Source organism: Gobio gobio, assembly GCF_949357685.1.
Source record: "Gobio gobio genome assembly, chromosome: 6".
Classification (NCBI taxonomy): domain Eukaryota; kingdom Metazoa; phylum Chordata; class Actinopteri; order Cypriniformes; family Gobionidae; genus Gobio; species Gobio gobio.
Genome location: NC_137102.1, coordinates 55,002,947 through 55,147,125, shown reverse-complemented (window position 1 = coordinate 55,147,125; position 144,179 = coordinate 55,002,947). Strand labels below are relative to the sequence as shown.

Genomic DNA, 144,179 nt, shown 5'->3' with positions numbered 1-144,179 from the left:
TATGCTTTATGTCAGCTGGTCAGAGAATCAGTCAATGTTTTTTGAGCGTATTTCACACCCAGCGGTAATGAAAGGAAAACACTTGGGGTTACTTGACTGTAACCCTGTTCCCTGATAAAGCGGAACGAGATGCTGCATAAGCTTATGCAAATGGGAAATGTCTTTGACATAACCAGCTGTGAAAATAGTGTGAAAACACGTCAATGAAATTGACCCGGAGGTATTTATAGCCTCGGCCGGTGACGTCATAGGCGCACCTGCTGCACGAGGCTATAAATAGATGAGCTTCCGCTGGAGCAAACCAGATCTTCTTTGTTTGAAGACCAGTCCTGAAGCATCATCAGCACGGCCTAGCAATGCAGCATCTCGTTCCGCTTTATCAGGGAACAGGGTTACAGTCAAGTAACCCCAAGTGTTCCCTTTCAAAAGCTACACTCAATGCTGCATAAGCTTATGCAAATGGGAACGAGAATACCCACGCCGCCGTGCTTGATGGTGCCTGGACCCCTTACGGTTGTGTAGGTGTGCACAAGAACGCAAGAAGCCTCAGGCATTAGCCTGTGATGTCGACTCAAGGACATGAGAGCCCAGAGTGGCATGAGCATCCAAGCTATAAAGTCTTAAGAATGTGTGCGGAGAGGACCAACCTGCCGCATCACAAACACTTTGTAAGGGAGCACCCCTTGCTAACGCAGTAGAAGAGGCGACTCCCCTGGTGGAGTGAGCCCTTAATCCTATAGGAGAAGCTTGACCGCGCGCCTCATAGGCAAGAGCAGTAGCATCCCTGACCCAATGTGACATTATTTGATGGTGGCAGAACCTCTGTTACGGCCCCCATGGCAAACAAACAGTTGCTCTGACTTACGCCACTGGCTAGTGCGGTGGACGTAGGCCTGAAGAGCATGGACTGGACACAGTCTATGAAGTTTCTCCTGATCCGGCGTTGTGAACGGCAGAGGGCAGAAGGTTTCAAGAGTGACAGGATGTACAGTCGACAAAGGAACCTTAGGCAGGTAGTCAGGGTGGGGATGCAAAATCACTTTCACCAAACCTGGGGCAAAGTCTAAGCAGGATGGCGATATTGACAGAGCCTGCATGTCCCCAATTCTTTTCAGAGAAGTTATAGCCATAAGAAAAACCATCTTTAGAGTCAGAAGTTCGTCATACGCTGATTCTAGAGGTTCAAAGGGGGTCTCAACCAGACCCTCGAGGGCTAAAACTAAGTCCCATGAAGGGATCTTGGCTCTTAATGGAGGCCACAACTGCCTGGCACAACAAAGTGAGCAGGCAGAAGATGCCTCCCAAGCGGCACCCCATCCACCAGGGCGTGGCAAGCCAAAAGAGCGGCCACATGAACCCTGAGAGTGGAGGGGCAAGCTAATGTTTCAAAGGGGGTCTCAACCAGACCCTCGAAGACTAAAGCTAAGTCCCATGAAGGGATCTTGGTTCTAACAGGTGGCCTCAACCGCCTACCCCACGAATGAAGCGAGCGAGTAGAGGATGTCTCCCGAGCGGCACCCCATCCACCAAGGCGTGGCAAGCCGAAAGAGCGGCCACATGAACCCTGAGAGTGGAGGGGCAGGTGCCTGATGACAACTTTTCTTGCAGAAAATCCAGAACTGAAGTTACCTGGCAGTTGACTGAATCTACATTGTGTCGTACACCACCTTTCAAAGACACCCCATTTATTAGCATAAACTTCCGAGTGGAGGAAGCTCTAGCACTTAGAATGGTCTCAATAACTGCAGGCGAAAGCCCCGTGTCCCTCAGTTGGTGCCCTTCAGGGGCCAAACATGAAGGTTCCACAGGTCGGGCCTGGAATGGAATATCGTGCTCTCTGCCTGAGACAGAAGGTCCCTCCTCGCCGGAATCGCCCAAGGCGAGCCGTTGAGGAGAGACACTATCTCCGAGAACCAAACCCTGTTCGACCAACGCAGCGCTATTGATAAGAAGCAAGACCCTTGTTGGCGAACCCCGGCTAGAACTCCCAGGAGCAGAGCGACTGGAAGGAGGGCATACAGACACATTTTGGGCCATGTATGAACCATCACACCCAGACCCAGCGGGGCTGGGTGACAGAGAGAAGCAGGGACATTGCGCTGTCTGAGAAGAGGCGAAGAGGTCCACTCCCTGTGGTCAGCTCTGTAAAATCTGATCCAGATCTGCTTGACTACTTCTGGGTGGAGTTTCCACCCCCCCATCTGTAACTCTATCTGGACAGTAAATCTGCTCCTGCCCTTGAATGTACACTGCTCGAGTGACAGGAACTTGTTCTGAGCCCAGAGAAAAATCTGTCTCGCTATTCTGATAGCGTGAGCACAGACCCCCCTGGTGATTATATACAAGATATTTAGCTGTACTGTCCACCCGCACTAGGACATGACAGCCCCTCAATTGGGGGAGAAAGTATTTCAGGGCCAGAAATACAGCCGTCAACTCGAGGCAGTTGATGTGCCAACTGAGTTGATGACCCTCCCATTCCCATTGGGCTGGACGACCACTTAAGGCCGCACCCCAGCCCGTCAGGGAAGCGTCCGTCGTTAGCAACTTGCGACGACAAGGTACGCCTAGAGTGGGACCCAAGGCAAAAACCGGGGTCTGAACCACATAGTTAGTGTACGAAGCCACATGGCGCGCCACTTTATTTGCCTGAGGATTGGCCCTAAGTCCTCTGGCTTTGAGCCACAACTGAAACGGTCTTATGTGCAACAACCCCAAAGGGAAACCCGTGGATGCTGATGCCATTAGACCTAACACTCTGGTGCTGATGATCAGTAAGATCTTGGTCTAGCCTGACTTTGCTCAGGGAATACTGAATGGTCTTGATTCAAGCGGGAAACCATTGTGCCCACCTTGTGACCAAAAACCGAACAAACCCTAGATAAGTCGTTCTCTGGGCAGGAGAAAGAACACTTTTCTTGGTGTTGAGTCTCAACCCTAGAGAAACTAGATGAGCCAACACACTGTGTTGAAGCACCATCTCATGTGATTGTGCTAATTTTAGCAATCGCCTTTGTAATTCAAAATTTGAATGTCCCGGAATCCCAATGGAGCCAGTAATACATCCATACATTTTGTTTATGTGCGGTTACAAGGCTAGCCAAATGGAAGACCCGAAATTGGTAAGCTTTTGCCCCCAAGAGCGAACCTCAGGAACTTCCTGTGTTGTGGCAGACTTTATATGCGAATACATGCGTCCTTCGGATCAATCGTGCCGAATCCAATCACAATGTTGAATATGCGACACGACCGCCTTCACTGTAACATCTTGACCTTGAGTACTTTAACTGCTTCACGGTTTAAGACTCGAAGATCTGAGATTAGACACCCCCCCCACCCTACTGGGGACCAGGAAGTAACTGCTGTCACTTGTGACAGTACGAACGCCAACTCCGCCTTCACGGAAGTGGAGACCACGCCGTTCAAACAAGGAGGATGACAAATAAATTAGTTTACTAATTTTTACTGTGCTTAACACCAATGCAGAAACGCCTGGCAGAAGTTAACACGCTGCCTGAGACTCTGAGAGTGACAATTTTAACACTTCCTGTTGAGGGGATGTTAGACGTTCTATGTCCTGGATGATAGCAGGATTTAAACACTGAACGTCTAACATTTCACTGGAAACCACTGCCCCCCCGAATCACCAGAGGCGGCGGGGATGGAGTAGTTTTGAGGATAACGGGGTGGGGCGAGCAAATGTTTGACACGCCCTGTCCCGTGGGGGCAGACTGGGCACCAGACCACCGGACTTCTTATATTGATGACAGTCCCGAGGTCTGCCCTGGGAGGTTGTTGAGGATGACGAGCCGGTCTCCAATCTTTACGAGGGAGAGCGCGACTCGCCACACTCTGCTTATTACCCCCCTAAATCTTGAAGGACTGAAGAGAGGTTGTGTGGCTGATAGCCCCTCCCCTTGAGTGCATTGAGGAAGAAACTGAGTGAACACTTCATGTTTCTTCCACTCCTTTAAATCTGGCCACTACAGAGTTAACTGAGTCACCAAATGAACCACTCAAATCCTTCAGAAGGTCAGCCTGATATGCTTGCAAGACAGCCATAGTGTGCAGCGCAGCACCAGCCTGTCCCTTTATATTTATTATTCTTATATAAATCATATACAATATATATTGATATAAAATAATATTATATATATATATATATATATATATATATATATATATATATATATATATATATATATATATATATATATATATATATATATATATATATATATATATATATATATATATATATATATATATATATATATATATATATATATATATATATATATATATATATATATATATATATATATATATATATATATATATTCCATATAAAATAATATACAATATATAATTCATATATATAAGCTTTGCCCATGACAGCCGATGTTTATTTTCTACATGGCTTTATGGGGAGGTATGTCTCTTTAATGAAAATGCAGACCCAGGCGAGAGATAGCTCGTGAGCGTCTCCCACCTGGGGTATTCTCACATATCCACGCGATTTCGCACCCATGATAGTCGAAAATGTCGACGTCAAGGGTACAAAAACACGTGAAGTAAATGTTTTTTTTTTTTTTTCTAGACAGAAACCTCAAGCTCACTGCGTTCGGGGATCTCTCATTCACGGTACCAGACAAACTGCCCTGGCCACCGCGCGAACAACCACCTCGATAAATTCCTCGTATGGATTCACCATCATGTGAGGAACGATCGCAGATGGCTGCTCGAGGTCCGCGGACCCAGAGATTCATCATCATTCCCCGCGCGAGCCGAAGAAACGCTGGAGCGCGCTTCGGGATCACGCGGGGAAACATGCATTTGTTGAGCGAGCAAGCGAAAGGGACGGACCCGTCTCTTGCTCGTCAACAAACCCATTCGAGAGCTCCGAAAACTGGTGCGGACTGAAAGTAGCCCAGACGAGCATAAAGCATTCTAACTGTAAAGGCTTGCAATGCTCGCACTCGTCTGACTCAATGCAGCAACCGCATGCTCTTCCCCAAACACACACAGCAATACACGTGTGCATCCAGTTCTGTTTTTTGAAAGAGAACATGGATATACAGCGTTTTACTCTGCTGACTCGTTTCCAACTGATCAGATTTAACTAGAACTCTTTCCACTTATGTTTCTTTGTAACAGAGATGAGAAAGAGAGAGAAATCTGCACACTGCCATGTTGAAAACTAACTCCTAACAAAGATCTCGAGTTGAGTCTTGAAAGAGAGAGAGAATTTTTTTTTTTTTTTTTTCAGAGACTTTGTAACACACCATAACACAGAGTTGGTCTGAAAACAAAAAGACCTGGTTTGCTCCAGCGGAAGCTCATCTATTTATAGCCTCGTGCAGCAGGTGCGCCTATGACGTCACCGGCCGAGGCTATAAATACCTCCGGGTCAATTTCATTGACGTGTTTTCACACTATTTTCACAGCTGGTTATGTCAAAGACATTTCCCATTTGCATAAGCTTATGCAGCATTGAGTGTAGCTTTTGAAAGGGAACATATTGTCTGATAGCGCCACGTGCAACATGGATTCGGTCTTCCGACCTTTTGATTTTGATTAACGTAATATGTGAAATATTAGAAAGCTAAGAATGCTTATTTTGAAGACAGAGAGCGTGCGAGCGGGGTAGGAGCTCTCTGATCGTTCTCTCTGAGACTCGGTTACAAGCGCAGCATCTATTCTACATCATTCATGAATCACAATAACTCATCAAATAAAGCTTTGGCGGGACAAAAATTTGTTTTGGCGGCCGCCAAAAAATTTTCAATGTAGGAAAAACCCTGTCTATGGGGTCGCTGTGTCCATTTCTTTTACTGTCTATGCTTCAGTTACGTCAATGGTAGAAAGAAAGTGAAGGTGCGTCATCCATCTTTTTTTACAGTCTATGTGCCCTTCACTTGCTAACTGCCCTCCGTCTCGTTCACTCGGATATGCGCCATTGCTTACGTTGCATGAGTGCCCACTACTGGCGGAACCTTTGCAATGGACTGAACGGGAACGTCCTAATGCTGCGTTCACACCAAATGCGAATAGAGCGTCAGGAGCGAGTGATTTCCATGTTAAGTCAATGGAAAGGCGTGTTGACGCACGTCTGGAGGTCCTGCGGCGCGATAGACGCGTTTCGCGCGGCATGATGGCCGTGATTCCGCCTCATTCGTGCGTCCAGTTTGTGTAAATGACGCAAATTGAGCGTCTTGCGCGATACACGCGTTATGCATGAGTGGTGCTTTTTGTGCATTCATGCGTTTGAAGCAAATTTGTGTCTGATACCCGAGTTGAAAAATCGGAGCTTTGGCGTCAATTCGCGCCACGTTAACCAATCAGGAGCCTGCTCGCTGCTGTCACGTGGTAAAGTGACGTGATGAGAAACCCCACATAATTTAAAAATACTACTATTGTGTCACAAAATGTAGTTTTAAGACTTTTTCAGGAGAGAATGTAGTTGTTTAAAGCTCAAATCTATGGTTTATGTATAAAGAGAGCGCCTATTTAAAAAAAAAAAGATCTTGCGTTTTTGGAGTTTTGAAATCCAGGCGATCACCGGGCACTCAGTGCTCATTAACCCCAGCGAGAGCAGCCTTTCCTCGGCTAGTCCTTCTGACATTTGCCACTGGCTCTGATGTCCTGTAGTGGTTTGTCTTGTGTGGATCTAACGGGCGATCTTTGGTGTCATGAATCGATAATTTGTTGTCTGCCAAATCGTTTTGACTGAGGGCAAAGAGAAGTTTCATAACTTAATTTTTTTTAAGGATATTTAAATACACGTGCAGTGAAGATAATGTAGGAGTTGCCTGGACCACATTTGTGTGGCTATTAATGCTTAATATATATTTTTAATGAAAATGAAAAGAGGCAGAGTGGTGTTTTATGACATATTTCTCCTGGAGCGCCTTGAACACGCGTCTATTTCGCTTCAAACGCTCGATTTATACGCGCGTCCAATTTGCTGTGGACGCGCAAATGAATTCAAAATGTTCAAGCGTCCAACTACACGCGGTAGACACGATTTTGACGCTCTATTCGCGTTTGGTGTGAACGCAGCATAAGCCCTTTAACACTTGGAATCACAGTCACAAGTTTGATTTTTTTTCTTTTTTCTTTACAAAATTGTTTAATGCAGCATTCTATATGTATATAGGGGTGTTTGGGTTGTTTCAAATAAAATAAAAATATGAATATATCATAGAGTTGTTTGTGGTGGGATAAATTAAACGCAATATGCGGTGAAGTCACAATCGTGTTGCATTGTGGTATATGAATCTGCCTGAAGTGTACATATGAAGTACACTCATAACTGTTAACTTGCATTAATTGTGCTTATAACTTTAGTTCAAACCCTAACATAATACAAAAATGAATGAGACAACAATTTTCTACATTTCTACAGTAATATACTAATGAAATATATTCTGAATCTAAAAATGAAATACTATAAAAAAAAATTAGATGTAGCTGAACATCTAGACAGGTGTTAGTCTTTCAATTTCACTTCATTACTATACAATTTGTTTTATTTCTTATGCATCTGTTGTGATTATTTTATTATTTTATTTTATTATTTTAATTAATTTTCTATGTAAAGCACTGTATGAAATGTGATATATAAGTAAACTTGCCGTGCCTTATTACCTACAATCAGGGAAAACTTATGAATAATTTTGTACTGTATTATAAACATGCACCATGATGTAACATAAACTGCAGTGAATTGTAAACAATAGTGTGTCATTCTTGTTTTGTGAACATAAGTTGTGTAATGCTACGTGTTGTACGTGTTTTTTTAGGTCATTGTTTAATGAGTGACACATTGTGTGTGTTGGATGACAATCCATAATGGAAGAATGACTTGATTTGACAAGTTTAAAGTGAATTTTGAATGTGAAATTAAGTGCTGCCTGTGCCTATGGTTAAACTCTTAGAAATAAGGGGGTTTTGCAGTGTTCCAAAATAAAAAAAAATTAAAGACTATCAAAATTATTATAAGCAGCTTTCAATTTCATTACCATCTATAAAAAAGGGGACACTAAGGAATGATTCTGTACTGTATAATGTAATGTAACAATGTGTCATTCTTGTTATGTTAAAAAACAGTTTACAAAAGGAAACATTGTGTAACATACCTGTTGTTCGTGTTTTTAGGTCATTGTTTTATGAATGATAAAGTGTGTTTGTTGGATGAAAACCTTTGCCATGGTTTTGGAAGAATTTGATTTGAAACATGAAAGACATGAACTGCTGTTCCAAAATGAAAGTTGGTCAGGAGAACTGTGTGAAGAGTTTTGAAAAAGTGAAGTAGAGTATTGAGAAATGTAATCGCCTGAACCGTTTACTGCAGTGGATCTCAGTGGATCTAAACCAGGGGTCCACCAGGGAGCCTCAGCACAGTTCCAAGGGGGCTTAAAATAAAGTATAATAAAAATGAATGTGCTTTAAAGTAAGGTAAAAAAAGAAGCTATATATATATACAAACATTTATTTGAGTAGCATACTACACTGTTGTCACATAATATCATTCTGTTGTATGTTTAATTAAAGAGGACCTATGCTTTTTTACATGTTCATCTTTCCTCAGTGTGTAATGTTGCTGTTTGAGCATGAACAGGTTCTGTAACTTTACAAAGCACAAATTCCCTCCAGCTGGAGTTATTCTCTATATCAGTGTCACTGTTTCTGAACTCCCTGAAACGAGTTTTCTTCTGGGAATGAACATGTCACAATATTCCTCATTTAAATAATTCCCGCCCAAGGCATATGCAAAATAAAGGGACGAGAATGAGATCTGATTTGAGTTTGTGGCGCATTCTCACGGGATAAGCGAAGCCTGTGATTTTACAAGAAATGACTGACTTATGATGTCAAGACTTGGACATATTTTGTCGTTATAGGTATGGCTGTGTGATATATCATAAACAGAAGAATGTTTTCTTGCCGCATGCTGCTATACATGTCATCTAGGCTTGCTGCAATGGTCGGTGTTACTGGTGTTCAGCCACAACACAGATTACATCACTTAAACACTTGTGCTGCTCTGCAACGTTATGAATGCCTGTGCGGCCGTGCACGTTTACTTTCACCGTTTAATTAGCGATTTAAAGGAGTGGTTCCGTGGTTTTTTTCTAGGCTTGGTTGTGTTTATGGGGCGCAGTAAAACATGTCTTAATTTTTTTTTAAAACGCCGTATTTTTCTTATATTTTACCTTTATTCCACACCGCTGTCTCCACTGTCCTTTGAACGGCTCGTTTGCTTCCTGCTTCTGTGAAGCCCATCCCTCCGAAAAACGCAATGGTCTTAGATTGGTTAGATGGCCAAATGTAGTTTGTAGTTCTGCAACAGCTCTCTCTCTTTCGTAATGACTGAGACGTGGCCTCGCCCACTTTGTTGCGTGTTCGCGGGGGCAGTGTTTATGTTAATAGCAAGGGTTTATGATGTCACTAACCCGGGAAGAAGCTTGTTGTAGTCCAAACCGGCCGTTTTTGTAGGCAATAAACCGCCATAACTTTAAAAGACAATATCTCCGTTTGCATTGAACTTTCAGCGCTGTAACTTTGCAGATACTGTTTATGCTCAAGCAGCAACATTACACACTAACTAAAGTTAAAAAAGTGAAATCGCATGCAACCACCCCTTTTAAAGCCCCCGCCGGTGATACTGGTTTTGTCACACGTCGATTAACCGGTGGAAAAATGTCCTCACCCTCACATCATCCATCTCCATCTAATCAACTCTTCTTGTTTTTTGCTCTTCTGATGGTTTTCAGCTTTCTCTTTCTGCAAATTGTATAGGCCTAGTTGTAATTACAGGCATGGCCGATTCGCACAGGATTATGATCACAGACAACCTCCGCAATTACAAATTACTAGAGGTCACCAGGTAATACTAATCCTGTGCGAATAGGGCTTTAGTGTTGAAACTCGTGGTTATTATAAGGGGCGTGACATTTTCCAAACACACTGGCTGCGTCCAAAACCTGTGTAACCCGTGATAAAACTCTAGTGTAGAGTTCTTAATGAAAAGATCAGATTGAATGGGCACAGTAGCATGACACTATAATTAACATCTAAATTCGTAAAGAGGATTTGAGACAGTAATCTCACTACAACTTGTGATAGGGAAAAAAGTTGTATTGTATTGTATCAATATAGTCAATTGAACGACAGTTGAAAATGTACTGTAAGTAACTGTAAGAGAAAATACAAACAGAATTTTTTCACACAGAATTCAGAAAGCCTTTTCCTTATGTTCTTAATTGTCTCCTTTTTTCAAAAGTCTGATCCTTCTGGAAAAAAATTTAAGAGGTTGAAAAAAATAGGAAAAAAATAGAAAAAAGTAGAAGTAGTCACGGGACTGAAGAAAGATTTACTACCCGGGTAGTTTTAAACTAATTTTCAATCAAAGTATACAAAGTGTGAGTGTGGTGTTCTCTTATCTGTTTCCAGGGAGTGATAACGGATTAAGGATACTGAATTCGCTCCAGAAAATCAGGATGTCACGTCTTGACATCAGTTACACTGTTGGCTCGCCGTACACTCGTCCAAGGTTGACTCGAGAAGTAACTTATGCATCAACAGGAAAAAAAAAAAAATTAGTTTCTTGAAATAAAAGTATGAAAGATCCCTCGGATTTCACTGGAAAATAACTTTTTTTCACTCATTCACTCGTAGTTATGCTCTGAATCAACAGTTGTTCTTTTTCTCCACTCTCATTTGTAAAAAATGGCTGCTGGCTTCCTTTGTATATTATTATACTCGTCACGGAGAAAAGTAGGTACTACATTTTTTCTTTTTCAAATTAAGAGTCCATTAACCATCTTCATTTTTTAAAGGGGTTACACCTGGAAAAAGCTAACTTCTGAGGACACATTTCAAGGTAGGAAGGCATCAAGGCACGTCCGAATCTAATGTTAGCTTCACTTCCTGTCTCCTGAGATACGTTCATCTGATCGAGTTTTGAAGGCAGCATAGATGTATCCTTCGCTGCCTTTGATATCCAACAATTCTGTGCTTTCCATTCTGTGACAGTTGAGCTAAAAAAATTAAGATGGCATCTGATGGCAACCTCCCGCGTTCTCTCCAACTCTCTGAAACCAACAGGGAAGGGACTTAAACTAAAACTCATCGACTGGCCACTAGAGACAGGCACCAGAAGAGTGACAGGTGGATTGCCACTGTGGTCGAGCTAGGCGGGCGTGGTTTCCGCAACCAGGCACTTCAGCTCCATCCACTTCCCGCCTCTTTGCCCATTTTCAGTTATCTATGAGTGGCGTGTGGTGACGTCCTGCCATGATGGTGCCAGCCAACTTTAGGCTTCAAAAATGCTCTTCGGAAACCTACCGGTGACATCACGGACACTTGGATAAATTACCCTTGTAGTAATTAAATATTTGTTTGGTTTTCACCAAAGCTCTCTCTATTTTGCTGTAGATCATTCAAATGTTACACTGCCTCAGAAGTCTGTCCCTTTGTGGTCGATATGCGCCCTCAAGGAGCTGTAGTGAGCTCTGTAGCAGACTTCTTCCCAACAGTCAAATCGCTGTTACGTCACGAAAGTGCACACTTGTAGGAAGACCGCGAGTGTTTAGGGTGCCATTTGGGACAGGGCCCATCAGGTTTTTTGACACCTGTGCATCCTCGCTCACAGCTCCTCTGGAAGCTTCTTCACTCCCCAATCCTTGCAGTGCAATTAGAGAATTGAGATTTCTTTCAAGATGGCTTACGTTGATTTGGTTTTCAGGTCACAGGCTGGAGGGAAGAGGAGCGAAGAAACAAGGAAGCATTAATTTGAGTATTAAAATGCACCCTTAGGCCCTGTCCCAAACGGCACCCTAAACAATCGTGGTCTTCCTACGCTTCAGTGCAAGCTCGGCAAGTGCGCATTGAGGGCGCAATATCGACCGCAAAAGGGATGCTCGGGAACTCCCTTCTGAAACTTAAAATGACAAACGGGACACCCTACGGTTTCGTGGACTTAACGGACATGCACATGCGGCAGCCATTGTAAGTACACAAGAACAACAAGAACATGAAGTGTGTCATTTGGGACAGGGCCTTAGATTAGAAGATCTACATTCAGGGCTCCTCAAATCTAGCCCTGGATTTGTCATGTACAGTTTAGCTCCAACCCTTAAAAGCGGGCGGTTTAAACAGGAGGGGTTACATTGGTGCCGTGACCCGGATGGGAGTGAGGTTTTGGGGGGTGAGTGTAACGGAGGCCAGCTAGTAGTTTCTGTGCGAGTAAACCTCAATCCTCTGATCTCAAGAGACGCTCTAGCTACTGACGCTATGGGTTGCAGCTTTTAGCCTCCTTGTTAGAGCGTCCGACTCTCATGCCGGCAGACCCCGGGTTCGAGCCCCGCTTACAGCGGGCGGTTTAAACAGGAGGGGTTACATTGGTGCCGTGACCCGGATGGGAGTGAGGTTTTGTGGGGTCAGTGTAACGGAGGCAAGCTAGCAGTTGCTGTGCGAGTAAACCTCACTCCTCTGATCTCAAGAGATGCTCTAGTGGCTGACCCTAGAGGTTGCAGCCTTTAGCCTCCTTGTTAGAGCATCCGACTCTAATGCCGGCGGACCCGGGTTCAAGTCCCACTTGGAGCAGATGGTTTGAATAGGAGGGGTTACATAGGCAGGTGCATGCGTTTGATATGATTTGAGCTAAACTCTGCAGGGCTAAAAGCTGAAGAGCATGATCTATGTCAGGGGTTTTCAAACTGGGGTCCGGGGACCCCCAGGGGTCCCCCAGAAGGTTCTAAGGGGTCCCCAGAAAATTTCAGAGGATAAAAAGACAAGGCAAAAATAGATCAAGTCTACCAAATATTCCAACGGTTTCAAATATTCCTCTTCTTTCTTGCAGAATACATATTTTCCAGAATTGTAGTATATGTTTGTTTGTATCTTTCTAGTAAGTTTTTCTCACTATAGTCCCCTTTATCTGCTTACATACATTTATTGTGAAAGTTGCTTACAAATCCTACTTCTTCGGGTTTATACATACAACATTAAGCATAGCCGATTTAAGTTTGGAAACAATATGTTGTGTTTATAATGCCACACTTACTACTCATCTTACAGTTTAAATGTTTTTTCATACATACAAATATAGAGATGGATTTTAGGAAGGGGGTCCCTCAAAAAAGGTTCATCATATTTGGGGGTCCTTGGCATCATAAAGTTTGAAAACCTCTGATCTATGTTAACATTTTATCAAACGTACTTCTATTCCAGTAAACGTTGCATAAGCACATTTAATATGATAAGGGAAAAACAATGTATCTTTTGTTGCAAAACTGGAAAAGACCAGAGCAGTACAAAACAAACAGTTACACAACCACACTGACCATGCCATAAACCAATAAAAGTGGCACTTATCATCTGAAACTTAAGCCAAGAGCAGATACTGATCAAAATGTTGTGTTACTAGTTTCTCTGGCCTGAATTCAACACGGATTTTCCAAATTCCTGACAAAGATTCCTGGAACTTTACAGGCAGCATCACAGTATATAAGGGACACTCGACACAGGTGTCTATGAACTACATTCAGCTCTGCTTCACAGTCAAGGTAGGTTTTCACACCATTACTTTGTTGTTTTGTTATATATAGAGTAATAAATTCAAGTTAGTTCAGATGAATTGTACTTTTAATGGGAGAATTGTATGAACATTTTGAAATGAGTGTTGGACCTTAACAAGCATAACATTGTTTTCAATGCTGTACAATTGTTACAGTGCTGGTCATTTCTCAGATTAACTCTACATTTTGCATTGTGACATATTTTCATGAAAATAACTATATTAACTATAATTCTCCTCAAGGTCTCAGTATTATAATGCAATAATTGCAATAGTTATGAGAATCATCCTTTAAAATTACAATTAAATACAACAAATATTACTATGCTATACGAATAGTTTACATTTTGAATAAATTATCATTAAAATTCACAATGATCCCAAAAATAGGTATTTGATTGAATCAATAAAGATATATTTTTTCAAAATAGACATCTTAACAAGTTTTAAAATTCCTATTTGTGGTCTAAGAACTGTGATTTGAAAGAAATTTAAGAGTATATTTTTTGAACAACCTAAACTACAAGTAAACTATGAATTTATTGCTCATTATAATATGAGGGTGCATTAAATGTTTTATAACTGGTGTCGAAGAATGAGCATGGGTGATACTTTTTATTCTATTTTTTACGAATATGATTGAGGAGTTTGATTAGTTTTCCACTTTATTCAACAGAATGATGAAGGTTCTGCTGCTGGCTCTTGTTCTCACGCTGGTGTTGGCGAATGGTGGGTTTACATGTTTAACTGCCAAAACTGTTTTAGTGCAACAGAAGTCCAGTGTATCAGCACAGCCATAACTATGTCCTTTATCTAAGGACTATAATTGTGCAAACCAATAATCTGTCATGTCGCATTGACATATAAAGGCTAAATGTTTCCATTTTGATGCAATAGTTAGTGTCATATGTTTTGCAATAGTTCATCCTTTCTTGAACTGTGTTGTAGGCTCTGCCCTGAAATGTTACAACTGTGTTCCCTCCACCCCTGGAGGAAGATGTGTGACCACTCAGGAGACGTGCGGCTATAAGAAAGATGCCTGTGTAGCTGCCCGATTCACCACATATCCATGTGAGTCCCTATCCTAAATAGTGTGGAAAGAATTTTGCACAGAATTATGGAACGCTATTACAGCAAAATGTGTCAAGATGAACAAGGACACTCATTTGCTTTTAAATTCTTTTACATTCCTCTAGTTTCCTACTTCCGGAGGTGCATTGGCATGGCCGATTGCATGATTCTTCAGTCAAGCCCCTATATTAAAACCAATTGCTGTCAGACGGACCTGTGCAATACCCCTGTCCTTTAAACGCACACAGTCTTAAAGGGAAAATGACTCAGACTGGTGACATGGAGGAGTGCATGTCACACCATTAGAACTACTTACTAATGCATGACCAATAGATTGTGTAACTATAGGTTGTTACACAACATGTCAATTTGAATTTGTGCGAATCTCTATATGTACTCGTAAGATATATTCATACCACACCAAACATGTTGCATGAATAAATGTGTTGCATTTAAAGACAAAAGCTGTATTCACCATCACCCCTCTGTCTTCTAGTCCAAGTGTTTTGTTCATTTGTCACATGTGACAGTTGCATGATGAATAAATCATTCATAATCATAAGATTTTTGGGTTAGTTACTTGTTATTTTGGCCTATAGTTCTCCTCTATTGTTGATTATTATTCTCTTTGACGTTGTTATTTTGGTTGTCTTCATTGTGATTTTGTAATCATTCATCATCTTTTCAAATTAAAAAAATATTATTTGAATTGGTCGTTGTGTTGATTCTGGGACAGGAGGTTGGATTATCCTGGTTCTCTCCCCAAGGTTTTCCTTTATTTATTTAATTTAAAAAAAAATATATTTGCTTTGTTGTTGATTGCCCAACCCTAGATAGGTAGTTTAGTTATATAACAATTGTGGGCTTGTCCACTGATCAGCGGGCTTGTCTATGCTTTTGCCCATTTGTTTGTGACAATTGTGTTAATTAATTTGATAACTTGGAGACGTGTCTCTTCTAGAGCTTGACATTAACTTTATTGCTCACCACCCACTGTGGCTAGTGGTTTTCCAAAAATACTAGCCACTCAGCATTTTCACTGGCCACAATTGTGTTGTTGGCTATATGTAAATGAGCACTGTACACACCCAAATCAAGTCTACATGAAATGTAGCCTATACCATGACAGGTCATGAAATAGGTCTATTTAGCTCTGATAAGGTTGTGTATAAACCTTAATCTAGACCAGGGGTCGGGAACCTTTTTTGACCAAATTAATATGGAATTAATTGGGATTTCTGAGAATGAATTGTGTGAATTTATTATTATTTACTTTTTATTTTTGTTTGTGTGTGTGTGTGTGTGTGTGTGTGTGTGTGAATGAGAACGAACACAGTGCTTACATCTACTGTGCTTACGTGAATACTCGACTTGCCATTTTTATATATTCCGGTGTTTATTTGGCCGTTTAGGCGCGCAACCGAAGACAAAGTCTGCTCGGAGCGCGTGCACAGCATCCTGCCACTACAATTCATTCTCTTTCGCGACTTATCGTGCTTTTAATATTTATTTCCAATATAACGCACATCCCGCTTCTGTAGGTTTACCACAAGTGTTGATTCGTGACACTCGCGAACAGCACTGAACACACACTTTGGCCGGTAGGCCTACAACTTGAATATTATTATTATCATTATAGTGGAGATTTTTCAAAAATATTTTTGGGTGTAAATATAATTTATTTTCAAGCAATATTCTCATCAGCTGACTTATTTAAATCTAGCATATTTTGTGTACGAGCACATAATAGCCTAGTGAAATACATCACATATTGTCATGTGATTTGACATTTAATTGTATTAAATGTCTAAAAGGTGTGCATCATTCATACCTTACACCCAAATGAACACTTTACTTTAAGTCATTCTCTTCAAATGCTATTGAAGTTAGAAATGTGTATACCCGTAGGTGAGGTAGCTATGTGCTTAGCCTATATATGTCTTGAGTCGTGAGTTTCTGCTCAACATCGGCAGAGCCACATCTTTAGAGATAAACTTCGGCATGCGTAAAGTTTATCTCTAAAGATGTGGCTCTGCCGATGTTGAGCAGAAACTCACGACTGTATGCACATTTTAGAACAGATAGACATGACGAGGACGTACAAAAACCATGACTCACAAGATAGAAAACACGAAAACACTGTTCTGTCGGGAGAGAGAGAAGCCGCAGCGTGTGCACGAATAATAAAGTTCTGTGTAAACTTGAATAATTAGCTACACATCAGAAATCACTGATCAGAAGGAACTGAAAAAGACTTCTGTTTTCATTTGTACATCCAAACACTGAGAAACTGCCAGCATTCACTCGTTCACAAGCCATGCTCTCCCGAGGACAAACAAATATGGCGCTTGCATGGACGTGCCAAATTCTCTGGGTGGAGGAAAGGGAGGTAACCGTTCATGTTATGACGTCATAACAGGAAAATTCAAGATCTGAGCTGTTATTTTCTCTAAGGCAGAGAAAGACAGCCAGAACTCGGTTTACACCGATCAAAATTTCTAGCCACTTGGGGACAATGTTCAGGCTAGGGGAACTCATATTAATTTTTGAAAAACCTCATAAAATTAAAATTTCATGCCATGGGACCTTTAAGACTAAAATTGCACTTTGAGAAACTTGATAAATACGTGCCCAGAACAAACCCGAAAACATTACACAACCACATGGACGAGTAAACCAATAAAAGCAGCACTTATCATCTGAAACTTAAGTCAAGAGCACAAAATAAACAAACACTTGTGCTGCAATTCAAGTTGTTTGGCCTAAATTTGGTCTAAATAATAAAAAGAAAATCCTGGAAATTATTCATCACAGGCAACATATCAGTATATAAGGAAAGACACAGGTATGAACAGTATGAAAAGTCATCTCTTTCTTGCAAATGAAGCTCAAGAGGCAGACATCCAGAAGTCAGAATAAGACCTTATTGAACAAAGCAACAAAGCCGAGATGCCTGCAGGACATCTGAATTTGTCTCTGGCCAGGGTGCTATTCTTATACAGTTCGTATCTGTTGTTTCGTAATGACCAAGCAACTCAATCTTCTTGCAAGATTCACCCCTCCTGTTTCCCACAATCTCGCCTTTCTGTCTAATTGTGGAACCCTGCCAATTGATGGTCAACCCTTTCTCAGAGACAAGATGTAACATTTTCCAAGGACAATCAACTCCTTCCCAGAGGCGAGAAGCTTTTGCGAGAAGCTTGTTGTTTACCTAAAATCCCCTGACTTTGCAAAAACTGCTCAGTGGGCCACAAGACTTTCTCTGACGCATCTGACCTTTGTAATAATTATTTCTCACCGCTTCATAATACTTCTGCTGCAATTGTTTACTATAGGATGAATAGAATATTTATTGCAGGCAGATCAGTAATATTGTTGTGTCCCCAACTAAGCAAGCCAAAAACCAATAGCCAAAGGTGACAGTGGCAAGGAACCAAAACTCCATCAGGTGACAGAATGGAGAAAAAAACCTTGGGAGAAACCAGGCTCAGTCGAGGGGCCAGTTCTCCTCATACACGAACAGTGTATGATTATGATTCAGGCAACATTTCAGAAGTCAGATTGGATCAGAACATTCAGAATATTTATCCAGTTCCATCAGGTTGAAGACGGGTTTGTTGAGGATCAGTGCCACTGGCTGTCGTGTCGGTGGCCTTCACAGGGGAGAGTCTGCAGGTCCACCATCTGATCTGGAACTACAGTTGACTACAGTAAACCTTGAGATAAACAGAGAGACTAATATTAGCGTAGATCACATTCTTCTTATGATGTAAGTTAACCAGTAAATCAGGTGTTATAGGAAGTGTTCAATAAATCAATAATTTTGCTGGATTATGTGTCCCCTACTAAGCAGGACAGAGGGAGGCGACAGTAGCAAGGAACCCAAACTCTATCAGGAGACAGAAATTGAGAATCTTGGGAGAGATCAGTTCTCCTCTGGCCAAATGAATGAACATGGTGTGGTTTTTATTCCAGGATGCATCAAAAGTCAGATTGTGGATTGGGTTGATTGGGATCATTCATGAAACAAATGACTCTTTTGAACTGTTTTATTTTTTTTAAAATGTATTAATAGCTCAATGAGTGTCCGGTTTGAATCAGTTATTCAAGCATTCACAGAGAGATTTCTGTTAGATATATGTTAGGCACCCCTTATTATAATGTCAGCATACTTTTTGGCCTCAAAATCCAATGAGTTTGTAATATTGTGTTGTGAATGTGATAATAACAAAGAACAAAAACTCAAAATAGTATACATTGCTTTATATTCTGAAATTGAAAATAAATATATATAGCAAAAGAGACTGCAATGTTTGAACAAAATGAATATAAAACATATTTTTGTAAATGGACCAGTGTGCAGGCATTTTGTTTTGTTTTATATTGTTCTTTTAGTTTTAATAGCTCTTTTTTATTATACATTTATATTAACATGTTCTGCAAGTTAACAACAGTATACTGCATTTTGCAGCAATAACTGATTGTGCTGATTCTGATGTTAAGTTTGGGGTTTAGGAAGAAATGACCGCTGTGAAGAAAAGAAAGTTGCGCTGGACAGAATGCGTCTAGTTTTTAATAGTTTAACCTCAAATATCTAGCCTCACAAGCCAGACCCATATCTGCGTCCGAAACCTGGAAAATGCTGCCTTCGGAGGACACATTTCAAGGCAGGAAGGCACCAAGGCACGTCCGAATCTAATGTTAGCTTCCCTTCCTGTCTCCTGAGATACCTTCATTTGATCGATTTTTGCAGGCAGCATATGTGTATCCTTCGCTGCCTTTGATATGCCACAATCCTGTGCTTTCCATTCTGTGACAGTTGAGCTGGAAAAAAAAGATGGCGTCCGAAAGTTGCATTTGCTGGTCAGTTTGTGTGTAACATTTTCCACTTCTGATGTCATTTCTTTTTTTTTTTTTTGAAAATTTTATTTTACTTTTTTTTCACATATAACAACCACAACAAATACAAAACATAAAGAAAAAGAACAATTTACAAAAAAATAAAAATAAATAAATAAATAAATAAAAATAAAAATTTAAATAAAAAGAGGAAAATAGAGATACAATGTAAAAATGGTTAAATCCACTTTATCAAATCAAGCCATGTGGTACTATATTTATATAATTCAAAAAGGGTTTCCAGATCTTATAAAATAATTCACCCCTGCCCCTCATTGAATATGTGATCTTCTCTAAAGGTACACAGCTGCAGACCTCCGACAACCACAATCCAATTGGCAAATCAGTGTCTGCTTTCCATTTCAAAGCAATACATTTTTTAGCTATTATTAACAACATTTGAGTAAGCTTAATAGCTTGACTGTTTCGGAGATTAGAGTTGGCAAAATTACCCAATAAACACACCTCTGGATCCATTGGGAAATCAATTCCATGAATATGTGATATACTATCACCCAAAAAACCTTCACTTTAGGGCACAACCAGGTAGAATGCAAAAATGTTCCTTCTTCTACACCACATCTGAAGCAGAGAGGTGAAATACTGTTGTTAAATTGATGTAATCTAGATGGAGTGTAGTAAAGCTGGTGTAAAAAATTAAACTGAATTAATCTATACTTAGAATTCAAGGTTGAGGTGACCCCATCTTTACATAATTGACCCCACATGTCCCCACCTATTCTTACTCCCAAATCCAGCTCCCATCTACTTCTGGATTTATCTGGATAATCTAGAGGCTGATTTGAGATCAGAGCTTCATATATTCTAGAGATTGTTTTATATAGTGGTTTATCAGAATAACAGAGTTGCTCAACACCTGTCAAATCAGGTATCTTAGGATACGATTTTGCTTTAACTCTTAAACAATCTCGTAACTGCAGATAACTAAAGAATTCTTTATTACTCAAATTATATTTATTTTTTAACTGTTCAAACGACATTAAAACATTATCTTCAAAACAATGCTCCAAATGTGTAATTCCCTTATCTGCCCATATCTTAACATTTTTGCTTTGACACATTGGTAGCAATCTGTTTCCCCATAAAGGCGTTTTAGGGGAAAGAAAATTGTCCTGTCCTAACAGCGACCGCAGTTTGTGCCAAGTGTGAACTGAATGGATAATCATGGGGTTATTAGTTCTTGTTTTGATCAGTTTGTCATCCCATGTATATAAGATATTGGCAGGACACTCTTCTTTTATCTCAGATTTCTCCATATTAAGCCAGGAGGGAAGGGGGTTACCAGCAAACATCTGAGCCAAATACCTAGATTGGGCTGCCCAATAATACATTTTAAAATTGGGAAGTCTCAGTCCTCCTTGATTATAATCTCTAGTCAGTTTATCAAGGCTGATTCTAGGGGTTTTACGATGCCAAATAAAGGATCTTATCGACCCATTAAGCGAAGTGAAAAAGGAGTTAGGTATTAATATTGGAAGAGATTGAAACATGTATAAAAATTTGGGCAAAATATTCATTTTAACTGCATTTATTCTACCAAGTAATGTGAGTGGTAGATCCATCCAATTGGTTAAATCTCTGCCCACCTTCTCTAAAAGACTAGCCACATTAAGTTTGTAGAGATTCTTTAAATGACCATCCACCTGTATACCCAAATATGTAATACCGGTAGGTGAACACTTAAAAGAAAACCCATCTAGTGCAGTATCATCAAACCCTGATAATGGCAAAATGACACTTTTGTCGATATTTACTTTATATCCAGAGAAGGTGCTATATGATTGTAATACCATCTGTAAATTAGACAAAGAGTCTATGGGGTTGGTAAGGAATAAAAGGATGTCATCTGCAAACAGTGATATTTTATGCATTTCGGGGCCAATTTCAAAGTCCTTTATGTCAGGGTTACATCTAATAGCCTCAGCCAAAGGTTCGATAGCCAACGCAAAGAGGGCTGGGCTTAGGGGGCATCCTTGTCTGCATCCTCTGTAAAGAGAGAATGTATCAGAAGTAATTCCATAAGTAACAATTTTTGCTTTAGGGGATTTATAAAGGGATTGAATTAGGTCAATATATGCCGCTCCAAATCCAAATTTTTTCAGCACTTCAAAAAGATATGACCACTCAACGCGATCAAAAGCCTTTTCGGCATCAAGAGAAACAGCTACTCCCGGTATGCGTTTTTCTTTAGCAGTATGAATGACATTGAAAAATCTCCTCAGATTATTTGCTGATAGTCTCTCAATTACAAAACCAGTTTGATCTGGGTTAATCAACAGAGGAAGACGAGTTTCTAATCTCTTGGCTATCATTTTAGTAACTAATTTATAATCTACATTAAGGAGTGAAATTGGTCTATAGGAGGCACATTTCAGCGGATCTTTACCTTTCTTGTATATTACCGAAATTATTGCATTGGAGAAAGAGTCTGGGAAACTTTTGTCCATCCTAGACTGGTCAAGCACTTCCATCAAATATGGCACAAGCAAATCTTTAAATTCTTTATAAAATTCGGCTGAGAAGCCATCTTCACCGGGAGATTTATTATTAGGCAGTAGAAGAATGGCTTCAATCATCTCAGAAGCAGAGAAAGGTTGATCCAAACTAAGCCTGTCTTCCTCTGAAAGACATGGTAAGTGGACTGAAGATAGGAAAGAATTCATTTGTGAATCATCTGTACTTGCCTGAGAAGTATATAACTCTGTGTAGTATTGCTTAAATGCCCCATTAATCTCTACAGGATTGTATGTTTCTGCGTTGCCTGTATCTATAGCATTTATCGTTCGTTTCTGTTCATCTCGTTTTAGTTGCCAGGCCAAAACTTTGTGTGCTTTCTCACCAAGCTCATAATAACGTTGTTTAGAGCTAATAATAGCCCTCTCTGCCTGGTAGGTGTTCAATTTATTATACTCCATTTTTTTATTGAGTAATTCCCTATAAACATCCTTATTCTGATCCTTATGGTATATTTTTTCAAGTGCTGAAATTTCAGATTCTAACTCATTCAATTTGGAATTTTTGGTTTTTATTAACCCCTTAGTGTATGCAATACATTGACCCCTAAGATACGCCTTTAAAGTGTCCCATAAAATAAAACTATTGGAGCAAGAAGGTTTGTTCGTAGAAGTAAAAATATCAATTTGTTCTCTTATAAATTTATGAAATTCAGCTTGTTTAAGAAGAATGGGATTTAGTCTCCACCTATAAGTCCGTCCTGTTTTCTCTGGGATGGACAATAACATAACAAGGGGAGAATGGTCACTCAATAAACGAGGGAGATATTCAACATCCAGCACACGATATAAAAGCTGGGTGGATAACAAAAAATAGTCTATACGAGTGTGGGTATCATGAGGATGTGAATAAAAAGAGTAATCTCTATCCTGTGGATGTTCCTGCCTCCAAACATCAGTTAAATTTAAATCTTTCATAAAAGCAGTGGTAGATTTTGCAGCTTTAGAAAGAGGCATTGGTTTAGTCGAAGATCTATCAAGTACATTGTCAAGACAAAAGTTAAAGTCTCCACCCACCAAAAGAGAGCCTGATGATTGAGCAATTTGAAGGAAAACATTTTGTATGAACAAGTGATCATCAATATTTGGAGCATATATATTTAACATCGTCCACTGTTCAGAGTACATATGCCCTTGTATCATTACGTATCGTCCTGAAGGGTCGAGTACGGATTTTGTAACGGTAAAAGGGATATTTTTATTTATCAGTATAGCCGTTCCCCTCGACTTAGAATTGATGCAAATACCTGACCTACCCACTCCCTTTTTAATTTTTTATGCTCGGAGTCCGTTAAATGCGTTTCCTGCAGGAAAACTATTTCTGCCCCCAGCTTCTTAAGGTACGTATATACTCTTTTTCTTTTAACTGGACTATGAAGACCCTTTGTATTAAATGTCACAAATTTCAAGGGCTTTAACATGTATAATTTATGATATCCAAATCACCATATAAATTGCCCACATGTAGAATGAATCCTAACCGGATCGATCCAATATTACCACAGATTGTAAATGAAAACATGTATCTCTCAGAAAAGCAAAAATACAAAATAAAAGAAAACACATATAAACACATAAATCCTAACTTAGCTGCTGATGCAGAACCAGAACTATACAGCAGCGTAGGAAAATGAATCCGTTGAGAAACGATCAGCTCGCACTTCTTTTCCCAAGCAAAAATGCGGGGCTAGCTCACGCAATAGGATAGCGCTACAACCAACCAGAGCAACGAAGAAGGTGAAGCGGACCTAGTTGATAAATTAAACTTTCGGCGTATCCGGTTGGCAAAACTCCGAACTCATCTTCCATTCTTAAAGCAGCACTAGGTAGTTTTTGCTCTCGGGGTCCCCCTACAGTTGGGAAACAGTATTGACCTCTACTACTGTCGTAAACTGTCATTCTACATCAGTGGATGCATCGCACGTGCATTTGTTGACATGACAACTATGATAGCCCTGAACACTGCAGGAGTTCACATGCAGGTGTTCTGCTTGCGTCGCGTGTGAAATGTCTTCATCTCAGGTACAGTGGCATATGTTTCAGCATGTCATATGAATATAATTTCATGGGTTTTATTTTTTTCAAGCGCCAAATGATCGCGATGCTCACGTTTACAAGCCAGCGTCATTATAGTAGCCTAGTCTATTGGTTACCATTTTACGGAATCTATATGATACTTCAAGTCAATGTTTGAGTGGTAGGTAATAACCATATATCGTCAATATTATAATATCAAGCTACCCTAGATGAATCTGCAAATTTGAAAAATCGATTTGCATTATAGCTTGAGGCAAGACAAATAAACCAATATCTCAGACATGTTAGGTATCCTAAAATATGATTTTGTACGTCTTATGTGTTTACTTGCAAGAATGTAGCCCCTCCTTGCTCCAGCTCACGCCAACGAGCAAACGCTGGCCCAATGTTGATCCTCGTCCTGCCTTTAATCCGATCACTTTCTCGTTTCCTCTTTTTGCTTTCCTCCGACAAAACCTTTGCTTTCTTATTTTTCTATGCTGCTTCGGCCATGACTATAACATTCGGCAAACAAATTATAGTTTGGCTCGCACGTCCGAATTTAAGGAAGTGGAGGTTGTGGTGGAAGTGACGTATATGCCGTAACACAGTCGAATTTTGTAGTTCTTTTTTTTCTCGGGTTACTACCCGAAACCCGAAGTTTAAAAGTATGATTAAAAACGATACAGACTCCGTCAGTCTATGGCAGACGTGTCATTCAACCTATTGTAAGTCGCTGTATCATCACAAGAGGTTTGAAAATATATTATAAAGGTTGAAAAGTTACCTAGTGCTGCTTTAAGAATGACTTCAGTGCCGTTCTTTGTTCTTTTCTCAAAGAAAAGGTTAACTCCAAGTCTTCCAGAGTCGCGGCCAAAGCCGATTCCAAAGACCGCTGTTCGCCAGCTTTGTTTACAAGTAGCATGCGGAACCGCCGCAACTCTGCCGTCATTATGTTAAGCCCGCCCACCAACTCTATACACGATGTGATTGGCCTGACCAGAGTTTGGTTTTTCCAGCTCGCAAGCCAACGGAGAGTTGCTAGACGACCCTGGCTGCAAATTACATTTGCTGCCGCTAGGGTGCGTCTAGATTTCTAGGCTATCAAATATCTTCTTTTTATAATAATTGGAAGTCAAAATCGAGATTAGATTAATATTCCAGGCCTGTTAGTGTAACCAGACGTTTGAAGGTTTAGTACAGAACCGGTAAGGTCGGAGCTTATTGATTCTGCTGTCTTACTGGGTTTCGGTACACACCCATACTTATTACATAATGCTAATCCAGTATGCATTGATTGGGTCACTAGTAGTCTACAGCAGAGCTCTTCAACCCTGCTCCTGGGGACTCACAGTTTGAAAAATACCAAGCTGAAGCAAGATGGATGTAAACTTTTCAGGGCAGTGGGTCTCCAGGAGCAGGGTTGAAGACCTCAGAGTCATAACCCAAAATAGAGACACATTTAGAACAGTATATGGCCTCTGCCTCTAGAGGGCACTCTATGTTTCAAGATCAGTGTTTCTCCTGGACAGTTTGGGCTTGTGTCTGGATGGTAACCCTCATTCTGTGAATCGCCAGCATTCACTCAGACCCCACCTTAAACCTGCCCTTGGTAGCAGCAAGAGCTTACGAAAGCTTTCACAGAACAACAACTACCATTTAGACATTAATAAAGTTAACCCAGCTCAGTTATTTAGTATTGCAGTCCCTGACCTGAACTGGGTGGGTAGGGTTAGATTAGATTGTGAGATTAGAGGAACGGATGTTTTATGGATGAATCAGACTGGATGAATTACACCGCTCATGATGATGTATTTCCTAACCGCTTTTTCTGAATGGATTTTTGTTTAGATAAGAAAAAAATAAGACACGCCTTCACATGCTTCACCCGGCTGCTGACACATTTGGACGTGCCTAATTTATTTTACACTACAGACACCATGAAGTCATAACCAATCAAATGTATTGTATGTTATGAAATATAACCATATGAATCATTTCCTGAGCCTCTCTTAGCAGAGAAAAGTTGCAAAACGCATTTTGTCTCTTGACGTCAAAGCTATGTCATGTTTCTTTGCTCAGCACCAGTAATTTTTTTCCCTCTTTTAGGTCATAGGCTACATTGCAAAATAAACCCTGGGTACTCTTCATGAGAAACATGAAACTATGTGATGTTTTATTAACAAATTTCAGGAGGAGCACGTTCAGATAATTAAACCTAATCAAACACGAGTTGGAGCACATTAAGTTAATCAATTTAATCAACGATAAGAGGTGTATATATACAGCAGATTTACATTCTTTACATTGACAGTTTTTTAGCATCCCTCTACCACCCCATCTCCTCACTTTGATTTAATAAACTCTTATTAGATGTCAACACAATCCATAATACAATGCAGTCTAGATATCTCTACCCACGAGGGGGGTGGGGGGCTGGGGATACTCTGGGTTCGGGCCAAAATTCAGAGCCCGGAGCCCACCCCCGGACAGCACACAAATACGCATAATCTTTACTCTATTTAATTTGATGTAAGTGTGAACTCGTGAAATACAGTTGCATCAGAAAATCACAAGTCTGTGTCAAAAATAAAGTTTAACATCACTATACAAAAGTATTTAACCGCCGAATGATGCCATTGACCAATTTATATCAAGAATGAGTGAAAACTTTTTATGGCCCCACTTTATATTAGGTGGCCTTAACTACTATGTACTTACATCAAAAAATAAGTACAATGTACTTACTGTGTTCAAATTGTATTGCAGAAATTAATTACAGACGTAATTACATGCAGGTATTTTTTTAAATGTAAGTACAATGTAAAAACATGTATGTACACAATAAGTACATTGTATCAAATGATTAATTAAAATGTTAGTACATAGTAGTTAAGGCCACCTAATATAAAGTGGGTCCCTTTTTATGGATTAGTCAGGCACTTCTGTAACTGTGAACTCTTGAAGTTTTCTTTTCCTGTAAAATTGTTTTACTGGAAACCACATACAGTACTTGCAGAAGTTTCCATTGACCTGATGAACTTCTGCCGACTTTTTCATCAGTTACACTTTGTGTTTATGTAAACAGAATGCAGCACATTCCCAAAAGTATCAAAAAACCTTAAAAAAGAGCAGCCACAATGACAAAAAAACAAAACCAAAAACAAATTCACATTCACATAATTAAATGCAATTATACTTCTGTGTTGGCATGTTTCAACTGGTATTAGAAAAATAAACATTCTCATAGAGTTTGGAGACAATTTGATTGGACAAATATTTGGATACGCCCCTGAGAGTCTATTTTCCTTGAAGAGAAATTGGATTTTAAATGTGCATGTCTGATACAATTTGACTTAGTCAAAGACAAAACTTTCAGACATAGACTAAAAGACTATATCTTGTCTTAAAGATAAACTTGATTAAATTGCTATGGATAGTCTAATTCAGCCTGTGGATTGTGGATGTGGTCTTGCTGAATTATAATAATTTGACAGAAAGCAAAACACACTGCTTAGTTTCTTATTGCATAGAACATTGTGGTGGTATTTTAAAGGAAAATTTGCACCTCAGTGTTGTTTGAACCAGCAAACGTAACAGCACATAGATCTTTGTGAAAGGGTGTAGCTTGCACTTTGCAGTTTCACTTCCTGTAAACTATTCTTAGAGCAGAAAGGGAAATTATTGCTTTTGTGAGATAGCCCATTCCCTTCAAAGAATTTAAGGCCCACTGTAGTGCCTTGGAAGGTGCAGCATTATTCAATGTGTGAACTCCAAAAGTGGGCAGAACCTCCAAAAGGGGGCGGGGTCTCCACAGAAAAGTGCCATTGGTTCAGCCAATTGTCGTTGACTTGCATTTCAAAATAAACATTCGTAAATTACACGTTGTTTCTATCTGATCTACATTTTTTACACACGGGATAGTTGTTCTCTATTGCTTTGTTATGAGTGACGGGTGCGTCCCGGGACTCGGGACCTGGATTCACAGGGTACGCTCGGTGCAACTAAAAAGGTCCCATTGCCTGGTGAGGTCCCGTTGGGGAGTTACAGATGGCCCGGCTCAGCATTCTCATTTCGTATGATCTTATTAACTGCTTATCTCAAGAACTGCCATTTTCTTTAGCACGCTATTAAAGGCACACTATGTAGTTTTTCGCCTCTAGACTAGAGGTCGCCTATTCAAAACAAAGGCGGAGCTTGATGATGCAGGGATTGAGCATGTGTCCTGGTTAAAAACACTTATTTCTCTTGATTTAAACATTTTTGGAAACATTTGGGATAATGCAAGTACACAAGTCAACAAAATATATAACATTGTTCTAGTGGTTTTAATCTTACATATTAAGCGCAAATCCGCAAATCAATTTCTTTGGTTAGGGTTGGGGTGTTGGATAGGTTTAGAGTTTAGCAGTTGTTGTAGCATTGGAAATCAGCACTGATTGACATGACCAATGAAATCTTTAGCATCGGCTGTGGGGCGGAGTTTGCACTGAACCGGTTGGAAAAAAAAACACACATGAGTGTCATCATGTGTTTTAGGAGGAGGTCACATCCTATTTTGGAGCTTCCACCCCATTTTGGGTGTTCCAAACCTCCAGGCTGCAGCTGCACCCTTCTCTAATTTCCACTGAAACAGGAAGACAGGGAGGGACTTATCGAACAGCCCCTCCCCTTTTATGAAATAGCCGTTTAGTTTATATCACAGCTCGGCCAGAGTGTCGCTTTATAGCATTCTGTGCAGAATTCAAATGATTCAGATAATTTTTTTTTTGTCTGTGCCGACTCGCACATATGATCCGCTCTGTGCCATCGTGTCTCTGAACCGGAGCTGTGGCGGTTCGCGTGACATTGACGTGAAACCAGACTTAATTCGCCACAATGGAAAGCATATTCGAAACTGAATTGTTCCCTATCCCCTATATAGTGCCATTCACCATGTAGAAAATAGTAAATGTGGGAACAAGTGACCGATTTCAGCCACAGCTTCAGCGTCTACTTATAATGTAGGGGGCAGAGCAGAGGATTCTAGAGAGCATTTGATTGGACATTAAATCTGATGAGAAGCTGAAGTGCAGAGTGATGTCATCAAAATCATTGATCCATGTTGGCGGAAGTGAGAGACTCAAGTGGAAACCTCCCGCAGTTTCTCTTGAAGCCAATAGGGAAGTGACATATACTGCAATTCATCGTCTGGCCGCTAGGGACAGGCTCCAGAAGGGAGCAGAATCTCATTGAGCCCCATGTTAAAATGGCCAACTTTACAGCAGAATAAAACATGTTTACAGCCTGGTACAAATTGTGGTTTTGGTCTATATGGCTAATTTTGCCCTTCATGACGACTGTGAGAGGGGGAATTTTTTTTATAACTCATTCGTTTACATTATATAAAGCATTATATAAACATTATATATATAAAGTTCTGCGTAATTAAGGGCGTGTCCACTTTGAGTGACAGGTGGATAGCCATTTATCTGCTGTCTGTTAGTCATCGTGTCACTTCAGCTCCACCCACGTCCCGCCTTTTTGCCCATTTTCTGTTATCCGGGAGTGACGCGCGATGACGCACTGCCAAGATGGCAACGGCCAGCTCGACCCTACTTTATGCTTCAAAACTGCTCATCAGAATCCTATGGGTGACGTCACGGTCCATATTTTTTACAGTCTATGGAGAGACTGCAAGTTTTGAACGCTTATATCTTCTAAATGTGAAAGGTTACACTTTATTTTACAGTGTCCTTGTTACATATGTTACATGTACTTACCATAGTAATAACTGTAAATTATGTGTAATTACATACAACTAACCCTAAACCAAACCCTAATCCTACCCTAACCGTACAGTAAGTACATGTAGTTACTAAATATTACTCAGTACTTAAATATATAATTACACTGTAACAATGACACCTTAAAATAAAGTGTAACCATGTGAAATGTGTCATTGTTTTGGAACACATTAGCTTATAGATAACAGTAAGATAACATATTCATACTAAAAGGCAAAACAAACCTTCAATTTTGATTTCAAGGGGACTTCTAGAATAAAGTTAAATATCAAGACTGTAACTACAGTAAGCGTTCCTATCCCAAATGTCAATTAATGAACCGTCACCACTGTGCCCTTTAATTCAACTTTAGGAGAACTGTCCATTTAACAAGTGAAGGGGAGGGGAGGAATTTATTACTCATACTCAGACACATTCTAGAAACAGTAGTGATACCATTAAGATATTTACATTGTGAAAGACTAGATCATAATCTTCAATAAGAGTGATACAAAAATTTTTATTAATATTGATATTTAGACAATTTATTTAATCAGCAAATTTATGACATTGACCATGTGAACTGCTAAAAATGTATTGGATAGATAGATAGTTGATAGAGCGATATAGACACGTGATTTCGGGGGTGGGCGTCTTTGATGGGCGTATTAACTCTCGGTTTAAATATGTGCATGTTTTAGTGCAGAGTTGATCTGACCCTGCTGCCAGTTTTGCGCGTGCTGCACTCATTTGAAGAACACTATCGGAATCCTGTGAAGAAAACCAGTGTACAAAAGTAAGGCGAAACCTTTTGATTTACTCATGTTCAGTGTTGTTTGATGTGTGCAGAACTGCTCGCGCCCCGTACAGAACGCGCAAACCTGCCCGTTCCAAGAGCTTCTGAAAATCAGATTATCATCCATAATTATAGAAAATACAACTGCGCGTGTTAATGTTCATTAAAGTGACCCGTCGCACTTTCACGAGGTCTTTGCAATTCCGTTTGGGGGAGTGATGTGTGAACTTTTGAGAACTGAGAAACTGAAACCACAGTTACAAGCCACAGTTATTTTTTATTGATGAAGCTGCTTGTCTTATTATGCCTTAAGGACATTCAATGCATAGATTTGGACTGAAGCCACACTTAACGTGTCTAAATGTAGTTTTATCGTATAGCAAATATGAAGTCATTGAGCAAAAACTGAAGAAGTGAAGTTCGTTCGAAGTTCTGAGAAAAGTGTATGCAGAATTTAAGAGCCAAATTACATTCATTACTTTTTAGGAGTGCACATTTTTTGTTTTTTGGATCTACTTTAGGATATGTGTTAGTGTTTGGCTAGAAAGAAACACAGTTAAAGAGACACTGCATGCTCTCCAGATGTTTTTGCTTATGGATTCCAGCTGTATCTGATTTGATAGGGTGGGGAGCTGAACAAAAAGCTCCTCACATTGTCCAGATACTTCAGTTATTCAGAACCTGAGAACATCTGTATATCTCCATCACTCTCCCCTGGTTTCTGCATAAATGCAGGAGACAGATTGAGCCTATTTTTTCCTTTTTGCATATGTGTCTGTTTCTTGTACTACTTATTATAATCCAATTTCTTGGAGCTGCTGCTTTCAAGACTTTTTTCTTCTTCTTGGCCATTCAGTCAAACAAGGTTTTTGTGTATTCCACATAACTGGTCGGTGTGATTAGCCATCATGTGCTCTTCTCCTCATGACTCCACCGACGGCTGTAAACATGAACTTTTATGTGTTTAGCATCTGTTGAGCAAAGGATAGCTCTCAGTTATGAACCAGTGAATTAATGAAATCTCAGTTATCACTGACTAACATTTCATTTAAATGATGACAGAATTATCATTTGTTTTCTGTGAACTTTTTCCTTTAAGATGCACGTGTTTTATAAACACATAGCAGAACTCTCTGGTAAGATATTCACCCCTCAAACTAAAGCTTCTGTTGGGTGGAGATACTGAATGTTCTGTTTTCCCTCATAAACGGAATAGAGAGCTGCTGAGCGACATTTTTTAAAAGCAGCTGGAAGGGAAAGGTGCTGTAGGTTTGGAGTGCATGAGTCTTATCGGACCTACCCATTCCTGTCCTGAAGCATTCCAACAATAAGGGTCTGGTTTTGACAGCCAAAATCAACGCATACGCACACACAAACAGATGTGAACCACAGTGGTGCAAATAAAGAGGTAGAGATCTGTTTGGGTGGTTGCTATGTGGTTGCTAGGGTAACCACCCTGGATGCTAGGGCAGGGGTTTTCAAACTGGGGGTCATCCAGAAGGTTCTAAGGGGTCCCCAGAACATTTCAGAGAATAAAAAGACAAAGCAAAAATGGATAAAGTCTACCGAACATTCTAACTGTTTAATTGCCACATACTTTCCAGAATGGTATGTTTGCTTTGTATCTTTCTAGTGAGTTTTTCTCACTATAGTCCCCTTTATCTTGCTTACTGGGGTTGTAAGGGAGTATTCTTAACGCAGTACGTAAGCTGCATACATACATTATTGTGAAAGTTGTTTATACAAATCATTTTCAGGATCATACACCCAGCATTACAGGAACACGGCGACTTTTTGGGACTTCACCGTATCCCGCAGAGTTAGATAAGTCCATACATACCATTCTCATCTCCGTGCGTGCCATAACTCTGTCTGACTCATCCACCGCTAGCCTAGCTTAGCACAAAGACTGGAGGTAAATGGCTCCAGCTAGCCTTCTGCTCAATAAGTGACAAAATAATGCCAACATTTTCCTATTTACATGTTGTGATGTGTATAGTTACATCGTGTACTAAGACCGACGGGAAATGAAAAGTTGCGATTTTCTAGGCCGATATGGCTAGGAACTATACTTTCATTCCTGCGTAATTATCAAGGAACTTTGAGCCGTACCATGAGTGCAGCGGTGCAATGATATTACGCAGCACCTGAAAATAGGTTAACTTCCATCAACATAACCAACGTGACAATCTGCTTGCACAGGGAGCGTGCTGGGGACTATTTTCAGGCGCTGCTTAATATCATTGCGCCGCTGCACCCATGGTATGGCGGCAAAGTTCCTTGATTATTACGCAGGAATGAGAGTATAGTTCCTGGCCATATTGGTCATTTTCAGTCGGTCTTAGTACACGATGTAACTAAACACACCACAACATGTAAATAGGAAAATGTTGGCGTTATTTTGTCACTTATTGAGCAGTAGGCTAGCTGGAGCCATTTACCTCCAGTCTTTGTGCTAAGCTAGGCTAGGGGTGGGTGCGTCAGACAGAGTTATGGCACGCACGGAGATGAGAACGGTGTGTATGGACTTATCTAACTCTGGGGGAGACGGTGAATAAGATAAAGTCCCAAAAAGTCGGCATGTTCCTTTAAGAATAGCCAATTTAAGCTTGGAAACAATATGTTGTATTTATAATGCCACACTGGCTATTTATCTAACAGTTTAAATGTTCTTCATACTTGAAAATGTATAGATGGATTTTAGGAAGGGGGTCCCTCATAAAAGATTCATCATATTTGGGGGTCCTTGGCATCTTAAAGTTCGAAAACCCCTGTGCTAGGGTGTTCTGATTGGTTGCAAGGTGATCTCAGCCAACAGGGAACGTTCTGGCAACGTTCTCTCAAAGTTATGAGCAAACATTCTTCCTGTAACGTTAATAGATTTTTTTTTTTAAAGGTATCTGGCCTTTAATAATGTTCTCAAAACGTCAGCACAAAAATGTTATTTATACATGGTTTATGAAACGTTTTAGTTGGACATTTTTTAAATGTTGATACTTGTTTCATAATTTTCAGAGAACATGCAAAGTGATAAAATGGTGCGTTTCCTGAACTTTCATATAGAAGATTTTTAAAAGACATTTTTAACTTTCATAAATAATTTTTTCATAACTTAATAGGAACTTGTTTTTGTGCTGTGATGAACTAGAACATTAACTTGTCTAAAACATCTATTTGCTGTGATGTAAGAACAGCATGTCAAGTCATGTTCTACTACAAGCCCAGTTTTTTTTTCTGCATCATGGAAATGAGAAAAGTATGAAGATGAATAAAGGTGTGTCACACGATGACTTCATTAGGTGTGAGAACTTGTGCCTTCAGTTGTTTATTTTCATCGTGTTTTCTGCTGTTGCCAGGTGTAACAGTCTGGGACGTATCCGTAGTATCCAAGTTGGGCGAGTTGTCATTTTAAATGTGCCTTGTGGTGTGAAATTAAAATAATTGGATTCCATATAAAATATACTCTAAGATCCCACACGAACACACACGTGTGCACTGCTTTTGTTAAATCGTTCCCTCCGAAATCATTTACTCAACTTTATGTTGTTACAAATCCATATGATTTGTGGAATACAAAAAGAGACGGCTCTTTTGCACAGAACGCCAAGCCGAATGATAAGATTTTAAGTGAATAACATTCAAATTTTAGTCTGTTCCTTACACAAAACTATTGTATTTACATTTGTACTGAAAAGAGCAGTGTCAACTTTCTGCTTAGCATCTCCTTTTGTGATTTACGAAAGAAAAAAGGTGTTTAAGGCACTTACGAGTGTATAAATGACAAGAGAATGAGCTTTTTTGGTGGGGTGAACTATCCCTTTAAAATCTAAATACAGCTCAGTGGAGTAGATCTGTAGTCACCCCTCTCATGTGCACATATTTGCAAGTTGCTCGCTCTATCTTTGGCTTTAGACCAGCTGCTGGAGTTACATTAGCCCTCATACACACTGTCCAAAAAGTGGACATTTACAAAACCAAAAAGATTTTTCAAAGAAGGCTGCATTTATTTGTTCAAAACAGCAAACCTGGCTGTTTGGATTTAATATAACATGCTGGACACATAATAATCTCTGCAATAATGCTCCAATCATAGCCTCTTAAGCATTTGCCTATTTAAATTCAAACAGCGACTTTTATTTTGTCTGGGAAGTGTATTTTTACAATTTAAAATGACTTTCTTTTATGTGAATATATTTTAAAATGTAATAATGTATTTCTGTGGTCCTCCAGAAATCATTTTAATATGCTTATTTGCTGCTTAAGAAACATTTCTTATTATTATCAATGTTGAAAACAGCTGTGCTGCTAAATATTTCAGTGGAAACTGTAATGCTTATTCCAGGATTCTCTGCATAGAAAGTCCAAAAGCATTTATTTGAAATTGAAATCTTTTGTAACATTATAAATGTCTTTACTTTTGATTAATTTTAATATGTCCTTTCTGAATAAAAGTATTAATTTCTTTAAACGTTTGAATGGTAATGTGTGTGCGTGTGTGTATGTATGTGTATGTATATGGTAACACGTTAGTTTAGGGTTCAATTCTCACTAACTAGTTGCTTATTAGCATGCATATTACTAGGATATTGACTGTTTATTAGTACGTATTAAGACCATTATAATGCCTTATTCTGTATGACCATATTCTACATCTCTTATCTTACCCATCATCTAAATTTAAAAAATACCTTACTAACTATTAATAAGCAATTTATTTAGGCAAAAGTCGTAGTTAATAGTTAGTTAGTTAGTGAGAATTGGACCCAAATCTAAAGCGTGATCATATATAATCATATGTGACCCTGGACCACAAACCACTTATGACCACAGTCAAAAGGGTCAATTTTTTTAAATTTAGATTTATACATCATCTGAAAGCTGAATGAATAAGCTTTCCATTGATTTTTTAGGATTGGACAATATTTGGCAGAGATATAACTATTTGAAAATCTGGAATCTGAGGGTGCAAAACAATCTAAATATATATATATATATATATATATATATATATATATATATATATATATATATATATATATATATATATATATATATATATATATATATATATATATATATATATATATATATATATATATATATATATATATATATATATATATATATATATATATATATAATAAATATACCCGTGCGACTTATGACTGGTTTTGTGGTCCAGAGTCTGATATTAGCATGCATGGGTCAGGTCACAGTGAATCCTGATTTAGCGTGAGCAGATGTGTGAGAAAGGCTGTCCTGCATTGGAGAGGTCAGGCTGGAGTTTGCATTCTAGCATTCTGAGCATAGCTGTCTATGTATACATGAAAGATTCCTTCTAAACATCCATAAATGCCTGTGGCATTTCATGATATGCAACAGCCAGTGGAAAAATGTGGAGCTTAGATGGTGCTCTTTTATAGCTCACGAGACCTAAATTAGTTTTCAATCACCGTGGATGCTTAACTGAAACACAGCAAAGATGTTTCACCTAAAAAAAGTCCTTTGGGGAAGTCCTTAGGATCATAATTATGGTCTATCTCTAAATATTGAGATCTCTTTGATACCTTGTTATCTTTTGGTATGTTATATCGTTAAACCTATAAAGCCTACTGTATCATATTTAATACACAAATGTAGAAAAAAAAACATTTGTCCAAAATCTACGACGTTGTTTCTGTCACCTTATTGGTAGTTTAGACTTTTTTAGCAAGTAAGAGGCTTTTTTTTGTATAATTAAAAAAATGACCACCTTCAGGTCATGATCATATGGAAGCTTGTTTCCGCCACAGAATAAAACATTTTAAAAGATAATTGTGACTTTTTATCTCACAATTGTGACTTTACATCTACAAAGTTGCAATTGTGAGTTATAAAGTCAGAATTGCGTGATATAAAGTGGAATAACTTGACTTGAATTACTTTTTTTCCTCACAATTGCGAGTTTATGCTTTATCTCGCAATTCTGACTTATTTTCTCAGAACTGAGATATAAACTCGCAATTGCGAGTTATAAAGTCAGAATTGCGAGTTATAAAGTCCGAATTGCGTGATATAAAGTGGAATAACTTGACTTGAATTACTTTTTTCCTCACAATTGCGAGTTTATGCTTTATCTCGCAATTCTGACTTATTTTCTCAGAACTGAGATATAAACTCGCAATTGCGAGTTATAAAGTCAGAATTGCGAGTTATAATGTCCGAATTGCGTGATATAAAGTGGAATAACTTGACTTGAATTACTTTTTTTCCTCACAATTGCGAGTTTATGCTTTATCTCGCAATTCTGACTTATTTTCTCAGAACTGAGATATAAACTCGCAATTGCGAGTTATAAAGTCAGAATTGCGAGTTATAAAGTCCGAATTGTGAGTTATAAAGTCAGAATTATATGATATAAAGTCAGAATAACATGATATAAAGTCAGAATTGCGAGTTATAAAGTCAGAATTACATGATATAAAGTCAGAATAACATGATATAAAGTCAGAATTGCGAGTTATAAAGTCAGAATAACATGATATAAAGTCAGAATTGCGAGTTATAAAGTCAGAATTGCGAGTTATAAAGTCAGAATTACATGATATAAAGTCAGAATAACTTGATATAAAGTCAGAATTGCGAGTTATAAAGTCAGAATTACATGATATAAAGTCAGAATTGCGAGTTATAAAGTCAGAATTACATGATATAAAGTCAGAATAACTTGATATAAAGTCAGAATTGCGAGTTATAAAGTCAGAATTACATGATATAAAGTCAGAATTGCGAGTTATAAAGTCAGAATAACATGATATAAAGTCAGAATTGCGAGTTATAAAGTCAGAGTTGCGAGTTATAAAGTCAGAATTACATGATATAAAGTCAGAATAACAGAATTGCGAGTTATAAAGTCAGAATTACATGATATAAAGTCAGAATAACATGATATAAAGTCAGAATTGCGAGTTATAAAGTCAGAATAACATGATATAAAGTCAGAATTGCGAGTTATAAAGTCAGAATTACATGATATAAAGTCAGAATAACATGATATAAAGTCAGAATTGCGAGTTATAAAGTCAGAATTACATGATATAAAGTCAGAATAACATGATATAAAGTCAGAATTGCGAGTTATAAAGTCAGAATAACATGATATAAAGTCAGAATTGCAGAATTTTGTCATTTCAATAAATGTTCCATTCCAAAAAAAATTATTCGGACTATTATTTCATATGTCAGACTTTGCAGTGTTAAGATCTATTCTGAAAATCGCATTAAACAGATTCTTCTTCCTAGACAGAAATAACCCTTTCAGTGCTGCCTCACTTTGTGCCTGCAGGGCCGCAGAGGTCGTGACCTCTTGAGGCTTGTGTTTAGGAAATTGGGCGGCTCCGTGGTTGAACACAGAGAATTGCTTGAATAAAGTCTTTGAATGAGCAATGGCTCTTCCGAGAATCTTTAAGCCAGAAGCGACTCATCGCGCCTTGTGGAAGTTCTCAAGACATCACAGTTTAACCTCGTCTCGTCATGAGTACATATATCTTAATCGAATAAAACATGCCAGAGCAGATGTTATGAGCATTCATGTTTATCCTCTAGTGTAGTGTTAACGGTGTACAGTCTGCAGGCTTCAGTGACACAGTCATCCAGAGCTGCATTGCACACATTCTTGAGCGGCACATGATCACATATACAGCTGCAAACCTATGAGCCGAAGTGCGTGTTTGATTGTATTAAACTGGTAAACTTTTTTGGCTAAAAGTAAACATAGGCAAACATGTTATCCGATGTGTTTAAAGGAGGTCTAATTCAGTGGCTAAATCTGATGGAAGTCAGCGAAATGGGCGAAATTGCTTACAGCTCTTTTAAATATTTAAAAATGTTACTGTTTTTTCACAGCTTTCGGTTAAGTTTTGTTGACATATAACCTTAGTCTGAGATGTTTCAGCTAAAATTCATTTGAAGAAGAAAAAATAAAGAGTTAGTAGTGATGAGTTAATAGTTGTCAGTAGGAGTATAGAGCTTTACAATGCATGTGGATAGCAGATCAGATCATGTGATGAGTATGTTTCAATTTGAATCTTTGACTTTGGATTACAGACATTTGAGACATTACATTTACATTTATACATTTAGTGACTTACATAAGAAGAAATTCGTCAGAATCATTAATATTCATAATACACAATGCCAGATTTATCAGACAAGTAGATTAGGGAAGCAAGCTAGAGAAGAGGAGAGAAATAAAATATTTTTTTAGCTGTTTCCATTCAAATTTGCACATTTAAAGCAAATGCGGGATATCGCATAAAACATTCCGAATAAATCAGCATTTCCATCCCATGTGTTCAAGAGAACAAAATGCTGGGAAATTGAAATATCCGTAATAAAAATGGAAGTTGCTGAATTCGGGGAAGCCACTGTGGCTCTTTTTTCCTACATCAAAAATTACTCTGCAGATGAAACACAATAAGCGCAGTCATGTCATCTTGTGTTTGATTGCTGGTGTTCAATCATGTGAGATGCGTTTCTGAGGGAATTAAACCAAATCATTCTGATGACAGGCTTTGGCTCAGGAATTTCAGAATGACCAAACCAACATTTGAGAAACTGTGCAATGCTGTTAGTCCAGTTATCCAATCACATCCTCTGTTGAGGCAAAGTCATGTGAGTTTTTTGTTGCACATTGTTGCGCATTTATACATGTATGGCAAGCCAATTTGACTTTTATTCATTCACAGGATTTGAATACTTGATAATCAACTAGTTAAAATGCTAATTCTTGATATCAGCAATTAGGGGTGGGAGAAAAGGTCGATGCATCGATGCATCGCGATTCGTTATCTAACGATTCAGAATCGATTCTCAAAAATTCAGAATCGATTCTGTGTTCAATTCAAACTGCTTCTTCACCACCGTGCGCGCACGGTCACTGGCCAAACAGAAAAACCCGTTGATAGATGAACGTTTGTATGCTGGTGAATTGACCGTTTGCAAAGACCCGCCCCCTTTAGTTACTGTTGCTATGTCCGACACGGCATGGGCTTCTCACACCACACAAACATGTTCTCACGTAGAGAAAATACATCGCGGAGCAAAGAGGACACTGACAACACGCCGACAGACAGGACAGAGCAAGTTACTTTGATATGAAACAAAGTCTAAACTGTTTAAAATGTTGTCTTTTTTAAAGAAATGTAAACCACAAATAGCGTTTTTGGCTCTTTAATGTGTCGTGATCGCTGTAGCGCCTCAGTTAAAGCTGCTCGTGAACCGATCATCTCTTCCTTCTAGTTCATTGATAAGCATAAATTTAACAAGAATGAACACTAAAATAAATGTTGTTTCAACTGCGGAAAGACGTTAGTAAACACCGTTTTTCAAGTTCAAGTCCACCGACGTTAATCTACTAACTCTCCTAACTGCTTTGTTGGACAAACCGGTAGATTCAGCGATGTGATTGGTCAGATCGCCTGTCAATCAAACTCGTGGTGAAGGGTGAATTTGAAGATAAAATGGACAAACTACGACCTGCTTACCTGGCGTTACTCTGTTGCTTTTAAATGTGATAAATAAAAATTGACTTGACTTGAAAGGAAACTTTTTTTGGTTCAAAGACAATTCTTTGTTAAAATGTTCTAAAGAAACTGAAAAATAGTCACACTTAGTTGTAAATTGAGAACTGTTTATTCTTAAAGCTACACTGTGTAACTTTTTTAGTTTATTCTTAGCTAAAAACACTTCGTTCTTTCAAAAATATATGTGCTAATTAATGTATATTTACTTCTTTCAAGTAATAAAGTATTCTTGTAAGTTTATAATATGCCATTGAAAATACATACGGGTAAGGGGTTCGAATGCCGGTCGCCATGTTGCCCCTCCATCTTGAAAGTACATTAGCCAAAGAGGGACATACCCGTAAATTCAAGCTTCGCCTGTCGCGTTTTAACACTCGATGGCACCGTGTCGAATGTGGACGAGGTCGAACTGGAAGCCATATTAATCTTGGACTAAATCGGCCACCGTAGGAGTTAAAACGAAATTGAATTGAGAGGAACAGAAACTAATATTCACTGGATGGTCATATACCTTTTCACCGCTAGATGGGGGAAAATATCACACAGTGTAGCTTTAATGATTGTTCTTTGCAATTATGGCTTACCAGAGCTTGTTAATCCTGAATATAACTTTGTTAATAAAATAAAATATTGAAAGCAATCTTCATAATCATTTTTAATATGGAAATACTGTCAAACAGATATTATAACTATAAACAAAAAGCATATTAACTCCAATTTTGGTTAAAATGTAAAGTTCATGTATTTGCACAGCAGGATAATTAGTTAAAGTATGTTAAGAATCGTTTTGGGAATTGGATCGTTACTCTCGGAATCGGATCGGATCATTAAGTGCCTTAAGATTCCCAACCCCCATCAGCAATTGAGTTTTCACTTGTGGCAATTGAATTATTGATATGTCATTCAAATTCAATTGTTGATATCAGGAATTTAATTGTTGATATCACAAATTTAATTCCTGATATCAATATAATTTCAGATATCTTCTAAAATGGCTTTCTTACTAGTAACAATCACATTCATGATATCAGAAACTAATATTGTCACTAGTGGCAATTGAATTGTTGAAATCAAAATTTTAATTTGAATGGCAGTCTATGGTGACATTTCACTAGTGAAAATTAAAATGAGCATTTTAACTAGAGACAACTGAATTGTTGATATCAAGAATTCATATCCTGTGAATGAATAAAAGTCAAAACGGCTTGCCATATGCACGTTTTCTTATCGGATAAAACAATGTATCTGCCTCAATTGAGCGCATACGTTTTTTAATGCACATATAGATCCAATCCAGATTTTTTTTTAATGCCAAATCTCAAAATGCACATAAAAAGAGGTTGATGGAAACATATCTATTTAGCTATATCTGTTGAGACAGTTTTTGCCTCCTCTAGAGCTTCAAAGCAAGATTATTGGGGTTTTAAGATAAAAATCATATGAAAAGAATACCACAAAAAGTCAATTTGCTGTTGCGGTTGAGGAGAAGCCATTGTTAAAGGGAAGAGAAGGGACCACAGCAGAGGCGTGTCTGGTTTGTTAAACTTAAGGGAATGAGTGGCGGCTGGTTGTTGAGAGCTTGGAATTTGGTAATTGTGAGAAATGTCTTGAGAAAACAGAAGAAAACATGTTGTGGAGATGGAGGGAGAGCACAAGGCCATTCGGAGGAAAACACATGGCTCTCATTTTCAGTGTTTACTCAGCGTCACTGTGACAGAACACAGATGCAACGTCAGCATTTCTTTTACTCTTGATTTAATCTATTTTGCCCCAAAAAATGACTGATCACTGATCATTTGTGATTAATCACTGATGTTTATTTGGCAATGGCAATCTGAAACAGATCTGGTGGTGGAAGCAATGCTGGGAAATTCCTGTCTTTAAGCAGCATGTTGAAGTTTACAGCTCACAACCAAATAGGCAATTACTTTAACAACACTGGAGAAACGCAGATTTATGTGGGCTATTTCTATGCATGGTGGCTTTAATTCATGCACCTTTTGATGATGTAACATGGGAGAAAGCCTTAGGCTGTATATATATATATATATATATATATATATATATATATATATATATATATATATATATATATATATATATATATATATACATACATACAGTATATATAGTTTGGGAAACTGTATTCAATATCCAATGATTTCTCTTATCTAGTGGTAGTGTGCAACATTGTTGCCACGTTTAATTCCATAAGATGCATCCAGTTATCATCATAAAAACATATATTTTGCATTTTAAACCAATTTTGTGTACAGACTTTTATTTTGTGCAGTTTTCTTACTTCCAGTATGATCTTTAAACATCATTTAAATTCAGTCTTGAATGAGAAAATACAAAAAGAAACAATTAACCTTTTAAACTCTGCAGACCCTGATCAGGGTCCGGAATGACATCATCAAATTTAATACATTTTAAATGTCTGTTGAGGAGCTTTGGAGATATGCATCACTTTGGCATTTGTTTTACACAAAGTAACTTATTTACAGTAAATTACTCTGGGACCATTTCCGCCTGGATTTGGCAGTGGTTTATGTAACTTCAAAGGATTTCCTGTAAAATGACACCAAAATTGTGTTTTTAGACCACTGTATGTTGGTATGGGAAGCTTTTCAATTTGGGTAGGACAAATATGGAAATCCCGCAAAATGGTCCCAGAGCATAAGAGGTTAAACTGCATTATTGCATTATGAACTTATCTTGTGTGATTCACACTGGATGCAAATGTATCACCCTTGTTTTGTGCAAATGTTAAAGTCCTTCTCACTTTCACCAAGTTTTAATTAGTTACATGTGTATTGCTAGAGAACATAAGCAGGGGAATGGACTTGTTGACCTCAATAACAAAAACTTTCATTTAACAAAACACATTTCCTTGAGCCAGGCCCATATCTATCTTTAACTTGTTTTTGTTCCACTTTTAATATCTTGACATATGCATTATGCAAATGCTTAATGCTTAACGATAGCCATATGCTAGAATGATATAGTTAATTCACTTAAATCTTGGCTCTCTGATTTATGAGATCTTGTATGTTTGATGTCTTTCAGGATGCCAGGAGAAAGACTGTCAATCCGAGATAACTCCGCTGTCGGCCGTTTCCACGGTGTTTCTGAAAGCAATGGCCGGGCCGTCCCTGAGAAAAACACAGAGGCCAAAGTGAAGAAAGAAGAGAGCGGATGTCAACGTTGGTTACGGAAGGCTTGTCCATGTTGCATCCGGAAACAGAGCACCTCGTATGATTTTACCAATGAAACGGAGGGTGCGGTTGTCGGGGAGGGAGAAAAAGAAGAGCCGGCATCTCCAGTGCCTCCCAGCGGTGATACAGAGCTAACCGGTGAGAAGCCCAGTCTCAGACAGACAAATACAAAAAACTTCATCTGAAGTTCCTCAAACTCAATGTGTTTTCTCCATCTTTTCCCATCAGAGCTGTCTCTAGCAGTGCGTTCTGTGGATCTGCTCAGCCGGAAATCTGATCGCAACAAGAAGGAGCATCACACGGATAAATACTACGGTGACCAGCTCATCATCCGCAGAGGACAGACGTTTCAAACTGAGCTCGAGCTCTCACGACCTTTCAACCCAAACACAGATAAACTTCACCTGGAACTGAAGACAGGTGAGCGTGAGGGGAAGTCACATAAATACGTGCTTTATCTATTTTGTATGTTGGTTTCAAACATAAAGTAAAATCTTAGACAGACAGACAGACAGACAGACAGACAGACAGATAGATAGATAGATAGATAGATAGATAGATAGATAGATAGATAGATAGATAGATAGATAGATAGATAGATAGATAGATAGATAGATAGATAGATAGATAGATAGATAGATAGATAGATAGATAGATAGATAGATAGATAGATAGATAGATAGATAGATAGATAGATAGATAGATAGATAGATAGATAGATAAAAAATAAAAATTAATGTTTCAAACAGAGGTATTATTTGTAGGGATGCACCGACATTTCAGCTACTGAACATTTTCGGGAATTACAGAATGTATGTTTGAATAAATTTGTCATGAAAACAAGTTATTACAATTTATTCTCCTTTTAATTTCACCAACAAACTAGACTAAAAACAATTGTTATTAAAAAGTTGTTATAAAAACTGCCTCATGTGCAAATTAAAATGTTGTACAATTCAGTTTTAGCTATTTGAGTGTTGGTTATTAAAAAAGTTTGATTAATTAATTGATTCTTCATTTATTATTTATTTTCGGTTTTCGGCCAAATGCATCCTGAAGTTTCATTTCGGTACATCCCTAATTATTTGTCCAAATAAGTGTCAATAAACAGCAAGTTCCCGTTGTGACAATATGCCCCACAAGCAGTCAACCAGAGTTCATTGAACTGTATATTTTTTCCTGGCCGATAACTGTGGAAATATTCAATGGCGTTTTTATAGTCAAGACCTCAAGGTATTAATCATTCAGAAATAAGAAATTCACCGGAGTAAAATGTGTGACAAACAGCCCCAGTCCCCCTGTAAACATTTTCTCATGGACAAAAAGATCACGTTGTCATTATTTCAAGTATAGACTTTCTTTCTATGTTTGGGTTGACTGCAGATTGAACACAGCGCTCATCTCAGCCTAGTATTCGTCTCACTGATAAACATCTGTGGTTTTGACATTTCTCTCTCAAACCGCACCCAGTGAGACAGCTCACCTCTTTTGAAGAGAAAGGAAGTTTAGGGAGTGAAAGATAAGCAGTAAAACCACTTCACGCTGATACAAGATAACTCATGTGGTCAGATTCACAATCCATCACGTCCAAATTTGTCCTGAAACAGGATATTCAACCCCCAAAAAATGTCAGGAAAAAAATCTGGATATTGATTGGATCATGGAAGTAATTTTTCATTAAAAAGTAATAACTTTTGACTTTCCCTTTCTGCTAACATCATGTGCACTATTTTACTTACAAGTTGCACATCTGACTCATAAACATTTAAATGCATGTCTTTTTTAGCTATTAACAAATCACAGATGTCCTCTACACAAAGAACAGGAACTGAAAAGGGAAGGAGTCTTATGTGTTTTATTACCAGTTAACTCCTTTGGCCGATCTTGCGTGACTGAATCACAGTATTTCAGCATAGTTGGATTGTTTGGATTTGACTGGAATCCTCTCCCTCGTGTAATAATTTACCAATCATTTCGAAACAAATTCATCACATTCTTCTCAAACCATGTGTTTCATGCCCGTGTCGTCATTCAGGGCCGCTCCCGCTGGTGTCAAAGGGCACGCACATCATCATACCAGTGGTGGAAGAACTCCAGGATGAACGCTGGGAGGCCAAGATCGTGGAGCAGAACATCAACCGAGTCAAGCTGTCCGTCAACTCCCCCGCCACGGCTGTCATCGGAAAGTACAAGCTGACCGTCGCAACGCAATGTCTGAAGACGGGCGAAACTACCACGCACGACCCTGACAAAGACATTTACATGCTCTTCAATCCCTGGTGTGAAGGTAAGACGAAAAGACTTTGTTCCAACATATGCGATCGTATGCGTAATACATGGGTGTGCCGCACAAAAGTGAAGCCAAAGCATTTAGATCACCCCCAGGTGGCTGGATGTTGTATAGCTCATAAACCCCGTTCTCTCCATTAGGGCTGGGCGATAAATCGATTTTATTGATTAACTCGAATGTGTAGTTTACGTCGACTGTATCACAATATAAGTGTTTCATATCGGTTGATATCAATAATTCTTTATATGTTTTATGACCTATTTAAAATATTTTTTTTTACATTTAAACATTTTTATTTTAAACTTAACCTTCCTCTGATTATAATCCCCTCATTTATAAAGGCAGAAATGTCAACACAACCATGGAAAACACTCAAATAATTAAAATTTAAACACAAGTCTAAAATCACAATGAACACTTAACAATTATCTCTTAACATTAAGGTGCAGTGCCTCCGTTATTTCTTTGTAACTGTTACCGTTTAGATGCTTTGTCATAAGTACCTCTCCGTGTAGTTTCAAAGGCTGAATCCGAAATTGCACCCTATACCCTTAAATAGGGCACTATTTGAAGGGACAGCTATTTGCAGTCGTGTCCGAAACCATAGTGGATGTTATTGAGTGCACTCATTCTATCCCACTTTTCACCGCAATAACAAGTGTACAGCTGATGTACACACAGCGGCTGTCCGAATTCGCTCACTTGTTTTCATTCACTCCTTCAAGTGAACTATATCAGTGGACTAACGTAGGGAATAATGATTGAGGGTTTAGGGGTGATTTCGGATTCAGCCAAAGTCAAGAATAGTACAACGGCGAGCACGTCGAGTATTCTGCGCGTCGCGCACTGTCAGGGGAGGTATAAACAAGGCTTATGGTGGTAAATCAAGTGTGTGGTATTACCAGTCTTGGTGGGGACGACAGTCTTGCAGACGACATTGGTCTGACTACGGTCAGACTTATACAATCAAAAAAACTGCCATACTGGCGAGCTGGCTTGTTTTCCTGTTTTATTAACAATTTCCTTGCTCGCTGTGGCACTCATTTTCCACTTATCATGCCACGCCGGTTCTGTTTACTGAAGAATGAATCCAACACGAGACAACAATATGGCGCAACCAAACATGATACAGTTATCGTTACCTGATTGGCTGTTAGCCTGTCACTCCCTACGTTGCTTGGTTACCACAGAGTGAGTGCCTTTGTTCATGCAACCAAACTAGCTTCGCGACCTCTGGTTTCTTCCGACAAAGAAAAAAAATGATCTGACGTTTTATTGAACGTATTTTTTATTGATACCGATTACGTGTCTATCGTGATACATATCGTTATCGTTTTATCGCCCAGCCCTACGTCAACTTGTTTGAATGAAAATCGTTTTTTGTCTTTAACATCCGCCAAAGGTCCCCTCAGGGCTCAGCCCTCCCCCTGCGCGTTTGGCATAGAGATACACAAACAACAAGGGCAGTGTCATCTTACAACATACAGTGTCTTTCGTAATTGGTTCGGTTTTTCGCCGTCAGTCGCAGAACAAACAATACCCCACTGCAAAGTGTTTTTGAAGTCTGAACGTTTATCAGCTCGGAGCAATAATAGACAGCACAGCGCAAGCTCATACATGGGCCGATCGCGTGACACGATACACAGCGCTGGGAGATCCAGTGAGAAAGCGTTTGAGTTCACCACAGAATTAATAACATCGCTACTGCGAGATCTAGTGGAAGCGTTCGCCGCAGAATTCTCTGTTATAAACCACAGATATCAGATCAAACAGCACTGACGGGGAGAACAGGAGAAATATTGAGCCATGAATGAAGTTCAGGGGTTTCAGTCCACAAATCATAAACATTCACCATGGATTTACTGTAGTAACACCACATGGTATTGCGGAAGAAATAGGCGAATGTTTTTTTTTTATGTTATTAAAAAAAAAAGTACAACCTTTTGAGACTGAAATTTAAGCACTTTTCAAGGGTTTTCAAGTGCTTCACACTTTTTCCAGCACTTCAAATCTCTAAGTGAATATTATCCAGTTTTAATGTTATTTTTAATGTGATGATTTGTAAAACTAAAAGTTTAAAGGTTTGCACTTTGTGGCAAACAAGTAGCCTGACAAGCCAGACCCACATCAAGATGTTGGGTCTGGGAACACACCATTGGCAGGGCTCAATCCGAGGGGCGGGATAAACGGTTGTCTTTCAAATTCCCTCTGCACACAATAGGATAGCGCTACAACCAACCAGAGCAACGAAGAAGGTGAAGCGGAGCTAGTTGATGGATTAAACTTTTGCCGAATCTGGTCTGCAAAACTCAGAACACATCTTCCTTTCTGAAGAATGACTTCAGTGCTGTTCTTTGTTCTTTTCTCAAAGAAAAGCTGAACTCCAAGTCTTCCAGAGTCGTAAGACCGCTGATCGCCGCAACTCTGCCGTCATTATGTTAAGCCCGCCCACCGACTCTGTACATGATGTGATTTGCCTGACCAGAGTTTGGTTTTTCCAGCTCGCAAGCCAACGGAGAGTTGCTCGACGACCCTGGCTGCATATTACATTTGCTGCTGCTAGGGTGCGTCTAGATTTCTAGGCTAGCAAACAAGCACTTTTATTTTAAAAAGACATGAAATTTCCACTATAACCAGTAGATGGTGGCATAGGAGCACTTATTGACTATTATAAGCCATTTACACTCCCTAATATATGGACAAAAGTTGGAAGTCACAAAGTCTAATGAAAAACAAAACTTTTCTCCAAATTGTGACTAAATTAACCAGAAACCAAGTAAAGAGCTCCTTTAATAGTCACTGAAGCTGTTAGTCAGTTCAGTGTGATACTATTAAAGAACAATGGTAACCTATATTTAATAAGGTATTTAATAATTACAATTTTCCCTATAATTTTTTTTACATTACTGTTCTTAATAAAAGTTAATTTTATCTGAATATCAATTCATAAACCTTTGACTAGTTTGTTCACATGCTGAAAGTTTTGGACCCCAGGTATGTGCTACCAAGCCGCAAATATTTTACAAAAACAAAATAAAGTTCACTTGTTTTGAACAGTTTCTTTGTCATCTGCAGATTGATTTTAAGTAGGAGGGAAAAAATCTATTTAAATCGTAAATCGGATTTTTTGTGAACATTTTTTTTAGGCCATATCGCCCAGCCCTACTCACCATGTAAACAAATGGAACATTAGCCAACCTAAATTATGCTTAAAATAAAAAAATTCCAAAGATGGTTTCTGTACTTTTTGGTAGTTTTTATCACGATGATGTAAGTTCAAGTGTTCGTTTTTTAATGCTCATCTGTCCCTTGGGTAATTTACCCAAAATAATAATAATAATAAAAAAAAAATTTGAGTGTTCGTCGGAGTGGTCTAAGATTTTAGATCTTTTGTTGCACTTGAACCATGAATACACAAAAATTGGCTGGATTCGAGGAGTTTATGTAGTTGAAATAAAAAAAGGAATAAATCAGTCCCAATTTGACCCCCTTAGGAATGCGAGGAATGCTTCAGTATACATAGAAAAACCTCAAAAAAACAGTCAAAATTAAAACTAAACTTAAAAAAACTAAAAATATTTTAGAATGTCTACATGTGTATCTGAATGCACACTGAAGAGATAAACTCGAGAACTGACTTTAGGACCCAGCGGAACAGCTCATTATAAGCAGCTCCATATAAGCTATAAGGCCATCTAGTGGCAAGAGTCATGAGAGATCATGTTATATATTTCTTTTTCGACAGAGACACCCAATGTGAGATATTCTGAGCTGAATGAACACCGTTATGTATGAAATGTCAAACCATTTCAGACACTGTGAGAAAAAAGGTGATACTGCAATGTGTATTATGAGGAAATTAAAGTGTTTTTTGACCTTGGATGCATGTAAATCTATTGTAGGAGACCTCCAAAACAAAATTAGCAACCTGCAAAATAGGGGCCCTTTAATAAAAAAACTATGAGCACTATCATTGTTTTATCCCTGTAAACATCTCAAAAATGTTTTAGGGTTTCATAATCCTTTAAGAAGATATGTTATGCTCATGATTGCCATAGTAGTATTTGCATCCACACAGAGAATGCAATGCATTCATGAATTACGTCATGTCATGCAGCGGTGATGACTGTACCAAACTCATCCTTTGACGAGAAGCCAAGGTACTCATCCACTGAAGCATGTCTGGGAAACGCTGATATATTTAGCCTAAAATATTACACAGGCAACTGTTAATGCAATATAACATGAAGGTGCGAGTTTCCTCCTGTGGCCCAGTGACTTACATCAGTCCTCTTGAGGATTGAACATGCTCTTGCAGAAGTTTGGATTAACAACTGCTTTGGCTTCACTGCATCTACTGGCTATAACTCACTGGCTAAACTAATTTTGCCATTGTAAGAGAGGTTGACTAGTTTTACATCATCTCTTTTAAGCATCAATCAGTTTCAGTAAAACCGGAGGGAGATGAGGTGCTTTCTTTATGATGGTCTTTGAAATTGACCCTCGATTTTGAGCCATTTTAAAGGTGCAGTGTGTAGTATTTATGAGGATCTATTGACAGAAATGCAATATAATATACATAACTATGTTTTCAGTGGTGTATAAAGACCTTACTTAATGTGCCATCACGTTTAAATTATTTGTACTATCACCGCGGGTCCCCTTCCAGTGAGCTCGCCATTTTGTTCCATCAGTAGTCCTAAAATGTTAGGATGGGGTACAAAGGAAAAGGAGCAAGGACTCAAATGCAGAGGAACTTAGGATTTATTAAACAAAAAAATAAAACAAACAAAACACCCAGGAGGGGGAGAAACCAAACTTAACTAACTAAACACCAGGTGCAGGAACATGGAGTCTGACAGGGAACAGAGGACATCAAACCTAAGACAACGATCCAACATAAGACTGCAGACACGAGATTATAAAGAGTGACAAATCAGTCAGGAAATGAGGGAGAACAGGTGGGGCAAATTAAGCAATTATCAGATATGACATCACACCAACACATGACAAAACCACCACATGTGCTGCACAGGACAAGACAGACATGTGACATAAACAGACAAACTTCTCTACAGAGCGCTAGTCACTCTCTGCTCTCTCCGACGATGGGATTTTTGTCCTGTGTCGGCCACCGTAGCTTCTCTATATGCTTCGAAAGGGAGGGGTGAGCGGTGTGTTGTTGCAATTCACAACCTCACCACTAGATGCCGCTAAAATGTACACACTGCACTTTTAACTGAAAGCAACTTGCACTGACATATCTTATGTCAGTGCCATTGTTTTGTCTCAAGATGCACACCAGTAATGTTTTTATCTAAGGCACATTTAAAATGTCCTAATTGAACTAAGACCTAATCCTGGTTTAATCTAATTAAGGCCATAATACACCGATCAGGCATAACATTATGACCAGGTGAAGTGATTAACACTGATCATCTCTTCATCACGGCACCTGTTAGTGGGTGGGATATATCAGGCAGCAAGTGAACATTTTGTCCTCAAAGAGGGCAAGCGTAAGGATTTGAACAAGTTTGACAAGGACCAAATTGTGATGGCTAGACGACTGGGTCAGAGCATCTCCAAAACTGCAGCTCTTGTGGGGTGTTCCCGGTCTGCAGTGGTCAGTCTCTATCGAAAGTGGTCCAAGGAATGAACAGTGGTGAACTGGTGACCGCGTCATGGGCGGCCAAGGCTCATTGATGCACGTGGGGAGAGAAGCCTGGCCCGTGTGGTCCGATCAAACAGACGAGCTACTGGAGCTCAAATTGCTCAAGAAATGAATACTGGTTCTGAAACCTTCAGGGGTCTGCATTCCTGCAATGCATTCCAATTATTCCATGTATTCCAATAAGGAATAACCATTTTAATCAATGATTACTTGGTGAAGCGAATACAAATCGATTAAGGAAACCAAATACAAATGAGATCTGCAAGAAAACAAAATGCTAATTATTTTAATACACAATCATAGCAGTGTGTGTTTACTTCTAAGTCTTAATTGTGGCACACCAATCAAAAAGAGATAATAATTGATAAAATAATAACAATGGAGATAAAACGAATAGAACTTATGTATATAATAAAACATTTTAACCTTCATTTTGCATCGATTCAAAGCGTCTGTTTGGTTCTCGAATCCTAAGTATAAATAGTGTGTAGATTGAGCATAAAAAAGTATTCCTGTAAAATGCATATGCAAAATAAAGGGGTGGAGCCTGGTGGAGTAAGTTATACCGTGTTCCAGGCAACCCGTAACCCATGTTTTTCCAACCTTCTACCCGTGAAAGTGCATTGGAACGGCAGTCAAATCCGTGACTTAACACCCGTGAACTCGTACTAGATCGATGTACTCCCAGTTGCACGCTCTGACGTCACATAGCCTGTGAAACAACAATGGCAGCCCCTACAGGAATGTCCGACAAGCCATGGCGTTCTCACACCACACACGTTCTCACGTAGAGAAAATACATCGCGGAGCAAAGAGGACACTGACATCACGCCGACAGACAGGACAGAGCAAGTTACTTTTGATATGAAACAAAATCTCAACTTTGAAATGGTCATTTTTTAAAGAAATTTAAACAATAAATACCGTTTTGTGGCTCTTTAATGTGTCGTGATCGCTGTAGCGTCTCAGTTAAAGCTACTCGTGAACCGATCATCTCTTCCTTCTAGTTCATTGATAAGCATCAAATAAACATGAACACTAAATAAATGTTGTTTCAACCGCGGAAAGACGTCAGTACACACCATTTTTCAAGTTCAAGTCCACCGACGTTAATCTACTAACTCTCCTGAGTGCTTTGTTGGACAAACCGGCAGATTCGGTGATGTGATTGGTCAGATCGCCTGTCAATCAAACTTGCGGCGAAGGGTGAATTCCTAGCGCTCATGCAGTTTGGCTTGACTTCGCCTGGAACGCTACAAAGTCGTGAGTCGTGTTTTGAAGTCGTAACTTACGGGCTCAAAAACCTGCCTTGAACGTAGCATTAGTAGTGTGTTGAAACTCGCGGTTATTATTAGGGGTGTGACATTTCCCAAACACGCTCGAAGTGCTTGACCAATCACAACACTCTGATCCAGCTGACCAATCAGAGCACACTGTGCTTTTCAGAAGGTGGGGCTTCAGAGACAGGAACTAAACAGGGCATTACTGACAGACTGGGAAGAGAGGAGCTGCAACAAAGGAGAATATGTGAAAAATGTATTTTTTTGAACATTCAAGCATGAAAACTTACTCTAGTACAAAATCAAAGCATAACAGGTGCTCTTTACAGCTTGTTTTGTTTTGTGGTTCTGGCTGTGCACTTCTTTGTGCGCTTGAATGCCAGAGATGATTGTTAAGGAAAGAGAGAGGTCTGCCAAATCACCTTTCACTCCAAACACTGTAACCTTTTTTCTTTCCTTCTATTTTTTTTCTCTCTCTCTGCATTTTTTTCTGACTTATCTTGTACAGCCCCACCTCATCTGGCAATTCATTTGTCAAATATATTTTCCCCTCTCCCGCTCTCTTTCTCTCCCTCCTTGGCCACTCTTTCACTCCAGGCCCCTTCCTGTCATTCTTTACGGGCTTCTTTCAGCATTTTTATGCTCTGGCTCATTCCTGGCTCATTCCTGAATGCTGAACTCTGTAACTCTGCATGTAATGTAAGGAAGTACTTCAGTCACAGGGTGTAGTTTCAGATAAATGTTTGGTCAAGCTCAGAAACTTAATTTTTTTATAACTTGATTAGTTACCCAAGGGCAATACCATTCTGAAGATTCGATGTTACAATTTAGGAAGTATTCTTTTATCAACCTGATTTTTACAAAAAGTCTCGGATCCAATATAGTCAGCACCGCATCACCTTTTATTTTCAGTCTCTGTTAATGTTAGGATCACAATGATGGCAGTGCAAAGACTGTGTTTTTCCACAGCTTGGCACTGCAAAACATTGTGTAATCCTCAGAGGCATCTCTATAATTTTTCTGCAGTAATCCTGTGTTTGTGTCTCTCTCGTATTTACTACTGTGACATGTGTCAAACGGTGGGCGGGGCTAAAGAGGCAATGATGTAGAAGTAGGCGTTGAGAGGCGCTCTTTCATCGCACTATGATGTAATATTGTGACAATAGCTGTTTTTGGACTAAAGAGGACGCTTTGAGTTCTGAAACAGGATAATTTTATAGTACAATTAGCGTGTGTATGTCAAAAGTTCAAGAAAATGTTGATTTTTCAATCCATGACCCCTTTAAAACTATATTTACAAAAAAAAAGATTTTGAATAAAGAAATGGAAGAAATTAAGACACACTTGAAAATATTTCTTAATTAATGGCATGCCTTTTCATACAATAATATGTATTATAGTATTTATTGATATTTTTAATTAGCTTTTATTTTCTATTTAAAGGTGCACTATGTAAATTTTTTTGAGTAAAATATCCAAAAACCACTAGGCCAGTGTTATATATTTTGTTCAGTTGAGTACTTACAATTACCCAAATGTTTCCAACTATTTGTAAATCGTGAGAAATTGCTATTTTAACCAAGGAACCGGGACGTGTGAGGGAGTTGCCTGTCGATTGCGTCATATCTGCGTTACCCTCGTTTTCCGGTTTTATTTTGCAGAAACGCTTTTCTCTCAGTGTGCAACAAGTGTCATAGCAGCCGCAGAGAGAACGCTCAGAGTAACGTCATAACATCATTATGAGCTGTGTTACCTCATACTCATGACCGGAAAAGCGGAAGTGGCGCTGTGTCACACACGGATCCGGCGTTTTGGGAGACTGAAACCGCTATTTTTTGAAACCGGGTCCTAAAGTGGATAAATCTGAAAACGACACCCTTGCGGTTTCGTGTATACAGCCAATCCGTATATTTTGTGAAACGGTGATGTCATCACACCACGTCCAGCGCGGGGAAAACTAGAAGGAATACAACTATGGGCACTGGGCATGCGCACATCAATAGTGCGTTGTTTAATTACTGTATTTGCATTATTGTAAGGGTATGTTTAGGGTTGGGGTAGGTGTATGCGTTAATAAAACACATCTGGTAAGTAGCAAATTTATTTATTGTTATTTTATTGTGAGATTTTACCTCACCTCCGACTGTTGCCGTACCCCTTCTAGCCACAACTCTTCTTCTCCGTTTTTAGTGTATTTCTGTGGCAGAATTACAGTGCCACATACTGGCCTGGCATGTATACTACATCGTTTTGAGCCGTTTTCATGCTCTCGTGTGTACGCAGATATTTCTTGAAACGAGGAGAGAAAAAAAAGATCGGATAGGGAAAGTTCTGGCAGTTATGGCCTAAGTTGTTATAACGCTAACAGTTATCTTTACTGCTTGGCGGAGGAAGGATTTTGTGTTCAAAACAACTTACTAGATTTGTGTTGTTGTGTTAATTTTTGGGAAACCTTGCCAGGTATGTGGTAACCGTTTTAGGCTATAAAAGCAATTGTTTAATTCAAAGGCACCAGAATACAGGAAATGGCATCCACCCACATTTTATTTGCTTCCGACTCCCATGAGCATGAATGACCCTGCTGATCTTCTTCTGTCTCACAGCTTCACTCTTCCAGGCCTCTTTCCATTACACTGGTTTTTCTCCAGCATGTCTGAGTGAATTTTCCATTCATTTTGTAATCTTTTCAGTCCTCTACTATCATTTCCGTTACTTTATAGAGCCTCCATTCTCTCCCCTTTCCCATCCGATTTTTACCTCCCTTGTGTTCACGCCCTGGTGCAGAAACAGAGAACATTCCGAAGGCAGCAGGACAGAACAGATTGCAGATGTTGATGACGTCACTCTTTAAGACCGCTTTCCTTTAGAATGAACCAAACCACCGTATCAAATCCTGGAACTGTGTGTTCATCCTCCCTCATGACTCTCTTTGTCTCTCTTCTCAGAGGACACGGTGTACATGGAGAGTGAGAAAGAGCTGACGGAGTACGTCTTAAATGATACTGGAAGAATCTACTACGGCACTGAGATGCAGATCGGCGCTCGGACGTGGAACTTCGGCCAGGTGTGGAGATGTTACTAAAAAATCCTTCTGAAAAATTATCTTTTACAATCAAGAAAGCACAAAGCAAAATGACACATGGCGTCCCAACTTAACTTTTTAACACAAATGCCAATGGCAACGTATAATTTCCTGGCCATAAAAAAATTACTTTATTTTTTGTTGCTGTGAAAAATTCCCCTTCCCACTGCATTATATAACAGCCAGTGTTATTTTAGTATTATTTATAAACTATTATAGTATTTAGGATTTTGCTGTTATTTTAGCTGTTATTTTTTATTTTACTTTTAAGTTTTAGGAATTTTGTTATGTGCTTTTGTCAATTGTATTCGTTTTTTGTTTTCAAGTTTAAAGTTTTCATCTAATACCTGTATTTTATTTTATTTCAGCTTTATTTCAATTATCGAAAAACAATTTTGCTCACACTTTAGATTAGGGTCCAATTTTCACTATTAACTAACTATTAACTATGACTTTTGCCTCAATAAACTCCCAATTACTGCTTATTAATATTTAGTAAGGTAGTTGTTAAGTTTAGGTGTTGGGTAAGATTAAGGGATGTAGAATATGGTTATACAGAATAAGGCTAATTAGTATGTGCTTTATAAGTACTAATAAACAATATGCATGCTAATAAGCAACTATTAATACTATCTAAAAAATGCTGGGTTAAAAATAACCCAAGTTGGGTTGAAAATGGACTAACCCAGCAATTGGGTTGTTTTAACCCAGTGGTTGGGTTAAATGTTTGCTTAAAACAACCCAATTGCTGGGTTAAAACAACCCAAATCACTGGGTTAAAACAACCCAATTGCTGGGTTAGTCCATTTTCAACCCAACTTGGGTTATTTTTAACCCAGCATTTTTTTGAGTGAGAATTGAACCCTAAACTAAAGTGTTACAACTAGGGATGTCACGATACCAAAATTCCAGTAGTCGGTACCAATACCATCAACATTTTTTTACCAAAAATACCAATACCAAAAAAAAAAGCCCCAGGCTGAGGTGAAAATGCAAATTCACACATGAACAGTAGAGGGAGCAGTGCTGTGCTGCCATTCTGGATAATGGAAGAATAGGACGCAGGAGAAACTTTTTTACTAATAAAAACAAAATATCTAGTAATTTTTGCTCATGGTTTAACTGAATCATCAATGGTCAGTAGCAAGACATTGGTTAATAAAGGAGATTAAATGGATAAAAATATTTTATTAAATAAAATTTGTTTTATTTAACATTGAATTAATTTAATTTAATTATTTTGCATTTGACTGATTTTATTCATTTTGAGGAGTACTGAATCTTTATTGTGCAAGTGAGATAAATAAATGCTCACATTTAGTCTAGAACTCCAATAACATGTTTACACATAACACCTCTGCACTTACTCTCGGTTTTTCTCAACATGGGGACAGGAGAGCTGTCAGTCAAATAAATGTGAAAAAGTAACTTGGGTTACTTTTTTGAAAAAGTAACACAGATATTTTGTTGTAAATTTGAAAAGTAATGCGTTACTTTACTAGTTACTTGAAAAAGTAATCTGATTACGTAACTCAAGTTACTTGTAATGCGATACCCCCAACACTGATTATTAGTAGTAGTATTAGTAGTAGCCTATTATTATTACATCGAGACGTAGCTAAATCTACTGTATAAAAGTAGCCTAATATATTTCGGTCAATTTCTTCAAGTTATACCAAGCTTTTATTTTGACGGGTTGACGTGAAGATATTTGAGTGTCTGTGTGTTTATGAATTGATGATAGTTTTCTCAAATGAAACGGTAAATGCTCATTATGCATTCTAAAGATAGCGAGTGTCCAGTGTGCGTGCGTGCATGTGTGTGTGTGGCAAATGAAACAGCCCGTCTGCGTCATTCATTCACAGAGACACGCAGAACATGAAGGATTAATATTTAAATAGTCTTTTGCAGTTTAATATTCACAGACAATAGTATATATCGGCTACAGTCTGGAGCCCTGCTCTTAGATAAACAACACGGAAGCGACTGAAAGCAGCTGTCTATTAGTGGGTACCGAATATACTCGGGAGTCGGTGCTACAGAAATGCCGGTATCGTCACATTTTCAAAATTTCAGTATCGACTTGGTACCGTAGTACTGGTACTTGTGACATTCCTAATTACAACTATTTTTAATAGTTTTAGTTATCAAACACTGGTTCTAGTTAGTTATTTTAAGGATGTTCAACTTATTCTTGCAAAGAACCGCCCACTTAGGAAAATACAACGTCTTTACAACACTTAAAGCACCAAACCACAGTTTGTTTAGTTTTTATTTGACATTTACGGTAAATCTGACATCAATTATACCACAATTATGGATTGCATTGAAAAAACAACGGGGAAGCATTTACTGTGAAATTAGCAGAAAACGTGTGTTGACTTTGCAACCAGAATTTGTTTACAGAACAAAGACAATTTTAGGGAGTGTTCATTTTGGACCATGTTTAGATTTAGTTGACAGCACTATGGAGATTTATCACCAAATGACGTGTCCGAATTGTCTCTCTCTCTCACAGTTTGATGAAGGAATTCTGGAAGCCTGTCTGTTTGTGCTGGATAATAGCGAGGTTCCTCCCCCAGGTAGAGGAAATCCTGTCAGTGTGGTCCGAGTCATTTCTGCCATGGTGAGTCCACCTCGTCTGCCAATATTAATGGAACACATCTAGTAAAAAAGGTGACCTGAGATATACTGATAGCAAATATTTAGACCACTTAACTTATTGATTGCTATCAGTGTGTGAAGAGACTGTTTTTAAGTGATATGCTAAATCTGTGCAATAACCTGTGGTTTCAAAAGTTCACCAATAGCTGTATCCCAAGCCTCTATAGTAGAAACTTGTGCCTTATGAATCACAGCTAATGATCTCTCTATGAGAACAAAACCTATGAAATGGTTAAACAAAAGTGTGCCATATTATTCTGATACTCTTTACAAAGACCCTTTACCTGCTTGATCTCAGAGACCCTTGAATTGATCTGATTGCCTGTTCTAGATCAATTCTCCAGATGACCGTGGCGTTCTGGAAGGAAACTGGTCTGGGAATTACACGGGTGGAACATCTCCCGCGGCCTGGAGTGGCAGTGTGGAAATCCTCAGGCAATACCACAGAGAAGGAGGAACGCCCGTCAAATACGGGCAGTGTTGGGTGTTTTCTGGGATCACGACCACAGGTGTGTGTGTGTAGAGATAACAACCACGTTCTTGTGGTTAGTGATTCAGGATTTCAGCTGTGGACATCTAACATAAAAATCACATATAAGTGTTTGTACAGCTGTTTGTATCTAACGCTCTAACCATATTTAAAACTATAAAGTAAAATACACCGATCAGGCATAACATTATGACATGTGAAGTGAATAACACTGACTATATCTTCATCACGGCACCTGTTAGTGGGTGGGATATATCAGGCAGCAAGTGACCATTTTGTCCTCAAAGTTGATGTGTTAGAAGCAGGAAAATTGGGCAAGCGTAAGGATTTGAGCGAGTTTGACAAGGGACAAATTGTGATGGCTAGACGACTGGGTCAGAGCATCTCCAAAACTGCAGCTCTTGTGGGGTGTTCCCGGTCTGCAGTGGTCAGTATCTATCAAAAGTGCTCCAAAGAAGGAACAGTGGTGAACCGGCGGCCAAGGCTCATTGATGCACGTGGGGAGCGAAGGCTGGCCCGTGTGGTCCGATCAAACAACCGAGCTACTGGAGCTCAAATTGCTCAAGAAGTTAATGCTGGTTCTGATAGAAAGGTGTCAGAATACACAGTGCATCGCAGTTTGTTGTGTATGGGGCTGCATAGCCACAGACCAGTCAGGGTGCCCATGGGGGACCAACACAATATTAGGAAGGTGGTTATAATGTTATGAAAAAAGTGTAACTGGCGCGACGATGATGTCAGACGTAGTGTAAGCGTTTTGAATTATGAGAGGTGTTACACTTTCTTCTTAAGTTGAATACGGAAGGCGGTCCACCGGAAGCTAGATATTTTAAATATGGATATTTTTCTTAGACAAACCCATGGCTTCGCTTCAGAGGGCCTTTATGAACCCCCCAGAGCCGTGTGGAGCACTTTTATAATGGATGGATGCACTTTTTTGCGCTTCAAATTTTGGGCTGCCATTAAAATGCTTGGATTAGCCTGGACATTTTTTTTTATATAACTCCGAATGTATTCGTCTGAAAGAAAAAATATACACCTAGCATGGCTTGAGGGTGAGTAAATCATGGGCTAATTTTCGTTTTTGGGTGAACTATCCCTTTAATGCACTTTAGTTCCGGAAAGGAAATAGTGCTGAGGTCCAACTAAATATATACTTGGGTTTATTTGATTGTGCTAAAGTGGAACTATACTGCAAGTATACTTTAGGTGCACTTTAAAGATAAAGACTGATATTATGCAGAAATCATATTATCTTTACTAATAGTGATATTAAACATGTGTTAGGCTTAATATTAAGAAATGTGTATTGTGCAATAAAGAAGTACTCCAAATGAAGTTTAATTATGATATTTATATCAGTCACAAGCGATATGTCAGTAAATATGTTAATGGTTTGCAGTATACTTAGTATGAAATAAATATATTTAAAATTGATTTTGGTGTAGGTTTTTTCACTAGGGTTGTCTTTATACAAACTGATTTGTCAAGACATTGATTTCGGTGATAGGTGTCAGGTAGTGAGGGCTTTTTATGAGCGATGCAAAAAAAAAAGAAAAAAGGGTGAAATATTGTATTTTCAAATATACTTTTTTTTTGGCAATTCCTAAAAAAAGTCACTGGTCAACTAGTAACTTCACAATTCACAAAGAACTGAAAGACAAAACAAGTGAAAGTTTCCCAAACCAGTCTTGTTTATTGAAGGTTTCATATTTTGACGTTTTACCTAACCCTTTACATTGTAATATCAGTGATGATGTCATAGGACTAACAAAATATGCTATTGTTTACAATTTACTAGCCATCGGAATCCGGAGACGGCAGCCACGCACTATCTTTACTGCTGTGACATTCATAGCTGACCTGGGTTAACAGTAGTAACAGCCCTGTAGTGAACTTCAGTTTAAAATACTCGTCTGCATTCTGTTCATTCCACACACAGACATTAATAGTATTCGACTCTGCGTGAGACTGTCGCATTCATTACTACTCATCTTCAGTGAATTATTTCTTTCCTCTTCCTAGTTTGATATGATTCACACTGCCGTTCAAAAGTTGATGTTTTTTTATTGGAAATGCACCAAGGCTGCATTTATTTGATCAAAGATAGCAGTAAAATATTGTGAAATATTATTGCAACTTAAAATAACTGTTTTCTATTTTAATATTTTTTCAAATGTAATTTATTCCTGTGATCAAAGCTGAATTTTCAGCATCATTACTCCAGTCTTCAGTGTCACATGATCCTTCAGAAATCATTCTAATATGATGATTTACTGTTCTAGAAACATTTATGATTATCAGTGTTGTAAACAGTTTCTGCTTCATATTTCTGTGGAAACCGTGATGCATTTGCTTCAGGATTCCTCAATGAATAGAATGTTTAAAAGAACAATGTTTATTTGAAATGGGAATCTATAATCTTTTGATCAGTTTAATGCGTCCTTGCCAAATAAAAGTATAATGTATAATATTATATTGAATCTCTACAAACAGATGAATAACTCTCTCTCTCTTTATATATCTATCCCAGTATTGAGATGTCTAGGTATTCCTGCACGTTCCGTAACGAATTTCCAGTCTGCCCATGATACGGATGTCTCCTTGACAACAGACGTGTATTTAGATGAGAATATGGAATATATCCATGACCTTAACTCTGACTCTATATGGTGAGCATTTGTGTTTTTTCATGGTAGAATTAATATTAGGTGTGGGTCAGTATAAAATGATAATATATATATTTCACTACACAGTCTCTTATTTCTCTTTCTGTATCCCTGATTTCCTGTTTTCTTCTGTTCCTATAGGAACTTCCATGTCTGGAATGATTGCTGGATGGCCCGTCCGGATTTGCCTCCTGGTATGGGTGGCTGGCAGGCCGTGGATTCCACACCCCAGGAAACCAGTCATGGGACGTTCCGCTGCGGCCCGGCGTCACTGGCCGCTGTACGCTCTGGACAGGTCTATCTGAAATACGACACTCCTTTTGTTTTCGCTGAGGTGAGTCCACACCTGTCAATGTTGAAATTATCATAATGTCCATAGATAAACCATCCACGTCCTTACTGTCTACAAAAGTGCACATTAGTTTAGTCAAATTGACTACCTACAAATAAAAGTGTACATTCAAAGAAAACATTATTTTAACACATTTTCTGGAATATAAGTTGTGATCCCTTTCGTTCAGTCACTCCGACGTACGTCAGTGACTGACGAATGGGGGTTTCGCCTAGAAGCCAATTACCTCGAGGTGTTTAACAGCGCCCAATGGCCATGGGCATGCGGAATTTGCATGCGTAACTCCGCCCCACCTCGTGGGTATATAATGAAGTACGCTAGCAACATCGCATTATGTTTCTGCTTTGGAGCCAAGAGTATCTCTTTACTCCTTCAAGCCTGCTAACTGAGTCTTTGTCAGCCTTCGAGACGAACAGCTTTCCAGAGGCGTTGGTGTCTACGGCGCGTTCCAGTGATCGCATACTGCCTGCCTGCTGATCTGCGCAGTGGTCCGTCTGACAGCTGGTGTGTGGTCCCTGGGCGCTTCAGCGTTCTCTGCGAAGCTTCCTCTCACAAAAGAGCTTGCACGTGGCACGTCCTTTTCAGGATGTCTCGCCCGTGTACTTCTGGGTGTGGCCGGTCGTTGACTTCCTTTGATGGGCACAATCTCTGCTTGGTATGCTTGGGCGTTCAGCATGCTCAAGCAGCGTTTGTGGATGAGTCATGTTCTCACTGCGGGAACATGACCATCGCGGTGGTGCGGTCAAGACTTAAGGATCTTCGTAACGAAGTGAAAGTCCCCTCAACCACACCCCGATCTACCGTTCCCCCCGCGGTCGGTACTTCGGCTGGTGGTCAGGGTGACCTGAGGGTTACGGTGTGGAACAAAGCCCCGACGCTCATGCCTCGGGCCACACCCCCCTCTAGCGCTCCGCAACCCGCGAGTGTCCAGGCTGAAATCGCGGGGCCAGCTCCGGCTCCCCCGCGCATTTCGTTTGGCGCTCCGGAGGATGATGCGATGTCGGTCACCGCATCACAAGGTGGGCTCGAGTCCTCTGAGGATGAGGACTCGGCTGTGCTGCCGCCTTCGGGCGCGCCAGCATTGCCCGAGTCGGACCCAAAGCTGACAGCCATGTTGTCTCGGGCAGCCGCGAGTCTAGGGTTAGAGTGGAACCCTCCACCCTGTCCCGAACGCTCGCGGCTCGATGATTGGTTTTTGGGGACCCGCGCTGACTCACGTCAGTCCTCGCCCCCAATACCTTTCTTTCCCGAGCTGCATGAGGAAATTGCTCGGTCTGCAGTCTCCTCCGCCTTCTCCACCCTTGATGGGGCGCCACCCTCAGAGCGCTTCGACCTGGCGAGGCGATCCTAAGCACCCCTCCAAAGCCTGTCGATTCACATCAACCTTGGTGGCGAAATCGCACAGAGCTGCGGGGCAGGCTGCCGCCTCTTTGCATGCCATGGCGATCCTCCAGGTCTACCAGGCCAGGATCCTCAAGGACATGCACGAGGGTGGAGTTGATCCGGGGCTCTTAGATGAGCTGCGTGCCGCCACCGACCTCGCTCTCCGGGCGACGAAGGTGACCGCACGCTCCCTTGGTCAAGTGATGTCCACAAATGTGGTCCAGGAGCGACACCTGTGGCTAAACCTGGCCGATATGCGGGACACCGAGCGGACACGTTTCCTCGATGCCCCCATATCCCAGACTGGCCTCTTCGGCGGAGCGGTTGAAAGCTTCGCCCAACAGTTTTCAACCCCCCAGAAGCAGACTGAGGCAATCAAACATATACTGCCCCGGCGGCCAGCTGCTGCCTCCACCCAGCCGCCGGCACAGTCGCCTCAGCCTGCTCGCCGCCGAGGACGCCCTCCTAAGGCTCCCGCCCCTCCCACCCGGTCCAAGCAGCAGCCTTCACCCGGGCCGGGTCGCGGAGGAAGCCGTAGGAAGGCGTCCCAGTCCCCTCAGGCCGCCCCGCACCCCGCTAAACGCCAGGCCAAGCGGCGCTCCTGAGACGGACGGCTCAGGGATGGGAAATTCTTTCCAGGAGATGGTAGCAGGACCACTCCTTCCCCCGGTGGAGGGCCGGGGGAGAATCCTTTGTTCAGCTGCTGGCCCCCGGGTCAGCAGCACCCTAATTTGGTCAATGAAAGAATTAACACTCCCATCCCTGAGCCCCCAGAGATCGGTGATGCCAGTGCGCGCCACCCACGGGTCCCGCCACTCGCATCCCTCTCTGTCGCCAGCCTCCTGGCAGAGCAGACCCCAGTGAAACGTGCGTCCTTCCCTGGTCTCCTCTGTCAGGACGCAACCGTTAACCGCACCCCCACACCGGGACGCCCAACAGCCTCCCTTGTCCGGGTCGGTAACGCTGCATCGCTGCCCCACACTGGGTACGTCTGTAGTCCGAATGACCCCGCTGGTGCAGTTTCTGGGAGCCTGGCTTCAGATTCCAGAGCTGTCCCGCTGGGTCGCGAAGACAATCAGGCGCGGCTACGCGATTCAGTTCGCGCAGGCTCCTCGCTGTTTCAGGGAAGTCCGCTTTACTATGGTCGGGGCTAATGCACCTGTCATGAGAGCGGAGGTTGCCACCCTACTGGCGAAGGGTGCGATCGAGCCTGTCCCTCCAGCCGAGATGAAGTCCGGGTTTTACAGCCCCTACTTCATTGTACCCAAAAAAGACCGGGGGGCTAAGACCAATCCTGGACCTGCGCATCTTGAACCGTTACCTACACAGGCTTCCGTTCAAGATGTTGACAGCGAAACGCCTTTTCAAATGCGTTCGTCCCGGCGATTGGTTTGCAGCGATCGACCTGAAGGACGCCTACTTTCATGTCTCCATCCTACCTCGACACAGACCGTTCCTACGGTTTGCTTTCGAGGGGCGGGCATACCAGTACGCGGTCCTCCCAATCGGGCTATCTCTGTCCCCTCGCGTCTTTACGAAGATTGCAGAGGCAGCCCTTGCGCCCCTACGGCAGCACGGGGTTCGCATCCTGAACTACCTCGACGACTGGCTCATAATGAGTCACTCTCGAGAGCAGGTTTGCGAACACAGAGATCTGGTTCTCCACCACTTAGCCTGTCTGGGCCTGCGGGTCAACTGGGAGAAGAGCAAACTTTGCCCCGTGCAGAGGATCTCTTTTCTCGGTATGGAGATCGACTCGGTCGCCATGTGCGCGCAGCTTGCGAGCGCGCGCAGTCTCTGCTGACTTGCCTCCGTCAAATCGAGAGCAAGAGTGCGGTTCCACTGAAAGACTTTCAGAGGCTCCTGGGGCATATGGCATCTGCAGCCGCGGTGACTCCGCTCGGATTGCTACATGTGAGACCGCTTCAGCACTGGCTTCGCGATCGAGTCCCGAGATGGGCATGGCGGTCTGGCACGCTCCGGGTCCAAGTAACCCGGGCCTGCTTACAGACACTCACTCCGTGATCGAACCTCAGTTTTCTACGGACCGGCATGTCCTTAGAACGAGTTTCCAGGTATGTTGTTGTATCAACAGATGCCTCCTCCACGGGCTGGGGTGCCATGTGCAATGGACAAGCAGCCGCGGGCTCCTGGACAGGACCCCAGCGCCTTCTGCATGTCAATTGCCTCGAGTTGCTGGCAGTACGGTTCGCCCTGCACCACTTCTGAGCGTTGCTGAGGGGTCAACACGTACTTGTCCGGACAGACAACATGGCCACTGTAGCGTACATCAACCACCAGGGCGGTCTACGCTCCCGCCGTATGTCTCAACTCGCCCGCCATCTCGTTTTATGGAGTCAGAAGCACCTGAGGTCCCTTCGTGCTATCCACATCCCGGGAGAACTGAACCGTGCAGCCGACGAGCTCTCACGGATTCAGCCACTTCCTGGAGAATGGAGACTCCATCCCCAGACGGTCCAGCTGATTTGGGAACAGTTCGGCGACGCACAGGTAGATCTGTTTGCCTCCCAAGACTCTTCCCACTGCAGCCTGTACTATTCCCTGACCGAGGGCACGCTCGGCACGGATGCACTGGCGCACAGCTGGCCCCTGGGCCTACGCTTATATGCGTTCCCCCCAGTGAGCCTTCTCGCACGAGTACTGTGCAAGATCAGGAAGGACAAGGAGCAGGTCATGTTGGTCGCCCCGTATTGGCACGGCCAGACCTGGTTCCCAGAACTGCTACTCCTTGCGACAGCCCCTCCCTGGCCTATTCCTCTGAGACCGGACCTCCTCTCTCAGAGACGGGGCACTCTATGGCACCCGCGTCCAGCGCTCTGGAAGCTCCACGTGTGGCTTCTGGACGGGACGCGGCAGGTTTGAGTGGCCTGCCACCTACGGTGGCCGCCACCATCACTTCCGCTAGGGCAGAGTCTACACGACACCTCTATGCGTTGAAGTGGAACCTCTTCGTCACCTGGTGCTCTTCCCGCCAAGAAGACCCCTGGAAATGCCCGATCGGGTCCGTGCTTGAGTTTCTCCAAGAGGGGCTGGAGCGAAGGCTGTCTCCCTCCACCCTAAAAGTGTATGTGGCTGCAATATCTGCCCATCACGACCTCTTGGGGGACAAAAAGGTAAGTCAGCACGACCTGATCATCAGGTTCCTGAGGGGGGCGAGGAGACTGAATCCTCCTCGCTCTCCTCTCGTTCCCTCTTGGGACCTCTCAGTAGTCTTAAGTGCTCTGCAGAGGCCTCCCTTTGAGCCTTTGCGGTCGGCCGATATTAAGTTTCTGTCGATGAAGACGGCTCTGCTGACCGCATTGGCCTCTCTCAAGAGGGTCGGGGACCTGCAGGCATTTTCGGTTGACGAAGCGTGCCTAGAATTCGGGCCGGCTAACTCTCACGTGATCCTGAGACCCCGGCCTGGATATGTGCCCAAGGTTCCTACCACTCCCTTCAGAGATCAGGTAGTGAACCTGCAAGCGCTGCCTTTGGAGGAGGCAGACCCAGCCTTGGCATTGCTCTGTCCAGTACGCGCTCTCCGCGCTTACGTAGACATGACGCAGTGTTTCAGGACCTCAGACCAGCTCTTTGTCTGTTATGGTGGAGAGCGGAAGGGAAGTGCTCTCTCAAAGCAGAGGTTGTCTCACTGGATAGTGGACACCATTGTTTTGGCTTACCAGCAGCAAGGTCGACCATGTCCCCTTGGTGTGAGGGCACACTCCACCCGGAGTGTGGCCTCCTCTTGGGCTCTAGCGCATGGCACCTCGCTAACAGACATCTGCAGAGCTGCAGGCTGGGCGACACCCAACACATTCGCCAGATTCTACAATCTCCGAGTGGAGCCAGTGTCCGACTATGTACTCGCCCCCCCCCCCCCCACGAGGGGCCGGTAATGGATCAGGCTCTGGTGTCTTCGCTTGCTCGCCACTCCACTCCACGGACTGGATACACGTGCGATATTCTCCTCAGATGAGCTCCCCAAGAGCCCTGAGCTCCTCCAGCACTGTCGACGCCAACATCAGTTCAGTCTGCCCTTTCGAGCCCAGACCCTCATGTCCGGCCAGGTGCCCCGTGTGCATGGTTCCCCTCCGGCAACCCCCACACGAGTATTTCCACCGTAAGCCTCCTCAGTGAGCAGGTGTCTTTCCCTTGGCAAGCCCCTGCCACCCCTAGGGTTAAAAATCCACCTTCGGCTGGTACCCTAGAGTTTCCCATATGCAGCCCACAGCGGGTCATATGTGTACTCTCTAAGTCCTCCCCACGGGTAGGCATCTTTGGCATTCCCTCACTGGGATATGCTTCCCAGTGTACCTTGGTAATCCTGTGATAAGTGGGAGTCCTACGGCCTTAAGTGGCGGGATCTCACACTTACGCAGGGCACTGGATGACAGCTGAGTGGTGCGGTTATACTGGAACCCCCATTCGTCAGTCACTGACGTACGTCGGAGTGACTGAACGAAAGGGAACGTCTCGGTTACGTATGTAACCCTCGTTCCCTGAGGAGGGAACGGAGACGTACGTTCCTTAGCCACATCAGCTGTGCTGCTGGAACGCGGAGTTCAGATCTTGGCTCCGCAGCAGATACATAATGCGATGTTGCTAGCGTACTTCCTTATATACCCACGAGGTGGGGCGGAGTTACGCATGCAAATTCCGCATGCCCATGGCATTGGCACGCCATTGGGCGCTGTTAAACACCTCGAAGGTGATTGGTTTCTAGGCGAAACCCCCATTCGTCAGTCACTGACGTACGTCTCCGTTCCCTCCTCAGGGAACGAGGGTTACATACGTAACCAAGACGTTTTTTATCATCTGAAACATGCTGCAACTTGTATTCCAAAGCGACTTGTATAATGCAATTAATGTCAAGGACACAAAACATGCACAAAGTGCACAAATTTGAATTCATGCTGGGTGAGAGAAGTGCGCCCAAGTTTATTTGTAAAGCGCATTTCCAACACATAGTTTCACTTGAAATAAATGTGTTTGGCGTTTATAATAAATTTGGGGTTAAATGGACCGTAGTTGATCTGTGAGCATCATGCCCCACAGTTTGGCACGCATGTCTTTCAAGGATTAAGTAATAAATGAAAAGCAAAGTAAAACCTTTTTTTTTTTTTGACTTATTTACTGGAAAATATGGTTAGTGCACATTCTTAAAAACTGTCCTTTTTTTGGCTAACATCTGCTGTGTTATTTTAGTATTATTTATATATTATTATTATTATAGTATTTATTAATATTTTATATTAGCTTTTATTTTAATATTTTTCATTTTTATTTTAGTTTGTTTTAGTCATTTATATACAGTATATATAATATTTCTATTTAGCTTTTATATTTTTTTATTTCAGTTTTTCAGTTTTATTTAAATGTTTGCACTTAAACTTACACATAAACTTACTTATTTTCAGTTACAGTAGTTGCAAAGGTAACATTTACATTTTTAAAAAATATTTATATATTTTAAATTTTTTTATTGTATTTCAATTACTTTGTAATAGTTTTAGTTACAACCAAAAGATAACGATTTCACAATAGAATCAAGTTCTGCTGTCATTTCACTCCTGTCCTAGAGGACGGGCCGGCCCTGACATGCTGACATCCATGTTAAATATTTTCTTTATACCCTCTATAAAATCCTGTTTGAAACCTGCATTTATCTTGACAGTCATGTCTCTTTGAAGGATTCTCAGCTCTTAACCTGTTCTGTTTTTTTTGGTGCAGGTGAACAGCGATAAGATCTACTGGCAGAGGAACCTTGATGGCAGCTTCAATCAAATCCACAGTGAGAAGAAAGTGGTCGGCCACTGCATCAGCACTAAGGCTGTTGGCTCTGATGAGCGTATAGACATCACAAACATTTACAAATATCCTGAAGGTGAGACACACACACTTGCACAATTTCAGACAAATATCAATCTCAATCCCTTGCCAAGCATGTACCCACATGACAAGACAACAGCAGGCTGTAAAATAGAGGCCCTAAGCAAATATCACATCATTTAACAGGCCCAATATGTAAATAATGTGGTATTCAAATGACGATATAATTATAACATTTGGATTGGAACTTGTTCAGTTTCCCAGAGAAAATTGTATTAGATCCAAATGGCAATCGAAAAAGAAATCAAATGATGTAATATTAAAGATCAAAAGATGTGTTACATACACAGTATATAGTACATATACACTATATATACAGTATGTACACACACACACACACATATATTATATAAACACAAACCTTTGTTCGATTTTGACAACACTACTTTTTTAACATTGTCATAATTTAAATGAAAATAAAGCACCCAAATGTGTATTACTACAGTAAATACATTTATACATACACATTTGATACTATAAATGTATTGCTGTAAATTATTACTTGCACCTGTAAATAAATAGAAATCAGAATCTCACTATTATTTCTTTTTATATAAAATATTGTTTTTATTTAATGTAAATTATAAATTATAAATATAGATAAATCATTGTATGTACATATATGCAGTATCAAATGTGTTCATATAAATAAATGTGATCAGCCTGTAGCCCAAGACTGGTTTCCCACTGAAGCTAAGCAGGGCTGAGCCTGGTCAGTACCTGGATGGGAGACCAACTGGGAAAACTAGGTTCGTCCAACTAGACGTCTACCGCGTCTAGTTGGACGCTTGAACATTTTGAATCCATTCGCGCGTCCCCAATGAATTCCGTGTAAAGTCCGCGTTCAAGGCGCTCCAGGAGAAATATGTCATAAACACCACTCTGCCTCTTTTCATTTTCTTTAAAAATATATATAAAAAAATAATAGCCCCACAAATGTGGTCCAGGCAACTCCTACATTATCTTCACTGCATGTATATTTAAATATCCTTAAAAAATAAAGTTATGAAACTTCTCTTTGCCCTCAGTCAAAACGATTTGGCAGACAACAAATTATAGATTCATGACACCAAAGATCGCCCGTTAGATCCACACAAGACGAACCACTACAGGACATCGGAGCCAGCAGCAAACGTCAGAAGGACTAGCCGAAGAAAGGCTGCTCTCGTCGGGGTTAATGAGCGCTGAGCGCCCGGTGATCGCCTGGATCTCGCAACTCCACAAACACTAGAATATTTTTTTTAAATATGCGCTCTCTTTATAAATAAACCACAGATTTGAGCTTTAAACAACTACATTCCCACCTGAAAAAGTCTTAAAACTACATTTTATTATATTTTTAAATTATGCAGGGGTTCTCATCAAGTCACTTTACCACGCGAATTCGCTTCAAACGCGTGAATGCACAAAAAGCACCACTCGCGCAAGACGCTCAATTCGCGTCCAATTCGTGTCATTCACGCAAACTGGATGCGTGAATGAGGCGGAATCGCGTCCAACACGCCGCGCGAAACGCGTCTATCGCACCGCAGGACCTCCAGACGCGCGTCAACGCGCCTTTCCATTGACTTAACATGGAAATCACTTGTGCCAGACGCTCTATTCGGTGTGAACGCAGCATAAGGTTTAAAGATCTAGGGCTGCATCGGAAATCGCAAACTATGTTTGAATTTGACGAACTTCGCGACCGTTAAAAAAGTATGTTCTATATAGTATGAATGTAATCCGGACGTACTACATCCGACATGTTGTCATGATCATGTGACCTACCAGCGTCAGTTGCGTCCCATCACCTCCATTCATAAAGCGTGTCCCGTGGCCTCATGGGATAGTAAAGTGTCCATCGTATGCGCACTTCAAAATCTCGCCGGAAGTAGTAGGTCATCCGAGTACTTTTCGCCTACTGTTTTTCGAATACTATAAATTCGGACATACTACTCTGTTGGCGTACTGTTTTTTGCATACTAAATAGTAGAGAAGTATTAGATTTGGGACGCAGCTTAGGTTTTGACACAATCTACCCGGGTTCGAATCCGCCTTTTGCAGAGCTCGCTTTTCTCGCTTCTTTTCCACATATCACATCGGAAAGGCATTTACTTTCAATAAAAATTAAGAACATTTTCTAAAAGTTGAAATAAAGTGCCTAACTAAATGTTTAACCCTCTGGGCTTCTTCGGTCATTTCTGACCCCAATTTTTTTTTTTTTAAATGTTAAAAACTGTAGCTTCATCGGAATGATCCGAAACTTGGTGACTTTTTTGGTACTTAGTATATGAACACCCAAAATTTCATGAATTTCCAATGGGAGTCATTTTTGACCCGAAGGTCCTGAGTGTGACTATTTTTTTACGACCACTTATACCAAGTACCAATAAAGTCACCAAGTTTCGGACCATTCCGATGAAGCTACGATTTAAAAAATAAAATAATAAAACGCAAGATCCACTATAGTGGGAAAAATGTGCTATTGCGTGATAAAAATGCTCAATGTGTCCACCGAATGGCACCGATCTCATTTAAAAGAATGCTTTCATGAGGCCTAGGCTTGACTCTAAAATGAAATACAGCTTTAATAAAAAAATGTAAAAAAATTATATATATATATATATATATAATTTTTTTTTTGTATTCAATGAGAAAAAATGGGTCATAATTATTGCATAAATATTAATTATAAATCATAAAATTATCTCAAAAAAAGAAAAGAAAAAATATTATTGAACAAAAATATATTTCTTTGATTTTACTCAAATCTTTTTTATCTTAATCCTGCCCTCCGGGTCATTTTTGACCCGAAGGTCCTGAGAGTGACCCATAAATGAAGAACCCCAGAGGGTTAATAATATTAAAAGCATTTATTGGGTAGGGTTAGGGAAAAGTGTAGGGAGGGCTTTTATTGTCCCATTAAGACGGAATCCATTTAATAATTTTAATAAATATAATTATTTACACTCTATGTTATTATTGCATCCTGTTAATGTACAACAATACTGAGGTGCAAATAGTATGTATCTGTCAAAATAATAATTACTGTTTACACATATTATTGCAAAGAACTGCTACTTTTATATCATGGTGTAAATAGGATATATCACTATTTTCACTTAGTATGCTATTTCAGTTAGTAAATAACATCTACAGCTATTTGCACTTGGTGTAAATATCATCTATTGCTAAGAATATATGTTCTTTTCAGCCGCTGCCTTTTTTTTAGTGTTGTGGATGGCATGGGGTGGAGAGTGATGTCACAGATCCAGAATTATATTAGTTATTTCTAAGGAGGGGAAATGGATACAGTGGCACAAACCACCACAAATCGAGCACAAACAAATGATACCTGTTCTGTTCGATTTATACAACATGGGGTGGAGAGTGACGTCACACAACCAAAAAATTATATTCCGTATCTCAAACACCAAACTAGCACAAACGTTCATTTTTGCAGCTCAAATGAAGCACAAAGGAATGTTATTTGGGGGATTCTTTTGTTTTTTGGTGTGCCAACTTCACAGAGGTGAGATTTATACATAAAGTAACTTCATGTTCTTAGGCGATGCTGTGTTACCAGAGCAACCTACAATACAGAGCATGAATTACTGGCAAATACCAGGACAGATGCAGCCAAGACACACAATGCCTGGTTTAACTGGGTTAACATTCCACTGTCTTCTCACCAAAATACCTGTCATTATCTCCAAACGGGTAGTTTAAACCACCCACAGGAAACAATGGCATCATTGTCACAGTTAGACAAAATATAAACAAATAAGACAGTTGACTTAAAGTAAGAGCTGTGTAATGGATATATATATATATATATATATATATATATATACACATGGGAGGAGAGCTTATGCAATTTAGTATGGGAAGTGTTGTGATCTGTGCTGAAAGTCTGAGAATATAATCTCATTTCAAATTTTTCCCTACCAGATTCAGAGGAGGAGCGTATCGCTGTGGAGACGGCCTGTCGCTACGGCAGTAAACCCCATGTGTACTCCAGTCCCATTGCTGAGGACGTGGTGGTGGAGGTGAGGATGGATGGAGAAGGGCCACGCATGGGAGGAGACGCTCAGCTGAAGATCGTGGTGAAGAACACGAGCTCTCAGCCCCGCAGAACCACCCTTCACAGCCAGGTGGCGGTCATGTACTACACCGGCGTGCTGAAGGACACCATGAAGAAGGAAAAGCTTAATGTGGAGCTCATGCCACAGGAAGGTGAGTTAGAGGCCATGTCCGAATTCACATACTCTCTTGAGTAGATATTTATTTTAAAGAAGTAATTACTGCGTCAGTGCTAGTAAAGTACGTTCTAGGTATATGAATGTGTGTAGCATGAATGTAATCCAGACGTGCTACATCTACCATGTTGTCATTGTCATGTGACCTACTGGCGTCAGTTGCGTCGCATCATGTTAACATGTTCTATATGGATTATATGATAAAATTAACACTAATAGCATTCATTTATTCATTTTTATTTCAGTTTTAGCCATTTTTGTACTTCATCTTAAAAGCATAGTTCACCCAAAAATGAAAACTCTGTCATCATTTATTCACCAAACATTTTTTTTAAACATGTATGAATTCTGCTGAACACAAAAGTAAATATTTTTAGACGACTATGGGTAACCAAACAGTTGATGGGCCCCATTGACTTCCATAGTATTTTTGGGGCCTATCAACTGTTTGGTTACCCATATTCGTCGAAATCTACTTTTGTGTTCAGCAGAAGAAAGAAATTCATACAGGTTTGGAACAGCTTGAGGGTGAGTAAATGATGGCAGAATTTGCATTTTTGGGTGAACTATCAATTTGATGCTTTCATTTCAACTTGATGCAACTTGCTGAATTAAAGGTGGGGTAAGCCATATCTGGTATTTCAAATCACAAAAACAAACACGCCCCAACACCCCCCAAAAGGGTCTCGCCCCTATTTTTATAGCTCCGCCCCACACATACGTAACTATGGCGAAATCTGCTGTGCCAGCCGGATGAGGCTATGACGTCATCAATAAGTGAAAGCAATGTGTGTTACTATGGTAATCCAGGTCGAATGAAAAAGTCATCCCTTACATCCCAAAAACACAAACACAGTTCTCATGAACAACTCGATAGCACAAGCACGATAGTCCAACTAACGAACATATTACAATTATGACAAGATTAGAGGGTTATATCGATCACGAAAAGAGGAACCAAAGGAAACAAACATATATTAGGAGTATATTATCTTACTGTTCAGACACACTCTCTTCTCCCTGTTATTAGTAGACACGCCCCTTACTGCAGATCAGAGGTGGGTAGAGTAGACAAAATCTGTACTCAAGTAAAAGTACAAGTACTTATATTTGAAATATTTACTAAAGTAAAAGTAACACCCGTAATAGAATAAATATTACTTGAGTAAGAGTAAGAAAGTATTCGATGAAAAAACTACTCAAGTAGTTAGTTACTAGTTACTTTCGACTAGTTATTTTTTGATTGATAAGAAGCGAAAACCCTGAATTTTAGACTACTTGGAGAGCTTTCACACACTTCTCCTTGAAAGGTTGACCTCTCCAAATATATGTGTGTGTGTGTGTGTGTGTGTGTGTGTGTGTGTGTGTGTGTGTGTGTGTGTGTGTGTGTGTGTGTGTGTGTGTGTGTGTGTGTGTGTGTGCGTGTGTGTGTGTGTGTGTGTGTGTGTGTGATGGTTAAACAGTGTAAATTAATGGTATGCTGGGCAGTGTTAATTTTGACAGCAAATTTTGATTTAGTTTTAGTCATAGTCTTTTGACTAAAATGCCATTTAGTTTTAGTCATATTTTAGTCACCTGAATTATTTTTAGTTTTAGTCTAGTTTTAGCCGACTAAATATCATACGATTTTAGTCGACTAAATCTACTGTAGATTTAGTCTCCTAAAATCGAATGAGTTTAGTTCAATTGTAATACATTAAGCATTTCAGCTCCATTTAATTTTGACATCATTTTGTTTTTGACATTAAAAATACATGAAAGAGAGCACAATTCACTTTTTTTGTTTGTTTTTTAAAAACATCTATATAGTTTTTATAACTTTGTATTTTTATTTTAGTTAGTAGGCCCTATCAGGTAAAGCTAAAGCTTCAAATAGGTTTGTTTATTTATTTATTTTATTTCAGTTAACATTTATTCAAGTAATGATTTTTTTATGGTTTTAGTCAACTATTATAACCCTGATACTTTATTGAATATGTGTCAAATACTGGTCTTTCCTCCTGACTATAAATTAAATGGGAATGAAAGGAAATACAGTTTATTGTGTAACCAAATATGAATATATAATGTGTGACTTTTAAATTATAAACAAGCTCGAAATACACATTGACTCTTATTTTGAAAGGTCTGCGCCTCTATTGCAGTTGCAGGAGCTCATTCAAGTTCAGATGAAGAGATAAAATATGCATTGTTACAACCGTCTAAAACAGGGGTTTTCAAATTGTGTGAATGTGAGCCTCCCCTTAGAGTAGGTAAGGACAGCCGAGCCCCCCCTTCCCCAAAATCCTGTCCGCCTCTTCTAACCCACACACGCCTCGGCAGTAAATGCCATCTTCTGTGTGTTCCTGGCAATGATGAGTTTCAATAACAACTAATAAAATGTAAATATTTTTTCATATTGTATTTTATTTCCTTTTTTTTTTAAGAAGTGCATTCATAAATCTTTGCAACAGCAAATAACTTCCAACTTTATGCAGGCCTATTTGAGGCTACTTTTAAAAATCACAGAACATCAGTAGGCCTAACCATAAGTCAACAAAACATGCTTAACATGTGAATGTTACAAGTGTGAAACTTCACTTAGTGTGAATAGTTCACTTTAAAATGAAAATTCTGTCATCATATACTCACCCTCAATTTGTTTCAAGCCTGTATGAATTTCTTCTGCTGCACACAAAGCAAGATATTTTGAAGAATGTCAGTAACCAAACAGTTAACTGGTCCCATTGACTTCCATAGTAAGAAAAAATATATATACTATGGAGGTCAATGGGACCAGTTAACTGTTTGGTTACTGACATTCTTCAAAATATCTTGCTTTGTGTTTAGCAGAAGAAAGAAATTCATACAGGCTTGAAACAAATTGAGGGTGAGTATATGATGACAGAATTTTCATTTTAAAGTGAACTATCTCTTTAAGCGCACATTTTAATGCACATCTTCTCGAACAAAATCAGCACAATGGACAGCTCTCTGATCAATGAACGACAACGCTTTTTGTTCACAGCGCATAACACATAACAGTCAACTGCATTGAAGGCATGTTCAAAAAGATTTGCATTACAATGTTTTTTGGCTAAAATTATTTATAATCATACATTCAGATTTAAACAATAAACAAAATGCACCATTTACGTCATTTGCACGTGTCATTCACGTCATTTGAATTTTAATTTTGAACTTTGAATAACCGCCCATATCAGTGGGAACAATGAGGACGCGCTTTTGACGCGCAGAGGTGTTCGATGCGGGGCTGCACTTCAGAGAGAAATAAACGCAAGTCGTCCTCCACCAGCAGCCTTGATCTGTATTTATTTTTAATCATGGTCAGTGCGGAAAACCCACACTCACACAAGTAAGTGGAGGTGAAGGGGATTAGGACTTGCATAGCCTTAGTGGAGATCTGAGGGAACTCGCTCTCCACAGACAACCAGAAACGCGTGATCGGCATTTAGTCTCTGCTTCAAGTCCCCATTCGAGCTGAATAAAATAAAAATTTAAAATAAAAAAGTTCGATTTCATGCATTGATTTGTATTAGGCCTACACTAGTCTTTTCTGTCTGTGTCAGCTGCAAAAATTAAGTTGAAGATCGCCATCTCCGTATTGAAGAAGCCAAGCCTACAGAGAGAAATGCACATCATGGATTACATTGAGTAACGTTAGCTAGCCTATTTCTTTTCGTTTTGAATAGTTTCGTTTAAAGAAATGTAAAGCTTTCTTAAATATTTTTCATGTCTATGAGGCATAAACTGAGTTTCGATTAATTTATAATAAAAAATTAAAGAGATATGAGATATGAATTTATGATGCTCTCCAGTTCACGCGTGCAATGCAATTGATCGCGGCTATATTTGCTTCTTATTTATTAAATCCAGGCAATTTGTTGAATAAACATTTATTAAAATTAAGATACAATTTATACAAAACGAAATTCACTTTAAACTAAAGAAAGTCTTTCTACAAAACGAAACTTAATGAAGTGGTCATGTCTGACCCACTCCATGTCCCCGATGTATCCTATCTTACTCATGGTGTTCAGTTTTCATAATCAACATAGATGGAAAAAAAATAACATATAATATTTTAACATATGAAACTAAATGCGCTTATTTAATGGCTACAACACATAGGCTATTAGGCACATTCAAGTTAATTCTCCAATTAATTTTAAAATGATTGAAAAAAATAAACATATAGCCTACCCCTTAAAAAAATAATTGTATTGCAGTTTTTTGAGCACCTGTGCACACGTTGAGCCAGAAGGAGCCATTGCTTAATCTGTCAGCATTACTACTTGTCAGTAATCAGTCAACTCGTTTGTACCACAACGCGAGTATCCCGCGTAGCTTTTACCCAGTATACCGCGACGCGAGTATATGGTTTATTTTTATTTTTTCTTCACGTCGCGCCTCCCCTGTGGCTCTTTGGCGCCCCCCATGGGAGGCGCGCCTCACCTATTGAAAACCGCTGGTCTAAAACATATTACTATATAAACATCGTAAAGTAAACATTGTCATTATTCATCAGCATTAGTTCATATACAATGGCCTGGCATAAATGTGCGCTATTCATTGATTGTGAGCCGCCCTGGAGCGCTGGATTGGGGATGCGTGAGCCGTGTTTTCCAGCGGTTAGATCAGCATCTGTTACACAGGATATCAGTTCTGACTGGATCTCTTCCCTAATCGTCCCTCTCTAACATTTTCGTCTCATTTTATTTGTTGACGAAAATGACATTTGATTTTTCTCATAGATTTAGTCATCCAACACTAGTTTTTATTTAGTTATTGTCTCGTTTTCGTCGGTGAAAAAAGGTTGTTGACGAAAATTATGACGAAAATTATTTGTCAACGAAATTAACACTGGTGCTCGGCTAACTAGAGCTCTTTTAAAACATACATTGTTCTTTTATTTGTATAAGTATATGCATTCTTTAGGTAGGAATAAAATACAATCCCGTTTTTATTTGTATGTATTTTTTACACTTCAGACAGGTGTCTGTACGGATTTGTGTATAAATGCAAGACGTCACATTAGGCTATTCCATTTTTTTTCGTTTTGTGAAAAAAAAGGATATGTGCAGATGTGAACGTTTGTTCGTGGACGTGTGTTGTTTGGAGGATAGGAGGCCTTTAAAAAAAAAAATAATAATTACCATTTGACAGTAGCGGAGGGACGCCACCGAATGTAACGGAGTAAAATTACAGTTTTTTCACAAGAAATGTACTTGAGTAAGAGTAAAAGTACCCATCTTTAAATATACTCTAAAAGTACAAGTTACCCATAAAATTTACTCAAGTATTGTCTACAAGTTTGTTTTGGTCCTCAGCCCAAGACACTTTTCTAAAGCATTTTTGAAATATAGCTTAAAGGGTTAGTTCACCCAAAAATGAAAATTCTGTCATTAATTACTTACCCTCATGTCGTTGGACACCCGTAAGACCTCCGTTCATCTTCGGAGCACAAATGAAGATATTTTAGTTGAAATCTGATGGCTCTGAAAGGCCTCCATTGGCACAATGCACGGTTCACTCTCAAGACCCTTAAAAGGTACTAAAGACGTCGTTACAAAGTCCATCTCACTACAGTGGTTCTAAATTAACTTTATGAATCGGCGAGAATAGTTTTTGTGTGCAAAAAACCCTAAATAACGACTTATATAGTGATGACGATTTCAAAACACGGCATCATGAAGCTTCGAAGCGTTATGAATCAGTGAGTCGAATCATGATTCGGATCGCGTGTCAAACCGCCAAACTGCTGAAATTTGCCGATCCAAACTGCTGATTTGACTCACTGATTCATAACGCTTCGAAGCTTCATGAGGCCGTGTTTTGAAATCGTCATCACTATATAAGTCGTTATTTAGGGTTTTGTTGCGCACAAAAACTATTCTCGTCACTCCATAAAGTTATTGTAGAACCACTGTAGTGAGATGGACTTTGTAACGACGTCTTTAGTACCTTTTAAGGGTCTTGAGAGTGAACCGTGCATTGTGCCAATGGAGGCCTTTCAGAGCCATCAGATTTCAACAAAAATATCTTCATTTGTGTTCCGAAGATGAACGGAGGTCTTACGGGTGTCGAACGACATGAGGGTAAGTAATTAATGACAGAATTTTCATTTTTGGGTGAACTAACCCTTTAACCCCCCTTTAAGCATGTCATGTGACTGTATCATTGCATACTTTATTTTACATTGTGACATTATTGAATGAAAACAATAATGCACTACTATAAATAAATGTATACATATTTGCTACTGTAAATTTGTATTTCTTAAAATTAATTTAAATGTATATTTTTTTCTTGTACATATTTATATCAAATTGCATGTTTATTTTATTATTATTATTTTAAATTATAAATAAACAAAGAAAAATAATTGTTTTATTTCTTAACATTTTAATCTTTATTTTATTTAATCCACATAGTGTTTTTAGAAAAATAGGCAGTATATAGTGTGGAATCTCCTGTGTAAAGCTCATGATCATTGCTGATTCCTCTTATTTGTGTCCTTTAGAAAAGATCATTGAATGGATTCTGCCTTACAAGCAGTATCAGAATCAGCTGGTGGACCAGGCCGCGCTCATGCTGACCTTGTCTGGACGGGTCACTGAGACCCAGCAGGTTTTGGCCAATCAGACCAGCTTTCGGCTCCGAACACCTGATCTCCAAATTGAGGTGAGACATCCAGAACCTTCAGCTGCATTTTAACACAGTGCAAATGTTTTCACCCTTCACCCTTTGCAGAATATATTAAAAGTATGTCCCATATTAAAACAAATGAGAGGGTTTGTAAATATGCTTTGCTTCTCTCCAATAGCCTATTGGAGAGGCGTATGTGGGCAAGGAGACGTCAGCGAAGATCACGTTCACGAATCCTCTGCCCTGTACCCTGCGCAATGTGGTGGTCCGAGTGGAAGGACTGGGGCTGAGAGACCTCCATCCCATCATAGTGGGGTAAGTACCTAAAAAAAAATGTCGCTTTTCTCCCACTAATGAATGCATCGCATTTATCTCTCTCTTCCATGTTTTCTCAGTGATGTCGGCAAGCACGCCAATGTAACGGTGACGGAGCACTTCATCCCGACGATAGCCGGCAAGAGGAAGCTCGTGGCGTCTCTGGACTGCAAACAGCTCTCGCAGGTGCACGGGGTGGCCGACATCAACGTTCACGAAAGCCAGTGAATTCAGCCTGCTGTTATGGAAGTATCCCTTCACAGTGTTATTTCAGTATCGTCAGATCCTGCATTCATAACAGCCTGTTAATGAACTACACTAACCATTCTTATGAGGTTTACACTGAGCCATGTGATTATTTCTTTAATGAAATAACCCTCTTTTTCCACACACTACTGTATGTGTCGGATTTTATTTCATTTTGTTTCATTTGAGACATTATTTATTTTAAAACCGGTCTTGCTTTGCTTCACTGTATGTATTAACTGTTTGTTGGTTCAGTTTAGCTGATCAAATGTTACTGTTCACCACTGAAAAAATTAAGGTCTGGGGTATTACCATATATGAGTATTATAATTTTACTTAATGAATGTTATTTCTAAAATATATATATTTTGTAGCCAAACACATGTAGCCCTTGTGTTTCATTTCCCAGCTTTTCTGCTGCCTTATATAACATATTGTTCACAATAATGGCTATTATGAATTCATTTAATGTGCCTTCAAGGAGTTGTGTTGCATTTGTCTGATGCAAAATGCTGTAGTATCTTCACTTAATTTGCTACTGTAAACTAACACTTATTCATGTACACTTAAACTATGAAGACATATGAAGTTACTTAGACTTCATGACATATTAGCTTTTTATGAAGGATATACAAGTTTTATGTATGTTTGTATTATTTATCTATGTAATGTATTTTTCTTCAACAAATGACATTTTATTAGACCGCATATTATGCTCTGTAGTTGTTTTTGAACATGTTTCGCCAGCTTGAACAAGACAAGACTTGCGTGTTTGATTTGGAAAGATGGAAGTAAAACACTCCCTTTAGTGTTTGCATTTGAACAAATGTCATCTGTCTTTTTGAGATAACCTGTTGAGGAGTTTTATTAAATCACACCAAACACTTGTGTATCACCTGTTCAACTGCTTGTTAATGCAAATATAAATCAGCCAATCAAATGGCAGTAACTTGATGCATTTGGGCTTGTAGACGGTGGATGAATCGAAATACTTTCCTACTATTTAGTGGGCGAAAAACATGGCGAAAAGTCCTCCCTTTCTTGCAAATGTGCATTTTTAGGGGCAAGTGTGTAATGCTGAAACTCCATTGTGATTGTTAGAATTTCCAAGGATCAGCATTCTCCCCTAAAGTGATCGGGCAGATCAAACCGTAAGTCGAAGAGACTTAAAACTTTGATGGATGGTAGTACTCACCATGTCTACAACGTCACCAAAGCTCATTGGCCTGATGGTGGTGCTACAGCGATCAATAATACGTAATGGCTCATAACTCCTAAACCATTCATTGCAGGCTCAAGTATATTGTTGGAATCCTTGGCCCAAGATTTGATTGACTCCGATCTTCACCAGCAAAATTTTGGGATATTTTGGATTTTTCGAAAAACCTCAGATTTTCGCCTGATGGAACCAAACCAGTGCAGAAAGATTCCCTGGAGTCTGATTATCATTAATCATAAATACATTTAGATTGACGTCTACTACGGGATGCCAAAATGTTAAAAGTGGCCGTGGACACTTTTACTAAAACGGCTATCCCTTTTTAACGCTCATTCATACTTAACGTTATCCGACAAACACCTAACGTTACAAACTTTTTTAAAATCTCAAAAGCGAACTTGGAATTAGTGTAAATTATTCTTTGATTAGAGCTTTTATGTCTTGTTTATCCACATGCATGCTAAACATGGTTCTGTGTGTGATTTGGCTACTAGTAAAGCCAATGTTTAGTGTTCGTTTTGGGTTAATAGTTCTTGCGACAGATATTAGGCTATAATCGTTCTAAAAATACAAAAGTAACGGTGCCATTCAGTAGCGATCTCTATAGATCCGCAGTCTTTACTCAAAAAAATCCCTTTGAGGACTGAACAGGTTGAACAGGTTCTGCTCGATCATCTTCACTAAAATGCTCTGGGTCTGATTCGGGCTCAAATTGGTATGGTTCTATTGACGCCATTGTTTCTAATGGCATACAGTGTCTTTGTCCAAGGTGCCATGTTTGTCTACGAGGACATTTGCGCATCTCACGTCCGCCGTTGACCAATGAAGTTTGAGCGGCTTTTAGACAAGGTTAACGGAGGCCGATCGGAACGAAACTTGCTGGGCCTGTTTGACTCACAGCCCTAGAGGCCTGCGAGAAATTAGAAAGAAATTGGCCATTCGCGTTCGCTTTTTTCACATACGTAAAGGATTATATATCACATGATTTTTCACACACGTCCACGTCATTCATACCGACAAAGCAGCAACCTCCCGCAGTTTCTCTTGAAGCCAATACGGAAGTGACTTAAACTACAATTCATCGACTGGCCGCTAGGGACAGGCTCCAGAAGGAGCAGAATCTCATTGAGCCCCATGTTAAAATGCCCAACTTTACAGCAGATAAAAACATGTTTACAGCCTGGTACAAACTGTGGGTTTGGTCTATAAATCTAATTTTGTACTTCATGACAACTGTGAGTTTTTTTATACATCCATTCGTTTACATTATATAAAGCTTTAAAGTCCTGCATAATTAAGGGCGTAGCCACTTTGAGTGACAGTTCGATAGCCATTTATCTGCTGTCTGGTAGTCATCGCGTCACCTCAGCTCCACCCACGTCCCGCGCTGCCAAGATGGCAACGGCCAGCTCGACCCTACTTCACGCTTTAAAACTGCTCTTCAGAATCCTATGGGCAACGTCACGGACACTACATCCATGTTTTTTTACATTCTATGATACTGACATATGAGTTTGTTAAATATTGGAGATTATTTCAAAAACTAGTCCCCAAACTAGTCCTAGGTATTTGACTCAACCTCGATAACTGTTAAAAAGCTTTAAAACGATATTTCCTTGGTAAAATACCTGTATTGGCTTTAAATGGACTTTTCCATTTATGATCTTTGCATGGCTATTACATGGTTACTAAATAAAACAATACCTTTTTTACAAATGTGCTTCACCCAATAGTTCACCCAAAACTGAGAATTCTGTCATCATTTACTCACCCTCAAGTTGTTCCAAACCTGTATGAGCTTCTTTGTTCTGCTGAACACAAAAGAAGATATTTTGAAGAATGTTTGTAACCAAGCAACCATTGACTACCATAGTAGGGAAGGTAGAACTATGGTAGTCAATGGTTGCTCTATCTGCTTGGTTACAAACATTCTTCTAAATATCTTCTTTTGTGTTCAGCAGAACAAAGAAACTCATACAGGTTTGGAACAACTTGAGGGTGAGTAAATGATGACAGAATTTTCCTTTTTGGGTGAACTATCCCTTTAAAGTGTTTGAACCCCGATAATTGCTGCTCTAGCTATATTTCGTATCTGCTTTTTGGCAATGGACATGCAACTTAATCTTTTTGTAAGATTCACCCCTCCGGGTTCCCTCAATTCAATCTTACTCATCTTGCCTTTCTCTTTAATTGTGGAATCTGCCAGTTGATAATCAACCCTTTCCCATAAGCAAGATGCCCAAATTATCTTTATTTGAACCTTTTCAATTCACAAGTGCGTATTGAACCGTGAATCGGTTCAATATTATATTGAGTATTGCGGCATCACTAATATACACAGAGGGTCCCCTTACAGTGAAGTCACCATTTTGCGCCGCCAATGCCATGTTTCTACAGTAGCCCTAAACAGACAAACTTCTCTACAGAGTGCTAGTCACTCTCTGCTGTCTCAGACGACAACATCTTTGTCCAGTGTCAGCCACCGTAGCTTCTTTATGTGCTTCCAAAGGGAGGGGTGAGGGGTGGGTGGTTGCAATTCGCAATCTCACCACTAGATGCCGCTAAAATTTACACACTGCACATTTAAGTTACATTGAACGTGGCATGGTTGTTAGTCCCAGACAGCAACATAGTGTCTGCCCACATCCGGGCCACATCTGGTTCATGCGTACCAGATGTGGGGCGGATCTGGGCCGACACTATGTTGCTGTCTGGGGTGCCAATAGCAGTTGAGTATCAGTTGCACTGGGACCGGAACTCGGACATCTTTAGGTGTCAGCGCCATAGAGAAACATTAGAAAATCCGAAGCTCTCATCGGTTTGATGGTGTTTATTCTACAAAAATGCTCAAATGTCATGCCTGAGATACTGTAACACTGATTCCAGGGATCCTGAGAGGATTTTCTGTTTGTCATATTTTCGTTAAGTTACGATTAAAGTCCTTGCTAACATACAAACCGAAATAACTAACTGTTCTCACGTCATGTAACACTCAAAAACACGAAGGTCTACATTTCAGTGCCTCTCCATATTTAACTGGTTATATGTAAATTAATTTAATTTTAGATATGTTTAAGGTCTACATTATCTGTCCTAATAAGGAGGACTCCTATTTTGATGGGTATTATAGTCTACAGGTAGTGAAAGGGAGAGCTCGCACGCAGTTTATCGGAGTTGTTTTGGAGATACAAAGTTTACCAGTTATTAACTGTACCCCCGAAAAGTCATAAGCTCTGTGTATATGTTTGTTTACTGTTAGTTGTATTGAGTGTTTTTGTGTAATTTGCTGTGTATGTTAATGGTAATGCAACGGAGAGAGATAGTTTGTGAATGAGACGTTCATGCGCACTTCTTATGCTTTGTTTGTTCAGCTCTTACGATGATTTTTTGGAGTAAAAAAGGACATAATAAACTTGATAAACCATCAGTAAAGTTTGCCCATCATTCGGACGGGGTATACGCTACATTCTGTGTCCAAAAACATCTTGGGATAATGTTTTCACACTGACAGCTGTCATTGTAAGATATAGCAACTTTGTTTGTTTGTCCGAGTTAGCAACAGTAACTAAGGGGGGGCGGGGCTTACCGATAGGTCAATTGGTGGCAATGGTTCTGCATTCAGATGGTATAGGGTCAGAATTTGGCATAACAACATAAAAGCACATAAATTATTTATTTGCATTTATTTTAAACTGGATTAAAATACAAAATAATATTTGTGATACAGTGAGATCATGCTACTGGCTGTTTGAAACATATGCATACTGCATACTGATTCACATGCCATTTGTATAATAGCAGGAATTATACAGTATATAGTATGCAATGAGCTACTTTTAATGGGAATGCTCTGATGAAATCAGCTGAATTGTTCCACCCGAAAAAGCAAAATGTTGCATCTAGCACCTCTTAGTGTTACTTGACTGTAATCACAAGAGGAATGAGAACAGCTTCCATTAAACAAATGAACTGAAACAAATGCAGACACACTGTATTAAAGGTATAGCCTTGTATTGAGATATGGAGATATGCACGATATAAAATACAGAGAATAGTTTATAATGCTGAGTGAAATAATTATTAAACATCTTAGTCAATATGACTGTCCAAACATTGTCAATGCATTCATGGCACCGGATACAGCATGACTTTCTCAGTGCATGCTTAAAAAGAAATCGGAATAAAATATAGCTTAGAAAATACAAATACAACCAGCTTCCATTAAATTCTGCAGTACAGTCATTGAGCTTTTCCACATTAAAGGCCACAAACAATAAATCTCATTATGAAGTGACAAGGTCTGAGAACAGCTTTGTCTTTATATGTTTCTATTGATCTGATCGTCCCACACACACAAGACAGACCTCTTTCAAAGATAGAAATGCCGTTGGATAATATTTAGTCTACCGTATTACAGATATTCTCAACCACTCGGTTGAACTCGTCCGGCTGGTCGGCGTAGACGTGATGGGAAGCATCTTCAATCATCTGTAAACAGAAAAGCCAGCATGATTTAGGCATTTCCAACCTCTATCATGAACTCAAAAAGTGCAAACACTGTCATTTCTTACTCACCGTGACACTGGTGAGGCTTTTGCCTCTAATCTGAATGACTGTGTTTCCAGTAGAGCTGTCCACCCATGAGAGCGAGCCGTACAGCATGCTGACGGGCGTCGACGGCGGCAGCAGGTTCACGCGCTGAACCATTGGCCTTTTGGCCCAGCCGAGAGACTCAGACATGGCTTTGAAACCCACCTCACCGCTGAGAGGAAAAGAGAATAAAATACACAATTGCTTCTACCTCTGTAAAGGAATGCATCTCTAAATAGGCCCTGTTATGCCCCTTTACATGTCTTGATTTTGTTTTGGGCTGTACTAGAATAGGTTTTCATGCTTTAGGGCCCTATCATACAGCCGGCACAATGCAACGGCAGGCACGACTCAAGTGTTTTTTGCTAGTTTCAGCCCGAAGCAGTTATCATTTTCACGTCCAGCACCTCGTTTAAATAGCAAATGCACTCGCGCCCATCTGTTCGCCCATGTGCTTGCTGGTCTGAAAACCAGGTGTGGTCAGGCGCATTGTTGGCACGTTACTATTTTGAGGAACGGAAAACAACTGCGCCATTGAACAACAAAAACCTGGTCTAAAGTCAATAGAGCAGTATTTTTTGTGTTATTTAAAGGGTTAGTTCACCCAAAAATGAAAATTCTGTCATTAATTACTTACCCTCATGTCGTTCGACACCCGTAAGACCTCCGTTCATCTTCGGAACACAAATGAAGATATTTTAGTGTAAATCTGATGGCTCTGAAAGGCCTCCATTGGCACAATGCACGGTACACTCTCAAGACCCTTAAAAGGTACTAAAGACGTCGTTACAAAGTCCATCTCACTACAGTGCAGGTTCTACAATAACTTTATGGAGTGACGAGAATAGTTTTTGTGCGCAAAAAAACCCTAAATTACGACTTATATAGTGATGACGATTTCAAAACATGGCATCATGAAGCTTCGAAGCGTTATGAATCAGTGAGTCGAATCATGATTCGGATCGCGTGTCAATCATAGACTGTAAAAAAATATGGACGTAGTGTCCGTGAAGTCACCCATAGGATTCTGATGAGCCATTCTGAAGCACAAAGTATGGACGAGATGGCCGTTGCCATCTTGGCAGCGCGTCATCGCGCGTCACTCCCGGATAACAGAAAATGGGCAAAAAGGCGGGACATGGGCGGAGCTTAAGTGACGTGATGACTAACAGACAGCAGATGAATGGCTATCCACCTGTCACTTGAAGTGGCCACGGCCTTAATTATGCAGAACTTTAATGCTTTATATAATGTAAACGAATTAAAAAATTCGAGTTATAAAAAAATTCACCCCCCTCACAGTTGTCATGAAGGGCAAAATTAGCCATATAGACCAAAACCACAATTTGTACCAGGCTGTAAACACGTTTTATTCTGCTGTAAATTTGGCCATTTTAACATGGGGCTCAATGAGATTCTGCTCCCTTCTGGAGCCGGTCCCTAGCGGCCAGTCGATGAATTGCAGTTTAAGGCACTTCCGTATTGGCTTCAAGAGAAACTGCGGGAGGTTGCCACTTGGTGTCAAACCGCCAAACTGCTGAAATTTGCCGATCCAAACTGCTGAATCGACTCACTGATTCATAACGCTTCGAAGCTTCATTATGCCGTGTTTTGAAATCGTCATCACTATATAAGTCGTTATTTAGGGTTTTTTTGCACACAAAAACTATTCTCGTCACTCCATAAAGTTATTTTAGAACCACTGTAGTGAGATGGACTTTGTAACGACGTCTTTAGTACCTTTTAAGGGTCTTGAGAGTGAACCGTGCATTGTGCCAATGGAGGCCTTTCAGAGCCATCAGATTTCAACTAAAATATCTTCATTTGTGTTCCGAAGATGAACGGAGGTCTTACGGGTGTCCAACGACATGAGGGTAAGTAATTAATGACAGAATTTTCATTTTTGGGTGAACTAACCCTTTAAAGGGCGTGTTAGTGATGTGCGCCTATATGTGGGTACACGTGTACACTCTGCTTATAACACACACAGGGATGTGCAGCAGCACACAAACATTTAAAAAATAAATACATAAAAGGATTCCTCTCTGGAGAAGCGTTCAGTCCGCCATGGTGCAAGTGCAACTGGCTTTGAAAGGTCCCATGGCATGAAAATTTCATTTTATGAGGTTTTTTAACATTAATATGAGTTCCCCTAGCCTGTATATGGTCCCCAAGTGGCTAGACATTTTGATGGGTGTAAACCGAGTTCTGGCTGTCTTTCTCTGCCTTTGAGAAAATGAGAGCTCAGACGAGCCAATCTGGAATCTTGCCTGTTATGTTATGCCTGTTATGCACAAACAGCAACATTACACACTAAAGAAAGTTAAAAATGTACTCTTCTTTAAAACGACTGTACCTCGGGCTCTGGGCGTTACAGTGGTAAATGTATTGTGTCATGGTGTCGTCATCAAACAGATCCTCAAACTTCCTCTTGAAGTCAGGACGGAATCTGTTCACCAGCCCTGGACCTGCAGACGAAGACATGATGTGAGCAAATGCAAATATATATATACACATGTACGTATGGATGTATGCATGTATGTGTATATGTGTGTGTGTGTGTGTGTGTGTGTGTGTGTGTGTGTGTATAATTCTTTTATAATTAATATAATCTATAAACTAATTTGTATATATTTTGTCAAGGTCTACAATATTTTATCAGGTAGAAATTGCCATTTGTGGGTAAAATATCATTTAAAAAAACCTTGAAAAGTCCTGTAAGTGTAAACCATGAAGAACATTCGGTTATTGGAATTAAGGAATTTAATTATTTATTGTTATTTAATTGAATTATTTTACTATATTGCCACTCCTAGCTTTTGTAGTGCCTTTAAATATTGTCTTTGACAATGCATTTTGGCTTTACTAATGTCAAAAACAATATCGAGTTGCATGTCCCGTGATAAACACATGATAAACAAAGCTTATGCATAGTTCCTGATCAGTAACATGTGAGGTTAATTTCAGTTATCATGCGGTCTACACTCACCCCACGGTCCAGCTGCTCTGATGACGGCCAGTGGGTTAAAGAGGCTGAACACTGAAGCAAGAGCTTTCACCCAGCGAGGCGGGGATACCCTTTTAAGCTCTGACCCTTGCCCTTCTGACCCCTGTGACTGAGGCTGGGGTCGCTCAGGGAAACCCCACGCGTCCACCAGGATGAGGTGACTGACTCTAGTGGACAAAAACACAACTGGTCATCTGTTGATCAAAAAAACAAAAACATCTGTTCATCATATAGAGTCTCTTCAGAAAGTTTGAACTAAACCGCTCAATTCATATGGATTCGTTTTATGATCTCTTTATGAACTTTTTGAAACGTCAAAGTGGTAGATGTGTAGCTGTGATGGAGGGACAGAAAGCTCTCAGAATTCATTAAAAACATCTTCATTTGTGTTCTGAAGATGAAGGAATGTCTTACGGGTTTGGAACGACATGAGGGTGAGTAAATAATGAGAGAATGTACATTTTTGGATGAACTATCCCTTTTTAATAATTACCGTGACACACAAAATTTGACAACCCAAGAATGTCCAGAACAGTATATTTATTTTTTCATATTTTGAAACCTATAAAACCTTAATTGCAAAGTGTGCTGGTGCAATATTTATATAAAATAAATGTCACAAGGTTATGTCACATATATATATATATGTGTGTGTGTGTGTGTGTGTGTGTGTGTGTAAATCAACATATAAATAAATAACAAAACATCAAACCATGTAACATTTATTTTATATAAATATTGCACCAGCACACTTTGCAATTAAGGTTTTAAAGGTTTCAAATATTGTCTATATTGTCTAATATTGATTATATTCCTCTTTTCCATAAAAGCATCTGTTTAAAGCATAAATGTCAAATATATATATATATAATCCATCACAATTTTTTTTGTTATATACATAATGTTTATATTTTTACTTGGTTTACTTTTATAATTTTTATTTTATAAATGTTTTTTATTTGTATTGTTGTATTTATTTATATTTTACTTTACATTTGCAAATTATACATTTATTCATTTTCAGTTGTCTAAATACCTTCCAATCTGAGGAATGAACCAACAGTAACATCAGTAATATAAGATGTTTAACCTCCTTTTGTCTCATTATTTGATCAGACTGCATAACGTGTGTGTATATATATATATATATATATATATATATATATATATATATATATATATATATATATATATATATATATATATATATATATATATATATATATATATATATATATATATATATATATATATATATATATATATATATATATATATGATATGGGTTTAAAATGAAAGTTTTTTTTATTGTAAACTCTTACTATTGTTGCACTATAATAGACTAAACAAGCTTTCTTAGATACCTTTCTGGATATTGAATGGTATAGGACGTTGCTAGGTAACCACCCAGGCTGTGGCCCAATAGGATCATGTGTTCCAGCCCCAGTGATTGCCTCCATTGCTCTATTGAACTAACAAACTGCTCTTCGGCCAATGAGGCGTCAGATGGGAATGACGGGCGAGAGCTGCGTCCGAAGCCCAGCAGGTCAACGGCGTAGACGGGTCGAGAATGACACAATGCGTCCAAGTTACGGATCCAGAGGCCGACACCCCCTCCAAACCCGTGGATCATCACTAGGGGCGTCTGAGCGGCTAGAGAGAGAACGGGACACAGTCAGACTTTTTAAAGTGTGCAGATACTGTAGAAGAAGATTAGAAACTCTACCTTGGTCTTTATGTTTGAGTGCTGTCTTATTGGTGACTTTAAGGGTCCATATTCTGTTTTGATTGGGCAAAGTCACAAATCTGGACCAAACGTTATTCTTGATGCCTGGAAATATTAAATAGAATCAAAATGCATCCTATACAAATTCTAAAAATTAAAAGGGAACAGTGAGGATCTTACAGGCAATGATTTTAGCCTCGGCACTTTTCAATAAGGACATGGATGTTGGTCTCCAAGAGGGCCACCAGGACCAGTTCCCAGAGGTCGACCTAAAAAGACAGATACATATAAGGTCAGCGAAGGGGTGAGGGCAATAGAAGGTCTATGAGACTGTCCATGTCATCCGTCTGTGTACATACTGCGTTACGTCATCTCCCTTTATACACAGTACAAGCCTGTCACCTGCTGGCAATAAACTGAGTATTAATAATGCTTTGTGGATAATAATTCATTCGCAAGCACACAAACACAACACACACACACACACACACACACACACACACACACACACACACACACACACACACACACACACACACACACACACACACACACACACACACACACACACACACACACACACACACACACACACACACACACACATTTTTGTCTGTAATGTACAGCATAAGAATGGAAGCTATTATTAGCATTTCAATTTAAATATTAGTCTTCAATTTAAAAAAAAAATGAATTATAATGATTAAAAATAATAATACTCCTATCAGCAATAATAAGACAAGACAGTTAAGATGTATATAATGTTAGGAGCAATTTATTATTAAATATTTTTATTTATGGTCTAATCTGTACTGTACATCATATTAATAAAAGGTCCAATTAACATTTACATTTGTGTCTTACATTTAAACATTTATACTCCTATAAGAAATAATGAGACAGAAAACGTATAAGTAAATTATTTTAGGAGTATTACATTATTATAGAATATTTGTATTTATGTCTTATACTGTACATCATATGAAAAAAGGTGTCATTAACATTTACATTTCTGTCTTACATTTAAACATCAATACTTCTATAAAATAATAAGACAAAAAAACTTTAGAAGTAAATTATTTTAGGAGGATTACATCATTATAAAATAGTTTTTATGTTCTATACATCTGAATAAGTATACATTTTAGTCCTACATTTAAAAATAATACTCCTATGAGCAAATAAGACAGAGAACTTGTGAATTGTGTAAGGAGCATCACTTATTATACAATATTTTTATTTATGGTCTATCTGCACTGTGCATACATCATATGAATAAAAGGTCCCATTAACATTTACATTTTCTTTACATTTAAACATTAATACTTTTATAAAAAATAATAAGAAAAAAACTTTAGAAGTAAATAATTTAAAAAATAATTATTATTTTATGGTCAGCACTGTATATTATATGAATAAAAGGTGGCACTAAAATTTTTATCTTAATACTCCTGAGATAATACGAGAGAAAAATCAAGCTGTAAATTATTCTATATTGTTATTTGGTTCAAAAACCGAGCACAACTACTGTGACGTTACATCAGCATGACTTTGCATAACGTTATGAAATCATCCAAGTCATAACAAACCATGTATGGATTATTCTAATACTTCATTCCAAACTTTCACGGCAAGGAACTAAACATAGTCAAATGTTAAATATACAGTGTTACACAACAGAAGGAAAATTCATGTTACATGAGCGACTCGCACAGCCTATCATTTGTGATATGGTTGTAGGCTATTTTAATTAAAATATACTCACTCTGTGTCAGTCTCGTCTTGTATTGTTGCGTTTGCAGGAGACATTATGAAGCATAATACAAGAAAAATCCACAACGACAGAGGTTTGTATGTTCGCTACCGGATCTGTCACATTCAGTGACTTTAAAGGCCCGTGTTTGTTGTGTTTTGTAACGCTGACGTCGGCGAATTTAAAGGAGCCGCATCACAGATATAAAACTAGTGGGTGAAATGGCACGAAACGCACTGTTGTCTTTATTCATGAACATATTTAAATTGTAAATGTTTATGTTTCAAAACATCACTGTTGTAATACGCTTGTAAGATACGCCTCTGATTAATTGCCTGTAGCAAGATATTTGGAAAAGACAGACATTTCGTATCAATAACAACGAATTTATATGGACATATATGTTTTGAAAAATGTTTAGACTATTATTCTTTAGTTTCACAATTGTCTCTAGGCATTCTGGGTGGATTTGGAAAAGTATACTGATAGAAATTTGGGATGTGTGGTTATGATTGGTGTCTTTTTTATTTTAGACGTATTTTGCAAACTAAGGAAATTAACATTGTATAGCTAATCATTTGGTTAAATTATGTTTTATCATTTCTGTTTAAAGTGTAATATAGGCCTAATATATATATAGGGTTCATTATTTTCCTTAAAAAAAAAATACATGTCACATATCAAATTGATCTACAATATTTCCTTTATAAGATACTCTTTAAATTTTTTTTGAAATTCAATTGTCTTTTTGAGTTGTGGTGTTTCAAAGACCTAAAATGTCAGTGTAAATGTAAAATGATCAATTCCCACAGCAATTGCAAAATGAAGTAAGAAATATAAATATAAACCATTATATGATGTATACAAATAATAATAATAATAATAATAATAATAATAATAATAATAAATAAATAAATAAAATAAAAAACTCCTTATGGAAAATTGTGTTCTAAATACATAAGTGTCTGTTTATATGAATTGGACTAAAAGGGCAATACATAGAAAAGGGAAAGTTCATTTACTGTGTGATATGAATTTTACAATGATTCATATGTATATTGTATATGTATATTATTTTAAATGAATATATGGTTGCACCATCTGACATTTTCTGGGTGGTAAAATCAGAAATCTTGTTTAATAATGAATTAAAAGCTGTAAAACCAATATGAATCAACACCATACATTTTTTTGGAAATAAAAAATGCATTTTAAAACTCTTTTGCTTAAAATTATAACTTATTTATCTTTAAAAAAAATATGATTTTTCTTATTTGTCATTGACCGGGTATCAAATCATACGTCTTGTATAGGCCTAAAAGTCTAAAAAAATATGTAATGTTAAAGGATTTGTGTTTAACGTCATTATTTACTTTAATATATGTCAATATTCATAGCTTATTGTTGTTAATTAATATGATTATGTAATATGTAGCTATTTTCTATTGAATTAGAACGCTTGAAAGCCTCGGAACTAAAATCCCCCTGCAGTTTCAGTGGGGAACGTTTAGTGGACGCACACCTGTCTCTCTCTCCGTACACGTCATTCATTTCCTTGCAGTTTGATTTCCAGGGTTTCTGTGCACATTTCGAGCAGAAATCATGTCTAACTCGGTATTTTCGGTCTTGTCGCGTTTTGTGGAGGAATACAGGAGCAGCACACCGAATAAGCTGAAGATGATCGACGCTTATATGCTGTATATTTTGCTGACAGGAGTGTTTCAGTTCCTGTACTGTGTGCTGGTGGGAACTTTTCCCTTCAACAGCTTCTTATCTGGATTCATCTCGTGTGTGGGATGCTTCATACTGGCTGGTATTTACATATATTTAATAATATATAACTAGAATCAAAAGCTATTCTTTAAACGGGTTATATAGTATGTTTGTACAATTTCTATATTTATAATGCTAATCAATGTTTTTCTTTTACGCCAGTCATGTAAAACTTTATATTTTCCAGTGTTTTTACTGTCTTTATTATTCCAGTATTTAATATATGCACACATACATACACTACGGGTCAAACAATTTGTGAAATTGTGAAACATTAATGCAATTTGAAATAATTGTTTTCTGTTTTTAATATATTTTAAAAATGTAAATTGTTCAGCAATTATTTCAGTCTGTCACATGATCATATATGTATGTACATATATTTAGGTGGTAAAACAACAGTCAATTATAAAATAATAGATAATTATAATATAAAATAATTAGGCCTATTTTTTATTTATAAAACATTGAATTCTTATTCACTTATTTAATGTGATTATTTAAAGAACCTCATATCTGCATTTGAATGATCAGACAGATAAGTATAAAAATAATTTATTTGACATTTTGTTTGATCAAAAATACAGGGAAAACTGTAAAATTGAGAAATATGAATACAATTGAATTTTTTTTTTTTTAAATATATTTTAAAATGTTCAGCTATTTTGGTCTTGTCTCACATGACCATATATATATATATGTAGTTGTATATTTATTTATTTAATGTGATTATTTAAAGAACCTCATGTCTGCATTTAGGCAACTAGACAGATCAATATATTTAAAAAAAATTGGTATTGATCAAAAATAAAAACATCCCATGTTTTCCAATCCTTAACCATCAAACAATGTTCATGTATCCAAGTCTTGTGTGTGCGTGTGCGTGTGTAGTCGATAATTAGTGTGTTTATGTTCTTCTTTCTTCAGTTTGTCTTCGCATCCAGATCAACCCTCAGAATAAAGGAGATTTCCTGACCGTCTCTCCTGAGAGGGCATTCGCTGACTTCCTCTTCGCTCACACTGTTCTGCATCTCGTGGTCGTCAATTTTGTCGGCTGAATGAGAGCGTCTTACAGCAGGTGTGTGTACAGCAGGTGGTTGTGTGCCAATAACACCTTACCAATGCTACAAAATCACTTTTCACTTGTGTCATTTGTTAGACAATCTATGTAAAATCTGTGTGTGATTCAGTTCCATTGGTATAAGAGGTTCTGTTGTGCACAGAAACCAGAGAAGAAAACAAAGCAACAAAATAGCTGATATGTATCCTGATATGCACTCTAAACTGCTTGTGCAGTTTAAGCCAATTTCTCTTAAAGCTCTCTAGCTGACAGATAATAAACCCTCTGGTGCCTAATATAGAAAAATGAAGTAATACAGCAGTACATATGAAATATGTAGTTGTGCAGAAGTGCCTTAAAGGGGACCTATTATGCAAACATTCAAACGCTCTCCATTCATTGACTTTGCATTGCTTGAGACTGCCTCCTTGTCATTTCGGACTTATAACAAAAAACAGAACAATGTCTAAAAGTGGATATGTGACAAAGTGTACAGCAAACAAGCTAAACAAAACCCAGAAGTTTTTATAAGCTGCTGACCCAAAAAACGAGCTTATAAGGACACAAAAGTGGATACAGGCCATTGAGACAGAGCACGACATCATATATTACACTGAGAACTACACCCAATAGAGGGGAACGTAATCAGAGACAGGAAACATAATGTATAAAACTGACATTTGGATATTTAACTTAACAGTGACAAAATGTTTACTGCACACATAGGTATACCGAGGCATACTGAGTGTCAGGATCCCAAAATTGACCCATTCGTCCTGCTGATGCTTCGTTTTATTGTCTTTATCCGCTTTTGTCTCCTTTTTTTGGGTCGACAGCTTATAAAAACTTATTTCTGTGTTGTTTAGCTTGTTTGCTGTACACTTTGTCACGTATAACAAAAAACAGAACAATGTCTAAAAGCGGATAAGTCCGAAATGACACGGAGGCAGCCTCACGCAATGCAAAGTCAATGTAGAGCGTTTGATTGTTTACCCCCCCCCCCCCCCCCCCGGTGTGTGCGTGGCCTAAATACGCTCTGTCGAATCAACTTAACGCCAACTACAGAAATGTATCCACTAACCATTCGGGAAACATCCAGTTGCGTTCTAAAAGTTATAACTTCTTGCTGAGTCTCTCCATCTGTGGTCGAATATATGCTGAACACCGCTTCTGACATTTTGGCTGTGTAAGATTCTCCAGTTTTGTTGTTGAGTATCTGATGCATCAGCTGTAAAGGCTCCGCCTCTTCAGGAAAGGGGGCGGCCCGTAGAAGCTCAGTTGCGTTTAAAGGGACACACAAAAACGGGGTATTTTGAGCTGAAACTTCACAATAGGGCTGTGCAATATATCGAAATATCGCAAATGTACATATCGCGATATGCATATCGCAATGGCACGCAATATCTGAATGACTTTAATAGGCACACGACTGTTACTTATGTGACTTGCTTGACGTAAAAAATAGCTATTAAATGCAATAACTTGTGAGAAAACAACTCCTTACAGTCTCGCGCTGTCTGCTCTCTTACACACCCACCAAAACCGAACGTTTCGTGCCTTATTACACACTCAAACTGTCAATAACACAGTTATGTCAAAATGGCTGTCTTGATGAGTATTCATGTAAACAGTCGGTTATGCTTCAAGTGAACGATATCAGTTGGGGAAAGAAACCGAATGCGTGTTAATAGGATCCGTGCATTAGCTCTTAAAGTGACAGCCTGCTAATACAGTAAACCTGCTGCTGTCTGTCAAACAACAAAAAAAACAAGAGAAAATCACTGTGCTCTGCTGAATATAACCTTTGTAGCTTTATTATGTATCAGTGTATATTTAATTAATGTGAAGACTACTGTTTTTAGTTCTTATTAAAATAGTTCTTTAAACAGATTTTACACACAGTAATATCGTATCACATGCAATACCTTGTTAAATAATGCGATATTCGATATATCGCATTTTTCTTCAATATCGCTCAGCCCTACTTCACAAACACACCCTGGGGTAACCAGAGATGCATAATAGGTCCTCTTTAATCTGTCATTGCTTTATTCCATCTTTCATTCCATGTTACAACATTTTGTGTTCATGTCTATTCGATAAGGCTTTCAGGTACCATGTTCATTATTTAGAGAAATGTAAACATCCAATGTAAAGTCATCAAATTTTCTTTTAAGTCCCCTGGTAGTTAAGAATTTTTTCCCTTTAAACGAATCTTTAGCACTAAAATTATGTATTAAAACGTTTCTTCCTTGAAGAAAAAATTATTCATGCCTTAAAATAGCTTGAATGTAACTTTACACCCTTGCCACATTTAGTGGTTCTATGAATATGCAAATGATCCCCGCCTCCACTCCCACCAGCTCAGAGATCTACTCGTTGACAATCACACGTTGACGTGATTGGTAGGTAGGACATGACTCGTGAGAGGTAGTTTGTGAAGTCAGAAACACCAGCGATTTCAAACCGTCTTTGGTTCGCTGCAGTTTTAAGGGAAAAATACTCAGCAATGGTGTTGACTGATGAATTTGCACATGTAAAGCATATTAAAAATTCCACATAGACATAAAAACAACATTAAAAACTTGATTTTCACACAAGGGGGACTTTAATTGTCTTCACATTTATTTTTTATTAGTTCTGTCAAATCGATTAGTCACATCTAACATAAAAGTTTGTGTGTGTGGGGGTGCTTTTATGTTAAATGCGAATAATCGATTCGACAGCACAAATTTTTGTTATCTCAAGATGAACTGTTAGTTTGCATCACTTTTGATTAATTATATTTGTCTTCCACAGATTTGAAGACCAAATGCTGCAGAACATCTACAAACACAACAGTGTGCGGATCTCTCAATGTTAATATATGTTTTGACAGAATTGTCATTTATGATCAGTTCTTGTCTTGTTCCTTAATTTTTCTACTTTTGTAAAACTTCCTGAAAGTTATTCTGAAAGAAAATAAATGCCAATTCAACGATCCTGTGGTGTTTTATTCTAGGTAACATATCTAGGTAATCCCATCTGAAGTAACATGAATCTTTGTGTTTAAGATATTTTATATATAATTTTTAAATATATTAAAACATTGAACAATAGCCTATTTTATTTCACTTCGAGTGTAAATGAAACCAGAAGCATTCTGATTTTAAGGTTAACGTTAGAATGAAGCAATTCATTTTTGCAGTGTGAAAAAACAAACACACATTTTGTGCCACAGTCTATGTAGCATTGCACTGAACACAATTGCAGTGTGGAACACAAATGGTTAAACTCACACATCTGGACATCGTTTAGGCAGAAGGAAGTGAGAGTGAAGGCAGAAATATTCCTCATCGCAACAGCTGTCATTAGGACAGAGGGACTCTGGTGGTTTCTCACACTCGACCCTAACAATGACTTTTCTACTACTTCTAACCATTCTTGGTCTTGGTGAACTGCCAGGTGAGCTTTTATCGTTCCTTTTACCAAAACAGATGTCGAAAAGGCATTGAAGCCATTTTCCAAAACTGTGTTTTATGGAAGGGAACTTGCAAACACATTTAGAAAGGCGTTGTGCAGCTAACATTGGTCATGGGTTAAAACTTCCTCTCTTTGGATATCGAACTGTTTGTAGTTTAAAAACCCAGGATGGAAAAGTGTTTCTAACAGCAGCTAGTTGAGTTTCATATGAAGGGAAACACCGTGACCCAAATTCCTCCAAGTATTTTGGAGTGCCATCTATTAGCTTTTCCAAACACAATGTTTTATTTCAGTTTTAATTAGACTTTTGAAAATGCCTTTTTATGCTTGATTGTAGTTTTTGGAAGATTGACGGACAACAGCTTGTGGATGTTTTGAATTTCATACGTTAAATGAAAAAGTGAAAGTAAATAACTGAACAGTGGAAAGGCCATTGGCCACAGTAACAATCGGCCATTTCATGCGGTCATTGTGTGTTATTGACTGTTCAATAATGTAACATTTTAAAGGGTTTTGGATTTATAAAGACAACTTACAATGATGATATAGTTTTCATTTTGTGATTTATTTAATTTCTTTGTTGCTTTTATGAGTGAATAAAAACAGAAGCATTCTGGCATAATTATTAATGTTAGAATGAACCAATGCATTTAGCAGGCATCAGTGTGCAATCCACCAATGCATCTACAAAAGTATACAAATGACTAAATAAGCAAGGGTCATTGGAAAAATTATTTAAGAGCCATTCAGAGAAAGTAGTAGAAGTTTATCTGGAGAGAAATTCTTTTGAGGTCAAGAAGCAAAATTCTTACCTGAAGTTCTGATATATGTGTATTAAATAATATATTTGAATTCTGAAACTGATTATTACAACTCATTTCTGCACTTTATTGCTGTTTATAGCCTGTGTAATAGTTATTTTACATTAAGTTAAGATTAGTTTAACTACAGTTAGCCTGACTAACAGTAAACAATATGGCATTGATTAATCTTAGTAAATCGCAGCATTTACCAATACAATTTTAAGATCAAAAGTTGTAACTTTTAACATTATTTAAAGGTACTTTTTAGTCGTTCAAAAGGAAAATAACGAGTCAATACATCATCAATACTAATGCCAAAACGTGTTTTTGTCTAACCCTGATTAACTATGGTAATCTTATCACAAGTGTCTGTATTTTAGAACTGTCTGGGTGGTTTTCGCAGGAAATTGGGTAGCCTACATCACTCATCCGTGCTTGTCTCGTCACCTTTTATTTATATAGCGCTTTATATAATACAAATTAACCAGCTTTACAGGGATAAACAGGAAAATAAAGATTCCATGATGCAAACAGAATTCAATTCTGTTTTAAAGCAGCTCTAAAAAGACAATAGTAAACATTCATAGGAGCCATTTTAATGCAACTATTTATTTATCCATTGGGTGGCGCTCTGACATTATATTAAGGGCACTTGGGTAATTAGATAACAAGTGTGTTTTGGTAAGAAGCACACAGTATTGATCATGCCGACTGTGCTTATTGTGTGCTATATTGCTTGTGACTGCTTTATTTGTAAAGAGTGAGGTTCAAGGAACAATATGGACATGGGCCTCATTCATGAAACTTTCGTAAAAATGGGCCTTTACGAAAACTCTGCTGAATTCCAAACATTCATAAATAGGCCGCACGTGCACACTCCTTCATAATTAGCTTAATCCCGCCCATGAGTTGCAACTATGCAAATTACGTGTCCAGTATTTCCTGGAACGCTGTGGAATCTTCTGGACTTCCTTCTCAGGTGTGGCTTCAGTATATTGCAAGAATGCTAAAGAGACCATGATTTTACCTAGCGATAAATATTCAATTATCGTGTGTCCACCAAAGCATTTTTAAGCCAGCTAAAAACACCTGGTGCTCTTCTGAAAATGGCCAGCCGGTGGCGTTTGAAAGCACTTTGCAAAGCAAAGGTACATTGGTTGCTATGATACAGAATATCCAAGGCAGTAATGTGCTACTAGTATCTCATTTTGAAGAATATTACTGCATATACAAATGTAGTAATCAGCAACATTAACTTCTCCATTATTGTTCAGTCGTTGTACAAGTAGGGTGATAGTATTTGTCCCGCCCCTGCTCCACTGTGATTGGACGGCTGGGTAAAAAGTGACAGTGACGAGTGCTGCCTATTACCCAAAGTAAAAAAAAAAAACAAGAAGAAAAGAAATGGCATATCAACCCGTGAAATATTATTAGGGTACATAGTGTATCAAAATGCAATGTCACCAGTTTGCCAAAATTAGAGCACATTACGTCCAAATGTTTTAGGCACCATTTAGGCCTACACGTACACTGTAAAAAAAGAAAAGCTGACATAACTTAAAATTGTAAGGCAACTTGCTGCACAGCGTTTTTGAGTTTACTGAACTTTTAAATAAAGTAGTTCACTCAACTCAATTAACTGAGTAAGGTCACATGTCTCCCAATTTAAGATCTTTTGTTCAGGTGACTGAGTTTTTATCGCTTTTTTTGATTTTGTGTTGAAAATTGATAATACTTTTATTTCACCATCATGGTGATCAGTGTTTTCTTTAGTTGGGCAGTTTGATGACTTTTTAATGTTAGTGTTTCTCTGACTCATGAATAAGAATATAATCATTGTGTAGTGGTTTAATTCACTGATTTTCTGACTGAGTTTAATACGAGTAATATACTATTAACTTTATTGTGATTTTAGAAAAGCTACAGCACGGTTTTAATCAGAAAAGCTGAATAAGTTTTAAAACCGATTGTACATTAAGCACTTTGACCTCCTGTGAGATTTACTCCCACAGATATCAAGAATCAGCCTATGAATCTCAACAATGATGACATGCTTCATGCCGCAATGCATGCTGGGAGCCATGGATGAGTTTTGCATGATGCACCCAGAATGCATTGTTAACGCGTTGCAACTTGTATACTTGTTAACTTGCAATTACAAATCGAATTTACAATTAATACTAGGTTGGTCCAACAATTGTTGAACCAACTTCTTTTCAGTGGTTAAGCCAACTTTTTTTTGCATTTAATTGTCCAGTTAACTAAAACATAATCATTAGCCTACATTTTTGTGAGTTGGATTTTTTACAGTGTAGGAGCAGGTATAGCCTAGGCCTACATTTCTTTTGTACCAACTAACATGCAAACAAACAAGCATTTTCGTGAATCGACTTCGATCACATTTGTATGCTGTGTGATCTTGAAAGAATGAGACACCGAAGCTAATTAGAAGCCATGTTTATTCATTGTAACACAATAAAGAACAACCCTGTTTGCATCTTATATCTGTTCATGGAGTTTGTAAGCGTGAAATAGTTGTTCACTCCTGTTATCATGCAGAAGCTGTAACACATTAGTCGATTCAATTTAGTTCAATAAGTAAAGTTCATCATTTGTGGAGTGTGTTTAATTCATCTCTAAAGCAGCTCTGGAGAATATACACTCACCTAAAGGATTATTAGGAACACCATACTAACACTGTGTTTGACCCCCTTTCGCCTTCAGAACTGCCCTAATTCTACGTGGCATTGATTCAACAAGGTGCTGAAAGCATTCTTTAGAAATGTTGGCCTGTATTGATAGGATAGCATCTTGCAGTTGATGGAGATTTGTGGGATGCACATCCAGGGCACGAAGCTCCCGTTCCACCACATCCCAAAGATGCTCTATTGGGTTGAGATCTGGTGACTGTGGGGGCCATTTTAGTACAGTGAACTCATTGTCATGTTCAAGAAACCAATTTGAAAGGATTCGAGCTTTGTGACTTGGTGCATTATCCGGCTGGAAGTAGCCATCAGAGGATGGGTACATGGTGGTCATAAAGGGATGGACATGGTCAGAAATAATGCTCAGGTAGGCCGTGGCATTTAAACGTTGCCCAATTGGCACTAAGGGGCCTAAAGTGTGCCAAGAAAACATCCTAGAAACAGAAATCGAAACTCATCAGACCAGGCAACATTTTTCCAGTCTTCAACTGTCCAATTTTGGTAAGCTTGTGCAAATTGTAGCCTCTTTTTCCTATTTGTAGTGGAGATGAGTGGTACCCGGTGGGGTCTTCTGCTGTTGTAGCCCATCAGCCTCAAGGTTGTGCGTGCTGTGGCTTCACAAAGGCTTTGCTGCATACCTCGGTCGCAACGAGTGGTTATTTCAGTCAAAGTTGCTCTTCTATCAGCTTGAATCAGTCGGCCCATTCTCCTCTGACCTCTAGCATCAACAAGGCATTTTCGCCCACAGGACTGTCGCATACTGGATGTTTTTCCCTTTTCACACCATTCTTTGTAAACCCTAGAAATGGTTGTGCATGAAAATCCCAGTAACTGAGCAGATTGTGAAATACTCAGACCGGCCCGTCTGGCACCAACAACCATGCCACGCTCAAAATTGTTTGGAGTTCAGGAGATTGTCTTGACCAGGACCACACCCCTAAATGCATTGAAGCAACTGCCATGTGATTGGTTGATTAGATAATGGCATTAATGAGAAATTGAACAGGTGTTCCTAATAATCCTTTAGGTGAGTGTAATATTACCAGATATCAAGTCATAAATAGAGAAAAGTTGCTCCGCTTCTTTGATGTGTGTCTGGTGTGGGAGTGGCAGAGGTAGGTTGAACAGCAAAGGTTGACATTGAGCAGCTAAATCTCCAACCTTCGGAGAATCACTCGTTTCAAACAAACGCAGAACAGAGGAGAGTCTGCCGGCAAAAAGAGAACGTGACAGAGTTTGTAATAAAACAAGAATCAACATTGGCTTGGCTTTTCTAATGCGTTTTTATTATTCAACAGGTGAGTAAGGTGTTTTATTGAACAGATAAATTGCGTAATGTAGTTAATTGTAAAGCATTATCTATTGTGAAGGGTCATTTTTATCCATAGCCACGCAGAGCCGAAGCCCAACCAAAACAATGTTCTTCTGCAAAATGAATGCAGTTTTGTTTATTAACCGCTAGAGGGCAAAAGTAACCTTTAATGCACAGTGAACTAACAAGAACATGAACATTTTTATTAACTAATATAATGTATTGCTCATTGTTATAGCTTATGCTAGTTACTGCATTAAGTAAGTAGACCTTATTGTAAAATGGTATCATTAAATCTCAGAGCTTTTCATTATCTGTTATCTTGTTCTGTCTATGTTTAGGTTCCTACTGCACAGTGACCACTGTAGGAGATCTGTCTGTGCTGGAGGGTCAGTCCGTCACTGTCCCGTGTCACTACAACCCGCAGTATATCAGCCATGTGAAGTACTGGTGCTACGGCCGGATGAAGGACTTCTGCTCCAGCCTGGCGCGCACCGATAACCCCGAATCAGCCCCTCACGGCAAGGGAAAGGTGACGATCGCTGATGACCCCACTCAGCATGTGTTTACCGTGAGCATGCAGGACCTGACGGAGGGGGATTCGGGGTGGTACTGGTGTGGGGTGGAGCTCGGAGGGATGTGGGTTTCTGACCCCACTGCCTCCCTTTATATCAGCGTTGTTCAAGGTGAGTTAAGATAAGTGATAAACTAAGGCTCTATCCACGCGAAACCAGAGCTTTCCCTTTCCAATCTTTTTTTCTCTCATCTCAAGAAATATCTGCGTACACAGGAAACCACTGAAACCGACTCAAAACGACCGGTATCTGGCGCTGTAATTCTGCCACAGAAATAGACTAAAACGGAGAAGAAGACTTGGACCGTTTCACAAAATATATGGATTGGCTGTAAACACGAAAAGTCAAGGGTGTTGGTTTCAGATTTATCCACTCTGGGACCCAGTTTAAAAAAATACAGATTTCAAGCTCCCAAAACGCCGGATCCGTCTTGACGAAACGCTGATACGATACAACATTTTTACATATACAGCTAAACGCGTCTCCGTGTGGACGGGGCCTAATTTTAATGTAAATGCAACAAAACATTTACAAACTAGAAAATATAGACCACTCAATTTTGCATCACCAAGACTTTTTTTTTTAATTATCAAAGCTAATTAGCAAATGAAACAATAAAAAATATTAAAATTGTCATTTTAAAGTTATAGTGAAATGCACTATTTTGCCAAAAGTTTTGGGACACCTGCCTTTTCATACACATGAACTTTAATTACATCCCATTCTTAATCCGTAGGGTTTAATATGGAGTTGGCCCACCCTTTGCAGCTATAGCAGCTTCAGCTCTTCTGGGAAGGCTTTCCACAAGGTTTAGGAGTGTGTTTAAGGGAATTTTTGACCATTCTTCTAGAAGCACATTTGTGAGGTCAGGCACTGATGTTGGACGAGAAGGCTTGGCTCGCAGTCTCCGCTCTAATTCATCCCAAAGGTGTTCTATCAGGTTGAGGTCAGGACTCGCTCATCCATGCCTTTATGGACCTTGCTTTGTGCACTGGTGCGCAGTCAACAAAACTGTTCCCACAAGCATGAGCATGAAATTGTCCAAAATGTCTTGGTATGCTGAAGCATTATGAGTTCCTTTCACTGGAACTAAGGGGCCAAGCCCAACCCCTGAAAAACCACCCCCACACCATAATCCCCCCTCCACCAAACTTTACACTTGGCACAATGCAGTCAGGCAAGTACCGTTCTCCTGGCAACCGTCAAACCCAGACTCGTCCATCGGATTGCCAGACAGAGAAGTGTGATTTGTCACTCCAGAGAACACGTCTCCACTGCTCTAGAGTCCAGTGATGGTGTGCTTTACACCACTGCATCCGACGCTTTGCATTGCACTTGGGGATGTAAGACTTGGATGAGCTGCTCGGCCATGGAAACCCATTCCATGAAGCTCTCTACGCACTGTACTTGAGCTAATCTGAAGGCCACATGAAGTTTGGAGGTCTGTAGCTATTGACTCTGCAGAAAGTTGGCGATTTCTGCACACTGTGTGCCTCAGCATGCGCTGACCCCGCTCTGATTTTACGTGGCCTACCACTTTGTGGCAGAGTTGCTGTTATTGTCTACACAATAACTGATATTTTTTTAATGCTATGGCTATGTGGATTATAGACCCTTTTCACAGACTGTGATGACGCGTTTTAACGGTCATCAATATCGTAAATCCTGTAACGTTTTTTGTATTTTCATTTAAAAATTTTTTTTTTACATTTATATAACTAATACTTTATATTTTATTACTTTTGCATCAAATTACAATAAAAAAGTTACCACTGCTGTGAGGGCGTTTAGTAATAGCGTCTATGGGAGTGATGGTAAAAATTGACATATTTCTCTCTTTTCACACTCTTTCCCTCTTTTTGAAAGTTGTGAAATCACTACTGTGGCGTTTTTCTTTTGCTATGTGAGCAAATGGGCACACAACATTTTTTTTTTAATGTATTCTCTCATTCACAGCTATAATATTTAACCCAACTATGACGACCTTCCGCTCTGAGAAACCCGTAAATGTGAAAAGGGTCTATTGCAATGTGAAAGAATAAAAGTATACTTTTAAAATATTCATAATTTATATATATAAACACATTTTATTAATCGTTCTGGTATTTTTTGTACATCCTTTTATTTATGCTAAATTAAAATTAGGTAAATTTGAGGATTTGGTGGGGGAATTAGACAAAAAAATCTCTCTCTCGATAACATTAATAAAATCTTACAGACATCAAACTTTTGAATGGTAGTAAGTGTGTGTATTCCCCTTTTGAAATGTGACCGTTTCTGCTTCCAGTATTGATTTAAAATGATTGCTTATCATATTGACATGTTATGCATCCCTAAATTAAATATATAAACCACTGTGTAACTCATGTTTGTTTTGTTGCAGGAATGTCAGTGGTGAGAAATACAGTGAGTGCAGATGAAGGCGGAAGTGTCACTGTTCAGTGTCTCTACAGTAAGAACCTCAGGTAACCTACTGCAAATCATCAACAGAATAATCGAATGTATATGAATGAATATCACATAACCTGTGACGAAAATGTCCATGTCATATTTCAGCCCAAAATAAAAAATATTGTGTGAGTTCCACTAAATTCTCATTCTCATCAATACAAATATGTACATATGTAACTTAAATTTTGCCTATAAATTTGCCCATGCCAATCTTCTTGCTGATTAAATCTTTTATTTCAATTGTTTTAATTCTTGTATTGCGGTTTTCACTGCAGGTCCAGTGAGAAGAAGTGGTGTCGCAGTGGGAACTGGAATTCCTGCATTGTGACAGATTCTGAAGGAACATTCAGCAGAAGAAATGTGCTCATCCAAGACGACAAGGACAGCATGTTCACAGTGACACTAACCCAGCTGGAGACGAGAGACTCGGGCTGGTACTGGTGTGGAGCCGGTCAGCAGCATGTGGCTGTTCATGTGTCAGTCACACCACAAGCCACAACGCGTATGTTACACAGAGCACAGCTAACATCACATACTTCATTCTTGCATTGTTTTTGTAGAAACGTGTATGCGAAACTCGCCGTCACAATGTCAGAATACAGTTCATATGATGTTTTAAAGGAACACTCCACTTTTTTTGAAAATAGGCTCATTTTACAAGTCCCCTATAGTTAAATAGTTGAGTTTTACCGTTTTTGAATCCAAGCCGATCTTTGTATCTGGTGGTTGCACTATTTAAAACTTGACTCTTCTACAGTTACACCGTGTGCTAAGACCAACTGAAAATGAAAAGTTGCGATTTTCTACACCTATATGGCTAGGAACTACTTTCTCATTCCTGCGTAATAGTCGCGGATCTTCGCGGCCGTACCCATGTACGTGTACCCATGTACGTAACCATGGCTAATCACACAGGTAAATCCACAACACAATTTGTCGGCTGCAAGCCTGAAACTTTCTCTGCAACACGAACTTAGTGCCGGTCACATTGAAAGTTACCTAGCTGGGGGCTACTTTCAGGCGCTGTAATATCATTGCGCCGCTGCAGCCATGGTATGGCTGCGAAGATCCGCGACTATTACGCAGGAATGAGAAAGTAGTTCCTAGCCATATAGGTGTAGAAAATCGCAACTTTTAATTTTCAGTTGGTCTTCGCACACGATGTAACTGTAGAAGAGTCAAGTTTTAAATAGGAAAAATATTTAAAGTGTCTTTGGTCATTTTTTGAATGAGATGCTAATGGACTGATCAGAATCAATGATGTATGCTAAGCTAAGCTAAAAGTGCTACCGCCAGATACAAAGATCGGCTGAATGGATTCAAAAACGGTAAAACTCAACTATTTAACTCTAGGGGACTTGTAAAATGAGCCTATTTTTAAAAAAAGTGGAGTGTTCCTTTAAGTGCTGTATGGTTGCTTACACACTGCATCACTATGGAAGCTTGTTTGGGAATAAAAAATAAACGGACTTATTTCAGAATTGCAAGACTTGGAATTGTGAGACACAACATCAGAATTGTGAGAAATAAACAAACAGGTTTTTTAATTCTTATGAGCATTTTATCTCACAATTCAAACTTCTCGTGATTCTACGGAGCCCTTACAGGGACATGGTAGTGGGAAAACAAATATGTCAAAATAGTAAGTCAAAGCTTTTGCTTTCTCTCATAAATGTTTTGCGTTCCCAGAGAAACTTTGCGTTTGCTCGCAAAACCTTTTGAGCTCTTAGCGAGGGAACACGAAAGCATTGACAAATAATTTTTCCTCCATCTCATGTCCTTCCCGGGGCTCTGTACAATTCTGACTTTTCTCCCAATTGCGAGTTTATATCTTGCTATTCTGACTTTATAGCAATTCATAGTTTTCACTTGACTTCACACGCTTATAGGAACACCCACCTGGAGGGCAAAACAAGGCTTTCCTCCATTGCCCGCCAGTCATTTTTACCAGGTGTGCAGTCAGTATTAATGCAGTAAGACAGTGATATTAAAATACCAAATGCAATATACACCTTATTGATGTTGATTACTTTGTACAGGAAAGCAGATGAACAAAGAATATTAATGCAACACAAGGTTTCTCGTGAAGTGTTTTCCCCATTGAAACCCATTATAAAGAAAACGTGTTGCGTTCATATTCTTGGCTCATCTGCTCGCCTGTATATAGTATGCATCATCAAGTGTAAACTGAATTTGATCTTTTAATATCACTGTTTAAGTGCATTACGGCACTTTAAGGGTGGGTTGCACAAGGATTCTTTAGCCTGTCGTCAGTACACCTCCGCCTGTGCTAAAAACAGTTTTACTGCATAATTAATCTCTGTTTAAAATTAAGTGGTGCAACAACTAGATTTAAAATAAAACCCAGATCAACAAATCCTTGATTAACGTTCGATTTTGCTTAATTTAATCCTTAACCTGTTAACTGTCATTGGCCCACCGGTGGGCCCATTTGTCACTGCATGTTTAAAACAATTATATCCTATATTTATCCTGAAATAATGTTGACAAACTATATATCATTCGAAAACTGTTTTGAAATCAGATTTTGCGTTACCATGGAAACAGTAATCTAATTTCTTCTAGAGGCTCCTCCCCTAGTGGGCGTCGTCATGTTTCATATTACAAAATTTATTTTAAAAACTTTATAATAAAAACCTTTTCTAATCTTGACAAAACGCATATCGTCGGAAAGGTCTGAGTCTCATGGTTCTATATCTGCCAACTGTTTTGTGATATTTGGACAAAACTATATATACATTTGTAACAGGAGATTGCATTAAAAAAAACTATGGAATTTCACTGACACCCGGTGGCTATTTGTGGTACAGCGCCTAAACAAAATCTCAGTGGAACTTCAATTTTTGTGATATCAACTTCAAAATTGGAACACAAATTGGTTAGACATTTGGCTTTGATTTGATGGTAATTTTAGAGTACAAATAATTTTGTAACGTATATATTTTATATAAAATATTTAGTACAGTACATTTCATTTACAGTAAATTTAAACTTTCATAACGTTTTCATAGTTTTTCATATAATTTTTTGAAGTGATTTCACTTGAGCCATAATCTGCTGACTCTCTTCTTTAAAATGAGACCAAACATATGTCTATATTCCAACACATTCTTGAATTGCAACCATTTAAGTTTGGATTTTCAAAAAGGGCGGTGACAGTTAACAGGTTAATGGTGCAACTCACCCTATAGTGTTTTTCACGTTAAGCGTTTTAAAAACGTCCCGCTGTTTTTAGTGATTGAAATACTGAGGCAGGAGCTGTATATGGATCATAAAAACGTGCCCAAAACGTGCATCTTGTTCACATATTTTTTTTTAAAGAAGGAAATACGCAGGTTTGTGCTGCAGTTCGATGAACTTCTATGGTGGTTTTTGCCCTCCAAGGCTCTGTGACAGTCACATGACTGAAAACTATTCAAGTTTATATTTCACAATTCTGACAGAGTTGTGAGATATTAACTTTTTTTCCATAATTTTTTTCACGTGATGAAAACAAGCGTCCATACATCACTCATCTGAAGTTAAACTCTGCTCAATTTTGTCGCATTTGATCTCTGTCCAGTGGCCACAACGTCTCCGGTCCAGAATCTGAAGACAACAGTCAGGACTTCATCTGTAATGAGCTCAAATGACCCTCACAGGTGAGCTCTGTATATTTCCTCATGGCTGATTTCTCATGAAGGGATACAAATCTTTTTAGCAAAGAGCACTGAGATCTGTGTCACATACATGTATCACATACACTCGTATTAAAAATAACACTTCCCTATTGTCATTGCTGGTTCCACCATGAAGAACCATTAAAATCCATGGAAATTTTCAATGCTCTTTACAGTGGAAAAAGGTTCTTTTAGATTTTTAAAATTTACTTCAAACTAAGAAAATAATGTTTCTTTTAAGAACATGATTACTGAAAGGTTCTTCAATGGCATTGCTGTGAACTATTATTTTTAAGAGTGTATGAATGAATATTCTTGATATTGGGGTAACACTTTATTTTGATGGTTCTGTTGATTATACAACTAAACTTTGCAATTAAATGTCAACTAACTCTCAGTAGAGTATTTGTAGACTGTCTGCTTAATATCTGCTAACTCTTTATTGTGATGGTCACCCAACAGACATTCTACTGACTATAAGTAACTTTGCAACTACTTATTCTAACTCTAACCCCACATGAAAAAATACTATAGTATATTAAAGTAAAATTACAGTAAAATTACTCTAGTAAATACTATAGTGTTTTTGAACCATACTAAAGTAAAGATACTACAGTAAATTGTAGTATATTGTAGTATATTATAGTATTTACTACACATTGTTAATTTACTATAGTATTTTTACTATAGTACGGTTCAAAAACACTATAGTATTTACTAGAGTAATTTTACAATAATATACTATAGTATTTTTACCAGTCTATTAATACATGTCAACAGAATGTGTTAAAGGGACCATCAAAATGAAGTGAAACCGATATTTGACCAACACTTATATTGGTATTCGACTAACACATCATGTCTTTTTCAGTCGTCCTGTTTGGGAGTCTTCTCTCATGGTGTGTGGGGTCGTACTGCTGGTCATGACTGTGTCGCTGGCACTTTGGAAGTTGTGGAAACAGTGTAGTAAGTTTTTTTGGTGGCTTAAAAAGTTATTGGATACTTACAAATTAGTCTGGAAATTTACTCCATTTTGATATCGAAGCTTAAATGTCTCTGGATTTGTAGACTACCAGTTTTCCTTCATTTAACCTCATTTAACTTGAGAATAAAAAGGTTGTGTTCTCATTTTTCTGTGCATTATATCACAACTTTTTTGTTTCATTTTGCAGAGAAAAAGCAGAAACCTCAAAGGACAAACGAAACGAACGATAATCTCACAGTCAGTGCAATTTCTCTGTTATCTAACAGTCAAATTACCCTATGTACTTTCTTAATGTATGTTCCTTGTCTTTTTGTGGATGATTCATTGGAAATTGTGAGAACATTTTAATTGGAATTGTGAGAAAGCAAATTGAGATATACACCAATCAGGCATAACAGTAGGGCACCAAGTGCTGAGGGGGGCACCACAAGCAAATTCTCTCTCCACTTTCGCTTAGGGCATCAAGACGGCCAGCAGCGGGACTGTCACTTCATCATAATGTTATGCCTGATTGGTGTAATGTAGTAATTAAAAAAGGTAGGCCTAAATTTACTTTTTTTTCTCGCAATTCTGAGTTTATATCTCATAATTCTGAGAAAAAAGTGGTGTAAAGGACGTTATAAAGCTCTTATGGTGATCAGTGTAGGCTTAATGAAGAAAATGCTGCTGGCAAGTTATTCTGGATGCTGTATATGGTTTTTTACTTGTTTTCAGATGTGTCCATGGAGAGAAGACTATAAGAACGCCTCAGTGATTTTCCTGAACACTCCAGCTCAGCAAGTCCAAATGCTTTAACAGAGGAGAACCTCATGATGGGAAACTCCAAACTCATGGACATTCTGATGATGAAGGAGAATTTAAAGTGAACTGATGGACTCTATGACTCAAGTCTTTTTAACAAGTCAATGAAAAGCCTGCATAAGGGAGAAACTGGACATATTTGACATTTCTTCACATTTAACAGTTAAATGGAATATAATCTTTCATTTCAATCCATTTTACATTTACATTTATGCGTTTGGCAGGCGCTTTTATCCAAAGGGACTTACATTGCATTCAAGGTACACATTTTACATTTTGTCAGTTCTTGCTTTCCCTGGGAATCGAACCCATGACCTTGGCGTTGCTATTTTATCGGTCTGTAAGTAAAGGTGGATTCACGCCATGTTGGAATTATCGTAATTACGAGATTCCGACTTGTATTAAGTGTAGAATTCGTAATTACAACTTGTAAACTCTGAATTTTCTGAGAGCTCTGACTTGTACCATGTGACCGCTGTACCACCTGACTGTGAATGTTTTTAGAAGAATGGAAGTACAGAGAATTAACGCTTCTCAGTTCTCACACTCTTGTTATTTTCGTCTTGTCATGTTTTTTCTTTATCAGCATATGATGAAAAGCTTTTTTTTCCATTTATAACTTCTGTACAGAATGTGTGTAATTCACATCTTGTTTCAAGCTGTGTTAAAGAGGTCATGAACTGGCTTTTTTTTATACTGTTGTCTGAGGTCAACTTATGACGTTCGTGTGGTTTTTACATTCAAAAACATCATAATGAATAAGTAATAGGCTATTTTCAACCTGGTTTCTGAGGCTCTCTCCTGCACACTCGGATTTTATGGGCGTGCCCCATTGAAGACTTGGCAGTAAATGCCCACGGCTAGGATTGGATAAGATTTGCATATTTAATGAGCTTCGGCTCCCCGCGAGTACACCGTGAGGGATTGTTTTGAAGCATGTGGAATAACGGCAATTGGATAAATTCGTCCCACAGGGCTCGCAAAACGTCTTTATCAAACAAACACAATGATTTATCTCTCATCCACCCGCGATTGATTGGAATGTTATTTTTTTATTACTTGGCCCGCCAATCGGTGTATATAAGCGCGAACCGTGCATCACACACACACACACGCGCGCGCCAAGACAATGCAACGATCTGTAACAATGCAAACGATCTGTAGCAATGCAATACTATCACATATAAAAAACATGTTTTACTCACATTAGTGTGTTGCTTCATTCATTCATGTAATCTCATCCTGTCTGCAAATCCAGTCTCTTGTTTACAAATGAATCCGTGGTCAGAAATGAAGGAACAAATGCAAAGTCATCCCCACGTGAGTTGGATATTCATTACAAATAAAGTTTGTCCATGCATTCATAATATTGGAATCCGAATGAAGCTTATGTGGTATGTTTAGAAATTCGATGCGGTTTAGGTTTCTCTGTAGGCCTGTGTTATGTTAGTGGCACGAGTCGGTGGGCGGGGCTACATAATCGGGCGTTGTTCTTCTTGTTGAGGCGGTGCTTCACTACACTCTCACGTCATAGCCGGGCACATTCTGAGATCGATCGTTTGCTGGGCCTGATGTCAGTAAAAGCTTTTCTTTGACTAACAAGGAAGTTTTCAGCTATGAAACTTACAGGATATTCTTATATTGCCATGACCTTTTATATATCAAAAGCTCAAGGGAAAGTTGATTTCTCAATTCATCACCCCTTTAAAATCTTTATTTGAGGTTGTTTGTTACCTGCTGTATATTCTGTTGCTTACATGACCACCGACCACAAATAACCCATTTCTTGTTCCTTCTTAAATGTAAAATGAGAACTACACTCAAAAATAAAGGTTCATAAATGGTTCTTTGGCGGGGTGTATGGTTTCATAATGAATCTTTAAGAACCTTTCCATTGCACAAAAGGTTCTTTAGACTATACAATGGTTAGAAAAAAAAACAGTTCTTCAGGGAGCCAAAAATGGTTCTTCTATGGCATTGCTGTGTGAAAACCCCTTTTTTTGGTTCTTCCTAACATCCTTTTATTTTTAAGGGTGTTAGATAAGGAAACATCGCTACTAGCCAGTAATACTAGAAGGAAACACTTGTCGACCGCATTGCACATAAAGTAAATCATTCTTATTCAGAATCATTTAGACTTCTCGTCCAAGTCTAACATTTGCAATCAAGCATTATGACATTTTATTGTAGGCTAAATCAAGCTTTTATGACGTAAGCAACCAAAAAGCACGGAAGCAGAAACTGAGAGTCTAAATATATTTAGAGCATCAAATAGGGAAACCTTCTCGCGTGATAAGATGTTTCTTAACAAAAGGAAAAAGAAGACGTGCGCGATAAAGATGCAGAGAGAAGAAACATTGCAATTTTTTGCCAGAAGGAATGTCAGTTTGAAGAAGTTCATTATGTTTTTCCTTTGGTTCATAACAGGCAAGTGTTCAGTTTATTCACACGGTTAGTGTGTTCTACTGTATATGAAGGGATGTTCTGTGTTACTCTAACTATTTTAAACAGCATTTTGTTATATATATTTTTTTTAACAATTACTGACTTTTAGTCATGCCACTGGAGTACTTAAGATTAACCTGTATAGTGAAAAAGGGATGAAAGTAAAAAAGTGCATGTTTTGTGTTGAATAAAATATTAATAAAAGAAAAAAAAAGTAATAAAAGAAATGGTGCATCTAAAAATGATTGTTCTGTTACTCAGGTCCTGAATGCACATCAGGACAGGTGAGCAGATTGTTAACGGTTCAGACTGGAGGATCTGTTGTTATTCCATGTTATTATGAGAGGAAATACACAGAACACAAGAAATACTGGTGCTTTGATGCCTCGGCAGCGTACAATTACTGCTCTATTCTGGCATATGCTAATGAAACCAAAGGAAAAGTGTCAGTAATCGATCATCCAGATCAGAGTTTCTTTACTGTGACTATGAGAAACCTGCAGAATGATGACACTGGATCTTACTGGTGTGTCGTTGAGATTGAAGGAATTCTTCAAATAGATGAAACAGAGCAGCTTCATCTCACAGTTCAATCAGGTATGAGATGAGTTTCAAATAAACTTTGAATTTAAATGAAAAATTCTCATAATTTCTATTAAATTGCAATCTCAGATGACTCATGTCTGTGTGTTCAGCTCCTGATGTGTCTGTGGTGAGCAGCAGTGTATCTGGACATGAAGGTGGTAATGTCAGAGTCCAGTGTTTCTACAGTTCTGGATATCAGTATAAACTCAAACAGTGGTGCAGATATAAAGATCAGAGCTGTTACACAGTGGGGAGGACTGACACATCCCATAATCCATCAGTCCAGATCAGTGATGATGGGAGAAGCTCCTTCACTGTGCTGATGACTGGACTGAGACTCAGAGATTCTGGATGGTACTGGTGCTCTGCTGGAGATCTACAGGTTCCTGTTCAACTCACAGTCACTGGTAAAACTCATTCACTAATCAAATCTACATGGGTTTAACTGCTAGGCTAGGGGAAAAGGCTAAAATAAGTTTGCATCTTTTTCTGTTTTCAGTTCCGGATGTCTCTCTTGAAGATCCACATGTTCCTGTTCTCACTGTCACTGTCACTGAACCAAAACCATTTCTTAATTTCTCTTTGACAGCATTTGTGACCACAGAGGTATCTAACAGCGAAAGGTTAGTTAAGATTTATATTTTCTGTAATGGGCGTGATTAGATGCTGTCTGTATGACAGAGTTGAATTTATTGTCTTTCTGAACATTTCATTTATTTTTGTGTGTGGTGTTGTCTTTTATGTCTTTTATGTGGTTTGGCTTGTTTATTGTCCTTTCTTTAGTTTTCTGATCAGATTAATTTTAGTTCATTTCTCTCTGTTGTTTATTTCTGCAGTGATGCCGCTGTCTCATCTACAAAACCAGTTAACGATCAAGAAGCAACCAGTGAAGAGCAGCAGAATAAGTATTGAAATAGCATTTTCGGTAACACCTTACATTAAGGTTTCCTTTGTAAAGGGTTTATAAAGGTGTTTGTTAAGGACTAATAACTAATTTACAAATGCGTTATAAATCGTTGATAAGCAGTTTTAACTGCATGGATAAAAAGGGTGACTAACGCAATGCCTGCCAAATAGTGAGCCATTTTAACTCACATTTTATAAATGCTTAATAAATGTATTTATTCAAACTTATTTAACTCAATACCAGATTCTTGATTAATTTCATGATGCAGCAAAAATAGACTATCATAGCGAGACTGAAGGATGTTGTATTTGTGTTTTTTTCATAAATATCTCATGACCACTTTTCCTAAAATGTTCCTTTCCGGGGGTTTCAGTCAATCTCATGTCAATCTTGAGTAGGCCTACCTATAGAGTAATATTGCATTCTTCATATCTCCGAAAAGTCTTTAGTTTTGTTATATTTATAAAAGAAAGATACGATGTACAGAGTCTTTCCGAAAAGAAAAAAAAACGAGTGGATGGAGGCGTATCGTGTGAGTGGAGCTAAAGAGTCATGAGCGCGCGCAGCCATTGCATTGAGAGTGTTTGAAAGCTGTGACATCCTTAAACGTGGAAAAAAACGTTATCCTAAATAAACCATTGAGATCAATCAGATTTAACCTTACATATTATATGATCCAGAGTCAGATCTAGAGGCTGAAATTGAACAGGAGAAGCAGCAACGACGACTACAGCAGGACGTCTCAATGGTATGTACTGTAACTTATATATGCTTAGCGGCTTGTAATGCGCGAGTTTTACAACATTAGTGTGCGTTTACTCATGGTTTATGAGGACATAATTTGGTTTATGGACTATTATATGTGATTTAATATTAGCAGTAGCAAGCGGAACGGTTTTGCACGTCAGACTAGTGTGTGTTTACATAGAAAAACAATGGAATAGTAGCGCATTTGAATGAACGAGTTGATAGCTAACAACACAGACATTTGAAGCAGTTTTACTCACCGCCTTAATCGCTGGGACCGCTCCATCTTTCAGCATTAGACGAGCTACAAATCCGGCGTCGAACTGGGCCTTGTTTATAAAACGATCGTCGCCGAAATGCAGGGAACAAACAAAACACTTGCACAACTCCGTTGCTGCTCCGGAAAAACAAGCTCCATCCACTGTCCCATTAAAGCTGGGTTCTTTGGGAAGCTGTGCAGGCTTGTCTTGCCCTGACAACCAAAAACACACTTCTTTGGTGACATTGTTGATTTCGTGAAGTCCTGTGACAGCAGCGCAGGCGAGCAAAGCGCTTTGATGGGCGTACTGCTTTCGCTTTCTCGCTCTGGTCTATGGGTGCGCACGCCCTTCCGAGAGAAGTGTCCTTAGGACCCGTATAAGGAAATTCCGCCCCATTTGACGTCAGATAGGCCCATACTCGAAAAAAAAAACGTTTGTGAGAAACGGGAAGGAGTATTTTTGGCACAGAAATAATCCATCAAACGTCCAACTTAATTTCTGAAACTTTGTCCATTTAGCATGGGAATCCAAGTCTTTAACAGTGTATGAGTTATTAGTCAAAAGTATTTTTGCAGCCTTTTTTTTTGTAGCGTTGAGCAATGAAGGCAATCACAAACATCACAACACCAGTGTTTTTTCTCAGTGCTGAGTTCTTTACGCTCACTTACTATAACCAAAGTCCCTTTAAGACGAGCCATTTCACTTGCCGGCCATCTTTGAAATGCCTCTCGGGCAACTATTTCAGTCATGCAAGTCCTTATCTCAGCTCCAGCTCCTATCTCTTTTAATGGGGAAATGAAATTTTATATATGAAATCACCAATGAAATCTGACAACAACTGTATCATAAGTGTGGTTTCTGCTCAAATAGCGTTAAAAAAGCATATTTTTCAGGCTGGACCAGGCTAATGCGCATGAGAAGTCCTGAGTGTGCATCTCAGAACATTGTTTCAATAGCAGCCGGAGCTTCTAACGGCAGCTGCAGATGACTTTACCAATCGCCATTGGCTCTTTTATTTAGAAGTGGGACTTATTCATAGTCATATGAGTGCACCATAAAGTGTTGACACAATGTAAATAATAGATTCATTGTTTGCAACGCAAGTTTTAACGTAAGAGTGCACCGTTTTTTTAGATTAATCATCAGCTACAGGATTTATTTTCATCTTTTCACTAACTGGTGTAGCAAAAAATAAGCTACAGGAAACTACACTATAGTGAGGCCATCGTCCTCTTTTGCATAGCCTATGTCTACTTCACAGGCCTGCAATGTGCCATGTGTGAAATGGTTTAACAAGTAGCTGTTTCCTGAAAAAACGGCCGTGAGTGTGTGTCTGTGTGTGTGTATATATACATATATATATATATATATCATATACATAGGGCTTGACATTAACACCCGCCAACCAGCCAAATGCGGGTGTATTTCAACAGTGAAGTGTAATGCAGTCACTATAGCCACTTTGGTGGGTTGAATTTTATATATAATATATACTTTTTTCAATTGCAGTCTTTAAAAAAGGTTTCTGAAATAATAAACTAAGTGCAATGTATTATTGTCAAAAATATAATTTTTTTCGATACTGAAATATCTGAAACCCTTCTAATACTTATTTTCCACAGAAAAAAACACACAATACCAGCTGCGCTTTCTCTCTCTCTCATCTCTCTGACAGCGAGAGTATTGGCGAGTATTCACTTAAATCCAGTCAGTTATGTTTTAAGTGAACGTAAACACTTGAGAAAGAAAACGCATGTGTAACAGATCCGTGCGTCAAGTCTTGAAGTGACAACAGCCTAATATACCTGCTGCCAAATTATGAGATATTAAAAATATCTATATGGCAGTTTTCCCTGGTACTGATGTCAAAATTGTGGCCAGTGAAAATGCTGAGTGGCTAGTAACTTTGGAAAACTACTAGCAACAATGGCTGGTGAGCAAAAAAGTTAATGTCAAGCCATGTATATACACCGATCATGCATAACATTATGATCACTGACAGGTGAAGTGAATAACACTGATTATCTCTTCATCACGGCACCTGTTAGTGGGTGGGATATATTAGGCAGCAAGTGAACATTTTGTACTCAAAGTTGATGTGTTAGAAGCAGGACAAATGGACAAGCGTAAGGATTTGAGTATGTTTGACAAGAGACAAATTGTGATGGCTAGACGACTGGGTCAGAGCATCTCCAAAACTGCAGCTCTTGTGGGGTGTTCCCGGTCTGCAGTGGTCAGTCTCTATCAAAAGTGCTCCAAGGAAGGAACAGTGGTGAACCGGTGACAGGGTAATGGCAAGGCTAATTGATGCATGTGGGGAGCTTTTACATCACGTGGATGGCCGGGTGTGTGTGCGTCGCTTACCTGGGGAACATATGGCACCGGGATGCATTATGGGAAGAGGGCAAGTCGGCAAGTTGTTGAGGAGCACAACAAAGAGTTTGAGGTGTTCAATTTGACTTGGCCAAATTCCCCAGATCTCAGTCCAATTGAGCATCTGTGGGATGTGCTGAACAAACAAGTCCGATCTTAGTCCGCAGCTTACAGGACTTAAAGGATCTGCTGCTACACCTTCAGGGGTCTAGTGGAGTCCATGCCTTGATGGGTCAGGGCTGTTTTGGCAGCAAAAGGGGGACCAACACAATATTAGGAAGGTGGTCATAATGTTATGTCTTATCGGTTGAATATATAAGACTATATATATATATTAGGGATGCAACAATACAGTTAGTCCACGGTTCAATACATACCTCGGTTTTTAACCACGGTTTTCGGTTCGGTTCGGTTCTGATGGCTTGTCACATCAGTTTTTTGCTATTCTATTCTTAAGCGACAGGAACAGCAAGAGGTTAAGGAGAAAAAATACTATTTTTTAATTGCAATACTCTTTCTTTATTTTACTTAAAAGAATTGAAAAACCTTACTTAAACTTAAAACTTTACTTAAAAAAAAAACCTTGTACACATTCCTAGTGTATTGTATAATATAAAATATATATATATAAAGATTTACACTGGCAGCTCAGAGCTGTCCAGCATTTAAGTATGCAATTGAATGAATAAATGTAAAAATAAAACACTACATAGACTTCACTATAAAATATCCACTGATTCTTATTAAAGCTACTGTATTAAAGTTCTTCAGTCAAGAGCAGTGATTTTCTCTTTGTCTTTTGTTGTTGTATTAACATTAAATGGATAGTTCACTCAAAAATGAGAAATGAATACAGCTTTGGAACAACATTAGAGTGAGTAAATAATGACATAATTTTAGAGGTGAACTGTCCCTTTAAGGACAGCGTGTTCACTAGGCTCCCTGCTCTCAACGTAAGACCTGCGTGCATCTAATAAAGACACGCGCCAATTTTACTTTCACTTTAGACACAACCGACTGTGTTTATGTAAACCTTGTGTGTATTTGACAGTATTAGCGCAGTAAGACTACTTAGTTCAGTAATCACGTGTTTGACAGGCGTTTAGTGCGTGCGCTCGGAAAAGCGCATGTTAAAACCGCGCACACGCCGGCTAGGCTTTAAAGCACATGCAAATAATGAACTTTCATGATTGTGAATAACTCTAGTGTTCCGTGAGTATAACTCTACCACTAACGTGTGATGTGAATGTATGTCGCGTTGTTCAGTATATTGGGACGGAGGCAAATGACAGAATTTGTAGAAAAATACTTAATTAAATGCAAAACCGAAAAACCGCAATTCACAGGCGCGTATTGAACCGTGAAGGCCGTACCGAATGGTTCAATATTATATTGAGAATTGTGACATCCCTAATATATATATATATATACTATGATAAAATGTGGTCAAATTATAGGATGAACAGTATACTTTTCCATGATTTCTTCATGATTACAGGTATCTGGAGGTGTGGATTCCAGTTGCTCTATTTCTGCTGATGGTGGCGGCTGTGATTGTGTCAACCATAATATTGAGAAAGAAGCGCAGTCAGTATTGATAACTTTTCTTAATATATGACAGATTTGATCAATCTTAGGGTGCGCTCACACTTGGATCGACTGCCTGATCTGAACCAGAGTTTGATTGCTTTTATATTTTGTTTTTTGAACCTTTGGTTTTGTTTTCAAAGTGTCAGGCTGTCAGCACATAACGGCCCTTCTGTCTATCTGCTGTGAACGTACCGCAAACGTCCTAAAGATCACTAAAGATCTTAAAGAGTCCATTTGTGCTCTGCTGAAGGCAAGCAGGAATATACATTCTCTCTGCTTGCAGTTTAATGCGTGTGAGGAAGTAAGAACACACAAACACACATCGAATCATACGTCATCAATCAGGTTCACTTCTGTGATTTAGAACGATAGCATTCACATCAGCAGCGAACTGTACCAGAGTAAAAATGAACCGTACTCCCCAGACCACCCTTTTTATGCAGACTCTGTTATAGTTTGTGAAGTATGGCGTATTTTAGTTTAGAAAACAGCGTTCACATCATCCAAACAAATCAAACAAAATTCAATCGAACACGGTTGCACACCAAAAATGCTAGTGTGAAAGCACCCTTTGTGTTTGATCAGCTGTGTATTCAGAAGCTTTGCACATGTATATTTATACACTTTATGCTGATGTCTAAGAAGGACTGATAACATCAGTTGTTCTCTCACTAACAGACAGAAATAACACCCACATCACAGCGGTCAACAGAGATGGAGCCCGTGACGCAGTAAGTTTGAGCTGACAAACAATTTGAATTAAAACTCATAACTGAAAGTCTCAGAACAATCAGATGTGTTCATGATTATTCACAGGGAGACGGAGTCAGTTCATCATCAATGGTTGCTGAGAATGACGTGACTTACAGCTCTGTGATACGACCTAAAACTAAAGCAAGTGAATTCACAAGAACAAAAACACAGATTTGTACTGTAATGTAATTGTGAGTATTCTTCCTAATCATCTTTCGTATCTCCAGTGCGGCCCAGTATCTGTGGAGGAGGAGGTGACCTACAGCTCTGTGCACAAACAGTCAGATGTTACAGGTTTGTTGAAGTCAATAATCACAGGATGTTTTACACAGACACTGAACATGTGATTTCATCTCATAGTTTATTCTCTTAATCACAGGTGCACGTTCTGCACTGAACACCTGAGAAAATATGAACACAACAGGGCTGAACTTGAAACCGCTAATATACTTTTTTGTTCCATGCATCATTACAAGCGCAAAGCAAGAAAATCTCAATCCAGATTTTAATGTATATTTTATAACTTCTTTTTGTTAATGTGTTTTGCAATTGTTTATTTTGCAATAATCTAATAATAGTGTTTTAGCATTGAAACTGCTAAATATTAAAGATACATGTAAATATGTAAGTACATTATCAATGTATTTTCTGACTTTTTTGTTTTAAACCAGTTCATGTTAATCAACATTATAATGTTTCATATTTTGTTCATATTCAGTGCAATGCCTCCTATAAAAATGTTTTTAAACATATATTATAGATTGCCTTTAAAATAAAAAATATATCTATTTTATAAAAAGTATTATGTTGTATGTTCAAAAAATAGAATTGTGCACACTGCGTGATGTTTAAACTATTTTGAACTGTATCCAAATCTTGGACAAACAAGATATCAAGGAAGACGTGTCATGTAACGCTGATTCTTTATAGCTATGTAATCTGAGACTTATGTAATTGTTGCCTAATTGTTTATTTCCATCAAATGTAATATTTGGCAAATCCGTTAACGAAGTTGTGTAGACTCTGATCTATTTTCTCTTGCCCGGGTATGTTTTTCTGCACAAATTTTGTTCAGTTTACTTAATTCCATTGTGCAAACTCGTTGCCTTAATTAAATTAAGTAAGCATTACTTAATTGCATTAAGTTGTTCTTACTTAAACCATTCAAGTTTGTGATCTGAGGAGGTGCACTTCCAGAGTGCATTGCGGTATGAATAAATGAATTGCTTCGTTTTACTATTTTTGGCTTTATTTTACTATTTGTCTTTTGTCAGTATAACCCCAATAATGACAGTAAATAAAATTGTAAAGATCTTATTAATAATAAAAAATGTTTGTTACCATTGTTGTGTTTTACATGTTGAATGTTGAAGTCTGTGTGTGTCTCACTCAAGTATTGTAACGTACTGCTCTGAGACAGAAGGTAGAAGATCCAAATGCAGCTTTATTTAAAGGGTAATCCACACTCGTAGTCAAGTAAACAGGCAAGAGGTCATAACAGGTAATCAGTCTAATACAGCAAACAAGACAGGAGAGACAGGCAAACGGGTAATCCACAGGGGAACAGGCAAGAAATCCAAAACCAAGACAAGAAACCAGGGAAAACACTCAGAAATGCTGTAATACAACAAACAAGACTTCGCCGTGAATGACAGAGTGAACATGGTATATATAGGCAGAGGTAATGAGATGATGAGACACAGGTGCAAACAATGAGTGATGAGGAGTCCAGGAGCCCTCTCTGGATGCTGGTCAGTGGCTGGAGCCATCTCTGGATGCTGGTCAGTGGCTGGAGCCATCTCTGGATGCTGGTCAGTGGCTGGAGCCATCTCTGGATGCTGGTCAGTGGCTGGAGCCATCTCTGGATGCTGGTCCGTGGCTGGAGCCATCTCTGGACGCTGGTCAGTGGCTGGAGCCATCTCTGTACGCTGGTCAGTGGCTGGAGCCATCTCTGGATGCTGGTCCGTGGCTGGAGCCATCTCTGGACGCTGGTCCGTGGCTGGAGCCATCTCTGGATGCTGGTCCGTGGCTGGAGCCATCTCTGGACGCTGGTCCGTGGCTGGAGCCATCTCTGGATGCTGGTCCGTGGCTGGAGCCATCTCTGGATGCTGGTCAGTGGCTGGAGCCATCTCTGGATGCTGGTCCGTGGCTGGAGCCATCTCTGGATGCTGGTCCGTGGCTGGAGCCATGTCTGGACACTGGTCCGTGGCTGGAGCCATCTCTGGACGCTGGTCAGTGGCTGGAGCCATCTCTGGACGCTGGTCCGTGGCTGGAGCCATCTCTGGACGCTGGTCCGTGGCTGGAGCCATCTCTGGACGCTGGTCAGTGGCTGGAGCCATCTCTGGACGCTGGTCAGTGGCTGGAGCCATCTCTGGACGCTGGTCAGTGGCTGGAGCCATCTCTGGATGCTGGTCCGTGGCTGGAGCCATCTCTGGACGCTGGTCCGTGGCTGGAGCCATCTCTGGATGCTGGTCCGTGGCTGGAGCCATCTCTGGATGCTGGTCAGTGGCTGGAGCCATCTCTGGATGCTGGTCCGTGGCTGGAGCCATCTCTGGACGCTGGTCCGTGGCTGGAGCCATCTCTGGATGCTGGTCCGTGGCTGGAGCCATCTCTGGACGCTGGTCCGTGGCTGGAGCCATCTCTGGATGCTGGTCAGTGGCTGGAGCCATCTCTGGATGCTGGTCCGTGACTGGAGCCATCTCTGGACGCTGGTCAGTGGCTGGAGCCATCTCTGGACGCTGGTCAGTGGCTGGAGCCATCTCTGGACGCTGGTCAGTGGCTGGAGCCATCTCTGGATGCTGGTCCGTGGCTGGAGCCATCTCTGGATGCTGGTCCGTGGCTGGAGCCATCTCTGGACGCTGGTCAGTGGCTGGAGCCATCTCTGGACGCTGGTTCGTGGCTGGAGCCATCCCTGGACGCTGGTCAGTGGCTGGAGCCATCTCTGGATGCTGGTCCGTGGCTGGAGCCATCTCTGGACGCTGGTCCGTGGCTGGAGCCATCTCTGGACGCTGGTTCGTGGCTGGAGCCATCTCTGGATGCTGGACAGAGAAAAGGGACATGGGCTCTGGGCGGAGACAGGAGACATCACTTGCCATCAAAACAATCTCGTCCTGTTTCACAGTTTTGATCTTGATAGAAATCTTCCACAATAATTTTCCCTGTATCTGTGCGGTAGATTTCAGGTTTTGTTTGAATTTTGCTTCTGCCTGCAGCACCTGCCGATGCAGCAGCAGCCATCTTGTTTAGATTTTGTAAATTTAATAGGATTAATCTTTAATTTATAAAGTCAAATATGCAATGTTGTTTTACATTTGATCAATTTCTGTACCTGAAAACTAATGTTAGACGTACCTGAAAAACCTAAAAAGCATTGTTTATTTTATTAGTGTCTTTGCTCAATAGTATTTATTTGTGCTGCTGCTTGTATTTAAATGATTTGTTCTTATTATTTTCTTTATCTTTATTTGACAGTAGTCCTTTTTTCCCTGAACATAGCAAATACTGAATCGTACCGAAATAAGTGAGGGGGTGCCACAAAATGTAGAACATTTTCAAAGGGTGCCATGACTGAAAAAAGGTTGGGAAACACTGCCATAGAGCCATAATAATATGATATTTGTCCATATATCTACACGGTAAATTAAGAAATGGGAAAGTAAAGTAATAAGTAGTGAAGTTACTTTTCAAATACAGTAACTAGTAAAGTAATCTCATTACAATTTACAGATGTAACTAGTAACTATTACTTTTTTGAGAAACTACCCCAACACTGATTATTTGTGCACAAATCTTTTCTCAGACCATGAGTTCTGCTATTATCATGCGTATATATCATATCTATAGCAATCATTGCTGTAGTTAAAACATTAAAATACACCATGCAAAAGTGTTCAAAAGCCTCGCATCCACTACAAATATTTCTATTTATTAGAATATAAAATGTTTTGTAACTTCTGGATAATGATTTCATTTAAGCGCTTTACTCCATAAATGAGAATGACATGTTTAAACTAAATGTGTATATCAGATGTAAAACAGAGTTTACTCATTCTTTTTATTCATTTAAACTGTTATTGTGAACATACACTGTGTTTATGATTAGAATTTAAAGTGGTTTTCCTTCATCTGCCGTCAGTCCCTAAAGTCTCCATCGGTGTCGCCAAACAGCTCTGTTTCAAAAAAGTCCGTACGCATGGTTTAGAGTTTGCGTACAAGTGCGCAGATTTTCCCGTCAAGTTTGTTATTATAAATCACAACTTATGCATATGAACTAGGGGTGTAACGGTACACAAAACTGACGGTTCGGTACAACCTCGGTTTTGAAGTCATGGTTCGGTACGGGTTCGGTACAACACTTTTAGAAAATTGCTTTTTATTTATTTTTATTAAACAGTGGTTTATTGAACAAATTGTGTCTGTCCTTAAATGAATCCAATTATAACTAAAAGTTTCTTTAAAAATTATGCTGTAAACTTTATAGGGAGCCCTTACTTACACATTACTAAAATATTAAAGGTTAACAACAGAGCCCAAACTATTAGCCTAAATTCAGTTACTATTTATTTTTTGATATAATAACACTCAAATAACACATCGTATGCAATTATGTAAACTTCACATATGGCAGTTTTTGCATTAACTTCTAAATCTAATTATAAAATTATGTTTTTATTCCAATTTATTGTAGAAATATAATCATTTATACACAGTGGATGTCATTTTCATGACAGATTTATTTAAACATGCATTAAATAACAAAGACAACAGGTTAAGTAGAATATAATGAATATAACGGCTAATATAGTGCATATATTTCATAAAATAATTAATTTCACTAGTGAACTAACAGCTGTGGACACTGAATGACTGCCTGATTTAAATGTAATGCTATGTGACATTGTTTACAAGCAGTTTTATTGACGTCTTTCCGCCGTTGAAACACTGATTGAGCGATTACATGACATATGATATGTTTCAGTGAGTGGTAATGTATACTCAACATACCTTCAGATGTTCATTCATGTTTATTCTTTGACTAGAAAGAGATGATCTGGTTCACTCGTGCAGCACTGCAGAGATCCGGATGTTGGGTCTGGAAACTCACCATTGGCAGGGCTCAATCTGAGGGGCGAGATAAACGGTTGTCTTTCAAATTCCCTCTGCACGCAATTGGATAGTGCCATGAGCGCCACAACCAACCAGAGCAAAGAAGAAGGTGAAGCCGAGCTAACGTTAGTTGAGAGACTTTCGCCGTATACGGTCGGCAAAACTTCGAACATATCTTCTTTTCTTAAGAATTCAGTGCCGTTCTTTGTTCTTTTCTCAAATAAAGCTTAACTCCAAGTCTTCCAGAGTCGCAGCCAAAGCCGATTCGAAAGACCGCTGTTCGCCAGCTTCTTTGTTTACAAGAAGAACACAGAACTTCCGCAACCCTGCCGTGACATGCTGTCATTATGTTAAGCCCGCCCACCGACTCTACACACGCTGTGATTGGCCTGACCAGAGTTTGGGTTTTCCAGCTCTCAGGTCTACCGAGAAATTTTCTGCCGCTAGGGTGCATCTAGATTTCTAGGCTACATGTAGGGCTTGTTACACTTGGCATTAACATGCGACCTGTATCCAGACGTTGCACACGTACACATTGACAAGACAAGTGTAAAAGCACTTCTAATCGGAATGTTATCCAATCAGCGTGTCCAGAGGTAGTCAAGGACGCATTGTGATCAGATCTCAGTGTAATGTAAACACAATCCAGCCATCGCAGCATTCACAGCTGCACGTAGCTTGGTGTGTATACGAGACAACGGAGGATGGAGTAGAACACATCTGAAATTTTGCTTTAGCACCCAAAAGTTGCACAGGATACACAATTTTCCCACCACATCTTTATGAGATTTGAAATGCGTAGCCCTACAACTGAAAACCAATTTAAAAAGAAACCCCAACACTTTAGGTCGACTTTGCACCCGAGCCACACAGAAACAGGGATCTGCTTATTTATCTAGATACAGAAGCCACTTTATGTTGATAAATCCTGATTGGGTGATAATCCAGTCTGCTTGATACACACAGCATACACACAGCCTATATGTATAGTAGCTATACTAACATATAAGAGTTTCAAAATGACTGTTTTGTGCAGTCCGCTCAGACCATTTCCTCTCCTCTGTATAGTGAAGAACTGAGAAAACAAGAGGAAGTTGATTATTTTAGAGTTCAGAGATGTGCAGAGAACAAACATTTTACAAGTGGATCCTCACCGTCATGCAGTCCATTTGGATTTTTCTTTTGCTCATAAGAGGCAAGTTTTCTGTCTTTCTGTTTTTAATTTATGTGTAGGTTCTTAAAAATATAAACATAAATGTTAGAGGCATGCAAACATAATCTCAGCATCATCCATTCGTAAGCTTTGACAAAAAGTAAAACAAGTTGCAATGCCTATATATTGTGTTTAGTCATGATTGTTGATCTTTTCTTCGCTCAGGTCCTGAATGCACAAAAGGACAGCCGAGCAGATGGTTAACGGTTCAGACTGGAGGATCTGTCATTATTCCATGTTATTATGAGAGGAAATACACAGAACACAAGAAATACTGGGGCTTTGATGCCTCGGCACAGTACAATTACTGCTCTATTCTGGCGTATGCTAATGAAACCAAAGGAAAAGTGTCAGTAATCGATCATCCAGATCAGAGTTTCTTTACTGTGACTATGAGAAACCTGCAGAAGGATGACACTGGATCTTACTGGTGTGCTGTTGAGATTGGAGGAATATTTCAAATGGATGAAACAGAGCAGCTTCATCTCACAGTTCAATCAGGTATGAGATGAGTTTCAAATAAACTTTCAATTTAAAATGAAAAATTCTCATAATTTCTATTAAATTGCAATCTCAGATGACTCATGTCTGTGTGTTCAGCTCCTGGTGTGTCTGTGGTGAGCAGCAGTGTATCTGGACATGAAGGTGGTAATGTCAGTGTCCAGTGTTTCTACAGTTCTGGATATCAGAAGAAACTCAAACAGTGGTGCAGATATAAAGATCAGAGCTGTTACACAGTGGGGAGGACTGACACATCCCATAATCCATCAGTCCAGATCAGTGATGATGGGAGAAGCTCCTTCACTGTGCTGATAACTGGACTGAGACTCAGTGATTCTGGATGGTACTGGTGCTCTGCTGGAGATCTACAGGTTCCTGTTCAACTCATGGTCACTGGTAAAACTCATTCACTAATCAAATCTACATGGGTTTTCCTGCTGGACAATTAAAATAAATGTGCATCTTTTTCTGTGTTCAGTTCCTGATGCCTCTCTTGAAGATCCACATGTTCCTGTTCTCACTGTCACTGAACCAAAGCCAGGTAATACAGACTCTTGTTGGTGGTTATGGCAAACTCGTAAATTATTTGAATCTTTCCCTCTTTGACAGCAGTTGTGACCACATAGGTATTTGAGAAAAACAGGTTAGCTAAGTAAAATATTAATCAGGATTAATATTTTCTGTCATGGGCTTGGTTAGATGTTAATAAATTGGTTACACTTTTAGACATTCTACTCTAACTTTGTAACTCTAACCATGTCAACTAGCAGTAAAGTTTGCAAGTACTTTATTTTCTCACTCTAACCCTAATCATAACCCTAACCTTACTAATACTCCAATGAGTGTTAGTTGACGTGTAGTTGCAAAGGTACTCATAATTAATAGAATCTGAAGTAGACTATCGAAATAAAGTATAACGAATTTATTTAAATGTATAATAGAGTTGAATTCATTGTCTTTATAAATATTTTGGCCCAATCCCAATTCTATTTTATACCCCTTCGCCACGTCATCATGCCGTCCCTAGCTCCTCCGTCAAAGGAGATGTGCCACATCACAAGAACATGACTGTAAATATGAAGACAAGATTGAATGTAACATAAAACATATAACTTTTGTGCTGTCTGTAACTTTTTTTGTGTTCAAGATTTACAAAAATGATATAATGAGAATGTATAACATGAATCCATTTTCCAAAGCGTGTTTTGTCTTACCCTGAATCATTATGGTAAACTTATAATAAGTGTTTATATTTGGATTATTTCAGACCGGTCTGGTAGGAACCGCTGCGGAGGAGCACAGTCTCTGCGTGACTCGCCATAGACATAAACAGAGAGAAGTAGCTCCGACTGCAATGTTGTTCCGCAAGACGCCTGCAGTTCTGTTTATTAACCGCTAGGGCGCAAAAAGTTACGGACGGCAGCTTTAACAAATTCAGTTTCATTCAAAGTGTAGGGGTAAGGGCTAGAAATGGGATTGAGCCTTTGTCTTTTTTTGCATGTGATGTATTTTCTTCAGTTTTTCAAAACCAGGAAATATAAGTGCATCAAATATATTTATAATATAAAAATTTGCTTTTAAAGGGGTGGTAAAACACATTCTTTTGAAGGCTTGATTGTGTTTGTGGGGTGCACTGTAAAATGTGTTCATGCTTCGTTTAAAAAAAAAATTGCATTATTTTTCATATATTTGACCTTTATTCTACACTGCTATATCCCTCCTTGTAAGACGGTTTGATGGTTTCCGGGTTCTATGAAGCCAGTCCCTCAAAAATACGCGATGGGCTCAGATTGGTTAGCTGGCCCAGTGTGTTGTGATTCGCTAACCGCCTAGTGCACGTTTATCGGAAACGCTACGCCCCTTACCTGGAGGCTGTGCTTTGGTCAGTTTTAGAAACAATGGCGTCAATAAAACCATACCAATCTGAGCCCGAATCAGACCCAGAACATTTTAGTGAAGATGATCGAGCAGAACCTGTTCAACCTGTTCAGTCCTCAAGAGTAAAGACTGCGGATCTATAGTGATCGCTACTGAATGGCACTTTTGTATTTTTAGAACGATTATAGCCAAATATCTGTCGCAAGAACTATTAACCCAAAACGAACACTATACACTGGCTTTACTAGTAAGTTAGCCAAATCACACACAGAACCATGTTTAGCATGCCTGTAGATAAATAATACATAAAAGCTCTAATCAAAGAATCATTTACACTAATGCCAAGTTCGCTGTTGAGATTTTAACGTTAGTGTTTTTAACGTTAGGTGTTCGTCGGATAACGTTAAGTATGAATGAGCATTTAACAGACTGGTTTGCAGAACAGCGTTGTCATCTGTTTACTTACTTGCTACAATGTACAATTAACCTATTACAGGAAAACACATCGATGAAAAATAAATCAGACTTACAGGTTGTGGCCCGTAAACAGCTTCTGTTTGTAAATCCATCTTTCAGGACAAGCCGTGGTGCAAATCCTGCATTGAACTCGCGAAGATTGTGGAAGTTTTCCTCCGCGAAATGTGCAGCGGGAGCCCAGCGCCCGTCGTGCATGATTCACACTGGCAGTGTTTGTCTCGCTGAACCGCTGCTCATGAATTGCAACGGACGAATATTGTCCATTATGTCACATTTTCCAGTCTTCTCCTCCGACCCTGTCCGTCTCGTGACTTATGATGGGCAGCATATATCTGCGACCTGTTCCCCTCTGTCTCAAACACACATGCATATAACATGCTGTATGTTAAACGCTCTGCAACGCACCCCCGTCCCTATGAAGGAAAGCAAGTACCCCAGACCTGCAATCCGGATGAAAATAACAGCGTTTCGTCGGCATTGCAGCAACACAACTCCAGCCTAACTATACCACAACAACAGCGATACAAAATGGCCTCACCCCCCCTTATTTAATATCCTCTGAGGAGGGGTTTATGTAAATATTGGGGCTGTTGATGTCACCAACCCTGGAGGAATGTCTGTAGTCGCCTGCTGGCCGTTTGCTGTAGTCCTTAGAAATGGATTTCTTTAAAAGCAAATATCTCCCTTTGCTTTAAACTTTGAACGTTGTAACTTTGCAGATGTTATTTATGCTCAAGCAGCAACATTACACACTAGCTAAAGTTAGAATAGTGAAATCGTTATTTACCACCCCTTTAACATTTTTTTTTCCCCCATTTCCGACAGCAACTGTGAGCACAGACGGCGGCACTGAGAAGAACATGTTAGTATTAACAGTGTCACGGTTACATTTTTGTTCAGCTCTCATATGTGCATCTTTGTGCTGTTGTCATATCTGTCTATTCTCTCTTTCAGACGCCATGTGATGGAGCGTTTCTGTCTGCCACAGAATTAGAGATCACAGGGCTTCTCCACATTAACCTGAAGGACTTTTGTGTCTAGACAAATAACAGATTCTGTGAAATTCATTAGATTTGCATTTGCTACTGTTAAGGTTAGCAGTTAGCAGAATTTTGTTTTGCGGTAGGAAGTTCTCATCGCAGTTTATTCTAGTCTGGAACCACCCATGCAGACAGGAAGTGACCGTCTGATTGACAAATAGTGACCAACCAGAGTTCAGTTTGTTTTCAAGTTCGGACAGCAGGCCAAATTAAACCTTAATAGCTTAAAGATGATATGGGCAAACAAACTCGTGAATTCAATACTGGCACGACAGACTCGCATCATAAAAACATAAAGGCACTGGTTATTTTACGAACCCAAGTGGAATATAGAGTTCTGCTTAGATGTCTAGTTTACTGACTCCAGCTAAACTCTGCACTGGTGTGGACTTCAGGTGAACTAATTAAAAAAAAAATCTGTGGCTTTATTCTCTGAAGTTGAGTAAAGCCAGCTTTACACAATTTCTGCCTGTGCTTCCCCTTTTGTGTGCAGTCTGAGACTTACACTATCCACCTCATTTTGCAATGCGGAATAAACTGTTCTGTGAATGTGCGAGACTTCTGATCATGGGCGTCGGAACCATTCTATGTGGGTGGGACAAGACCCACCCACTTTTTACGATCTCTAACATTCAGCACATGTCTGTTTACCTACCCCTAATCGATAAAGACTTATTATTAAACACATATTAGACGCTTTATTTCCACTTTTCTAATATTTTCTTAATTTGTATTGAAAATAAATGCCTTTCCGATTTGATATGTGATGGGAAAACGGAGAAGATTGATTTCGGCGACAGCCGGACTCGAACCGCGGGTCGATTTGTGTCAAAACTAGATGCCGTGCGTCTTACCCCTACACTACTGTCACTTTCAATGATATGGCGATTTACGTAAATTTGTCTTTCCGATCTATACGTTTACCAAGTAAAGCGGTATATTTGTTCTTAATGTAATTGGCATCTACTCCAGTAAAAAATTTCTGAGGACCCACCCACATTTTTTTTGCTTCCGACGCCCATGCTTCTGATTCATTAGCCGCTATAACTAAATAACTATATGAGAATGACAAAGTGTAGTAAACAGTAAAACTCTTTGTACTGTAAATCAGTATGTTTATGATTATGATAAGAAAGTGATAAACAATAACAGTTATTAAAAGGTTAGTTCACCCAAAAATGAAAATAATGTCATTTATTACTCACCCTCATGGCGTTCCACATCCGTAAGTCCTCCGTTCATCTTCGGAACACAAATTAAAGGGTTAGTTCACCCAAAAATGAAAATTAGCCCATAATTTACTCACCCTCAAGTCATCCTAGGTGTATATGACATTCTTCTTTCAGGTGAATAAAATCGGAGTTATATTACAAAAGTCCAGGCTAATCCAAGCATTAGAATTGAATTTATAGTTGATCTGTTTTTGAAGTCCATAAAAAGTGCATCTGGCCATCAAATAACTGCTCCACGCGGCTCTGGGGTGTTAATAAAGGCCTTCTGAAGCGAATCGATGCGTTTGTGTAAGAAAAATATCCATATTTAAAACTTTATCAAGTACATTTTCGGCTGACCGCCTTCTGTTGGAGTGTTGAATGTTGAAAGTGAAACTTAAGATGCGTACGTGACGTCATGACGAGCCTACCTGGACGTGTTAGTCTTTCGATCGGCAGAGGCACTTTCAACAATTTTTCCATTAATTGAACAGGGAAGGCGGTCGACCGAAAGTTTACTTTATACATTTTTAAATATATATTTTTTTCTCACACAAACGCATCGATTCGCTTGACTTGAGGGTGAGTAAATTATGGGCTAATTTTAATTTTTGGGTGAACTATCCCTTTAAGATATTTTTGTTGAAATCCGATGGCTCAGTGAGGCCTGCATAGAGAGCAAAGCAATTTATACTATCAAGATCCATTAATGAACTAAAAACATATTTAAATAAGTCCATGTACAGTGGTTCAGTATTAATATTATAAAGCGACGAGAATATTTTTGGTGCGCCAAAAAAAAAGAAATAACGACTTATATAGTGATAACCGATTTCAAAACACTGCTTCATGAAGCTTCGGAGCGTATCGAATCAGTGAGTCGATTCAGTGGTTCGGAGCGCCAAAGTCACGTGATTTCAGCAGTTTTGCGGTTTGACACGCGATCCGAACCACTGAATCTAAGACTGTTATTAAAGGCAATATATGTACGATTTTTTGGATTCAAATATCTAAAAAAATCTAGAACAGTGTTATATATTTTGTTGACTTGTGTACTTGCATTATCCCAAATGTTTCCAAGAATGTTTAAATCCAGAGAAATTGTCAATTTTAACCAGGACACGGACCATGTCCATATGTGACCTATATCAATTAAATCATACCCATGTTACCTTCGATTTCCGGTTTTATTTTGTAGAAACCATGGAAACACCAAAGATGCTTTAATATATTGTGTTTTATTAGACAGGTGAGCAAATGTTTGGAGACATTCATCAAGAGAAATCGAATTGTTGTATAGCTCAACACGTTTAGTCTCATTGTTTAAATCTGGTTTTCTTGATTTACTACGAGTACCATGTTTTACTATTGATCCAGCTCACTGCAGTGTGAACAAGTGTCTCATATCAGCCGCAGAGAGTAGCATTATAACATAATTTTCAGCACACTCAAATGTATGTAATGATAAAACAGCGCTGCGTTACCCCACATACACATGAGCGGAAGAAGCGGAAGCTTCATCTTCGGCAGAATCAAATCTCTGTGAAATCAATCTACGCCTTTGTTTTGAATAAGCGACCTCTAGTGGTGAAAAATTACATATTGTGGCTTTAAGGCTTAATATTAAAAACAGCATTACCAACTGAATATATAAATATATATTAAATATATATTAGTGCTGTCAAAATTGGCATGTTTTTTTCAGTTTAACACGTTAAATATTTAACGCAGTTTTTTCTGTCATCCTTCGCCTAGCATTCAATTATATGATCACGCTCTTATTCATGCAAATGCTTTTAAATCAGTTTTTAAATCAAATTCATTAGTATTAGTATCAGTGATACTGGCCTTGATTCATAAAAACATGGCATTACAACAAATATTTAAAATATACTCTTTAAGTTGTTTCTACATTAATTTGGAGAGTAACTGAAATTATTACAATATAAAATTTTTTTTTTTTTTTACTTAATCGATAGACAGCACTTTAAAGTATATGTGTTATGTAAAGGTTATGTCTATGTTTGGATAAAACATTCTCATAATGTTTATAGAATGTTCTTATAACATTATTTGATATGCATTCTTTTGATATTGAGAAAATGTCTTCATGATGTTGTTTTTGAACGTTCTCATAACATTGAGAGAAAACGTTTTGAGCACATTTCCAGAACATCCTAATGATGTTATTTGTACTTGATGAATGTTTTCATAATGCTGCCAGAAAAAGTCCTTAGAACAACATTCAATGTCCTTATAATGTTATTGATATTTGATGAATCTTAATGTTAATGTTCTTGTAATTACTACAAATAAAATTTCAATTGCAATATTATGTTGTAAGTAAAAATAAGGTTATAGGAGAATGTAACATTATTGTAACTTTTTAAATAATGTTCCAATCACGACAGAATGATTTTTAGAAACATCGTAAATCAATTCTCCTAATAAATTTCAATGTCAATTACATCTGTCTCTGTTTTATCTTATTGTCCTTTAATAGTCATTAGTTCCTGTTGTGTTTGGTTAATCAATCATAATGTGTACACCCAGCTAAACTGGGTTGTGTATAGCACCATAAAATTGAATACGCACAGACATAAACAAAACTGTCGAAAAAGTATTTTTTTAAGTCAGTTATAATGTTCAGTTCATTACAATTAGTTAATGCATTACACAAGTGTGAAAAACTTAAAATGACCAAACTTATTAATGTAGGTTTATTTACATATATAAACATTCATTTGTTTGTAGTTCTTTTTGTTATTTTTATAATACATTGAAATGAACATCAATTTAAATGTTGTAATAGTGCTGTTCATTCTTAGAAACCTGAAGAATTAACTAATATTCACAAATTGAAACTTTAATGTTTTTGATAACTGATACTGAACATACATCAAACAAAGGAAAAAATATTGTTTGCACTTTATTTTATGATAAAGATCTGTTCACCCCTAACCCATGTGGCGCAATATATGTAAGAGCATTTTCTCCTCCCTCTATGATAATATGAGAGCAGAAAGCAGAAGATGAGCAGTTGTGCTGCAGTGAAAACCTCAGGAAACATCAGCCAGAGCAAACACAATGACCACATACGCAAAGACAACAATATTCTACCTTTCAATCGGGTTTTGGCTCATTTCAGGTGAGAGTATTAAATGTAGTTCTGTGTTTGTTTAGTGATTTATTTATCGGATTGTCCTGGACGTAATAAAGGTTTGTGTGTTTGTTTAGGTGTTGAATACTACACTCGTGGGTCAAATCATGTTTTAACTATTAAGCCTGGAGGATCTGTCACCATCCCATGTCATTATGATGAGAAAAACCCACCGCAGAAGAAATACTGGTACTCAGAAATTGATAAATTTCGTAATTACACAAACACAATAGAGGAGAATCTGTCAGTAATTGATCATCCTGATCAGAGTCTCTTTACTGTGACTATGAGAAACCTGCAGAATGAACACAATGGACTTTATTATTGTTCTGTGGGCACTGAAGTACAGTCGGCTGTCACTTATAAGCTTTATCTCAAGGTTCAGTCTGGTATGAGGATTTGTAATTATTTTTCACATTTTTTTCTTCACACACGTGTATGTTATAATCTCAAATTACTCTGTGTGTTCAGCTCCTGATGTGTCTGTGGTGAGCAGCAGTGTATCTGGACATGAAGGTGGTAATGTCAGTGTCCAGTGTTTCTACAGTTCTGGATATCAGAAGAAACTCAAACAGTGGTGCAGATATAAAGATCAGAGCTGTTACACAGTGACTGACACATCCCAGAATTCATCAGTCCAGATCAGTGATGATGGGAGAAGCTCCTTCACTGTGCTGATGACTGGACTGAGACTCAGTGATTCTGGATGGTACTGGTGCTCTGCTGGAGAGGCACTGAACCCTGTTCATCTCACTGTAACTGAGGCGGAAGGTAAAACCTATTTAAAACTGTATTTAAAAACTTAATAAAAAGGCAGAACTCAGTCCATAATCAAGTTTTTGCTGTTATTTTGACAGTAAGTGTGACCACAGACACCGGCAATGAGAAGGAAAGGTATTAACAAATTCTCATTATTGTGATTCATTATTTAGAAAACTCTTTAATGTTATAAAGCTTCTTCTTGTCTTTCTTCTAACAAAATATTTTCTGGAATGTGAGGTCTTGAGGTCATGTGTCATACATAATGTGACAGAGAAACATGTTCAGTTGTAATATTTGATAGTGTATTGTCTTTTATCTTTCAGATTGCGTTTCTGTCTGTCACAGAACTAGTTTTCTCCACATTGACCAGGATGATCAGATGATTAGAAAAGAGTTTGCTTTACACTCAAGTCAGCAGACTAGACTTAAAGGATCAGTTTTCATAATGAAAATTTCCTGATATTCATCCAAGATGCTAATGTCTTTTTTCCCTCAGTCGAAAATAATTTTTTTTCTTCACATAATGGTTTTCAATTGCAACCAAAATGTTGAAGGTCCAAATCAATGCAGTTTCAAAGGAAGAGCTTCAGAGGCTCTGCACGATCCCAGACGAGGAATTGGCCCTTATCAAGCGAAACGATCTTTCATTTTGAAAATAAATAAAAAAAAATATACTTTTTTACCCCAATTGCTCATCTTGCGCTGCTCTGTGGCCGCCAGTGTTTGCGTAATCATGTCGAAAACGTCACACTAGACGTCTGCAGAAGTACCGCCCCGTGTTTACAAAGTGCACATGCTAAGACTAATACAAACGCCCTTTATCAAAAAAAATGGTAAAACAACGATGTTGGACGATTTTGAGGTTGAAGATGGAGTGTTTTTTGGTAAAGGGTGTTTATTAGTCCTCGCTCGCTCGCTTGAGGCGGTACTTCTGCCTTTGTCTAGTGTGACGTTCTCGACATGATTGCGCAATCACTGACACGCCACAGAGCAGCACAACATGAGCAATTTAGGTTAAAAAGTATATTCGTTTTTATTTATTTTTTAAAATGACCGATGGTTTGGCTAGATAAGACCCTATCTCTTGTCTGGGATCGTGCAGAGCCTCTGAAGCCCTTCCTTTGAAACTGCATTGATTTGGACCTTCAACATTTTGGTTGCAATTGAAAACCATTATGTGAAGAAAAATCCTGGAATGTTTTCCTCAAAAAAACGTAATTTCTTTTCGACTGAAGAAAGAAAGACATGAACATCTTGGATGAGATGGGGGCGAGTAAAATATCAGGAAATTTTCATTTTGACTAATCCTTTAAGTCTTTCCCTGACATTGACGTTTCACTCTTATATGGTAAGGGGACGCTATTACGCATCTTCTGAAGGAGTATAGACCATAGATATACATAATAAAGGCTAGATGTCTCGTCCGCGCTGCTGGCCAATGGAGGTCGACGTCCGCACCTGGCGGCCATCTTGTCACAGTCAGCTCGCTCACTCGTAACATTGTGTTTTAATGATGCATGTACTTTTTAAATAACCATAACTTGCAAAATTTTCTACCAATTTTCAAACTGTTTGGTTTGTTATAAACGTCAGAGATGTAGTTATGACACTGCATACTTATGAATAATTATTCATAATTTGTTCAAGCATCCAGAATTATAGCCATGTTAAAGGTCCCATGGCATGAAATTTTCATTTTATGAGGTTTTTCAACATTAATATGAGTTCCCCTAGCCTGAATATTGTCCCCAAGTGGATAGAAATGTTGATCGGTGTAAAACCTAGTTCTGGCTGTCTTTCTCTGCCTTTGAGAAAATGACAGCCCAGACGAGCCAATCCTGAAGTCTCCTGGTTTGACGTCCCCGACCCCCAGTACTGCATCTGGCCCACAGCGGAGGCACCAAACGCGGCGTGAGATTAAGCAGAAGGGGGGTAAGCGTGAGCATATCCGGGCTAGCCAGCCTAGCCCCACAATAAACTGGATTACATTCGATTACTGCTGTTGTGTCTTTGTTGGCGCTGTGTACTCAACGCTCACTGACGCTTTTATTTTATTTAAAAAATAATGCTATTATCAACACTTACTTTTAACTCGTTCATCTCGACAGCTGTAATGGTACTTTGCATGTGTTACAAAGTTGGTAATAATGATGAAGACGGACTCGGTGTGACTGGGACTCGTGTTTATTCAGAACTCTCAGATACAAACACAATAAACTCGCGCTGACTGACAGCGCTCTCATAACTCAGTAGTTACTATAAATAACTTTGTTAGCAATCGCTGAGCTCCATCTCTGGTACATTAGTGATGTCCGGTTCGCGAACGATCTTTCTTTTGAACCAGTTCTTTTTAGTGAACCGAATCAGTTCACCAAATCGGACTGAATCGTTCTAAACGGTTCGCGTCTCCAGTCAGCGCTGATCCATAATTTACAAAAGTTACTAACTTTCTGACATGAGTGACAGTCCCTCCGACTAGAAATAAACTAATAACCTGAAGTATATGCTGTAACTACAACAGTTCAGACATGCTGAGAACTGATGTGAAGTGAACTCCGGTCCATCCGTCTCTCTGGCAGCAGCTCGTGCCTGCTCCTGCCTCGTAGACCTCGTTAAACCACGCCCCCTCCGCTCATTTAAAATGCAAAGATGTCAGCCAATCACAACAGCGGGCGTTTTTACTGAAGTCTCACAGCAGACACGCCTCTTGAAGCAGGGCATTCAGCCACAGGGCAAACAGCAGTATAGAAAAAATGCCTTTTATTTCTAAATTATGACATTTTATGATGTAAAAGTCATACTAACAATATAAGTACACCTCAGGAAACATTATAAAATAATAGAAAAATGCCATGCCATGGGACCTTTAATAACGTTTGTAAGAAACCAAACCATTTGTAAATCCATTAAGATTTCAGCGAGATAAGAGTATTTGTGTTCGTGCAGATCACTCACCACATCAGGTACCACAGAGCCCGCTAGAAAGCTTGCCTGTGACAAGATGGCCGCCGGTGATGACGTTAGAGACTCCGCCGTAAGACATCTAGCCTTTATTATGTATATATCTATGGTATAGACTACTTGCACAATTACTTCCGCGTTCGACTGATTCCACCTCGGGAGTTTCTGGTAACAGCGTATAGCGTTCCTACATAGCCATCAATTGATCATTCATGAACAATGAATCATGTCCTCTACCTTAACATGAATTATCTCAAACCTGCTGAAATGTTCTTACATTTACATTTTACATTTATGCATTTGGCAGACGCTTTTATCCAAAGCGACTTACATTGCATTCAAGGCACACATTTTACATTTTTGTCAGTTCTTGCTTTCCCTGGGAAACGAGCCCATGACCTTGGCGTTGCTAGTGCCATGCTCTACTGTTTGAGCTACAGGAAAGCCATTTCTTATAAATATATTCTTTCCAATTGTGCATTCTGAATAATAAATATATATATTTCCCCACTAACGTCCAGCAGTCCCGTGCTTGTCTTCTCATTAACAGTGTTTTTTCTCTTACTGATCATATTTCATACCTGAATTTGAATTTGACAGCTTGAGAATGACAGTCAACTACTTTGAATACTAATTAGGGCATTTTGGCCATAAACATGTAAATTACACACAGTACAATTATTGACAATGAATAGCCTACAGATAGTGATAACAATATTTCATACAAATGAACAAAGGTTTGTATTCATCAGGTCTCACACACTTCAGCATCGCGGTCACTAGTTTAGACAAACACTGACCCTGTGGTGAAATAATCGGCTTAAAGGGATAGTTCACCCAAAAATGAAAATTATCCCATAATTTCCTCACCCTCAAGCCATCCAAGGTGTATATGACATTCTTCTTTCAGACAAATACAATCAGAGTTATATTAAAAAATGTCCTGGCTTATCCAAGCATTATAATATTTAAAGCCCAAAAAAAGTGCTTCCATCCATTATAAAAGTGCTCCACACAGCTCCGGGGGTTAATAAAGCCTTCTGAAGCGAATCGATAGGTTTGTGTAAGAAAAATATTCATATTTAAAACTTTATAAAGTCAAATATCTAAAATATTTTTGTTTTAATATAACTCAGATTGTGTTCGTCTAAAAGAAGAATGTCATATACATCTAGGATGACTTGAGGGTGAGTAAATCATGGGCTAATTTTCATTTTTGGGTGAACTATCCCTTTAAGTTGGATTAAAACTTCACGTTCTATTGAGTTCGGAAAATTCTGTACACAGTAATAATAAGAAAATCTAGGACTGTGCAAGCATTGTTTTGATCATCATCATCATCATTTTTTTTTTTTTGATCATCAGCTTTTTGCTCAAAAATGTTGCCTTTTTTTTACCCACATTTAAGTGTTGATTAAAAAAAAAGAATGCATTAAGCTAGAATAAAACATTGTTTTGTTTAAAAGCAGAGGTTCTGATCTTTCTTTTGAAATATTGCATGTTCAGATATTCATACAACAAAATATTCCGGGGGCCAAGAACATTTAGTGAAAATGATAAAAAATGCTGGAGCTGGCTGGCAACTAAAAAAAACACTGATGGGAAAGAGTTAAAAGATCTGTGTGCAGAATGTATTAGACGTCTATATTACTAAATTTCTGTGGTCTGTTTGTTCACCATTTTTCTTAAAACATTTTTTTTTAAATATATAATTTATTTTATCAAAAGCGACTTACAAATAAAACTACATTTTTTTTTTATGTTATTTTTTTTCCGTTTAGCATCATCTTTTATATCAAGATGATAAAGTCTACTGACCTCACAGACACAGTATAGTGTAATTTGAGTGTTTGCCAGTGACAGTAGGCTATTTGCATCTGTCATTCATGTTAACTAACCAACGACATACAGATAAAAGAGATTTGGGTTTAAATTCAGAGGCATCATATCTTATAATTTAAAACTGACATATTACAGTATACGTAGTAAAAAATGTTTTTCATAAATTCTGAAAACATTTATTTTATTTATCAGCAAATAACTCAGCACTACTTAGGAGTTACTCAAATGATCTACCTGCATGGTAAAGTTCAGACTCTTTCAAATGACATAGGCCTATTTTGTGTGTATCAAGGCAGTCGTGAAAAATATGACTTTTTTTCGTAGCTAGGTGGCTCCCGTTTTATAGGGCTTACTCAGCACTCGTTAGAGTCAAAATGGTTACATTCGTTAAAAAACTAAGTTAAGCTTCAAAATGATACATATTTTGTGTTGTTCCATTCAGTGGTTGGTATAGTAATTTGATTATGATTTTTTTGTGGGGATATAGGCTACACTTCGGGCTTAAGGGGTTAACTTATATGATTTGAATCATGTTTGCTTATAATACTTTAGTGTTATTTATACAGTTTGTAGTATAGGCTATGCAAAAATTAACATTAACCGAGATGTTACATTCATTCTTATAGTTCATGATACTTGAAGCATTAATGTTCACATATTGAAACTTTAAAGGTCCCATTCCGCATGATCCCATTGTTCAAACTTTAGTTAGTGTGTAATGTTGCTGTTAGAGCATAAATAATACCTGTAAAATTATAAAGCTCAAAGTTCAATGCCAAGCGAGATATTTTATTTAACAGAAGTTCCCTTTCAAAGCCTACAGCGAACGGCTGGCTTGGACTACATCCTGGTACTTCCTTCTTTAATTACGTCAGTAGAGCAGTAGAACAGACTAACCTCCGCCCACAAAGAAACGCGAAAAAGGGGGCGCGGTCTTGTTGCTGTCCCACGTGGAGAAGCGGACGTGTCGCGTGGAGAAAAGGAACTGTTGCGTTGAGTGTGTTTATCGCCATGTCGTCGAGACGCTGATATTTTCATCCAGGAGTCAAATCACCTTTGTTTGGCTTTCCCAGGGACGCTGTAGAGATTATTGAACGCATACATCTCTCCGTTAAGAGGCGTGACCTTTCCAACATGCGCTAAGCTGCTGTCGAATCACAACACAGGAACTGCTGGCACGTGCGCTAAGCTGCGGTCGAATTACAACACGGTAAGCGCTTGCACAATCAGAACTCGTTACGTGTTTCTGAAGGAGGGACTTCATAGAAAGAGGAAATCACCAGCCGTTTTTAGGACAGTGAAAACAGCGGTACACAGATAAGTACATTGTATGAAAAATACTGTGTTTTTTTACACGCGAAACATGAACACATGTTATATTGCACACTGTAAACACAATCAAAGCTTCAAAAAAACACGAAGAACGGGACCTTTAATGCTTTTGATAACTGATACTGAACACCCATTAAACAAGTGGAAGAAATATTGATTTGCCTTTTATCTTATTAAAGGTCCTGTTCTTCGTGATCCCATTTTTCAAACTTTAGTTAGTGTGTAATGTTGCTGTTAGAGCATAAATAATACCTGTAAAATTATAAAGCTCAAAGTTCAATGCCAAGCGAGATATTTTATTTAACAGAAGTTCCCTTTCAAAGCCTACAGCGAACGGCTGGTTAGGACTACATCCTGGTATTTCCTGCTTTAATTACGTCAGTAGAGCAGTTTGTCGACTAACCTCCGCCCACAAGAACACGCGGAAAAGGGGGCGTGGTCTTGTTGCTCCCGCGTGGAGAATAGGA

At 38.9% G+C, this 144,179-nt stretch overlaps 8 protein-coding genes across 9 annotated transcripts; 7 read left to right on the top strand and 1 right to left on the bottom strand.

Annotated features, from left to right (window-relative positions):
* Positions 1-13,313: 13,313 nt before the first annotated feature.
* LOC307127859 (CD59 glycoprotein-like) lies at positions 13,314-15,363 on the top strand. Its single transcript, XM_079819329.1, has 4 exons — positions 13,314-13,574; positions 14,262-14,314; positions 14,534-14,656; positions 14,782-15,363. Exons 2-4 carry the CDS (start codon positions 14,263-14,265, stop codon positions 14,892-14,894), a joined length of 288 nt encoding a protein of 95 aa, XP_079675455.1. The 5' UTR covers positions 13,314-13,574; position 14,262; the 3' UTR covers positions 14,895-15,363.
* Positions 15,364-30,522: 15,159 nt separating this feature from the next.
* tgm1l1 (transglutaminase 1 like 1) lies at positions 30,523-81,375 on the top strand. Its single transcript, XM_079820625.1, has 14 exons — positions 30,523-30,666; positions 43,299-43,585; positions 43,676-43,867; positions 45,483-45,734; positions 55,634-55,752; positions 58,289-58,396; positions 58,766-58,943; positions 61,458-61,596; positions 61,735-61,927; positions 69,059-69,212; positions 73,151-73,435; positions 79,982-80,142; positions 80,285-80,421; positions 80,502-81,375. The coding sequence occupies exons 2-14, from the start codon at positions 43,300-43,302 to the stop codon at positions 80,647-80,649; spliced, it is 2,352 nt and encodes a 783-aa protein (XP_079676751.1). The 5' UTR covers positions 30,523-30,666; position 43,299; the 3' UTR covers positions 80,650-81,375.
* Positions 81,376-85,541: 4,166 nt separating this feature from the next.
* abhd4 (abhydrolase domain containing 4, N-acyl phospholipase B) lies at positions 85,542-93,139 on the bottom strand. 2 transcript variants are annotated; one of them, XM_079818477.1, is made up of 9 exons: positions 92,975-93,139; positions 91,569-91,611; positions 91,390-91,478; positions 91,210-91,314; positions 90,848-91,136; positions 89,466-89,650; positions 88,833-88,944; positions 86,462-86,648; positions 85,542-86,374 (listed from the first exon to the last, which is right to left on the bottom strand). In XM_079818477.1, exons 3-9 carry the CDS (start codon positions 91,427-91,429, stop codon positions 86,285-86,287), a joined length of 1,008 nt encoding a protein of 335 aa, XP_079674603.1. In that variant the 5' UTR covers positions 91,430-91,478; positions 91,569-91,611; positions 92,975-93,139; the 3' UTR covers positions 85,542-86,284. The 2 variants fall into 2 exon arrangements, with proteins under 2 accessions (XP_079674603.1, XP_079674602.1); XM_079818476.1 differs by lacking the exon at positions 91,569-91,611.
* A 1,350-nt stretch (positions 93,140-94,489) lies between these two features.
* dad1 (defender against cell death 1) lies at positions 94,490-98,730 on the top strand. Its single transcript, XM_079819166.1, has 3 exons — positions 94,490-94,775; positions 95,663-95,813; positions 98,595-98,730. The coding sequence occupies exons 1-2, from the start codon at positions 94,565-94,567 to the stop codon at positions 95,791-95,793; spliced, it is 342 nt and encodes a 113-aa protein (XP_079675292.1). The 5' UTR covers positions 94,490-94,564; the 3' UTR covers positions 95,794-95,813; positions 98,595-98,730.
* A 349-nt stretch (positions 98,731-99,079) lies between these two features.
* pigr (polymeric immunoglobulin receptor) lies at positions 99,080-113,263 on the top strand. Its single transcript, XM_079820027.1, has 8 exons — positions 99,080-99,239; positions 104,419-104,763; positions 107,036-107,117; positions 107,379-107,605; positions 110,687-110,765; positions 111,655-111,749; positions 111,956-112,005; positions 112,483-113,263. The coding sequence occupies exons 1-8, from the start codon at positions 99,191-99,193 to the stop codon at positions 112,561-112,563; spliced, it is 1,008 nt and encodes a 335-aa protein (XP_079676153.1). The 5' UTR covers positions 99,080-99,190; the 3' UTR covers positions 112,564-113,263.
* Positions 113,264-114,649: 1,386 nt separating this feature from the next.
* LOC307128290 (uncharacterized protein) lies at positions 114,650-122,608 on the top strand. The gene is made up of 8 exons (XM_079820026.1): positions 114,650-114,996; positions 115,276-115,611; positions 115,710-116,006; positions 116,099-116,222; positions 121,385-121,473; positions 122,155-122,207; positions 122,293-122,374; positions 122,457-122,608. The coding sequence occupies exons 1-8, from the start codon at positions 114,867-114,869 to the stop codon at positions 122,600-122,602; spliced, it is 1,257 nt and encodes a 418-aa protein (XP_079676152.1). The 5' UTR covers positions 114,650-114,866; the 3' UTR covers positions 122,603-122,608.
* Positions 122,609-127,835: 5,227 nt separating this feature from the next.
* Positions 127,836-132,369, top strand: LOC307128579 (polymeric immunoglobulin receptor-like; the record flags this gene model as incomplete). Its single annotated transcript, XM_079820490.1, has 5 exons — positions 127,836-127,863; positions 128,714-129,049; positions 129,149-129,445; positions 129,528-129,590; positions 132,359-132,369. 5 exons carry the CDS (start codon positions 127,836-127,838, stop codon positions 132,367-132,369), a joined length of 735 nt encoding a protein of 244 aa, XP_079676616.1.
* Positions 132,370-136,742: 4,373 nt separating this feature from the next.
* LOC307128578 (polymeric immunoglobulin receptor-like) lies at positions 136,743-137,716 on the top strand (the record flags this gene model as incomplete). The annotated part of the gene is made up of 4 exons (XM_079820489.1): positions 136,743-136,803; positions 136,893-137,204; positions 137,287-137,586; positions 137,673-137,716. The coding sequence occupies 4 exons, from the start codon at positions 136,743-136,745 to the stop codon at positions 137,714-137,716; spliced, it is 717 nt and encodes a 238-aa protein (XP_079676615.1).
* Positions 137,717-144,179: the final 6,463 nt, after the last annotated feature.

Excerpts from the sequence above, each read along its gene's own strand:
- LOC307127859 (XM_079819329.1), top strand. The coding sequence starts at position 14,263 with ATGATGAAGGTTCTGCTGCTGGCTCTTGTTCTCACGCTGGTGTTGGCG. Across the intron at positions 14,315-14,533 it reads CACGCTGGTGTTGGCGAATG|GCTCTGCCCTGAAATGTTAC; the intron begins GTGGGTTTACAT and ends ACTGTGTTGTAG. Across the intron at positions 14,657-14,781 it reads CCGATTCACCACATATCCAT|TTTCCTACTTCCGGAGGTGC; the intron begins GTGAGTCCCTAT and ends ACATTCCTCTAG.
- tgm1l1 (XM_079820625.1), top strand. The coding sequence starts at position 43,300 with ATGCCAGGAGAAAGACTGTCAATCCGAGATAACTCCGCTGTCGGCCGT. Across the intron at positions 43,868-45,482 it reads TCACCTGGAACTGAAGACAG|GGCCGCTCCCGCTGGTGTCA; the intron begins GTGAGCGTGAGG and ends GTCGTCATTCAG. Across the intron at positions 73,436-79,981 it reads GGAGCTCATGCCACAGGAAG|AAAAGATCATTGAATGGATT; the intron begins GTGAGTTAGAGG and ends TGTGTCCTTTAG.
- abhd4 (XM_079818476.1), bottom strand. The coding sequence starts at position 93,018 with ATGTCTCCTGCAAACGCAACAATACAAGACGAGACTGACACAGA. Across the intron at positions 91,315-91,389 it reads CGAGGCTAAAATCATTGCCT|GCATCAAGAATAACGTTTGG; the intron begins GTAAGATCCTCA and ends TAATATTTCCAG. Across the intron at positions 86,649-88,832 it reads TGTAACGCCCAGAGCCCGAG|CGGTGAGGTGGGTTTCAAAG; the intron begins GTACAGTCGTTT and ends TTTTCCTCTCAG.
- dad1 (XM_079819166.1), top strand. The coding sequence starts at position 94,565 with ATGTCTAACTCGGTATTTTCGGTCTTGTCGCGTTTTGTGGAGGAATAC. Across the intron at positions 94,776-95,662 it reads GGGATGCTTCATACTGGCTG|TTTGTCTTCGCATCCAGATC; the intron begins GTATTTACATAT and ends TTCTTTCTTCAG.
- pigr (XM_079820027.1), top strand. The coding sequence starts at position 99,191 with ATGACTTTTCTACTACTTCTAACCATTCTTGGTCTTGGTGAACTGCCA. Across the intron at positions 104,764-107,035 it reads TTATATCAGCGTTGTTCAAG|GAATGTCAGTGGTGAGAAAT; the intron begins GTGAGTTAAGAT and ends GTTTTGTTGCAG. Across the intron at positions 112,006-112,482 it reads AAACGAACGATAATCTCACA|ATGTGTCCATGGAGAGAAGA; the intron begins GTCAGTGCAATT and ends ACTTGTTTTCAG.
- LOC307128290 (XM_079820026.1), top strand. The coding sequence starts at position 114,867 with ATGTTTCTTAACAAAAGGAAAAAGAAGACGTGCGCGATAAAGATGCAG. Across the intron at positions 115,612-115,709 it reads TCATCTCACAGTTCAATCAG|CTCCTGATGTGTCTGTGGTG; the intron begins GTATGAGATGAG and ends CTGTGTGTTCAG. Across the intron at positions 116,007-116,098 it reads TGTTCAACTCACAGTCACTG|TTCCGGATGTCTCTCTTGAA; the intron begins GTAAAACTCATT and ends TTCTGTTTTCAG.